This window comes from Equus caballus, chromosome 2 (assembly GCF_041296265.1).
Source record: "Equus caballus isolate H_3958 breed thoroughbred chromosome 2, TB-T2T, whole genome shotgun sequence".
Lineage (NCBI taxonomy): Eukaryota > Metazoa > Chordata > Mammalia > Perissodactyla > Equidae > Equus > Equus caballus.
In genome coordinates this window covers 36254848-36377819 of record NC_091685.1, presented here as the reverse complement: position 1 = coordinate 36377819, position 122972 = coordinate 36254848, and the positions used below count along the sequence as shown (strand labels likewise).

Here is a 122972-nt window from a genome sequence, read left to right as displayed (position 1 = left end):
AGCACGAGCGGTGTGCTGGGCTCGTGCCAGACGTTTTACACGCGACGTCTCATCTGCCCTTTGCGGCAGGCTAACTGGTATTTACGACTATGACCCTTGTTTTATGGACAAGGGAACTGAGGCACAGAGAAATGAAGGAACGTGCCTGGGTCACAGAGCTCTTACGTGGGGGAGGCAGCTTTGAGCCTAGACAAGTGACCTTTATAGCCTGGGTTCCTAACCAGCCAGGCCTGCGGTTTTCAGCCCGTCTGCACAATAGAAATGCCTGGAAGGCTGTTAAAAAACAGCGGCGGGGTCTCCACCCTCGGAAGTCCTGTCTGGACGTTGGGCTATTGCACAAAGCTGCCTGGGGGTTCTGACGTGCAGCCAGGGTGGAGCCTCTCTGCCCCCTCACTCCCTCCCTCCCCAGAATCAGCAATTCCATGGGGCTCTGGGCTCCCGTTTGTGCACTCTGCCTGCTGCTTTCAGATTCCCTCATCGGCCCGGGCATCCGGATGTTGTGAACCTTCCAGGCGGGTCTCGTGCACACCTGGGTTACAGTTCCAACTACCTGCTCTTCCTCGCGGCAAAACATCTGATGCAAAGGGAACACTTATCAAGAGGGGGCCTTGGAACACATTCTAGTGTATTCCACACCTTGGACTATTATGTCGTCATTGAATAAGGATCAACAGGAAATCTCCCAACTGACCTGGAGGGATTTCCACAGGTGGTGTTGAGTGATAAAGACAAGACAAAATAGTGCGTGTAAAACGATGTCATGGTGGTCACCGCGACCTCAAAGCCCCCTTCCACCTTTGTATGTGTGTGTGTGTGTGTATTTATGATTATTCGACCATGGAGGAAAATATAGACAGATACACAGTAGATTGTTAATGTGGGTATGGCACGGAGGAGCCAGGAGCCAAGCAGATAAATAATGGATTAAAAACCCCAAAAAGGCGGACATGTGTGTGATTTATTTATTATAATTACATATGGCGTGTATATGTATAAAAATGCTTTTTAAAAAAAATAATAAAAATGAGCTGTGCTTTGGAGCAAAGACTGGCCACGCTTGCAAATCAAAGAACAGGTACAAGTTGAGGTTTGGAGAGAGTGTTTGGGGAACATAGCCCTTCTCGCAATGGAGACAGTGACAGAGGCCCTCGGATCGTGGAGGAAACAAACAGGGCCTTCGGGGCCTGTCGTGGACAAGGGGTTGGGCAGGCCCTCTGCGGGGTGACGGCTCAGAGCGGGGCGGAAGGACGGGAAGGAGTCAGGGTGGGAGAGCAGCTATGTAAGGCCCGGAGTGGGGACGGCACGGCATGTTCCAGAACTGGCCTCTGGGCAGGAGCGTAGGGAGCGAGTGCAGTGATGCGGCATGATGGTGGGAGAGAAGGCTGGGCCCCATCACTGAGCTTGGCTGTCCCTTTGGTGCCCTGGGAAGTCCTCCAAGCAGGGTGTGATGTGACTGGTCTATTTTTTTTTTTTTCCTTTCTCCCGAAAGCCCCCCAGTACATGGTTGTATATTCTAGTTGTAGGTCCTTCCGGCTCTGCTATGTGGGCCACCGCCTCAGCATGGCCTGAGGAGCGGTGCAAGGTCCACGCCCAGGATCCGAACCGGTGAAACCCTGGGCCGCCGAAGCGGAGCGTGCCAACTTAACCTCTCAGCCAGGGGGCCGGCCCCATGGTCTACATCCTTTTAAAGAATGCTCTAGGTGGGGAACAGCTCAGGTTTTGGGGTGAGGAATGGGATGGGAGCAAAGACACAAGTCAGAAGGCTGCACCTAGTTCCGCGGAGAGAAGCGAGTGCATTCAATTCATCATTGGCATGGAGACCAGAAGCGACCAGCTTGCTGACGGCCGGGATGTGGGAGTGAGGAGAGGCGGGGTCAAGGGTGACTGCGAGGTTTCCAGATGTATTTACTGACTGATTTATTATGAAGTAGATCGCAGGCACAAAAACGTCTTTGTAATGTTTCTGAATGATTTAAGGGATAATTAGGAAATGAAAACCTGTGTGTACTGAGCACAACTTTCTTTAGAAAGAACAGTTCAAACCCCTGTGCAGTCCCGTGGTACCCCCCCCCTCCTCGCTCACACCCGGGGTCTCACAAATGTGAATTTTGTTTGCTTATTCGCTCCTCTTTATAATTTTACCACATGTCAGTATCTCTGAAGTACTTGATGTTATTTCCCCTTGTTCTTAGAATTTATATACATAGAACCGTGGTCATTGTGTTATTCTGTGACTCGCTTTTTACGTTTAACACTGTGTTGGTGACATTCACTCACGGTTCACGTTGCCAGGATTCATTCCTTTTCATTGCCGTGTAGTATTCCATTTTGTAAGTGGAATTTATTAGACATTCTATACTTATACATTTTTCTGTCAGTGGGTCTTGAGCTGTTTCTATTTTTTGCTGTAACAAACAAGGCTGCTATCACCATTCCTGGAGACGTTTCCTGGTGTACACAGTCATGAGTCTCCTTAGAATACTTAGCGAGAAGGTGTCTGGCTTTATAACCAGGAAAATCCTGGCGCTGTGGAGGAAAAATGGGAGGACCAGCTGGAGAGGAAGCCCTCAGTCAGGCAGGCCCTCGGCTCTAACCACAGACTATAGTGCAACGGCTCAGACAATACGCGTGCATTCTTGCTCGTGCCGACAGTCTGAGGCGGGTCAAGTGAATGGTAAGTGGGTGCGTGTGTTGGTGAAGTGGGCGAGCTCTGCTGCACCGTCACTCAGGGGTCCAGCTGATGGAGGCCCCGCCGTCTTCCACGTGTGGTTTCCAAGGTCACCCTGGGCGTTGACCTTGAGCCAGCAGAAAAGAGAAGAGAGAGGGCAGAGAGAGCACACCTGCCAGAAGGGACACACATCACATCCACTCACAGGTGAGAACTCGGCAGCCACACGTGGATGCAAGGGATTCTGGGAACTGTGCATCCCGGCAGGCAGCCGTCTCCCGGAGTCGAGCCCACATTGTAGACGGGGGAGGAGGAGCTCCCTGCCGACCACGAGCCACCTCAGACCCGGAGGAGAAAGAGTGGCTGGGAGAGAACCTCCCACCCACCGAGCCGGCAGCCCAGGCCGAGCCCTGAGTTCCCACCGCGCTGCATCTCTGTCCCCTGCCTGTCGTCCAGCCTTAGGATGTGGAGCTGGCCTTCCTCTCAGGGCTGTGGCTGTGCGTGCCGGGCCCCCGGCAGCGTCCTCTCTGCCCCCTCACCCCACTGCCAGGCCCGTCCACGCAGTGGCTCTGGGTCCCGCCTGCCGATCCAGAGCCACCATGAGCGGAGTTCCCTGGAGAGAGACGAGTGAGTCAAGGCTTCCTGCCGGAGCAGACGGAGGGGCCTTGCGAAGGCCTGGTGACGACGGCTGTGCATGGATCAGTGTGTCCTTCTGTCTTTCCTGCTTCCCTGCGTGTGGGGATGAAGCAACCGGTGTGTCAACACGGAAGCAGGTGGAGGTTTGTCTGCCAACCTGCATCTGCCTGTTGCTCAGAAGTGAGAGCCCTGCAGGTGGGGAGAGGAACCCGGCACCGACTCTCAAACCCACTTTCATTTAATTCACTAGATGTTTGTTGAGCATGTACTATGGACCGACGCAAGAAGCGGCCGTCACTGTAGCATAGTTCAGATCGTGGGCTCTGGGGCCAGGCGGCCAGGCTGTGCTTCTTGGCTTTGCTGTGTGACCTTGGAGAGGTTACTTAACCTCTCTGATCTTTACTTCTCCCTGGTAAAATGGGAATAGTAATAGTACCCATCTCGGGTGATGTTGGGAGAGTGTAAGAGGTTGGATAGGGCCTCGGCATAGTGCCCAGCACTCGGTGAACTGCAGCCTAGTTCCGAGGGAGGACAGAACCTGAAGTGACTTGCCCGAGTAAGCTAAAAAGACAAGGGTGCTTGGCTCTGAAGCCTCGATTTTTCTGCGCTGGCACCTAAGGTGTCTCACACCCACTTTTTCCTGGTGATAAACACATTTTTAAGTTAAACCTTCTTGGGGACTTCTTACGGACACGTGGCAGTCTGGCCACAGCAGAGCCTCGGTTGACACGGCTCCTGCTGCCCGCCGGGAGGTGGCTGTGGCGTCTCCCGTTTGCCCACCTGGCTGCGCCAGCAGCCACTCCCCTACCACCTGAAGCCAAAACAAGCAGTAGGCAAGTGTTTAGGAGGCCGGGATGGGAGAGGGGCTGGTGCCCCGTATGAGCCGCCCAGTTCTGAGCCGCAGACCTGGGTGCCCGGTTCCTGGCATTTTCTCATGATGTTGGTGGCGAGGATTTGAGATGGTTCCTCACAGGATGTCGGGGGGCAGTAGTCGCCCTTGGAGTTCCTAGAAAGGAACGGACGCCCGAAAACCCGGGGTGAGCTTGGTCCGCCGAAGCGCTCAGCAGCTGCGTGTGTCGCGGGCCGGCGGGTGAGCGCAGCCCGGCGTGGGCCCGCTCTCTGAAGCAATCTGGCTTTGAAGAGTTGAAGGCCAACGTTAAAGTTAGTTCCGTAGTTTCTTTTTGGAACCCTCCTTGGGTCTTTAAATGAGTCTCAGCATCCTGAGAAACCGCATCTCCGTGTTAATTATCTTCATCTGAAACATCTCAATTACGGAAATGATCGCCTCCCCGGGCGGTTCTCAGGGCTCCTACAAGCAGGGGCCTGAGCGGGGCTGGGCAGCGCATCACTCGGAAAGGCGTTTTGTGTGAGTGACTAACCAAGAGGGCACTGCACGGCTCAGCCATTACCCTTACTTATTTTCTATTTTTTTATTTTTTTATTCTCTTGACACATTCCTCAAGGGATTTCGGGCCACTTGTAATAAGAAAACACTCATCAAAGTGATGAGTAGAAAGTAAAGGGGCCGGCTCCGTGGCTGAGTGGTTAAGTTTGAGCGCTCCGCTGCGGCAGCCCAGGGTTCAGATCCTGGGCGCAGACATAGCACCGCTCGTAAGGCCACATTGAGGCGGCGTCCCACATCCCACAACTAGAAGGACGTGCAACTAAGATATACAACTGTGTACAGGGGGCGGTTTGGGGAGATAAAGCAGAAAAAAAAAAAAAAAGATTGGCAACAGTTGTTAGCCCAGGTGCCAATCTTTGGGAAAAAAAAAAAGGGGGCTGGCCCCGTGGCCGAGTGGTTAAGTTCGCGAGCTCCACTGCAGGCGGCCCAGTGTTTTGTTGGTTCGAATCCTGGGCACGGACATGGCACTGCTCATCAAACCATGCTGAGGCAGCGTCCCACATGCCACAACTAGAGGGACCCACAATGAAGAATATACAACTATGTACTGGGGGGCTTTGGGGAGAAAAAGGAAAAAATAAAATCTTTAAAAAAAAAAAATAAAGACACCAAAGCAGGAAAAATCCAGGAAATAAAGGCCATGAGAAAGGACAAACATCTATATGACCACGAGGACCAAACCAGCCAGAGTGGTTAAGCTTAGAATTAGGATCTGAGCTTCCCAGCAGCCCATGCAAAGAAAGGAACCAGAATAAGCCAGCTAATTCTCATTATCAGAAGGGAGGCAGCATGCCAAAGGATTCCCACGAGACATGGACCTTTATAAGGACATGGTCTCTGTCCACGACCACCTTGCAATAGCAAATGTGATGAGAGATTTCCTGGGACTGAGGTTTCCTGTGACTCTGTTCGCTCACATGTAAAATGTGAATGGTGTTTACCTTCTGATACTGATTGTTTGAGAACTAGACCGGTGTCTCGCAGACAGTGAGAACCAACAAATGTTCATTTCTTTACTTTCCATACCCCCCTACCCTCACAGGATTAGTGCATTGTCATCTTCTCCAAGGCAGCTATTTAATCCTCATCCCTATTTTTTTTTTTTTTTTGAGGAAGATTAGCCCTGAGCTAACATCTGCTGCCAATCCTCCTCTTTTTGCTGAGGAAGACTGGCCCTGAGCTAACATCCATGCCCATCTTCCTCTACTTTATATGTGGGATGCCTACCACAACATAACTTGACAAGCAGTGCCATGTCCGCACCCGGGATCTGAACCAGTGAACCCCGGGCCACCGAAGTGGAACATGCGAACTTAATCTCTGCACTACGGGGCTGGCCCCTGTCATCCCTATTTTACAAGAGCACAGTAATCCTATGATGTGTCCAGCTCAGTGGTGGACTCTGGGGACACAGCCGTACGTGAGCAGATGAGGATCCTGCCTTCAGGAAGCTCACAGAATAGCAGGGAAGCAAGGCAAACCGACAATGGAATATGACGTGAGAAGTACAATTAAAAGGGCATAGTAATCAGTGCAGTCGCTTCCATTGCTTAGCACTCAGTCTGAGCAGAAACTGTGCTCGACAAGCACAGCAAGAGCCAGGGGCCCAGAGACCCAGCGAGGAATCCGTAAACACGAACATTCTACACAGAACTCTTAGCAAGCGGCATTCAAAAGGCAGACAGCATCAGGTTACACAAGATCGGATCAAATTAAGTTGATCCCTGGGATGCAAGTTTCACCCTAGAAAACCAGTTCAATAGGTTAATAGATGGAAGAAAACTTTACGCAATCATCTCAGTAAATCGGAAAAAAAATGATAAAATTTCCATTTGTGATTTTAAAATAAAACTGAAGCTAAGAATAGAAAGGAACTTCTTTAACCTGATCGAGAAACGCTACAATGGTGGTTCTCAAAGTGTATCAGCGTTGCCGGGGGACTTATCCGAAATGGAAACCCTCCGGCCTCACCCAGACCTATTGCATCAGAAACTCGAGTGGGGGCAGCAGTCTGGGTTTTAATAAGACCCCAGGTAACTCCAGCGCTGTTCTACCATCATTGATCTGCAAGAAACCCACAACAAAAATGATACCTAGTGATGGAGTGTTGAAACCATCCCTCTAGGATGAGCTAAGACAAGAATTCCCACTCTCATCCCTTTGTTCAGAATGAAATGGAAAGTCTGTGCTGTGCAGTAAGGCAGGAGAAAGAAAAAGAAGTTTCAAGGGTAGAAAAGGAAGGATTGTCTATGTTGAAAATCTAAATGAGTCTACGAGCCATGAGAATTAATAAGAGGGCTTAGCAAGGCTATCCCTTAAAACCAAAAGACAAAACTCAATTGTATTTCTAGAAACCAACAGCAAATAGAAAGTGAAAAACTTAAATACACCACTTGCAGTAGCAATAAAAAAGTAAAAGGAAAACAAAACAGTGAGCAAATCTAACAAAAGATGTGCCAACCTTTGCAGGGTATTCTACACAAGTGTGCTGGGAAACATTAGAGAAGATCTGAATTGGTGGAGAGAGGACCACCATCAGAGCTGGAAAACTGAACATTGGAAAGATGTCAATTCTCCCCGAGGTCTAGAAATTAATGCGAACCCAGTTAGAATCACTACAGGCCGTGTGAGTGTGTGTGTGCGTATAGAACTTACAAGCTGATTCTGAAATTTACAGGGAAGTGTTAAGAGCCGCGAATAGCTAAGTCACTCTTTAAGATGAAAAGGTGAGAGAACCTGCCCTACCAGGTATTAAGACTCGTCGTAAAGCTATAGTAATTAAGACACTGTAGAATTTGTGCAGACAGACAAATAGACCAGTCATGCGCCACGTAATGATGTTTTGGTCAATGATGGACCGCATATACGAGGGCCGTCCATAAGATTAGTACCGTATAACCGAGGCGTGTAGTAGGCTGTGCCATCTAGGGTTGTGTAAAAACACTCTAAGATCTTCGCATGATGATGAAATCGCCTGACCCGTTTCTCAGAACGTCTCCCCATCGTTAATCAGCGCATGTACACAGAACAGAGGGCCTGACATTTTGTTATAGATGCTGGTCTGTCCTCATTTACGTGTATTACAAGCATATTTCCTCCCCTTTTGTGGCTTATCTTTTCGCTTTCTTAATCTGTCTTTTAATAAATAGAAGTTCTTAATCTTAATACGGTTAAATTTATCATTCCCTTCCTTTATCATTTTGGTCTTTGTGGACCAGTATCTAGGAAATAGAAACAACTCCTACCACTCAATAAAAATAAGAAAAAGAAAAACAATTTCATAGAAAAATAGGATAAAACTATGCATTGGCCCTTCACCAAATAAATAGACTTCCCATAGACAGATGAAAAGATATTCAACCTCATGAGTAATCAGGGAAATTTAAACGCAAACCACAGTGGTGCGCTGTTGCGTGCTCACCAGACAGGCAAAAATAAATATATACATAAAGTAGAGCTGTTGCTACCAGCAACAAGGAGACGGAACCACAGGAACCCTCATAAATTGCTGACGGGGATGAAGTTGGTACAACCGTCTGAAAAAGAGTTTGTTACTACCCCATAAGTTGAAAACGTCAGAAATTTGACTCTTAGATACGTGCTAGAGAAACTCTTGCCCTTGTGCCCCAAGAGACATGAATATTCATAGCAGCATTAGTGAAATTATCCAAAAACTGGAAACAACGCCTATCAGCAGTAGGTCAGATAACTAAATTGTTGCATATTCATACGACGGAATATTAGAGAGCGATGAAGATGAACCATTTATGGTTCACACAACAACATGGATGAATTCATAAACCCAATGTCGAGTGAAAGAAGCAAGTCACAGAGGGATAAAGTGTGCTTCCATTGACATAAAGTCCAAAAGCAGGCAAAACTAAACAATAAGGTAAAAACCACAAAGAAAGAAAAGCAAGGGAATGATGGTCGTAAGAGTTTGCATAATTGTTAGTTTGGGGGGTGAGGGGAGGAGGTAGTGAGGGGGGTGTCCCCAGACGGCTTCAAAGTTGCTGCAGACTTCCTATTTCTTAACCTAGTTGGTGTTATTCCTTAGAACAAGCGCAAGTTTACACTCCATGTGCATGATATATTTTGCAATTTGAAGAAATACACACAGATAGAAAGGCAGCCCCAGAAAGCGTGCGTGAGAGGATCAAGCTCGTCGGCACAGCTCACACCGGCCCAAATAAGAGGAGATCCCGCCTCAAGCGGACGGACAGCAGAGGATTTGCCAACCCTCGGGGAGGGCCGTGGGGGTGGGCTGCGGGGGGCCTGTCTCTCCAGAGCCCCGAAGCTCAGGGAAGAGGAGGGCGCCCACACTCTGGCGACCAGACCGTGATGCCATCACCGAGTCGTGTCTCTCCGGGAAAGCGCCTGAGCGCCTGTGGGTGGAGGGCAGCTGTGTGAATAAAGTCTTGACTGTCTCCTGCTGGGGGCGGGCGGGTGGGCGAGGGGGAAAGAGGAAGGAAGAGTCACTGGAGGTAGAAGCCTTAAACCAGGGTCCCAACGTGGGCTCCAGGGGGTCCACGGACCCATCAAACTGTAGGCAAAATGTTCCATGTGCGTTTTGGGCGGGGAATGTGTCCCCAGCTGTCCTCTGCTTGTTGAGGAGGTGGAGACACCCCTCCCCTCCTGCAGCCGATGCTGTCAGTGCACCCCCATCCCCTCCCTCCTCAGTTCACAGAGATCCGGCCTCCGAGGGCCAGCACCTGCACCAGAGGCCCGGGAACTAACGCCCCCAGGAGCAGCCTCCCCCAGCCACTGATGGGAGCAGGAGTGTAGATGCCCTGGCCCCGCTGCTCCGGGGGTGGGCTGGCTGGGGCAGGGTCCACACCACTTTTCAGCGCTCCCCAATGGGCTAAGCTCCAGTCACCCACAAGTGGTAACCATGGTAACCAGCTTGCGAGCACACCCTTCACTGGCTTCTTCCCTGCTCGCTTTCCCCCTCCCTCCCAGTGTGTCCCGCGCCCCCCAAATAAACCGCCTGCTCCCAAATCCTTGTCTCAGAGTCTCCTTCTGGGGGAGCCCAAACTGAGAAACCCCCAAAAGATGAAGGACACTCACAGGGAGTCAGGAGAGGAGACCCCCATCTTGGTCCTGCACCAACTTGCCCATGACCTTAGGCCAGTTACAGCGCCTCCCTGAGCCTCAGTTTCCCCATCTGCAAGGAAAGGAAAGCTAAGGGCATCTCTATTGCTTCCTTTAAATGCTCAAACGGGAGTTTGAACACCTGGGAAAGGACGGGAGTTAAGAACACCCGTTCTGAACCGTGGGTTCTGTGATGGTTAATTTTATGTGTCAGCTTGGCTAGGCCGTGGTGCCCACATATTTGGTCAAACACCAGTCTGGATGTTGCTGTGAAGGTATTTTTTGGGAGAGATTAACGTTTAAATCAGTAGACTCTGAGTAAAGCAGATCACCCTCCATAATGTGGGTGGGCCTCGTTCAATCAGTTGAAGGCCTTAAGAGAGACAAGACTGGCCTTCTCCAAGGAGGAGGGAGTTCTCCAGCAGACTGCCTTCAGGCTCGAGCTGCAACACTGGCTCTTCCCCGGGTCTCTAGCCTGCCTGCCCTGCAGATTAGGGACCCATGAGCCTCTGCAGTCACATGAACCAATTCCTTAAAATCTCTCAACAGACAGATACATATCCTATTGCTCCTGTTTCTTTGACTTTTGTTTCATGTTCCTTGAAGACAGGGACCCTTCCATCTTTTGAGCCCCCAATACCTGGCACATTGCCTGGCACAGAAGGGCACTCAGCTGATGTCTGTTGAATGAATCTGAATCAGAAGAGCGGAGGTCTGGGGCCTTTTTTCCCCCCCCCAACTGGCCAGTAAAGCCTGTGGTTAAGGCTTTGCGCTCAGCTCGATCTGGGCTCAAGGCCTGACTCCTTTTCCTACCAGTCGTGAGATCTTGTTCCGGTCAGTCACCCTCTCTGAGCCTCGGTTTCCTTGCCTACAAAACGAAGTTCTAATCCCCTCCTTGTGGGGTTGCTATGAGGACCACATGAGGTCATGTCAACGGCCTAGCCTGGAGTCCGCCCACAGCTCGTACCCCACAGGCAAGGCTATTGGTTGGGGAAACAGACAACAGGACTGGAACATTCTCTGCACGAAGGTGCTTAAGGAAGCACTATGTTGGGATCGCACACTTGAAATCAGAACATCCCAGAAAAATCGAGGCCTGGGTTCCTCAAGACCTGGGAAGAGGGCCTGGCATGTGAGCACTCAGTAAGCTGAACGGAGGGATGGCGCACAAACGATGGGTGGCGGATATTTGAGCCCTGATCTGCGAAAAGCAGGATGAGAACACCGTAATGAGAGGACGTGGGGCAATCCCAGACCTCACCATGTTCATGCGAAACCCCCAGGGCCCTTGAGTGGCAGCTGAAGACACCTGGGCAGCCCTCCTTAGTAAGGAGGGACACATAGTGACATCTGGAGCGCCAGGAAGAGAAGCCAGCCACCACGCCGGCGGGCCCCGCCAAGACCTCTACGGCAGCCTTACCTGAGTCTGCCCGGCAGCTTCCGGGGCCAGGTGTGAATCCCCGAGCCACCAGATTCCAGGAAAGGCCATCACCAAGCCTGGCTGAGGAGAAGGTGAGGTGTCGGTGTTATTTTAAACCCATGCTAGGTTCAAGTTTGTATGACAATGTTATCTTAACTTAGCTCCAGGTCCAACCTTCAAGTGGCTGCTGGAGATGCACAATCGGAGTCTAACCAGAAAAAGCTAAGTGGTGAATCTGTGAGCTCCCCAGTTGCCTGCAGGGCCCCAGCTCCTTGATCTGGCCCTGGCCCTCCCTAAGCTCCCTCCTGATCAAAATTGCTCTAAAACTGATATCGACCCTGATATCAGTTTCCCCACATTAAACTCGGCATATATGGGGTTAAAACCAACAAACTCCTTCCTTGTTTGCTCTCTGGCTTCCTGGATCCAGAATCCACTATCCTCCATGGAGACAGACACCGTCAAGGACAAGCACCTGGATCCTCTCCGCCCCACAAAGAGATACAGGCTGGTGGGGAAGCTGCTGACCAGCAAGGTCACGGGCTCCCTCCTCTCTGCAAGTGTCTCAAGGCCAAAGACAGGCTGGTGGGAAAGCTCCAACCAGCAAGGCCATATGCTCCCCTCCCCTACCTAAAACCCCAAATAAAAAACCTTCCTTTTAGCTTTTTGGGGAGTTTGGGATTTCAGCATTAGCTGCCCTCTCTCCTTGCTCAGCGCTGTGCAAAAATTAAATTCCTACTTTCTTCCACCACACCGGTGTCAGAGATTGTCTTGCCGTGCAACGGGTGAGCGAACTCACTTCAGGTTCGGTATCAAAACAACATCAGCACCTGGATGGCAAACATCTGGAACGTTTATCAACCTCGTTAGGAACAAACAAACACAAGATCCCACTATCAAAATAGCAGAAACAAAAACCAAAGTTGCTGGCCAGGCCAGAGCGAAGTGAGCGGTCCTGTGGATTGCTCCTGCAGATGCAATTTGATAATCCTTTGGAAAACAGGTTCAAATTTGCCCTAATTGTGCCTCTAGGACAATAAACGAGGAAGTGATACTATTCAGAGACAAGGTTTATTTAGGATCCGTTTGTAGGGGAGCAGATTTCGCCACCTCAAGGTGTGTCTCATTGGCATGAGAATTATTATTATTATTTTTAAAGATTTTATTTTTCCTTTTTCTCCCCAAAGCCCCCCGGCACATAGTTGTATATTTTAGTTGTGGGTCCTTCTAGTTGTGGCATGTGGGATGCTGCCTCAGCATGGCTTGACGAGCGGGGCCATGTCCACACCCAGGATCCGAACTGGCGAAACCCTGGGCTGCCAAAGTGGAGCACGCCAACTTAACCACTCGGCCACCAGGCTGGCCTGGCATGAGGATTATTTATTTGGGGCTGGTTATTTTTTTAAAAACTGCAGACGGGGAGAAGCTCTGAAACCAAGTAGAAGTTAGCCTTTGTAAGAGACACTTACATCTGTAAGGGAAATCTCCATCTGTAAAGGTGTCTCCCTCTCTGCACCAGGAAGAAGAGGGGATAACCTTATCTCTAGAAACTCCTATCAATGCGGAAGGCAAGGACTTAAATCTTCAGAACCTTACTTGTTTAACTTGTGTAACAAGGTTACTGCCTAACCTAGTTCACTGTGCTTTTCTGGTCATCCCCCATAACTGCTTCCCCCCACTCCCAACATCCTCCTTTGTCTTCAGCTGAGGACGGTATTCAAGGTGGCGACCTCAGCCTTTCTGGCGAGTTTCTCAGCTTTCCTTGGTTTCTCCCATGTGTACATGTTATTAAACTTTGCTGATTTCCTCCTTTTATTCTATCCCACATCAGTTTAATTCTTACACCTGCCAGCAGCCCTTGAGGGCAGAAGAATTGATTTCCTCCCTTACACTAACATAAAAGACAGTTCATAATTGCTTACTTCTGTATTTTCAATAAAAATTAAGGTCTGTAAGGGTTAAGAATTCTAATTAATATCTGTGATTAAAGTTACTAAAAATTAGTAAGGAAAACATATTTGTATTCAAGGAAAGTAAGATGTGTGTTTTCAGTAAAGAAGGTATAAGGAAAAGAAATATTTTTGTTTGTTTCATTAAGAAAGATAAATTTGCCCTAAAGCATTAGGAAAAGAAAAGAAGACTTGGGACAAATTATGAATGTAGAAAAAAGTTATAGAAGGTTTGTGAAAAAGGAACCTTGAGAAAAAAGAGTTTTATGCATGGTCAAGCTAGCTAAGATTGGAATAAATTTAATTAAGTAAACAAGTGTTAATATCAACAGTAAGCTGGTGCAAAATTAGAACTTGGTTTTCCCTTTCTTAAGAGGATAATCTCCCTGGACTTTTAGTCTGCTCTTGATAAGGAGATTATAATAGGTTTTTCTTTACTTTTGAGTAAATCTGCCTAAAAGACAGAAATTCTCTGTTTTGTCAAAACAATTTCCTATGTTCTGAAAGGCTGAAATCTCTCATTAAAAGAACTAAGGGTTTGTTTTTTTAACTATTTGTCTTTAACATCCGTTGTTGCTTTGGTTAAATGGATAACGAGCATTATTTCACAGCGACCAGTGTTTCAGTGACACAGAATCAGCAGACACCCAATCTTGTTTGACCAAGGGTTTTAAAGCCTTTTGATATTTTTGACAAGCTTCCCCCCAAATTCAGATTCTAAATGAAGTCTTTCTTTCGACCTGAAAAAAAAATTTTTTTCTTTGAGAATTTTCAGAGGGCCCCTAGGACTCCTCAAAGAAATTTCTTCTCCCTGTAAAGAGGGAGACACTGAACTGACTAGGCTTGTTTGGTGCCAAAGTGCACGGGAAGCATTGCCAGCCAGTGATGCTAAGCCTTCCTAGGTTGCATTGCATAGGTGAATATTCTTCACTGTTTTAACTCTACTGCCTTGCTTCCAACATCACAGGAGGAGACAATCATGACTGCATTCTATTATCTAATTTGGTTTACAGGTGGGTCTTACTTAAACAATGAGCCAGGATGTTATCAAGCTGGATATGCTGTCCAGCCCTGAGAATGCCCGTTACTTTCTTATTTTTATTTTATTTTATCTTTTTTGAGCAAGATTAGCTAACTGCTGCCTAGCTAACTGCTGCCAATCCTCCTCTTTTCGCTGAGGAAGACTGGCCCTGAGCTAACCTCCATGCCCATCTTCCTCAACTTTATATGTGGGACGCCTGCCACAGCATGGCCTGCCAAGTGGTGCCATGTCCACACCCAGGATCCAAACCGGCGAACTCCGGGTCACCAAAGCAGAACGTGCGCACTTAACCGCTGCGCCACCGGGCCGGCCCCATGCCCATTACTTTCTACTAACTCTGCTAACCCAGTGAATGATTTCCTTCTACAGGCTCAAGAAATGGCCATGAAAGAAGAGAACAAAGATGGCGACAAAAAGGGGGAATTCCTGACCCCATCACGCAGCTGTGGTTCCGGCCTGATAACCAACGACAGTGCCCTTTGGAGCGCAATTGCCACTGCCCCAGCATGTGCCTCAGTTACCCACCGGGCACCTGAAAAGACGATTTTATAGGGAAAGCAATATTTTTGGAAACTTTTCCCCACAGCGGCTCATAAAGCATGTGCTCGTTGCACCATGTGTCCTAAATACAATCCTGGGAAACACTTCATGGGTCACAAGGCTGCTTTTCCCTTCCTAAGGGACCCTTTGAGGTCTGGCCATTGACCTTTGTTCCAATGCCACCATCTCAAGGATATAACCATCTTAGTAATGATCTGCGTGTTCTCACTTTGGCATGAGACCTTTCCTTGCAGAAGAGCAACAGCTTTAGGAGGAGGTAACTTACGGGAAAGGCTCATTCCTGTTTAGGGAATTCCTGCCGAGTCACACCGTGACCCGGGAACTCATTTCACTGGACAAATAATTAAATCTATTTGTGACTTTTGGCCAATTATGCAACATTTTAACTAATGGTACAATCAAAACTCAATTGACAAAGCTTACAGAACCATTTAAACTCTCATGGCCGAAAGCTCTTCAGCTAGCACTTCTCAATCTTAGAGCTACACCTTTTGGTAAACATCAGCTGTCTCCTTTTGAAATAATAACAGGGCCGCCTATGCAATTAGAGGAAGAAATGTATGAACTAACTTTGCTTAAGGGGGATATATTACATTGTTGTCAGGGTCTCATTGAGGTGCTTAAAAGAAATGAGAGGTTGGTAGCTAATTCTTTTCACAGAGAGCTCCTGGGTGATGCACACCTTAAGGATCATGGACTACAACATGGAGAATTTATTTGTTGGAAGAGGAATCCAATAAAAGACTCTTTGCAGCCCTGTTGGAAAGGACCATATCAGGTACTTTTAACCAATGCATGCACGGCAGAATCAAAAGGCATAGACTCAGGATTCACATTTCTCATTTTAAAAAGTCTTCTTGGCCTGAGTGGTTTTCAATTCCTGTTTCTGATACCTGACTTCAGCGGACCAATGCAGTTATCGCCAAACCAGGATGAGAAGATGACGGCGTCTGTTCTAGACAGCGGTCCCCAGACTCCGGACAAGGGCTGTATTCCCAACCTTATATCTCCACATTTGAACCTTTCTTATGCTTAAACTGTATATCTATTTTATAATGGTTCCATTTAAGGTTTTCAGAACACTATCACACTTAGAGAAAGTGATCGTTTGAAACAGACTGGTCTTGAAGGCCAGGCATTTTTTGGGTTTCAGTGGTTATGTGGAACAAATCCCTGGCCTTGCCTGCTGCCTGGATGGCTAAGACACTGCACCCTGAGCTTCCCCTGGACGCGGGGAAGGAGTCACACGGAGTGAACACCTGTTGCCAGTCTCTTCTCTTTAAGGCCAGGGGGGCTCATTCAATGTTCCACTGGTGTGGCCGTGTGGCAGCTATATATGTCCTTTCCTGGTGCCAGAAGATGTCACACCACGTATGGAAGCCCTGTCAAGCAGGAATAACCTTATTAAATACTGAAATATCTGTAATGAGAAAGGCTGCCCTTGAAAATAGAACGGAGTTAGATAGATTCACGGCATCCCAAGGTGGTACCTGCGCAACTGTTCAAATTGAATGCTGTGTTTTTATACCTGGGGAATCTTCCAGGGTGTCATCTCTGCTGAAGCACATGAAAAAGCAGGTGAACACCCGAAACAGCCCTACACGTGGTCTTGATTTGTTTAGCTGGCTCCCTTTGGCAATATGGATTGCAATTTCTGTTACTCCTTAGAATTCTTGTATTAGTCATAATATTCTAACTAATTACTTTTTTCTTTACTCAGTGTTGTAAGACTGGCGTGCAGGTTAGAGTAATGATAGCTCAGTGACTTGAGATGGGTGACCAACCTCACAATCCTCAACGAATTTCCTTTTCTGATTAAGACTATGCACAAGAATTCATTTTTAAGTGAATCGTTTCAAGTATTGGATTATCTGTTCTATAATTGTTACAAAAAATTTAATTATAGGAAGTCATGTAAAAGCACGTGTACAATGTTTGTGCAATAATCTAAAAATAATCGACAAATTACATAACCTATGAAACACTTCCCCTGTTAATATATACCTCTACGTTTGCCCGCTATATTCAACTATTTCTCCCCAACTTGGATAACCGGGCAAATTGGTGAAATAAAGGCCTGGCACTGAGGGACATGAAGGACCCAGGGCAGGCAGCAACCACTCTGGCACCGAGGGACAATATTTTGATCAGCAATGTTTTCTATCAAAAGATTATTGATCAAAAGGGAAAAATGACAAGAGATTTTCACATATTGAAGTATATGGGGTAACAATTGGTGTTCAAAACTGATTCAGCTTGAACTAAAAAGTCTGATTTATGGTCTATTAAGCATAGATTTTACATCTGATTAACCAGTAAAGAACGCACTCTCTTAAGATAAGAATGCATACTTCCACTCCTAGGCTGGTAACGCCCGGATTAATGTCTTTCCTGACATCAGGTTATGCTGACCTGCTGATTTGCAACTGAATACCTCTTTGAAACTATGATGAATGTGTATCATGGGTGTGTTTGATGTATATTCTTTGTTCCAAAAAGGTATGACTACTGAAAACCATGCTTCACCGGAACACTTTCTAAGGCCTTCCCCGATTATAACCCTCACTCTGACTCAGGTAAAATTCACCTTATTTCTCTTCTCTATAGAATGGTTATCGGTTATTTTGGGTCAACAGTGGGGAGGAGTTTATCTTTCTACTTAAAAAATAATATTACTTTTGAATTAATAACTGGAAATTTTTAAACAAAAAAATAAAAATTATACAAGAACAGAAAAGAATCTGTAAGATATAAAGTAAAAGGTTCTACACGTTAAAAAATGAAGGGAAATAAAATTATTTGCCCAAAAGGAAGTAGACGGAATCTACTTGATGGAATCAGGGAATATATTTATTTGTGTTTCCTCCAACCAGCCTTTTATTCCCCCACATTTGTTATTATCATCCACTTGTTGTAAGAAGGGGGAAACGTCCCATAAACTTTTTCAAAGGAGACTATGGAGCTCAGTAATGCCACCCTGTGAAATATGAGGTCTCCTTGGGGGGTGTCCATCAGCAGGGTACAAAGCTCAAAGCCTGGGGCATTTTGAGTTTTTTCCAGTAAGTAGGGTCAGAACATTGACCATGGGGGTGGAGGCAGTGTCTTCTTCCAACTCTCAAATGATGAGCTGGTTGCTCTGCCCAAAGATGGGAAGAATTGATCCTTTGATGGAAGCCCTGCCAGAGTGGGAAGCCGCCTCCTCACACGGAGGGAAGCAGATCCTGGGCCGCTATTCTCCACCAGCCACAGCAGACACCTGGTTGCTGTCGACACCAAGCAAGCCCCTCTCACGTGTCTGCTGTGTGCCCCTTGCATCAAGCAGTCGAGTGATGGAGGGACAAGCCTCGGGCAACGAGCCTGCCCTGGCCCAAATCCCTGTTCAAACCCCTGGCAGTGCCAGACAAGTGCCTGAGCTCTGCGTCATCCAACGGGATGAAACGTAAATGACTACAAACCAGAGAGAAAGAGACTGGAAGAATTCATAATTCAACCAGGCAGTAAAGCAGTGAGTTGGAAGAAGTTAGCCTCAGCCCCATGGGGGGGTCCCAGGCTCAAAGCAAATGAAAGAATTACCTAAAGGTAGAACTTGAACCCAGATAAACTGTCACCCTCCTGAGGGACATGGAGCTGGAGTCCTCTGTTGTCATAGTGACTGAAAACCTGGGCTTGGTGGCTCTTCCACGGCAAGGGAGACTCAGTTCATGTCTCAGGTCCCCGCCCCAAGACACATTCAGTTGATGAGCAGCCCAAATTCCCCTGGGGTGGTAATCCAATTTTCTTGCCATAGTAAAACTGCTCCTTTATTTTACAGGAGGCCAACGGGGAATCTGGACTTTCACGATTGCTCAGTGGCAATGAAGCTGCCGCCCCCACACACAGCCCCAGTGGGGGCCATGTGGAGAGTAACAACAAGATGCCCTTCCCCTCCCAACCAGGGTGTTATTGGCAAGGCCAGAATTCCCACCACCACCCCAACAACAAGAGATACACTCAAAAGCACTACAGATAAATCGAAATGAAATCCTAAAAAATGTTCAAGTAACACTCAAGAAGGCAGGAAAAAGAAAACAGATACCAAAAACCCAAGAATAAGCAGAAAACAAAAAATAAAATGACAAATTTAAGCCCTAATATATCAACAATTACACTAAATATAAATGGCCTAAATATACCAATTAAAAGACAGAGATTAGCAGAATGGATTTAAAAACTACATGCTATCTAAACTATATGTTATAAGTATGAAATTTACTTCAAACATGATGAAATAAGTAGTTTTAAAGTAAAAGAATAAAAAAAGATATACCAGGCCAACACCAGTGGCTTAGTGGTTAAGTTCAGTGCACTCTGCTTCAATGGCCTGGGTTTGGTCCCTGTGTGTGGAACCACACCACTTGTCTGTCAGTGGTGATGCTGTGGCAGTGGCTCACATACAAAAAAGAAACAAAACATGAGGAAGATTGGCAACAGATGTTAGCTCAGGGCAACTCTTCCTTAGCAAAAAAAAAAAAAAAAATATATATATATATATATATATATATACATATATATATATACACACCATGCAAATGTTAACCAAAAGAAAGCAGGAATAGCTTTATAAATATCAGATAATGTAGACTTCAGAGCAAAAAATTTACCAGGGACAGAGAAGGACATTACACCATGATAAAAGTTTCAGTCTACCAGGAAGACATAGCAATCGTAAATATATGTGCACCAAACAGCAGAGCTGCAAAATGTGTGAAGAGCTGAGAGAATGAAAGGAGAAATAGACAAACCCACAATTAAACTTGGAGATTTCAACACCTCTCTCTCAACAATTGAGAGAACAACCAGATGGCAAGGATGCAGAAGAACTCGAAAACTATCAACTAACAGAATCGAATGGACATTTATAGGACATGCTACCTGACAACTGCAGAATAAACCTTCTTTCCAAACGCTCACAGAACATGCGCCAAGGAGACCGTATCCTGGGTCAGAAAACAGCCTCGACACATTTAAAAGAATTGAAATCACACAGAGTGTGTTCCCTGACACAGTGGAGTCAAATTAGCAACCAGTAACAGAGAAACAACAGGAAAATATTCAAATATGTGGAAACTAAGCAGTACACTTCAAATCAATGAGTCAAAGAGGCAGCCTCAAGGGAAATTAAAAGGTACATTGAGCTGAGTGAAAATGAAAAGACAGCCCACAAAATAGATGAAACTCAGCAGTGTTGAGACGGGAATTTACAGCACTAAATGCTCACAGTAGAGGAGAGAAAAAGTCCCCAGTCAATAATCTAAGCTCCTTGCTCAAGAAATTGGAAAAAGAAGAGAAAAGGAACTCAAACAAGCAGAAGGAAGGAAATAAGATAAAAGCAGAAATTAATGAAATTGAAAACAAAAATAACAGAAAAATCAATGAAACAAAAATCTGGTTATTTGAAAAGATCTACAAAATTGGCAACATCTAGCAAGATTGACAACGAAAAAAAGAGAGAAGACGCAAATGGCCAATATCAGGAATGTAACAGAGGATAGCGACACGGACCCTGCAGACAGCCAAAGTGCAGTAAGGGAAGACTGCCACAACTCTACACGCACATTTGACGACTTAGGTGAAATGGATCAATTCCTCGAAAAGCACAAACTAACACAACTCACCCAAAACGAAATGATCTGAGTATCCCCACACCTATTAAGGAAATTGAATTCATAATTTTAAAACTCCCAAAAAAGAAATCTCTTGGCCCAAATGGTTTCACTGGAGAATTCTACGAAACATTTAAAGATGAATTAACGCCAACTCTACATGATCTTTTCCAGAAAAATAGAAGAGATGGGAATACTCCCCAACTCATTTAATGAGGCAAGTATTGCCCTGATACCAAACCAGACAAAAAAGAGTCCTAAACCCCCCCCCAAAAACTACAGACTAATATCCCTCATAAATATAGACATAAATTCTTAACAAAATATTAGCAAATAGAGTTCAGCAATATGTAAAAAGAATTATACCCTATGACCAAGTGAATTTATTTCCTCGGTAGAATGCTGGTACCGTATCCGAGGACTGTTGGGAAAGACAGTCATGGACGCAGTGTTTTGACCCCCCAACTAGTCTGTGTGAGAATGGGCCTTGGTGGGAATGTAGATTGGGGCAGCCACTATGGAAAGCAGTATGGAGGTTCCTCAAAAAGTTAAAAATGAAACTACTGCATGACCCAGCAATTCCACTTCTGGGTATTTATCCAAAGAAAATGAAAATACTAACTCAAAAAAATATATATGCACCCCCATGTTCATTGCAGCGTTGTTTACAATAGCCAAGATGTGGAAACGATCTAAGTGTTCATGAATGTATGAATGGACAAAGAAAATGTGGTATGTATATACAATGGAATATTATTCAGCCATAAAAAAGAATGAAATCTTGCCACTTGTATCAACATAGATGGACCTTGAGGGCGTTGTGCTGGATGAGGTAAATAAGACCAAGGAAGACAAGTATCATATCATCTCACTTATATTTGGAATCTAAAAAAAACACAACCAGTTCATAGACACAGAGAACAGACTGGTGGTTGCCAGAGGTGGGGTTGAGGGGGAGAGGCAGGCAAAACGGGTGAAGGGAGTCAAGGGGTGCAAACTTCCAGCTATGAAACGAATGGGCCCTGGGGATGTACCGTACAGCATGGCGACTATAGGTAATAATACTGTATTGCATATTTGGAAGTTGCAGGGAGAGTGAATCTTAAAAGTCTTCATCACAAGAAAAAAAATTCTGTTACTATGTGTGGTGACAGATGTGAGCTGGACTTATTGTGGTGATCATTTTGCAATATATACAAATATCAAATTATGTTATACACCTGAAACTAATATAACGTTATGCATCAATTATACCTCGATGAAATAAAAAGGACAGGCCTTGGCTCGGAGCACTTTCTTACCAAGAGCTAAGGAGCCCCGCAGCCTGTGCCCGCCCACCACCTTCCTGGGAATCTCTCTCCCTATTTCAGGCTCAAGGAGCGAGCATTCCTTCGTTTTGCTTGAACACGCACATCACTGGCCTCAGGCACTCCTCCGTCTTGCAGTATTCCAGACTCCTCGCTGGAGGGGAAGGATTATTGTCCTGAAGCACGAGAAGGGTGCAAGCAGGCCAACTGCCCTGTGCCCACTGCGGGGGCACCTGCTAGCCCTGAGGGACCCACTCCCATGCCTGGGGCTAATCTTGCTCTCTCCCTTCTTGGTGTGATAAAGCCTTGTCCATCCAGTGCTTGACTGCGTTGTGTTTTCCTTGGCGGCTCTGACACCAAGATGCAGTGGGCAGCAGCGTTTGGACTTCTTCCCTGGAGGCTGGCACTGTGATGATCTTGCTATCCTCTGTGTCGTAGGAGCCCTCCCCCGGCACTGTCTACTGGTGCACAGTGTTCTGCTTGACAATAACTAGGATAATTCATCATTTTAATAGGCTAGAGAAGAAAAAAATCATATCACTGTATCAATGGATTCAGAAAGAGCGTTTGAAAAATCCAACAGTCGTTCATGGTTAAAACTCTCTGCAAATTAGGAATAGAGAGGACCTTCCTCAAGCTGACAAAGGGCATCTAGAAAAAATCTACAGTTAAGAACATACTTATTGGTGAGAGACTGAATGCTGTCCCTGCGAGACTGAAAATAAGACAAGGATGACCTTTCTCCCCACTGCTAGTCAACCTAGTGCTGGAGGTTCTAGAAGCACAATAAGGCAAGAAAAGAAATAAAAGACACAGAGATGAGGAAGGAAGGAATAAAACAGCCTCTATTTGCGGATGACGTGATTATCTACGCAGAAAATCCCGAAGAATCCACTGAAAAACACCTAGAACTAATAAGTGAGTTCAGCAAGGTCACAGGATACGAGATCAATGCATGAAAATCAATTATATTTTAATATTCTAGCAATAAACACATAGACACTGAAATTAAAAATACAATACCAAGGGTCGGCCGGGTTGTGCAGCGGTTAAGTTCACACGTTCTGCTTTGACTGCCAGGGGTTTGCCCGTTGAGATCCCCGGTGTGGACCTACACATGGCTTATGGAGCCGTGTTGTGGCGGGCATCCCACATACAAAATAGAGGAAGACTGAGCACAGATGTTAGCTCAGGGCCGATCTTTCTCAGCAAAAAGAGGAAGATTGGCAGCAGATGTTAGCTCAGGGCTAATCTTCCTCAAAAAAAAAAAAATACCATTGACAGATAAAAACTAGACTATTGGTGGTGAGCACAATGCAGTCTATACAGAAACTGATAAATGATGTACACCTGAAATTACACAATGTAGTAAGCCAATATGACCTCAATAAAATAATTTAAAAAAAAATACAGTATCATTTACAACCACACCCCAAAAATGAAATACTTAGGTGTAAATATCACAAAACATGTATAAGACTTGTATTCTGAAACCTGCAAAAGGCTGATGAAAGAAAATCTAAATAAACGGAGAGATATATTCTGTTCATGGGTTGGAAAACTCAACATAGTAACAATGTCAATCCTCCCCAAATCAGTAAATAGGTTTAATGTGTTACTATCGGAATCCAAGCAAGATTTTCTGTAGATATAAGCAAGATTATTCTAAAATTATGTGGAAAGGCAAAGGAACTACAATAGTTAAAACACTTTTGAAAAAGAAGAATAAGGTGGGGCTGGCCTCGTGGCTTAGTGGTTAAGTTCTTGTGGTCCACTTCGGTGGCCCAGGTTCACAAGTTCAAATCCTGGGTGCAGACATACACCACTCATCAGCCATGCTGTGGCGGCAACCCACATATACAGTGGAGGAAGATTGGCACAGATGTTAGCTCAGGGTGAATCTTCCTCACCAAAAAAAAAAGAAGAAGAAGGAGCAATCAGTCTACCCAATTCCAAGATCTGGCTGCAGTAATCAAGACTGTGCTTGGTTGGGGGATAGATATATGGATCCATGAAATAGAAGAGAAAACCCAGAAAGAGCCCACACAAGTATGGCCACGCGATTTTTTGTCAAAGTTGCAAGAGCAATTCAATGAAGGAAGGTTAGTCTTTTCAACAAATGGTCCTGGAGTGAGGGATGTATCTTAAAATAAATGGAGTTTTCAATTCAATAAAATATAGTATTTCTTGGGCACCTACTCTGCACTAGGAGTATAGCAATGATGAAGGAAGGTCCCAAGTCTTATGGTCATGGTCCCAGGAGAAGTCCTGGGTGCTGGAGAAGGAATGTGGGCACCTGGGGTCAGAGACAGGGGGAGCCAGCTCCAGAAGAGGAATGCAGGAGCGTTAACCTTCGCCTGGCTGGGTGCCCTTCCTTTTCTCAAAGATGGCCTAGTGGAAGGTCGCAGGCTTTCGGTGCAGACGGGCAGGTGTTCCATCTCCCATCTCTGTCCCGGCGTACCGATTGTCTGTCAATAGCTAACAGGGGTCCCACCTTCAGCACGTGGTTGTGGGGTTCACACGAGTGAGCCCCACTAAAATGGTGCAGGGTGGGGCCCGGTGCATGTTAGAGTGAGTGTCGTCCTTGTGTGTCCATGAGCCTGGAAGGTCTCTGTGAAGGAGCAGAGAGAGGAGCTGGGGGCGGGGCGGGGCCGTGGGGGCAGAGAGGGAGAGAGGCCCCTCCCCACCTCCACCTGCTGCGGGCTCGGGGCTCTCAGACGGACACCTTAGCAGGAGGAGGAGAGCTACCAGTTTCTGGGTGATCTAGACACGCTCCCAATTTTCTACTTGAAGTTATGGAGAGGCTGGGGGCCTTTGTGCTGGAAGGGACTTCAGAGCACATGAGCCAAGGGACCTGGCCAGGGGGCAGCTGCACGGTGGGCAGAGTGGGACAAGGAGCAAAGTTAAATCGAGTGTCGCCACTTCCTGTCTGCACAACCTTGGGCGAGTTACCCAACCCCTCCAAGATCCGGTTTCCTCATCTGGCAAATGCGGAGAGTAGATTTCAGAGGTTAACGTTGCTGCGAGGATTGGAGGTGACGCATGTCAGCGGCCTGGCTTGGGTAAGGGCCGCACAGAAAGCAAAGCATGTTCGACGAAGCTGGGTTTCAAACCCACTTAGAAGCTGCGTGACCTTGAGCACTTGCTTCCCTCTCCTGCAGAGATGAGATCGTAAGTGCTGTCCACTGGGGCAGGGCGAGAATCAGAAAGACTATAACCCGAGGACCTGTGACAAGTGTGGCACATGGCAGATGTTCAATGGATGGTGGTCTCTCTTATCACCGGGGTCCTTGCAAATCTATTTTAAACAAAGCCTGATTAGCCTCTAAGGGAGCGCCAGGCACTCAGGGGGCCTTTGAGGGGCATCTGTCGAGTGACCAGCTCAGTAAATGAATCTGAACCGCACCTGTGAAAGGTGTGCTGAGGGAGTGGCTCAGGCAGCGCTCCAAACACAGCTTTGCACCATACCCAGTCTCGGAGTCTCGGGGAGAGGTCCCTGACCCTGATTCCTTCTCCCGGAATGACATCATTTCAATCATCTGGGGGAGGATAGCCAGGCCAGTCACTGGGGCGTCAGCTCAGGTGCCCAGTGATCAGGGCCCCAAATGCCCAGAGGGCGCTGGGCAATCACCAGCCCCGCCTCTCTTCCCCTGGGTGAGCTGAGCAGCTGGGCTGGCCATCCTGCCTCTCAGCAGGAAGGGGGCCCTTCCTCGGGGGTTTCTGGCCTGGTTCTGAGCCAGCCGCCCTCGTGGGCAGGAGAGTTTTCTTCCCAAGCCTCAAGGGATCCCAAGCCCCTGGTTCTCAGGGATCCCTGCAGGAAGCTGTCCTCAGGGGCCCCATACGTGGGTCCAGCGTTGGTCCGGGTGCTGGAGACGCCGCAGTGCTCAGCCGCAGCATTTAGTGAGCACCTACCACGAGTCAGAAGTACTCTAGGCTGGGGGTGTAGCCAAGACTGACAAAGGCCCTGCTCTCGTGGCTAGTTGGGGGATAGACACTTAAACACATACACATAATGACAAGCGCTGGCAAATTTCAGGAAAAGAGCAAGAAGAGGGGCAAAGATAAGTTCACAAAGTCCCCGCAACGACCACAGACAGGCGCACAGGAGCGCCTCGCGGCGCGGTTTACGAGGCTGAAATGTGCAAACAGCCTTCACGTCCAGCCGGGCCATGGACTGAATGTGTCCCCTAATTCGTATGTGGAAGTCCCAGCCCCCGACGTGATGGCATTTGGAGGTGGGGCCTTCGGGAGGTCATTAGGGTTAGGCGAGGTCACAAAGATGGGGGTCTCATGATGGGGTGAAGGATCCTCCTTGCTCTGAAACTCTAGAGTCATGTATCCATGTCCCCTGCAGGACATGTCCACACGGGCTCGAGCAGACATCTCACATGTGACACAGCCAGGACCTGCAGCCTGACCCCCAGCCCTCCCCCCTCAGAAGGTGCCAGCTCCATCCTTCCAGATGCTCCATCCCCAAACCGTGGAGTCATCCTTGACGCCTCTGTTCCTTGTGCCCCATGTCCAGTCCATCTGCAAATCCTACTGGCTGTACCATCACGATACGTCCAGAATCTGACGGCTTCCCACCTCCTCCACCGCCACCGCCCTGGCCTGAGTCCCCGCTATGTCACCTGCTGGACTGTAACAGCTTCCTCGCTGGCCTCCCTGCCTCCTCCCTTGTCACCTATAGTCGATACTCAGGCAGCCGCCAGAGTGATCTGCTCAAACAAGTCACATCATGGTCCTCCTCTGCCCAGAACATCCCCACGGCTCCCCGTGTCACTTGCAGCGGCTGCCGAATTCCTCACACAGCCTGAAAGGCCCAATGTGACCTGGCCCCTATCTCGGACCTGCCCTCCCTCCCTCACTGCGTTCCTGACACTGGTCTCCTCGCTGTTTCCTGAAGCCACCAGACACATCCCTGCCTCGGAGCCTTTCCACTGGTTCACCGGCTGCTCCCTCAGTCTGGAACATTCTCCCTCCTAATATCCACATTGTCACCTCCTTCTTTTGCTCAGACACCACCTTCTCTGACCACCCTGTTTAAAATCACAGTCCACGCCTTGCCTGCACTCCTGATGCTGCTGCCACTGCTCCACTGTTTCATTTTTCCAGAACACTAACATATGACAAAATCCACCTATTATATTTATTGCTGATTGGCTGTCTCTTTACACAAGAAAAAAGCTCCATGAAGGCAAGGCTTTTGTCTATTTTGTTCACTTCATAGCCTCAGTGCCCAGAACACTGCCTGGCAAACAGCAAGTATTCAATAAATATTTGTTGAATTAACAAAACCACTTTTGACTTGTTCTCTTTGTGGCTTATTCACAGACAATTTAAATCCCAAATTGCTGAAGAAAACAGGGAAAGAAAAACTACCCCAGGACACCTAAGACTTGGGGTACAGCCCAGCTCTCCCGCTGACTTGCTGTGTGATGGTGGGCACGTCACAATCCCACTCTGTGCCTCAGTCTCCCATGCACAGAACGAGGACTGGATTTGGGTTCTTGGAGGGCCCCCCAGACTCTGACAATGGAAGACTCCCTCCTCTGGCTTCCATTAGAAGCTCGAACTAGTCCTAATCGTATGACCAGCCAGAGAAATTGGGTTTATTGAGACCTACCACATGCAAGGAATCACATGGACGCTTGAGAGCATCAGTCCTGGCCCCACCACCCGCTGGCACGGGAAGTGGGTTCTGAGCCTAGAGAAGGTGGTTTGGATCCTGGATCCCACTTTGTGGGTTGTGGGGCCTTGGAAGTATTATTCCGCTTCTCTGAGCCTCAGTGGCCTCATCTACAGCGTGGGCGTCATGACCGGCCCCACCTCACGGGGACATTGGCATGAACTCAGTCAGATCCCACTGCCCAGCTCTGAATTAATGAGGTGAATTCTTTGTTTCAAAGCCAGAGCAAACAAAACACACACACACACACACACAATCTAGACCCCCAAACACACTCTGCTCACTCCTGATTCCCATGCATGCCTCCTCCAGGCGTTCCCTGCTGGGAGTCCGTCCACCCCCCTCACCCGTCACCCACTAGCAGGGAGAGGCAGCACCCACGGCCCAGGTGTGACCACAGCTCCACGGCTGAGTGAGTGTCCCCGGAGCAGGTGTGGCCCCACCTGCGATGTCTAGTCTGACACCCGAAGGCCCCACAAGAGGCAGGCCTCCTGGCGTGTGCAGGGGACACTGGCTCCCAGGCCAGGAAGCTCACCCCCCGCCTCCAGCTCCACCACGCGCCACCCAGGGCACCTTGGGCAAATCACCTTTCTTCTTGAAGCCTCTATTTTCCCTTCTATAAAAAGAGACATAATACTAAGCCCATATAGCCCCGTGTTGTAGTAAGACGAGATGTGATAACGTCTGAAAAGCTCATGTCACTTGGACAGGGAGCTGGTAAACCCCGCACTCTGGAGCAGAGTGCCTTTGGTTCAAATCCTGGCTCTCCCACTTTCCAGCTGTGTAACCTCCCCGTGCCTCAGTTTCTTCTTCTGTAAAACGGGAATGAGGATGGTACCGACCTCTGAGAGCTGCTGTGAGCGTGAAGTGAGGGAATTATAATAGTTCGTACTTCACAGGCTCGTCCTAACGAGTTACACCACGTGAAGCGCAGAGACGGGCCGGCACAGAAAACACCCCAGAGGGTGAGTTATCACGTGGGACACTCATCCCAAGCCGGGGGAGTCTGAGTGTGTAGGCTGGGCTGTGACCTCTTGCCCCAACCCTTCGAGCCTCCTGGTTCTCTCCGTTCTCCTCTAACTACGCCGTAGGGCAGGGTGGGCGAGGTTGGGTGGATGCAGGGGTTCGCGGCCCCAGGCGGGGACCACCTGCAGGCTTCCTGAGCGCCGGGCCCTTCCCAGGAAAAGGACAGAGCCAGCCTGCGGTTGATTCTGGCCCTGACACCTGTGCGGGGCCCGAGGGCAGCTACGGACCAGGAGGGGCTGAGCACCACGCCCGGGACCTGAGTTGGGAGGGGCCGAGCCGCTGGCCACAAACCACAGGGGCTGACTCATGGTTTCCCCTGGGCCGTATAAAGGAACCAGCCCAGGGGCTTCCTGCAGCCGGAGGGACGATGGCCCAGGGGACAGTGATCCATGTGGCCCCAGAGCAGCCCACCTACGCCGTGTGTGTGCTTGGCACCGACACTCAGTTGGATGTCTACGGGTAAGTGGGGGGCGTCTGGGGGTGGAGTCAGGTCCAGTGATGCTGGAGGAGCGGGTTCTGCTGACGCAGGACAGGTGGTCGGCCGAGGCTTCAGGCTCCAGCCTCTGGAGCCGCTGCCCGCGGAGAAGCTGGAGAGAGAAGACCCGAGTGGCCCTGGGACGTGCCTGGATTCAGGGCAGTGGGTTCTCTGCCATGTTCAAGTGGGATTTCCCCAGGGCCTCACCACAAATGCATTATTAGGGGCAAACAGCATCATCTCCTTTCACCATTGAGGCACTGGAAGCTCAGAGAGGGTCTATGACTTGCCTGAGGTCACACAGCAAGTGTGCCCTGGAAGCCAAGCTAGACCTGGACTTCACAACCCACACTTGGTTCCTGGTGCATTGTTAGCCGACACCACTCAGCCAAGCCTCCCTCCGTGGGTGCGGAGGCGAGACAGGCTCTGGCATGGGAGAGGCCGAGGAGGGGGACCCAGCCCTGCTGTTGGCTAGCTGCGTGGTCTTGGGAAACCAAGCCTCAGTTTCCTCGTCTGTGGAATGGGGATAATACCCACTTCACAGGGTGCTATAGGGATTAAATGTGAGAAACCATGAGAATGTTTGTTAGGCACTTAGCACAGTGCTGTGCAAATTGCTGGTAGTTGTTCATTCATTCATTCTTCATTCATTCATTCATTCAACAAATATGAGTTGAATCTATCATATGCCAAGTCCTGTGCCAGGCTCTGGTTAAACAAGACGGTTCAGGAACGTTCTCAGCGAGTGCACACGGTTGGCATCGTTGTTGTTGTCAGTAACAGTAGTGGCAGCCGCTGGCTTCCTCCGTCCCAGGCTGGGCGTCTGTGGTTCTAGTGAGGCTCCCACAGGAGTGTCTGGGACATTTCCTTGAAAGTCACTCGGTGGCTGACCCAGGAAGAACAGCAGTAATGTCTGGGCGGCCTCCCAGGACGCGGAGGGGAGGCAGGAGACGGCGGGGCTGAGGAGCAAAGGAAAAAGCGACAGCCTGATGGTGTCCGAGGACACCGGCTCCTCTGGGGGCGTGCTCCCCCCTCAGTGCGACATTGCGCCCTGCGTTCAACCCCCTGCACGGCTCACATGACAACGGCTGATGTTCACGTCACGCTCCCACATGTACTCACTCAACAGCCGTACGAGGTAGGCAGTGCTGTTATCCCCATTTTACAGAAGGGGAAACTGAGGCTCCGAGAGGTGAAGTAGCCACACGGCTAGTAGGTGGGGGAGCCGGGATTCACTCCCTCCTCTCTCCCCCTCGGTCCCTGGACCGGCCCTTCCCATAATTTCTTCCCTGTCCTTCTCACTTGTCCCCGGCTAGCGCCTTCGTCCTGTCTCCCGTGCAGCCACCGCCTTCAGTGGGGTCTGAATTCCCCTCTGAAAACACAGACGGGGTGGGCACCCCTCCTCCCCAGCACACGCGCCTCCACACCTTTGCACGAGCGGTGCCCTCGGCCGCAGGGCTTGGAGCCCCCAAGGGTTAGAAAGACGGGTGGTACAGGCCGGCGCAGACCGCGGGGGTGGCGCCTGTCCCGGAGCCGCTGCTACAGACCCTGGTGGTGATTCTCACCCCGAGCCTGGAAAGGACTTGCCCTGCTCAATGGGAAGCATGTTGATCGCAGTCACAAAAAATCCCACCAGCCGGTGATGCGCGCTGAACCCCGCCGAGGGCTCTCCGCGCTCCCAACTTTTACCAAAGCTCATACAAATTAAAGGAGGCTTGAACCCAGGACTGTCTGCCTCCCCAGCACGCACTGCCGCCCAGTGCTGTGGGGTTGGCCGCCCTGAGCCCGCTGCCCAGGGGGGCGGACCTCGGGCAGCTTCCCTAGGGCTTGGGAAAGGCTCGGAGTGGGTGGGGGGCCAGGAGCTGCCATCCGTGGGCTCCTCCTCTTGACCCCCAGGGTCTCTTTCTGGACAGGAGACCACACAATGTGGCAGCGGGGAGCGTGGGCAAGGCTGTTGGTGTCTCTGAGCCTCAGTTTACCCATCAGTGAAATGGGAAAGTTAACACCCACCCTGCTGTGTTGTGGTGAGGATGAAATTATAAAGTACATGCTGAGGGTCCAGTGGAGTGGTCCCCTTTCTTGGAGGATTGCGCGTGCCACCGAGTGTGACAGTCCTAGGGGCACCAAGCGCTGCCCAACCGCTGGGAGGAGACGCTGGATGTGGAGTTGGAGGAAGGATGTCAGTGTTGCCACTTGTCTGGGACTCAGGCTCTCAGTGTGGCTCCTGCAGAGGCTGTCGGAACTTACGAGAAGATTCAGCTCTGGGTCGTCTCACAATCACACACACACTCACACACACACACAGCGAAGACCCCCATATGTTTGCGGAAGTTCCTTGTTTAGGATCCGAGAGGGTCTGGAAAACAGCCAAAGGAAAGAACACACGTCCTAGAATCAAGTCCCAGTGGGGCCTCACCTCTCCGAGCCTCAGCTTCCCCATCGGGCAGAGAGGGTGGCTGTGAGGCCTGGAGACGTGGCTGTAAAGCCCCAGCAGGTGGCAGAAGCACCTGTCTGCGCCCTTCTCCCCGCTCCCGGTGGGGAAGTCACCCTGGGCAGAGCGAGCCGAGACGGATAGCACCGCGGGCCCCGTGCTGCGTGCCCGTCGGCCCCAAGTCTCCGTCTTCCCATTGTTCTTTGAGCCCCTTGTTCGTTTTCCTGTTGTACTAGACACACGGCGTGTCCCTCTCCATCCGCCTCCTCCTGCCCTGGCCCCTGGGCAGCTGGGGTGGCCTCTGGGCGGCTTGGCAGGCACGGAGGCAAAGAGCTGCACACAGAGCAGAGAGGGAGTCTCCAGGCTCTGAGAGAGAAACGAGGGCCTTTCTTAAGTTTCGGTTGGCCAGGCATTTGCAAAGCAAACGTCTAGCTTGTAAACCCAGGGCACAGCAGGGTGAGGTGAATGCAGAGAAAGAAACAGACATGATGTGGCGGAAATGACATCAGCTGGGCTGCAAGTGGACCCAGACCTGCCACCAGCAGCCCCATGACTTGGACACTTTGCCCCTCTGTGCCTCAGTCTCCTCATCTGTAAAACAGGCGTAACAGCACCCCGCCCACAGGGTGACTGTGAAGATGGAGCCACGCGCTGCAGGCTTCACTTAGTGAAGGTCGAGATAATCCGGGCAATGCCATCAGGACGGGGGATGCGCAGCCAGAAACGTCACAGAGGGCCGCAAAAGTTCCAGATGCTGAATTCTCGGACAGAAAAGGAGGAGAATAGCGCGGCTACAGGGCGTGAGCTAACGTCTTGCCTTCCCAGGGACTCGTTCTGTTTGAGATATGAAAAACGTTTTTATGTATTCCCCCTTTGCTGTTCACACCCACTTGGTAAGGCAAAGATTGGCACGGCTGACTTTTTTAATCTGCTCGAACCTGTCACTTGTTTTATCTTTTTTCTTATGAGGAAATTGATTTTAGTTCCACTGTTTCTTACTTACCTTCCACCTTTCTGGAACCCAGCCGTCACATCCCCTGAGAGGCCAGGGTTTTATCTAAGGGAGAGGCAGAGACTTCTGTGATGGAAAGACAGAAAGAGGGACTGTCGGTTTCTACTGCTGCTGTAACAAATTACACAGACTTAGTTGTTTAAATAACACAAATATATCATCTTACAATCCTGGAGATCGGAAGTTCAAAAATGGATCTCACAAGGTTATTCCTGAAGCTAAAATCAAGATGTCCAGAGGGCTGATTCCTTCTGGAGGCTCTGAGGGATCCATTCCTTGCCTTTCGCAGCTTCTAGAGGCTGCCTGCATTCCTCGGCTCGTGGCCCCTTCCAGCGATTGCATCCCTCTGGCCTCTGATTCCATCACCACATCTTCTCTCGCTCGGACCCTCCTGCCTCCCTCTTATAAAGACCCTCGTGGTTATAGTGGGACCACCTGGATAATCCAGGATAATCTCCCATCTCACGATCCCTAACTTAACCATATTTGCAAGTCGTCTTTTCCATGTAAGGGAACACACGCACAGATCTGGGGGGTTAGGCTGTAGTCATCTTTGGGGAACCATTATTCTGCCTACAACAGAGGGGAAATCTCATTTTGAGGAAGAAATCCCTCTTGGTTGGAGAGTTGGGGGAAGGATTTGATGGTGGGGGTCCCCTTGAGATGGGCCTTTGGGACTGGATTGGATTCTGAGAGAAGGGGGCATTCCAGATGAGGGGCAGACGATAAGCAGAACCTGGAAAATGAGAAAGTGTGGGTGGGTGTGGGGGACCTGGGAAGGATTCTGTTGGACTGCAGCGTGCGGAGAATGTAGGGGGCGGGTGGATGTATAAAGAGGCCGGGGCCAGCTCTGGGACACCCCAACCCCGTCACAGAGCAGAGAAGCAGGACGCCTAAAGCTGAGCCTGGGGAAGCGACTTCCCTTCTCTGTGCCTTGGTTTTCTCACCTGTGAGATGGAAATGATAACAGCACCCATCCTACAGGTTGGTGGTGAAAACTGAGTGAGTTGATATACAGAAAGAACCTGAACGGGGTCTGGAGCAGAGGAAATGTTCTGTGTGTTCACTGTCACTCAAGTTTAAGAGCTTGAAATTGATGCCATGGGGACGGAATGAGGGCCCAAACCAGGGTGGACAGCAAATGAAATAAAACCAGGGGAATGGAAGCTGGGGAAGCGTTGGGAAAGCTTTTCTCCTCTTTCATCTACTTCAGATCTCATTAGTTCTACAAAACATGCTTCAAAAATTCATCTGCTGAAAGAAAAATATCAAAACGTTAGTGATTGTCTCCGAGTGGTAAGACTCCGTTTTCTTCTAGGCAATTCCTTCCTTCCTTCCTTCCTTCTCTTTCCCTCCCTCCTTCTTTCTTTCCCTCCTTCCTTCCTTTTCTTCTCCTCCCCCTCCTTCTCCTCTTCCTCCTCCTTCCTTCTTCCTCTTCCTCGTCCTCCCCCTTCTTTCTCCCTCTCTCTCTCTTTCTGCCTTTTTTATCCTGTATTAGTTATCCATCACTGTGTAACAAATTGCCCCCAAATTTAGAACAACAGTGTTTATCATCTCGCAGGTTCTGTGGGTCGGGGTCCAGTGTGGCTTAGCTGGTCCTCTGCCTCGGCGTCTCACAGGCTGTGATCAAGGTGTCGGCAGAGCTAGGGTCATGCTAAGGCTCCTCCGGGCAGGCTCTACCTCCAAGCTCACTCATATGGTCCTTGGCAGGATTCAGGTCCTCGTGGGCTGATGGACTGAGGGCCTCGTTCCCTTCTCTGGGTTGGCAGGGAGCCTCCCTCAGTTTCTTGCCATGCGGGCCTCCCATGGCTCATACTGTGGCGGCTTGATTCATCAAGGTAAGGGAGCTGAGAAGGAGAGAGCGAGGGAGGGAGACAGAGAGAGAGAGGGAGGGAGGGAAGTCTTCTGTAACCTTATCACAGAAGTGAAGCCCACAACTCTTGCCATTTTCTGTTGGTTGGAAGCAAGTCACTGGGTCCTTCCCACACTCAGGGGGAGGGAGTCACACAAGGGCACGAGCACCAGAGGTGGGGATTGTGGGGGCCAGCGTAGAGGTCTGTCTACCACATACTTTTCCTGTATTTTCCTAATTCTCTATAATGAATATACAGAGCTTTTGATATAGAGACAAAGAACTTTATTACAAAAATGAAAATAGAAAACATAATCATAAAATCCACGTCTCTATGACCTCATAGCGTGGGATCTGCCCTCTCGGGAGTCTCCCACACAGTTTGAATCTGCTGCAATTTCTTAGCCATTCTTCTGCCTGTGGGTCGTTCACTCTTGCAGAAAAGGCTGCTCTGAGCATTCTTGAATGTGTCTCCTGGTGCACACGTGCAAGAGAGTCTCGAGGGCGTCTGCCGAGGAGCGAGGAGCGGGTCGCTGGCTTTGGGGCAGGCTGATGTTTGACTTTGCAAGATAACCCTGAGTTGTTTCACAAAGTGGTTAATTTCACACTCCGCGAGCAGCGTGCTAGTTCCCTCTGAACCGTATAGTCTATAGCGTTATTTTCACCAACCAGGTGGACGTAAACCCCATCTCATTATGGCCTCGATGTTTTCATCTTCCTTCTCAGTGAGGCGGAGTGCCTCCTCACATGCCCGTCATCCATTTATGTTCATCATTCATTCAAATTCTGCGAATGCCTGTTTGTGTCTTTCGCCCATTTTTTTCTATTAAGTTATTTGCTTTTTTCATGTTGATTAGCCTAAGTTCTTTAAATATTCTGGATGCTAAGCCTTTGTCGGTTTTATGCTGTGAAGAACTTCTTAGATTATGCTTGTCTTTTCACTTTATAGAGTCTTTCGATGAACAGAAGTTATTTATTCTCACTTAGCTGAATGTATCAGTCTTTTCTTTCTTGCTTATTGGTTTGGTGTCTTGTTTAAGAAAGGGCATAAAGATGACCCTGACATCTTCTTTTAAAAGGTGCAAATACCCATTCATGACAAAAACTCTCAGCAAACTAAGAATAGAGGGGAGCTTCCTCAACTTGATAAAGAATATCTACAAAGACTTCCAGCTAACATCACACTTAACGGTGAGAAACCTGAAGCTTTCCCACTAAGATCAGGAACGAGGCAAAGATGTTCCCTCTTGCCATGCTTTTCACATCATACTGAAAGACCTAGTGAATGCTTAGGACTAGAAAAAGAAATAAAAGGAACACCAACTGGGAAGAAAGAAAGAAACTTGTCTTTGTTCACAGATGACATGATCCAAAAGAATTGACCAAAAAACTTCTGGAACTAACAAGCAATTACAGCAAGGTTGCAGGATACAAGGTTAATGTACATAAGTCTATCACTTTCCTATATACCAGCAAGGACCAGGTGGAATTTGAAATTAAAAACACAATACCATTTATATTTGCACCCCCCAAAATTAAATACCTAGGTAGAAATATAACAAAATATGACTGAGAAATTTATGAGAAAAACTACAAAACTCTGATGAAAGATATCAAAGAAGAAGAGAAGCAATGGAGAGGTATTCCATGTTCATGGATAGGGAGACTCAACATCGTCAAGATGTCAGTTCTTCCCAATTTGATCTACAGGTTCAATGCAATCCCAATCAAAATCCCAGCAAGTTATTTTGTGCATATTGACAAACTGACTCTAAAGTTTATAGAGAGAGGCAAAAAAACCCAGAATAGCCAACACAATATTGAAGGAGGAGAACAAAGTTGGAGGACTGACACTATGCAACTTCAAGACTTACTGTGGTATCACAGTGTGTGAAATCAAGACAGTGTGGTATTAGTGAAGGAACAGACAAGTAAATGAATGGAACAGAACAAGGAGCCCAGAAATAGCCCCACATAAGTACAGTCAACTGATCTTTGACAAAGAAGCAAAGGCAACACGATGAGAAAAGGTAGCATTTTCAACAAATCATGCTGGAACAACCAGACAGCCATATCCAAAAAATGAATCCAGACACAGACTTTACATTCTTCACAAAAAATTACCTCAAAGTAGATCACAGACCTAAAGGTAAAATGCACAACTCTAAAACTCCTAGAACATGACATAGAAGAAAATCTAGATGATCTTGGGTTTGCTGGTAGCTTTTTAGATACAACACCAAAGGCAAGATCCAGGAAAGAAAGAATCAACAAGCTGGATTCACTAAAATTAAAAATTTCTGCTCTGCAAAAGACACCATCAAGAGAACGAAAAGACAAACCACAGACTGGGAGAAGATATTAACAAAAAGCATATCTAATAAAGGATTGTTATCCAAAATACACAAAGAACTCTTAAAACTCAACAGTAAGAAAACAATCTGATTGAAAAATGGGCCAAAGACCTTAACAGACACATCACCAAAATAAATATACAGATGGCAAATAGCAAAGAAAAAGATGATCCACATCATAGGTCATTAGGGAAATGCAAATTAAAACAACGAGAAGTCACTACATAGGCGTTAGAATGGCGAAAATCCAGAACAGTGACACCACCAAATGCTGGCGAGGATATGGAGCACGAGGAACTCTCATTCATTGCTGGAGGGAATGCAAAATGGCGCAGCCACGTTGGAGGACAATTTGGCAGTTTCTTAGAAAACTAAACACACTCTTATCATATGATCCAACAGTCATACTCCTTGGTATTTACCCAAAGGAACTGAAAACTTATGCCCAAACAAAAAGTTGCACATGGCTGTTTATAGCGGCTTTATTTACATTGCCAAACATTGAAAGCAACCAAGATGTCCTTCAGTAGGTGAATGGATAAGCAAACTGTGGTCCATCCAGACAGTGGAATATTATTCAGTGCTAGAAAGAAATGAGCTACCAAGACATGAAAAGACATGGAGGGACCTTCCATGCATATTACTCAGGGAAAGAAACTAATCTGAAAAGGTTACAGACTGCATGATCCCAACTACATGACATTCTGGAAAAGGCAAAACTATGGAGGCAGTAAAAAGATCAGTGGTTGCCAGGGGCTAAATGGGAGGGAGGGATGAACAGGGGGAGCACAGAGGATTTTTATGGCAGTGAAACTACTCTCTATGGTACTATAATGGTGGACACACGTCATTATACAATTTTCCAAGCCCATAAAATGTACATCACCAAGAGTGAACCCTAATGTGAACTACAGACTTTGGGTGATAATGACATGTCAGTGTAGGGTCATCGATTGTAGTGAATGCATCACTGGTGGAGGATATTGATAATGGGGGAAACTCTGCATGACTAGGGACAGGAGATATATGGGATATCTCTGTACCTTCCCCTCAATTTTGCTGTGAACCTAAAACTTCTCTAAAAAATAAGACCTATTTTTTAAAAAGATTCAAAGTTCTGTCTTTCATATTTAAGTCTTTAATCCACCTGGAGTTTGTTTTTGTATACGGTGTGAGGATGGGATCAATTTAATTACTTTTCCAATTTAATTATTTTCCATATGGATGAGTGATTGTTCCAGCATCATTTCTTACATAATCTTCACTTTCCCCAGTTATCTGCAAGACCACTTCTGTCATAGATCAAGCAGAATCTCTCTTCAGTTGCATCTGTCATTTGTCTTTGCCTGAGCCATTACAACACCCATGGCTTCATAGTAAGTCATACCTGGTTGAAAAAGTCTCTCACCTTTTGCTTCTTTTCTTTACAGGGTATTTTGACTATCTTAGGCCCATGGTTTTCCTTGTAGATCTTGGAATCAACTTGTCAAGTTCCATGAAAAACCTTGAAATTCCATTGAATGTATAAATTCATTTGGAGAGATTTTATACCATTATGATATTAGCCTTCCTAAGCATGTTCGTGCTATTCCTATTAATTTGTGTCTTCTCTAATTGCTTTCAGTAAGGTTTGAGCATTTTTCTCCATAAAAGCCTTACACATCTTTTGTTAGATTTATCCTAGGTACTTTATAGCACTTTTTTTCTGATGAAAATTATATGTTTATTTTAAATTATTTTTTCCAACTATATTATTGCTGGGGTACACAAAAGCAACTGATTTTTGCCTCTCCACCTTACTAGCTACCTTATTAAACTCTTACTACTTCTTTTTAACTTGTCTGTACATTCCTTTGAGATTTACAAATAATCATATTGTCTATAAATATTGCCAGGGTTTTTTTTTCTTACTTTTCAGTCTTTATACCTTTTAGTTTTATTCTCTTACTGCAGTGGCTAGAACCTCCTGGACAATGTTGAAAATATGTGGTGACAGTGGGCATCCTTGTCATGTTCTTGATTTTAAAGGAAGGTTTTCAATTTTTCACTATTAAAGATGATATTTGCTGTGGATTTTCTGTTTAGCTTTTATCAACTATCCACACACACACAAAAAAAATCTGCTTTTTCTGTAGTGATTTCTTTTTATCTTCCTATCTTTTTTCCCTTGGCCAATCTTGCCAGAGGTTTATCAGTTTTATCAGTGTATTTTGGCTTTGTTGATTTACTTGTTTTCTATTTCACAGATTTCTGTCATCTTTATTTTGGGCTTTTCTGTTCTATTTTATTTTTCTACATTCTTTTTCTATTTACTCAATTTTCAGCTTTTTTCTTCTTTTTAAAGATACATGCATTTAAGGCACAAAGTAATACCTTTAGCTCCCCCAAATATTAGAAGTGTAGTATTTTAATTATTGCTCAGTTCTGAGTATTATTATTTAGTTTCATTAATTATCCTTTGACTTGTAAGTTAGTTAGAAGTCTGGTTTTGAAATTTTCAAATGTAAATTGGAGTTTATGCTAGTGACGCCTAACTTACACTGGGATCAAGGAATAGGCTCCGTATACTGTATGTCACCTACCCTTTAATATTTGTTGAAACTTCCTTTATGGCCAATTATGTGGTCAAATTTTTTAGTGATCCACATGCACTTGGCTTGGAAAAATGTATATTCACCAGTTGTGGGGCACAGAATTCTACACACGTCCACTAAATCAAGCTTGTTAGTTGTGTCACTATTTTTTCTGTCTGGTTAATCTATGGTTAGTTGAGAAAGAAGAGTTGCCATCCACAACTGTGATGGTGGATTTGCAAACTTCTCCCTGTATTTCTATCCATTTTTGCCTTACATATATTGAGGCTGTGTTTAGAATACCTTCCAGGTGAGCTGAACCTTATATCATTAGATTGTGATCCTCTCTATTGCTAGCAGTGTGGTTTTTGTCTGATATTAATATACCCATCCAGCTCTCCTTTGATTATTGGCTTAATGTATCTTTCTTCCTTTTTTTTTTAACTTCATCTTTCCCGGATCCTTATATTTTAGGTGTGTCTCTTGCACATAGCATACAGCTGGACTTCATTTCTTTATCTAGTCCAAAACTCTTTTTTTAACTAGTAACATTAATCTAATTACATTTATTTTGACTATTTATATATTCGGATTTGTTTTCACCGTTTATTTTTAGTTTCGTTTGTCCAATTTTTTGTCTGTTGCCTTTTGCTCTTTCATTGTCTTTTTGAGACTGTTTCTCTTCTTCTTCTGTTACTGCATTTTCTGCCTGTGTAGAAATGTATGAACTCAGCTTCCATTCTCTTGGTGAATACCTTTACATTTTAATCAGAGAATTTTAACTCTACAAGATCTATGGTTAAACACTATCTTAATTTCCTCTTCAATGAAGGACCTCAGAATACTTCAACTCTCATTATACCTCCCAATTTACATCCTGATCCTTTTTTTAATCCCACAATTTTGATATTTTTATAACTTTTAAAAAAATACAGACAATATTTTCCAAGACATTTACCATTTTATTTGCTCACCATTCTTTCCTGCATCCCAGACCATGCTACCGGCATCAGAGATCTTCTCCTTAGAGTGTGTCTTTAGAAGTCGCTTTGGTGAAAGTGTGTTGGTTTTAAAATACCAATTTTTCTTCATCTGAAATGTCTTTATTAAAATATAATTTTGTTGGGTATACAATTCTAAGTTAACAGCTACTTTCTTCAAAATACTTTGAAGATACTATTCAACTGTTTTTTTAGATTCTGTTGTTGCTGTTGAGAAGTCTGCTTTCCATCTGATTTCTGTTCCTTTATGGGTGATCTGACTTTTCTCTCTGGATCCCCTTCAGATCTTCTTTTTGTCTTTGGTGTCCCTCAGTTTAACCGCTGTGGAGTGTGCATGGGTGCACACGCAGAGAAGGGAGTCCCTGGAGACTTCTCTCACTTCTCAGGATCTCAGCCATGCTTTAAAAAGTCTCTTTTAACCACAGACCAGTTGTTTTGTAAGGGAAGGTTCTTCAGAGCACTGGTCTGCCACAATTCCAGAAGCAGGAGTCTGTGTGATTCTCTGCGTGCTGCACAACCCTGTGTGTGCACATCCGTGAAGCGTAAACCTCTGGGTGTGCATGTCGCTCTGTGCTCACATCCATGTGTGTGTGTCTTTGGTGTATGCATCTCTCTGCAATTTCCCTGGTTCGAGTGTAAGCCTCCAAGTCAGGGGATCTTCTTTCTGTTTCTCGCCACCTCCTGACAACCTCACATACTTACTCCCACGGTCAGGGGCAGACCGGCTGCCATCTGGTGTTTACACTTGTTGGGAAAAGGGGGAATGCTGGGGAGAGCGGTGGTGGGCCAGGCCCTGCCTCACTGTGGCTCTCTGTCCTCCCCAGCTCTGCCCCCAAGGGCTACACATCCTTCAGCATCAATGCTTCCCCGGGAGTGGCCGTAGATGTTGCCCACAGCCCTCCAGCCAAGAAGAATGCCACAGGTTCCCCCAACTGGCCCCTGGACCCTGGGCTGGAGGTGACCCTGAGGATGAGAACTGCCAGCCACAGCACAGGTGACCAGAAGGTGAGTGCAGCGTTGTAAGGTGGGCCGTGTGGGAGGAAGCCAGCAGGTCACGGCAGCTCTGTTACTCACAGTCTGTCCTGCACTGAGCCACAGCCCCAGACCTGGCAGAGCCTGCTTCTTTCTGGAAAAGCTCGTGATGGCTTGTTCCAGCCATAGCGTCCTCAAAAACAATCTAGGAATGCCAAGGTTTATGGAGGCCAGGGCTTTGATTAAATTCATTCTTTCAGCAAACGTTTAATAATCACCTACTACCTGCCAGGCGCCGCCGGGCACTGGAGGTACAGAAACGAAGAAGACAGGTGCGGCTGCAGGCCTCAAGGCGCTTACCACCCATGGGTGAGAGCATCAGGTATTCAGAGGTAACCAATTACGGACGGTTGTGAGTGCTAGGAAGGCCACAGCCAGGCAGCCCCGGGACACCATGCCCGTGTGCTTAGTTTCCTGTGGCTGCTGGAACAAATTACCACAAGCCACTGGCTTAAAACAACAAAAATGCATCCTCTCACAGTTCTGAGGGACAGACGTCTGCAATGAAGGTCTCAGCAGGGCCACGCTCCCTCTGGAAGAACTTGGGGGAGAATCTGCTTTTTTGCCTCCTCCAGCTTCTGGTGGCTGTTGGCGTCCCTAGACTGGTGGCCACGTCTCTCCAACACCCGCCTCTGTGCTCACACTGCGTCCTCAGTCTATCAAACCTCCCTCCGCCTCACTCCTATAAGGACGTGCATCAGTGCATTTAAGGCCTGCCCCATAAGCCAGGATGAGCTCATCCCAAGATCCTTAACTTAATTGCATCTGCAAAGAGCTTTTCTCCAAATAAAGTCACGTTCACAGGTTCCAGGCATTAGGACGTAGACATATCTCTTTGGAGCCCACCATTCAACCCACTGCCCGTCCTTTGACTGCAGATGAGCTCAACAGGACCCCCCGGGGTCCCACAGAGATTCTGCCCAGTGACCACTTGTTCCCAGCAGGACAGGACAGGCAGTCTCCCTGGTGGGGCAGAGTGTTGCCTGCTGTAGGAGCACAGAGCTTGGACACCAAAGCAGGTGGGGAAGGGTGCAATCAGGGAAAGCTTCCTGGGAGAAGTGGCAAGCTGAAGGATAGGACGAATGACTTGCCTAAGAGAGGGAGAGAGGAGGAGAGCTCTGCATAGGGCATGTGGCCTGTGTGCACACTCTGGACCAGGAGAGGGTGAGACGCATGTTGGGGAAACTGAGGAAGATCTGTACGGCAAGAAAGGAGGGTGGAGCAGCAGGTGGGGGGAGAGAGAGTCAATATGAGAGAGCTTGGCATCAGGGGCCTCATTTTCTCAGGGCAACCGGAAGCCAGTGAAAACCTTTCACCCAGGGAGTGACAAGACCACATTTGCGTGTTGAAAAGACCCCAGTGGCTGCCGTGTAGCGAGTACACTGGCTCTAGGCGGTAGACCGAGGCAGGGAGACCACTCAGGAGGCTGAAGCCACGGTCCAGACAGGAGGTGATGGTGACTGTGCCACCTCCCTGGACCCCGACTATCTCGGGGACGGATCCAGACACCTCCGCGCGTCCCCTCGGGAGCTCCTTTTGGCGGCAGCTCCTGGGTTTGGGGCGGGGAACTCCCCTCGCCCATTTTCCTTGGAAGTGTCAATCCTGACGCTCCGCCCGCCCCTGGCCAGGCTGCGCCAATCAGACTCGTTCTTCCTAAATTTTGAACCTTGGGCAAAGGGGGTTGGTGTTTTCCATTGTCGGAGAGCCTGTCCTAGAGACGCCGCCACCGGTCCAAAACGCCTGCTCCCCAGATCCTCTCGGGCGGGCTCCAGCCTGGCGGGGTCTGCTTCTTCGGTCTCCTCCGTCCCTTCTTCCCGCCGGGCCGGTGTCCGTGGCTTATTCCCAGCACTCTCCCTCTAAGGCCTCTTCCACCGCATCTCCAGCCGCTCAATTCCTACTCCCCTTCGAGGATTTGCCTCAAAGTGTGCCTCCCTGACCTGCCCAGGCAGAGTAAGCCCTTTTGGGCTCCCATAGTCCCCTCTTTTCTGTGTCACAGTCATTTACATGTTTTGCTACCTCTCCACTGCCACAAGTTGGGGTACTCCTTACAGGCTGGGGCCACTTCTTGCCCAAGCTTGTCTCCTCAGCATCCTGCCCTGAGTTGGCACATGGGGGGGGGGGGGGTCGGGGGGGGGTCCAGTGAGTGTTTGTTGAATGACTAAGAGAAGTCATTGGTGGTTTGCTGCTCCCTATAGGTTCAGATTTCATACTACGGACCCAAGAGTAACCTGGTCCAAGCCCTGCTGTATGTCACCGGGGTTGGTAAGTGATGACTAAGATGTTGGAGCGCTGTCGCCCTGCCGCTGCACACACACAGTCCTGCAAGGCGTCTCTCCAGGAGAAACCACAGCCTGGAGCTTCCTTCAGACTGAGCAGAGACAAAGATCGACTTCTAGCCAGTCATCCTTCCGGGGTCCAGAAATATCCCCTCCCCAGTCAGTGGCCCACCCAGAAATACAAGCGGGGGAGGGGTCTGCAGGGAGCTTCACCTGCATCTCAATATTTTATTTCTCAACTTGGAATGAGTATGTGGATTTTCAATATGTGAGTCCCTATACCTTTTTGACACCTCAAATATTTATAGGAAAAAATCTTATACAATAATATAGGCTAGTGTTCACCAAATTCCATTATTTGCATCCAATCTTCACCATTTTTGCCATATCAACTATCTACTTATATTTGAACATTCTTCTTTAAATAAAGTATATATATATATATATTTTTTTTTTTAAGATATTATTTTCTCCTTTTTCTCCCCAAAGCCCTCCGGTACATAGTTGTATATTTTAGTTGTGGGTCCTTCTAGTTGTGGCATGTGGGATGCCACCTCAGTGTGGCTCGATGAGCGGTGCCACGTCCGTGCCCAGGATTCGAACCGACGAAACACTGGGCCGCCTGCAGCAGAGCGCGCAGACTTAGCCACTCGGCCACGGGGCCGGCCCCTAAATAAAGTATATATTTTATCTTGACCTCATCTTGAACAATAATATCATGATATAATTATTATTTAAATATATGAAAAGCACATGAACTTCAGGTTTCACTTCATTAATGAATTTCATTCATTGACACACATTAATTGTATTAATACACATTTCGATAATAATAACATAGCACTTACTCTATGCCACGTACTGTGCTGAGACTTGACATTTAAACCTCACAAGAATCCAATGAAATTGATACTATTATTATCCTATTTTACAGATGAGGAAACTGAGGCACAGAGGTACATAGACTCAGCCACGTTCATGCATCTGGTCAGTGAAGGAGCCAGGAAGTGCTGGCCACTGAGCACGGTGCCCTCTGACCTGACACTAATATGTGACTGTGGATCTGTTAAAAGGTCATCCAGTCAGTGTCACACTGTGAGCTCACACGTCACTGTGTCACACGGTGGGACCTAAGTTGTTGGAACGACAGTGTAGTCGTGTCCTGATGAGGGAGGAAGGACTTAGACACAAGCCTGTTTTCTTGGCCACGCCATTTGGACAGAGCAGGGGTACATTCATTGCCATGATTTGTCCCCAGTGCAGTCACAATACACGTAATGAAGAGCTGGATGGGGACAGAGGAATCACCCTGTCCCCCACCCAATGTCGGGGCGGCTGGAGTTGGGGCCAGAGGCCTCTGAGCCTGGCAAGGTGTCCTTGCGGGGGCTTCCCACCAAACATCCCATTGGGGAGGCTGGGGATCTCTTTAAACCCCTGGGGATGTCTAGACATGCAGGGTCTGGTTGGCACCAGAGTCATGGCATGGTCCCCCCAAAGCAGAACGGGCGTGCTCCGAAGACCCCGCTCTGCTGTCTCAATCGCAGTCAGACTTCTTCTTGGGGGACACGGTGGGGGGTGGGGCTCTGAACCTGTCTCCTCTGAAGGTGAGGGAGAGAAGCCTTGGTGGGGACAGCCTCCTGGGGAATCGATTGTCCACCGGGGCAGGGCTGCGTGCCCCACCCCGGACCCTCACCAACCCTCTCCTCTTACTCGGGGGGATTTCAGAAATCACCTTGAGCGCGGACATCACCCGCACCGGCCAGGTGAAGCCAACCAGAGCCACGAAGAACCAGGTAGGGCTCAAACCTGACGGCTCCCCGGTACCCGAAACGCTCCCCTAACTCCACCGCGTTTTCCTCTGGCGCCCTCTTGTGGTGATGGGGCGAATGGCGGACTGTCCCCGTATCCTGTGTTAACTGTAAAAGAGACACAATTTAGCAAGAACAAGAAAAAGAAAACTAAAATCACCATTACCACTTTGGTTTATATATTTCCCATCTCTCTGACAAAACTAAATTTACACTGATTGTTCAGAAAATGAGTTGTCCTACAAGCCAGGAGCTACAGAGTCACCCAGTAAATGCACAGCAGAGAGAAAATTTGCAGGCAGGTCTTGACTCTGGCTCAGAAACCCCCTCCCCCAGGCTTTAACGACTGGTGGGAGAGATTGCATGGTGCTGCCCGCATGGGGTGAAGAACAGACAAAGGAAGAAACTGCAGGAGCTAGGGAAGGGACCAAGCCAGGTCGGGGTGGGGAGTGTGTGTTCCGGAAAGTTCGCTGATGAGAAAAGGTGGGATGCGCAGAGGTGGGGCGTGCAGGCGATGAGCTCCGTGGATAAACCTCAGGGTGGCCCTGAAATGGTGATGACGCCCTCCCGGGAGGGGCCTCTTAATTTGCTTTAATCGTTTGACAGAGAGTAACCGGCTGCTAAGAATAGTGCGCACACTTTGGTGAATGAGTAATTAAGAGTTCACATGAGAGTAACTATGTCGATTAGAATCTTGACACAAATAGTGAGCCCAGTCTCGTTTGCCAACCCAACAGTTTTTAAAAGCTGTTAAAATCACTTTTACTGTCTTGGGCTCCTTTTTTTTAAGGGATGAATTGCGTTTTTGGCGAATTTGTTTATGACTTTGGGGACAGGCAGAAATCCGCTCGTGAGACCAAAGAGTTACCTGCTGTGGCAGCAAGATGCATAAACCACGCGAGGCTAATGAGATGCTAGGGAAGGGTGGCCCCGAGAGTTGGAGGGACCTACAGAGCTTCCTAAGCGTGCCCCGTCTCTGCTGGGTGTCTGCAGAGGACCTGGACCTGGGGCCCTCGTGGGCAAGGCGCCATCCTGCTGGTGAACTGTGACAAAGACAATCCCCAGTCTTCCACCTTGGACTATGAGGATGACGAGGTGCTTGACAGCAAAGGTAAAGATCCCCGAGACCTGATGGGAGGAGAGCTTTGTCTTTTTATGAAGTCCTTTGTCCCAAGCCTGCGGACAGCTGTCAGAAATCAGGGTCCTTGGAGGCGTGTTCTTGATACGTGTCCTTTGTATAGGAGAAGGAGTGGACCAGGGTCCTGAGAGGGTGAGTGACCCACCCAAGATCACACAGCAGCCAGAGAAGAGCTGGGAGCAGCACTGAGTCTCCCAGTGCCCCCTCAGGCCCCAGTTTCCACGGCCCAGCCCAAACTTCTGCGCTTGGGTCAAATCTGGGGCCAAAATAGTTCAAAATGAAAAGCTGACTTCTGCCCCAAACGCGTGTCGGAGCAGCCCTGAGCCCCTGCCGCATGCTGGGCCCTGATCGGACCACTTCAGAATAATTAACTCATTTGATCCTTCAGCACAAGCCTCAGAAGTATATATTGTCCTCATCCCCACTTTGCAGATGGGGAAACCGAGGCATTGGGAGGTTAAGCAATTTGCTCAAGGTCGCACTGCTAGTAAGTCACAGGCTCAGGGTTTGAACCCGGGCATCCCGACTCCAGAGCAGTTAGGGGCACCAGGGTGGTCGTAGGTGCAGGGTCTCTGCTGGAGCACCTCTGAGGTGTGGCCGGGGTGGAAGGCACGCACGTTGCCCACCTGCGCTGGAGGAGGGCGCTGAGGGCGCGAGGTCGGAGGCCAGGGGGCGCTGTGGGCTGCCTGGGGAGGTGCCAGGACAGCACAGAAGTGGCGGCACTTGAAGTTGCATGCGGTTGGCCTGGCCTGCTGCCCGGCTGCAGCTTCTACCTGGTGCCCGGCACACGGCAGCGATCGCAAGAGCCAGCCCCCTCTGTGGGCACACCCAGGACGCCGAGCACAGGGATAAGCACTTCACACACATGACCTCCCTCTTCCCTCTGTGTGGGCACTACTCCCAGCCGTGTTCGCGGATGAGAAAACCCGCCCTGAGAGCTGCAGTACCTCCCCGGAGCTCACCCAGATCCAGGGTTCAAACCCTGCCCACCCCAGGGCCCTCAACCCTGTGGCTGATGTCTGGCCTCGCTCACCCCACGCCTCTGTCGGCCGCTGTTCAGGGTGAGTCCCTTCCCACGCAGGCCCAGGGGAGAAGCCTCTCCACTCACTCATTCCGGAAATAGCTATCAGCACCTGCCACGTGCCAGTCGCTGTTCTAGGTGCTTCTAGGTTCCAGGAGCTGGGACAGAGCGACGAGCAGACTGTATGTGGTCTCTGCTTCGCCGAGCTTACTTGCTAAGCTCATCCCAGTGGGAGGAGACCAAAAACTTGCTTAGCTTTAATTCCAAAATGAAAAGCATCATTTAAATACTGGAAAGAGCGTTAAAAAAAAATAATACCAGGAAATGACGGTAAAGTGTGATCTGAGAGGAGGAGTCGGGGTGCGGGAGGGAGGAGCGGGGAGAGAAGAGCAGGGGAGGGGAGGGAGGAGCAGAGTGGGGAGGGTCTCAGGCCGCACCCTTCTTGTTCCAGAGCTGGAGGACATGTCCCTGGTGACCCTGAGCACAAAGACCCCCAGGGACTTCTTCTCCACGCATCAGCTGGTGCTCCACGTGGCCAAATCTGAGATGGACAAAGTCAGGGTGTTCCGCATCCATCGTGAGTCCTTGGCCCTGGGTGTTCCCTTCCTGCCCCCGCCAGCGGGGCACAGCCCCTTCATACCCGCTTCCGCAAATAATTCCTGAGCACCTACTGTGTGCCGGGTTCTAAGAACGGAGGATACAGCAGTGAGCAAGATGGACGACATCTCTGCCCACTGCCTCCTCGAAAGGACACGCAGACAAAACGCAGACAAACGAACAAGATGGTGTCTGGTGCTGGTGAGCACCGAGGAGGAAATCCCCTCCCTCCCGAGGACTGTTGTCCTTGTTCTTTGTGTGTCTCTCTCTGTCCCTGACTCACACACGCACACACACACGCACGAGGACTCTTGTTTGCGGAGATCTTTGACTCCAAGCTGCCTGCGTGTGTTATGTGATAATTTGTTCTCTCACATCCCACAAATCAAAGACGGCAGAACGTCGCAGCAGCTCGTGAGCACCTGCTGCTGAGTGCCGCGCGGTGCCAGGCCCAGGGCATGGAGCAAAGAGCAGACAGAGTCCCCGCCCTGGGGGACAGGTTGGGAGAGACGATGCGTCAAATAATTGAGGAACACACCCAGTGCGTCAGGTGGCATGAAATGCTGTGCAGAAGAATGCGACAGAGCAGGGGTGTGGGGGAGGGTGGAGTCTGAGGGCGTGGAGCCAGGGTGGTCAGGGGAGCCTCCCCCATTAGGTGTCATTTGAGCAGAAGGAGGGGTGGGGACAGCCACACAGACACCCGGGGAAGGGCGTTTTAGGCCAATGGAACCACAGGTGCCAAGGCCTTGAGGCAGGCTGGTGCCCGTGGGCTTGAGGGACACAGGGAGTCGGTGCCACTGGAGTGCAGTGCACCAGCGGTAAAGCAGTAGATGAGGCTCGAGAGGAAGGGCGGAGGGGAAGGGGCCCGATCCAGTAGGCATGGAATGTGACTTTGGCTCCTAGTCTCAGGGAGACAGGGAAGCCATCGGAGGGTTTTGTGCCAAGGCACGACTTGATCTGACTTACTTCCATTCTAGAACAGTGATTAGACTGACATTGTCTGGTGACAAACCCACTGCTTGCCTCCATGGAGGCATCACCTCCTCCAGGAAGCCCTCTGTGCTTCCCTCCATCATAGCACTGATTACTGGCTGTGATCTGACCCACTTTGCTCTTCCCTACTCACCCGGGAGGCTGTGCACTCCCTGGGACCCAGGACAGTGACCGTCTGCCTGGGCTCCCCCATGTCAGCTGGGAGCAGGTGCTCGGGAATGAATGAATGAATGAATGGACGAACCACAATGTATAATGGGCTCCTGTAAAGTTGGGAGTGGCTCGAGCACCCCCTCCCCGCTTCCTGGACTCCCAGCCAAGGGGGGTGATGTCCTAGCAGAGGCCTTAGTCTGTCTCCTAAATGGAAGCTCTGGCCAGATTTCACCATGAGGGCCCCTCAGGGGTGGCACGCGGTGGCCCTGGGAAGGCGGCACAACACCACGGAGGAGAAGACGGGGTCTCCAGCGGTCGGGACACAGACCTGAGCCGCCCCTGCCCTCCCCAGGGGACAAACAGCGGTCCAGGTACAAGGTGGTCCTGGGGCCGCAGCAGCCGTCTCACGCCCTGGAGCTCCCGGGCGGCCAGCACAGCGTGGACTTCCACGTGGAGGGCCTCGCCTTCCCGGACGCCAGCTTCTCAGGGCTCGTCTCCCTCACCGTCTCCCTGCTGGGCGCGTCCAAACCGGTAGGCCCAGAGAGGGGACCTGGGCTTCCAGGCAGTGGCCCAACTTGGCGGGGGGGGGTGCAGTGAAGAGCCCACCTGGGGAGGGGGCTCCAAACAGCTGCTGGGAAGTAGCTGTTGGGCCCCGGCTGCCGTGACGGCCGCTCCCCCACCCACCCCATTGCAGGAGTTCCCCAAGGCCCTGGTTTTCCAGGACAGCGTGGCCTTCCGTGTGGCCCCCTGGATCATGACCCCCAACACCCAGCCCCCAGAGGAGGTGTACGTGTGCAGGTGAGGGGCCCTGGAGCGCTGGGGGGCGGGGCACAGACACGCCAGGGGAGCCCGGAGTTCTGGCCGCGGGCCCACTGCGCACTTGCCGTGTGAATGGGAAAAACTCACCCCTTTCTGACTCGCTCAGGGCTTGCAGCTTGCTTGCACCCATCCCAAGGCCGGGAGAGTGATTACTGTTGTTTTTGTTGTCACTCTCCTGCCCTGATGCAGGCTGAGGGCTGCGTTAGCTCCGGGGGCCTGTAGAGTTTGCTAGACCTGAGGATGAGAACCCTCGGTCCCTGAGCCTTCCAGGGCTTCCAGGGCTCTGAGTGTGGCCCGGGCACCTTCTGCACCGGAAACGCCTGTGGACTCATTGAGAATGCGCCTTCCTGCTGGGCCGTGTCTCTGGGGTGGGGCCCGTGTGCATTTGAATAGGCTGCTCCGTCCTGCAGCCTGAGAGCACCTGCTGGTCCGCTGCGGTCTGAGGGGACCCTGCCCTCTCCTCTGCCCATTGCTTCAGGGCGGAAGAGGTGGGAGTGTAACATGGTGGTCAGGACATGGGTGGGAAGCCAGTAAGGCAGGGTCCGAGTCCCAGTGCTGTCCCCAGCCGGCGTGACCTTGAGCACTGACCTCCTCGGTGGAAGGGGGTGCCCTAGCTCCCCTCGTGGATTGTCACGAGAATCCAGTGAGGTGATGCTCGCTGAGAGCAGAGACAGAAGGAGCCGGCGTCTCCGTGCCTCTTCTGCTTGGTCCCGACCGGGGCAGCTGCTCCACCCCTGGGACCCCGCAGAGGCCCAGCGTCTCCCTCAGAGCCTGGCCGAGGCCGTGGCCGGGACTCCAGAGCACTGAGGAGCTTCTCTGGTGCTCTTTCTAGGGTACTGGAAAATGAGGACTTCCTGAAGTCGGTGAGTGCTCTGGCCAAGAAGGCCAAGTGCAAGCTGACTGTGTGCTCCGAGGAGGAGAACCAGGACGACCAGTGGATGCAGGTCTGCGGCCCTGGGGGCGGGCGAGCCAGGGCGCACGGGATGAACGTCCCCGAGGGTCAAGGGACGCTGGAAGACCCGGGCTCCAGGGCTCGGCCTGGCAGATGGGCAGGGTGGGTGGAGCCTCTGAGGGTCCTTGCACGGGGGGCTCAGGCAAGTGGTTCAACTGCCATTCCCTGCGGGCCACCGCGGGCCTGCTGTCACCAAGATGGGCATCGTCTTGCTGCTTAGAAGCTCTCAGACGACCTCACAAATGCTGCAGAGCTCAAGAGGCCCTCGAGTGGCCATCCCTCCGAGCCAGCCTTCCTGGGCTGGGCCACAGACCAGGCCACAGCCCTGCTCCAGCACTCTCCATGGCTCCCAGGTTGCCTCCAGGGCCCTCCCAACCTGGCCACCCCCCTCACCTAGTGCCAGCCTGCCACCGCACCGGCCACACTGTGTCACGGGTCTGCTTCTGTGCCGTGAGCTCCCTGAGGGCAGAGACTCAGCCTCCTTCAGCTCAGTGCCCGTGGGCAGCGGTGGCTGAATGCCCTTGAATTGCCCCGGGACTCCGTGCCCTTCCGTGCCGTCTGCCCTGCTCTCACCTCCACGCCTGTGGCCATCCTGTTCCTTCTCTGTTGCCCTGCCCACTCCCCCCACCATGTCCAGATCACGCTCGTCCGCCCCCAGCTTGAATGCTTCCCCTCTGGGAGTTTCCCCCTTGCCTCCGGTGGGAATTCGTGCATCTTTCTCCTAACCCCCCAGATGACACCGTCTCCTCCTTTCTCGTCGTTCCATCTGTGTGAGATTGGGGTGAACCCTATGAAGTGGCTGCTGTGCCACCCACTTTGACCCACAGGGGTGGCCATTTCCTCGGCTCAGCCTCCTGGTGCTCTGTGTCCAGTGTCACATCCGCCTGCTGGAATCTGGGCAGGCTGTGCACAGATGCGTTTCTGAGCCTCACCCGCTCTGCCCCAGGACCCGGCTGGGGCCTCACCTGCCCCGCTTTGGGGCGGGCTGCTCTGATTGCCACCCTCCAGGCCTCAGCTCAGCAGTGCTCCCTCCCAGAAGTCTTCTCGACCCATCCCAGCCGCATCGGGGAAGGGCCCCTCCTCCATGTTCCCACAGACCCCTCCCTCCCCCCATCACCTCCTAACACTGGGTGGTAGGCGCCCCGCTCCCTGGCTCCCCGCCTCACGGCCTCCCTCCCACTGGCTCTGCGCAGGATGAGATGGAAGTGGGCTACATCCAGGCCCCGCACAAAACGCTGCCCGTGGTCTTTGACTCCCCGAGGAACAGAGGCCTGAAGGAGTTCCCCATCAAATGCGTGCGGGTACGTGCTGGTGGGGGGGCGCCCGCTGCCGAAACGCCCGTCCCTGAGGCCTCCTGCCTCCTGCCTGTCTCCCCAGCCCTCCCTGGGCTGAGCCTGCGCTCCTGCTCAGGCGGCGACCGCACAGTGGGCCATGCTGTTTCTCCCAGGACCAGGGTGACATCCGCTCTTCCTTTCCCAAAGCCCTTTCCAGCCACCAGCTCACCTGGTCCTCCAGATAACCCTGCCCAGGACGCAGGTCAGGCTTGGGCGTCCTGTTCCACTGAAGATGCTCTTGCTGCAAGGTGGGGGTGCGGCCAGGGCCAGAACCTTCCCCACCGTCCTGCTGGCAGCTCTGCCTTTCGGGTGGGGTCTGGCCTTCAGGGGCTCTTTCTGGGGTATGGGGGGGGTGCGGCGTTCAGAATCAGGGTGGTCTTTTCCTAGGTGCGACTTTATCCGCCAAAGACTCTACATGTGTTTGGGGGGTGGGGTGGGGGTGACATACTGGTGACTTATGCTTGGCCGGCCCGGCAGCTTCGTGCAGACTCAGCACAGAATTATAATAATAATGATAATAATGGGGGCATTTATCGAACATGCGTTCTGTGTCAGTCATGGCTAAACTCTTTACTGGCACTGACTCATTTAATTTGTCTGATGACCTTTAATGTAGATGCTATCCCTCGGCCCATTTCATAGATGAAGAAATGAGGCTCAGAGAGGCTAAGCAGCTTTCCCAAGGTCGCACAGAAAGAGAATGGAGAAGCTGGAGTGCAAACCAGGCCGGCGGCTCCGTGAGCTCGCTCTGACCCCCTGTGACCCACTGCTGTCCCAGAGGACCAAGGCCGGCCCCCCGCCCTCACAGCCCCTTGGCTCCAGGCGCCAGGGAAAAGGCAGGAAACAGTGTGGCACGCAAGGTTGGCCAGGATGAGTGGCTTTTCAAGGAGCACCCTGCGCCCCGAGGGAGGGGAGGCGGCCTTCCCACACAGGAGGCGGTGGAAGGAGACCGGAGTCTCGCTCAGCACCTTGTCACGCTCCCTCTCCTGTGCTGACTGGTGCTGGTGTCCATTGGGTCCACGCTGTCTCTCTGCCGCGGAATCAGGTTAAAGTGTTTGAGGAGCGAGGGGAGAAACCAGCCAGCTGCCGCTGGGACTTCGGCCCTTCTCGCTGGTTCCAGTCCTGCTCTGTGCAGTGGCCGTGTCTCCTACTTGATATTCCCAGTGTGACAAGGGCCCCGCCTGCTTCTCCGACCCCCTCATGGGCCACTTTCTCTGTCCCTCACCCGCTCCAGCCCCACTGGCCTCCCTGTTCTTTAAATGGGCCCGACTTTTGAAGGTTGACGCTGACATTGAAGGTCCCAGCGCCGATGCCCTCCTCATTGAGGCCGTCCTGCCACCGAAGGACACCCCAGCCAGTGCCTGGCCTTCTCGACCACAGCACCTTGTTGTTTTCTTCTGAGTATTTTGTTCTAAATCACCGACTTGTTACTTTTCATCATCTGCCTCCCTGTGGACTGGAAGCACCCCAAGGGCGGGGCCTGGGGCCGAGGCGCCCATCGCTGGACCGCGGGCACCTAGCCCGCAGCCTGACACACAGTGGGTGTTCTTCCCATAAGACGATGTCGGTAGCTTCTGTCCCACCTCTGCTTGTGAAGACCAATAGCACGTACCATAAATAGAAGGCAACGGTGAAATGAAACAGAATTACAACAAAATTAAATTATTAAAGCCAGCTCGATACAAATGACGACAGAAACTCTGAGCCCGGGCTTTGCTCTCCGGTTGTGAAAATGGGAGGTTAGCGGGTGTTAAGGATGGATTCACACCCTCTGGGACTTTAATCTTTGACGAACCAGAAAGCCTGGGGAGAATGGAAAGGGCAGCATTTCTGAGGCTGTGCCGGGAGCTGCGTCAGGTGGCACCTGTGAGCATCCCCCCTCTTGGGGAGCCACTTCTGCAGACAGTGGACACCCCGTCATGTGCCTGCAGAAATTCAAGCTTGCAGCCTATGGAGCTGACCCCCTCTCCTGGCGAGAGCCAGGGCAGTGACTTGCGTGAATTGATCATTCATTCATCAAACAGTCTGAGCACATCCTCTGTGCCCGGCCCTGTTCTAGGCAATTGGAACCCATCAGGGTGCAATGCCAAGGCCCCCGCCCTCACGCAGTTGAACTTCTAGTCCAGAGAGACAGACAATAAACAAGAAATCTAGCAAATAAATTCCATCGTATGTTGGAAGGTGGAATCAAATAGTTTAGAAAAAGGAAGAGCAGAATCAGGGGCTCCCAGGTGCCAGAGTGGTGGGGAGGATTCGACTGCAATTTTAAATAGCACGGGCAGGGTAGGCCGCATTGGGAAGTTGACATTGGAGCAAAAACTCAAAAGACGTGAAGGAGTTGGCCATATGGATGTCTGGGTAGAGTGTTCTAGGCAGAGGCAACAGCCAGTGCAAAGGCCCTGAGGCAGACTATGCCTAGCATGTTCAAGGAAGAGCAAGGGGACCAGAAGGGGTGGAGCAGAGCGAACAAGAGGAAGAGTGGTGGGAGAGGTGGTCAGAGAGGTGATGGGGCATGGGGCAGGAGGGAGGACAGAGCCTGTGGGCTTGTTGGCCGTGGTAAGGCCATTTGTTTAGAATCTGAGAAACGGGGTAATCATTGCTAGGGCGGTAGACTGAATGATGGCCCCTCGAATAGGTCCACGTCCTAATCAGTGGAACCTGATGCTTTCTCGTGTGCAAAAGGGATGTTGCAGATGTGATTAAGTCAGGGATCTTGTGAGGGGGCGGTTATCCTGGGTCATCTGGGTGGCCTGTCTGTAATCGTAACCCTCCAGATAAGAAGGAGGAAGGAGCGTCGGGGCGGGAGGAGGCGTGTGACGATGGAGTGATGCACCCTGAAGACGGAGCAGGAGGCCACCAGCCAGGTTGGCCACCAGGAGCTCAAAAAGGCAAGGAAGGGGTCAACCCGGTGGCGCAGCCGTTACATGCGAATGTTCTACTTTGGCAGCCTGGGGTTCACTGGTTCGGATCCCGGGTATGGACATGGCACCGCTTGGCAAGCCATGCTGTGGTAGGTGTCCCACATATAAAGTAGAGGAAGATGGGCACGGATGTTAGCTCAGGGCCAGTCTTCCTCAGCAAAAAGAGGAGGATTGGTGGCAGATGTTAGCTGAGAGCTAATCTTCCTCAAAAAAAAAAGTTAAAAACAAAAACAGACAAGGAAACAGATTTCCCTCCGAGCCTCTGGAAGCAGCTAGCCCCGGCGCCCCTTGAGCCCCAGGAAACTGATTTCAGACCTCCGACCTCCAGGACTCTCAGAGAATAAAGCTGTGCTGCTTTCAGCCGCTCGACGCGTTACTGTGGGAAGCAAACCGAGGGTGAGAGATGGGTCATCCACCTGCTCTTCTCACGAAGATCCACGTGGAGACGTCACAGCCATTCGGCGAAGCTCCTTCCAGCCCAAGATCAGGATGACTCAGGGTGTGGACCAGGAGGGCCCGCTGTAGAGACAGCCCAAATCCTGGTCCTCCCACAGCCTGGCTGTGGGACCTGAAGAAGCCACACCCAACTCGGAGCTTAGTTTCTTCTCTGCAAAATGAGGATAAAAATGATATTTTGCAGATTTGTTATGATGCCCAAGTTCAGGCTTACAAGCATTAGGGACTCCACAAACGCCGCTGCCTTCCCCCGCCCACCCACTCCAGCACGCCTCCAACATCCCGCAGATCCTAACGGCACCTGCTGTGTACCGGCTGCTGATGTTACCCGGTTCCTTCCTGCAACAGGCTAGTCCTTGAACTTGGACCCCGCCCTCTCTTCACCCCGAGGCTTGGCTCCCTAACGCTTGGCACGTTTTTCTCCCATCTCAGGGTCCAGATTTTGGCTACGTGACTCGAGGGGCCCAGACAGAGGAGATTACTGACCTCGACTCCTTCGGCAACCTGGAAGTGAGCCCGCCCGTCACGGTCGCGGGGAAGACGTACCCCCTGGGCAGGGTTCTCATCGGGAGCAGCAGTTACCCCAGGTGAGGGGCGGGGCGCGGAGGGCTGGACCCAGGGATGCCCTGGAACAGCAGAGGCCAGAGCAGAAGGCTTCCTGACTTGCTCCCAACCCACGAGGGTGTGGCAAACTGGAGGGCATCCGAGAGGAATCCTAGTGCAGGGCGAGGAGTACTGTCTTCGGAGCTGGATAGACCCAAGTCCATATTACAGCTCCGCCGCACACACTCTCTCAGTCAGTGAATACTTCCTGAGCACCTACTGTGTGCTGGGCGCTATGCTAGGAGCTGACAAGGGACACAGCTGTGAACATGACAGACAAGCCCTTCCCACTAGTGGAAGAGACAAATAATAGAAAAGTAAACAAATAAGATAATTTCAAATAGTGAAGAAAGCCAAACAGGGAGGAGCAGAGGAGTGGGAACTGTGTTAGTTGGAGTGATCAGGAAGGGCCCCTCTGGGGAGGGGGTTTTTGAGCCGCAGCCTGATGACTGGAAGGACATGGCTGCATGGAGATCTGGGGTAGAGGGTTCCTGGCAGATGAAAGAGCATGTGCAAAGGCCCTGAGGCAGGAATGAGCTGGGCATGCTCAAGAAGGCCAGAGTAGCTAAAACGGATTAAGCAAGAGGAAGGCCAAAGGGCTAAGTCATGAAGGACCTTGGAGGCCAGAGCAAGGAGAAGCTCAGAAAAGAGAAGGAACATCCCCAAGGCCACACAGCTAACAAGGGGTCACCAGCTCAGGTGGGACCAGCTCCCAACCCCATGTTTACCCACAGCTCTAGCATCTAGGCTGAGTCAACAGGCAGTGCTTTCTGAGGCTAAGCTCTGGTCCTGTTGACCTTACTGACTCTCTGCCTCAGTTTCCCCCAATAAAACTGGGGTGACAATTCCTAAATTCCTCAAATGTTAGGGGATATAATAAAGGCATCCTAGGCTTCTGAGTCCCTTCTCTGAAGGAGAACCTGACCCCTTGGCCAAGCCTCCAGTCCCTCAGAGACCTCCTGTTGACCCCCCACCCCGTGATACGCCTTCCTTCCTGCGTTGGCAGCCACGAGAGCCAGGAGATGCACCAGGCCCTGCGGGACTTCCTGGTCGCCCAGCAGGTGCAGGCGCCCGTGGAGCTCTACTCCGACTGGCTGTACGTGGGCCACGTGGACGAGTTCATGACCTTCGTTCCCGTGCACAAGAAGGTGCTGTGGGGGGCTGCCTGGAGGAAGCCATGCGCCTCCGGCCTGGGTTCCAGGCCCAGCTCTGCACTCTGCCGGGAGGCCCCCTTACCTGCCTGACTCTGCTTCTCCGCCACCCCACCCCCGGGAGGGGGCATGGACGAGGTGGCCAGCCTGGGTCCAAGCCACGCTCCCTGCACCCTGGCGGAGTCTTCCTCCTCGGGGGGGCCCCCTGGGGCACAGCTGACCTCTGACCCCAGTGTCTCTGCCTCCAGGGCTTCCGGCTGCTTCTGGCCAGCCCCAGGTCCTGCTACAAACTGTTCCAGGAGCTGCTGAAGGAGGGCCACGGGGAGGCGCTGCTTTTCGAAGGAGTCACTAGTAAGTAGGCCATGCCTTGTTCTTTTGAGCACCTACTATGTGCCAGGCCGGGTGCTAAGCTAAGCTTAGCTGTGTGAACAGGACAGAATAGCTCCCGGTCTCGGGGCTCACAGTCCAGGGCAAGTGAGTCAAGGAAACAGCTACACCAGAAAGGCTTTGTTGGGGGGTGGGGTGTCTGGGAGGAGTTCAAGGAAGGCTTCCTGGAGGAGGCAAAGACCAAGCAGGAGCGTGAGGGCTGAGTAGGAGTTGGCCAGGCAAATGGGGCTGTGGGATGAGAGGAAGAGAGAGATTCCAGATAGAGGGAGCAGTGAATGCAAAGGCTCAGAGGTAGGAGAAAGCAAGATGTGTTCGAAGATCTGAAAACAGTTCCGTCTGGCTGGAGCACGGAAGGAAATCTTATTTTTTCAGTAAAGTCCAGCGACATGGACCGGGGTCAGAGGCTGCGAGTTTTCACCTAATATCTGTAGTATGTCGTGTGGCTTCGGGCAGTGGTCGGACCCTGTTTGTCCCTTGGCAAACGGGCTTCCTTTGGAGATGAATCGAAGGGGATGAGCACCCCTTTAATGAGAACTGACCCCGATAAAATATCTCATTAAAGGCATTTGCCTCCCGGACGCTCAGACAAACCTGTATGTGAGGAATTATTGCTGCCCCCATTTTGTAGAGGAGAAAACTGAGTCCCCACAGCGCCTGCTGGGAAGAGGGAACTCAACCTCTGAATTCATCTGCATTATTTTTTTCTTTTCCTTCACGACAGAAAGAAAACGGCAGAAAATAAAGGACATTCTGTCAAACAAGAAATTGAGAGAACAGAATTCATACGTGGAGGTACTGGCCTGGGTGCCCAGGAGATCCCACATCCTGGGCAGCCCTGACAACCCCGCCCCCCTCCCAGCCACCGTCCCTGCCACCAGAGGCACAAGGCAGAGGCCTGCACGGGCGGGCGCATGTCGGCTCCGTGGGGCACGGCTCTGGGGTCTGGGCAAATGCATGCGAGAGAGAGAGAGAGAGAGAGAGAGAGAGAGAGAGAGAGAGAGAGAGAGAGATGGGGGGATTCTGTTGTCCCCGTTACGGGAGCGCACTAAAGGTGGAAAAGAGAGGAGGTCGGGGAGGCCAGGGTCAGAGAAAGACAGATGAAACTCTCAGCAAAAGAGGGACAGGGGCAGGAGGGAAGCCAAGCACTAGAGTGACAGCGACCAGAAAGACAGGGACGCAGGAGCAGAAGCGAGAGGCAGGGGGAAGGAGCAGAGCAGAGCAGCCGGGGAAGGAGGAAGAGAACCAGGTGCCCATCGCCGCCTCCTGCCCTGTCCCTGGTCCTTCCCTTGGCCTCAGCCACAGACTACCCTCCCGGCAGCAACCCCCACCCCCACCCGGGTCGGCCCCGCCATGCCCACCGCTCCCCCCTCCCCACCCCAGAGCTGCATCGACTGGAACCGGGAGGTGCTGAAGCGGGAGCTGGGCCTGACGGAGCGGGACATCATCGACATCCCTCAGCTCTTCAAGCTCCAGCAGGACTCCAAAGGGACCCACAAGGCTGAAGCCCTTTTCCCAAACATGGTGAGGAGGTGGGCTTTGGGATCGGCCCGCCTTTGCCAATGGCCTGAAGTCCGGGAGGCCCGCTGGGCTCTGGGTGCGGGTCCAGGAGGGTTGGCTGTCTGCTCGCCCCCTTGGGGTTTGTGTGGCCCTATGCAGCTTACAGAGCGGCTTTGGGCATCTCACAACCACCCTGGGAGTCAGAGACTGTCATCACCCCCACTTGACAGAGGAGGTACAGAGAGGCGAGGTCTCTGGCACAAGAACACACAGCTGGCAAGAGGCGGGATTCTGAGCTGGGATATAAAGCCAGGGGTCTGGCTGCAGAGCCACGCTCTAACCACCAGGGTGCACTGCCCCTGTGGGCTTCCGTGCGGTGGGGGGCGCAAAGTAGGGGTGGAGTAGGGGGGAGACAAGCAACAAGCAAGATGCTCTGAGGTTACGTTTGAGAGGGAATAAAGGTGGGGGCTCCTCTCCAGACGCAGGGGTCCTGGAAGGCCTCTGGGAGGAGGTGAGGCTGGTGCTGTGGCCTGGGTGGGATGCTCGCCTCTGAAGAGTGGACTTGAGGGGGATGCGCCTTTGTCAAGCACTTTTAGCCGCGACCCCCAAGCACCGTGGTGAAGTGATCTGCTCTGTTTTCGCCATCCCGCTGCCCTGCTGCTGTCTCCTCAAAGGGGGCCAAGGGCCGGGCAGAAACTCCCCCAGTTCCGCTGGGCCCACAGCCACCCCCCCTGCCGGGCGGGGTTACAGTCCAGGGAGGAGCTGCTGGTCCCCCGCACAGTGCTGGTCAGACTGGCCTCCCCAGGGCCCTGGGGCTTCATGGCGGTGCCTCGGACCCAGTGGTTCGGGTTTTTTCTGTTTTATGCATTGAGAGGCTGCCAAGGATGATGTTTAGAACACGGGGCTCCTGGACCAGAGCAAGGAGGAGGGGCCGCCCCCCTCGCAGCGCTGAATAGAATTCCTTGGCCCCCAGCACTTTGTGCCTTCTCTGGTTGTGCCCAGCCAGCTTTCCCGGCTCAGGAAGGAAAGCTGCTGTCTGTGGCTGGGGGTGGGGGGGGCGTCTCGATGACGCCATCCGCCGTCTGTAATGCCTGAGGGCTGACTCCCACCTTCACTGTTCCGGGCCCCTGGAGGGAGCCTGAGCATTCGCCCTGCCGTGGGAGGCGGCGCATGGGCATGAAGCAGCAGAGAAATTGAGTGTGAGGCCCTCAGCTTGGGCTGTGTCTGAGCCATGACAGAGAATAAGATGCCCCTCAGTGACTCATGAGCCCTGGGGACTGACTCTGCGCTTACTACCTGCTGGCTCAGTGCTCCGCATACATGCTCTTATCTGATTGTTGGAGCAATGGAAATGCGTTTGGGCTCATTTTGCTGATGAGGCTCAGAGAGGTCAAGTGACTTGCCTAAGGTCACACAGCTGTTGAGTAGTATTGCTGGGATTCAAAGCCACCTTGGCCTGGAGCCAACATCCTAGTCCTTTCGCTTCACCAGGCTGCTTCCCAATATCATGGAGGAAACAGTCATTTACATATGTTATAATGTACGGAAAGGGCTACAAAAGAGGTAGTCACTTATTCATCCATTTAACAGATACTTAGTAAGTGCCTGCTGTGTGCAGGCACCGTGCTGGGAGCTATGGGAGCACAGAGGAGGGTGACTAATTGTCAGAGTTTGGGGAATCATGGGCGGCTTCACAGAGGAGGTGGCATTTGAGCTGGGCCTTGAGTAATAGAGTTTGCCAGAAGGTGGCAGGTGGGGAAGGAGAGTATGGTGTTAAGAGCATGGACCCTGGATGCGACAGACTTGGGGATAAGTCCTAGAGAGCTGGCTGGCCTTCGGTAGCCCACTTTACCTGTGTGGGCCTCAGTTTCCTCATCCGTGAAGGGGGCCATCAAAGAAGAGGGGGTGCTCGGACAGCAAGGCTGGCTGCCCCTGACGGTGCCCTCTCTCTGCAGGTGAACATGCTTGTGCTGGGCAAGCACCTGGGCATCCCCAAGCCCTTCGGGCCCGTCATCCATGGCCGCTGCTGCCTGGAGGAGAAGGTGCGGTCCCTGCTGGAGCCTCTGGGCCTCCACTGCACCTTCATCGACGACTTCTCCTCCTACCACGTCCGGCACGGCGAGGTCCACTGCGGCACCAACGTGCGCCGGCAGCCCTTTGCCTTCAAGTGGTGGCACATGGTGCCCTGAGCCCGTCCTGTGACGTCCTCTCGCTCGGGAAGCTCCTGGCCAGAGGCGCTGGTCCCCTGCAGTGGGGCCCAGCCAGAGCTCTTGGGGACGTTTTGGCCCCCCCAGGGGTGGCCTCCCTCCCGGCAGTGGCTTGTTTCCTTGCCGTGTCCCGGCCCCTGGGACCCTCCTCTGAAGATCCCGAGATAGTCCTGGCTTTGCAAACTCAGTTCTGCTGCAAGAAAGCTTTAGAACCACTCGGTGCGCGCGCTCAGGCTGCCAGTCCTACCGTTCGTTCCTTCTCCTTCACTCGTCGTCGTGCTTGAACTGGATGTTACAGGCTTGAAGCTGCTTCCAGGAGAGGTCGAAGGCCAAGGCGTGTCTTTTGCTCCTGGGCGTATATCTGGTCTATAAAATCTATGACCTCAGCCTAGCTGATTTTAAGCTTTAGCCCTGAGGGTGCGGCCCCTCCCTCCTCAGAGCTGCATTGAAGTCAGTTCCAAACAGCCGGCCAGGTGGACATCCCAAGACAGATGGATTGTTCACTTTAACGTGTGTGTATAAAATATGCTTCTTTTTATGTGTATTTCATGACAAAAAATAAAATGATAAAGATAGACTGGGCCCTCAGGCACGTGGGCAGGAGGGGCAAGTCCCGCAGGAGGGATGGTCCTCATGTCGCCTCAGCCTTCTCCGTAGACAAGTGACGTTACAAGGTCCTGAGGGCCAAGCTGGGGCTGAAGAATCGTATCCCCATTCATGGGTGTCCTTGGAGAAAAAGGGGACAGACGGGTCGTGCAAGAACCCAAGGGACAGACTGTCATTATCAAACACGCCCAGACATCAGCAAATTCTTTGTCCCTCCCATTTGTCATTTCTGTCCCACCAGCATGAAAGCCCCACCTGGTGGGCTCTTGTCCCTCGTGTTTGCTGCCGTGCCAGGGGCTCCCGAGAGCTGGCGCGGCACGCAGTAGAGCCGTGGGTTGTGTGGAATGAAGTCCTTAGTCCCCTCTCTGTCCTTTGGGATGTTTTCTTATATGGCCCTGACATAGGGATTCAATTCCTCCATAGAAAATAAAACCTGAAGACTCGAGATCTTTATAACTGAGGCCAGATCTTGGCTCCATGGAGCCTGAGATGCTCAGAAAACACCCAGAGGCGCTGCTTTCATGTGGTCTGAAGGAAGTAGGATGGTGGAACAGACAGACATCAAAACCCCCAGCCCTGACACCAAGGAAGGGGGGTCCATGAAACCTGGGTCAAAACGTGCTCCTCCTATGAGACCAGCTGCCACCACCCCAGAATTTGCTGGGGCAAAAGATGCAGGAGTGTCGGGGCCGCCCCAGTGGCGTAGTGGTTAAGTTTGTGCGCACTCTGCTGTGGCGGCCCCGGGTTCAGGTTCAGATCCAAGGCACGGACCTACACACCGCTCATCCAGCCGTGCTGTGGCAGCATCCCACGTACAAAATAGAGAAGATTGGCACAGATGCTAGCTCAGGGACAATCTTCCTTACCAAAAAACAAAAAACCATGCAGGAGTGTTTCCTGTGGACCAGAAAGGGGCCACACAGCACAAGAGGAAGCTGGTGTGAGGTTATCCCAGAACCTGACCCATAGGGCTGCCTGGAGCAGCGAGCGGCCTCAGCAGGCAAAGGCTCCAGGTCTCGCTGGCTTCCTGGGGCTGCAGAGGGACTAAAGACAAGCTGATGGCTACCGCAGACCAGCATCAAGGCAAACGTGCATGAGGGGGTGGGGGGCATCCGTGAAGGAGTCGTGGTGGGGCTCGGGGCGGCCACCTGAGAGAAAGCAGCAGCTGGCAGTCCTCGGAGCCGCCCGGAGCTCTCCCTCCCCTCCCTCCTTCCCCAGAAGGCACAGGGGAGGTTCCTGCAGCTGCTGTAACAAATCACCACAGACTGGTGGCTTCGAACAACAGGAATTTATCCACTCCCAGTTCTGGAGGCCAGAAGTCCCAAAGCAGCATCACTGGGCTGAAATCAAGGTGTCCGCAGGCCGTGTTCCCTCTGGGGTTACAGGGGAGAGTCCACTCCTTGCCTCTCCCACCCGCTGCTGGCTGCATCACCCTGGCCTCTGCTGTGTGTCACACTGCCTTCTCTGTGTGCATCAAACCTCCCTCTGCGTCTCTCATAAAGATGCATTTAGGGACACCCAGATACTCTGGGATAATCTCCCCAGACTCTTGGTCACATCGCAAAGACTCTTTTATGTGAAATAACGCAGGCCCCAGAGATTAGGACCTGGGAGATTTTGGGGGCTCTTATCCAAGCTACTACAGCTCAGGACCCACCATTCCCAGCTGTGCAGGCAGAAAGGAAAGAAGGAAGCCAAGCACCCCTTTGCCACAGCTCTAAGCTTTATACCTCCGTTAAGCCCTAATGGGGAAGGGAGAGGACTTAGTTTTTTTTGCTGAGGAAGACTGGCCCTGAGCTAACATCTGTGCCCATATTCCTCTACTTTATATGTGGGACGCCTGCCATAGCATGGCTTGATGAGCAGTGCACAGGTCGACACCTGGGATCCAAACCGGTGAACCCCGGCCTGCCGAAGTGGAATGTGTGCACTTAACTGCTGTGCCACCGGGCCGGCCCCCAAGGTGTACAAAGTGTTGATTCGATACATTTGTACGGTGCCATGTGACTAGCCCCGTTGTGGAGCTAACACCTCCATCATGTCCCACAGTTATCCTTTCTTTCTTGCGGAGGCAGATTTAACTGTATAAGACCAAGTATGGGATTTTCTTTTGTGTGGGGTTCGACTTTCAAACTTCTGAATTGAGGTTGTTCGGAAACTGTTTCGTGTCTGGTTCCCAGAAGCAGATTCTGAGAGGGAGATCTGCCCGCACGAGGTTGGGGGCACTGCTCTCAGGATCCACACCTGGGAGCGGGTGGGGGAGCAGCAGCAGGTGATGAACCCGGACGTAGTGGCCGCGAAGGTTTCGGGTGATGCCCTGGGGTGCTCGGGCTGGGATGGCCCTCGGAGCCGTCCTGGATGAAGACAAGCAGCCAGCCTTTGCCCCCCACATTGGGTGTCGCTGCCCCCAAGGAAGGGACACAGCCTTGGGAATCGGCAGTCGGCGATTCCAGGAGGGGGACGTGCTGAGAGCAGCCAGGAGCCAACACTCTCAGCAGCTGGGGGCTGAGTGCCTCCGCCCTGAAGGGGGTCAGGTGGCACATCATGGCGTCCAGCACAGTGACCTGAAGTGACCACGGGCCGTGATTACCGAGGAGTGATTGCAGAACTCTCCCCATGGAAGGAGCGTGTGAGGAGCTGTGGGAGTCCACGTGGGGTGGCTTTATGGTTCCCAAGCCCTCGGTTTGCTTGGAGAGCCCTGTGGAAGCCCACTGGGTTATCTTTCTGAGGGCTGGGAGCCATTTAGCCATTTTGCCACACGAGAATTTATTGAGTACCTGCTATGTCCAGGACTCTCTTGTGGTGCTGGGGATTCAGTGGTGAACGAGAAGCCCCCTGGAGGGAGAGGGGACCCACTCCAGATCTCTCCAAGTCCCTCTCACGCCCAGAGGGGTCTCCATCCTCCAGGCTCAGGGGGTCCCTCCCCATTATACTCAGAGCCCTGGCACAAGGCCGGGCTGCCTGAGGGCAGGAGGGACAGAGCCCCCAGGCTGTTCTGCTCCAGACCCCAGGCCCAGCACTCAGCGACCCCTCCCCAGTCAGACCATCCCTGCCCTCTGCCCACCTCTGGCTGGCTGGCGTGTGAGAGATGGGTGGGCAGGTGGGCCAAGCCCTTTGTCGGGAAGGAACACACGTGCTGAGCACCTCAGCCTGATTAACTTTGCCGCTTTCAACCCAAGTGGAGGGGCTTTTAGGGTCTTTCGGGACAATCGCTGCCTCCAAGAGCCCCTAAGACAAAGCCACCCCTGACAGTTATGCTGTGTGCTTAAAATCTCCAAGGAGGGCTGTTTTAACTTTTAATCCCAAATTTACAAGCCTGGCTGACTGAGCAGTCTTCACTCAGTACCCAACTGCCGTCCCCCATGCTGTTACACACAGGGTAACAGCAGCCTCGTGTGTCAGGGCAAAAGACTGAAAACAAATGCTTGTGCTTGATGGTACAGCCCTGCGCGGAATACCATACAGCCATAAAAAGGATAAGGCCACTTTGTACGTGATGTGAACTGCTGAGTTGTACTATGAAGTGAAAAAGCACAGTATGGAATACTATGTACATATCCTGCCACTTATATAGAAACAAGAAGGAAGGGAGGATGCTCATACAGGTTTGCTTGGTCACTCATAACATCCATTGTAGATGCAGAAGAAACTGATGCCACTGGCAGCCTCCACGTCAGGGAACTGAGAGGGTGAGAGACAGTGAGAGGGAGATTGTTGCAAATTCCTTTTGAACTTGGAACTATGCGCACGTGGTACCTGTTCAAGGATAACCATAACACTCACTTCAAACATAAAACGAACACTGTTTCCGAGTTCGCTGGTAAGCCCCTTGGGCTGGAGCAGGAGTTCTCGTGTCTGTGCTCCATGGCTCAGTGGAGATGCAGGGCAGCTGGAGGCCTCAGCGCAGCACAGGCTTCTCCTTCCTTTCCTTCCACCAAAACGTGCCCCGCCCCCGCTGGGAGCTGGCACCGCAGCTGTGGACAAGGAGCTCCCCCTAATCACCTGGGGAAGGGAGGCTGGTTCCTGGACCACACCCCAGACCTGCAGGCCCTGGGATCTGCAACTCTAACAGGCCCCCCAATCAGTTTCGTGACCACCAGGGCTACAGAACGAGTGGGCCGGCACTTTGTGGCCACCTTGTCAATTTCCAGGAAACACACACCCTAGGATGGAGGCCCCAGAGCCTGGACATGCGGCCCCACACGGCCATCCTGACCGCCGCCCCTGGCACCCTCTGTGGATATTTGCTCCTGACAGCTTCCAGCTGAGTCAGCCCTCCAGTGCTGGTCAGGTTGACCAGTCCCACGCACCGGCTTCCCAGAGCCCCTATTGCTCCAGCCGAAGACAAGAGGCCGGACAGCCAGCCTCAGACTCCTCAGGTCTGCAGGCACCAGCTGCTTAATAAACTGCAGATGAAGGGCTCTGACTCCACCTGCTCCTCGGCTCGCCCCCTCCTCCCAGGAGGCCTCAATGGAGGAGATCAGCCACACCTGGGCAGCTGCTGAAGCCTCCTTAACAAGGGGGCGGGCTGGAGAGGCCCTGAGCCCATAAGAAGAGAGGGCTGGGGAGAGCCCCTGGGTTACCTGAGGCCACCGTGCTGAGTGAGGGCTGCAGTACAGGGCTGAGGGTGGTCAGCTTGGAGGGCTATGCCATGTCCTTCCAGAGCATCGTCCACCTGTCCCTGGACAGCCCTGTCCATGCCCTTTGTGTGCTGGGCATGGAAATCTACTTAGATCTCAGGAGGTGAGGAGCTGGGGGCTCATGGCTGGGGGGCGGTCTGGGCAGGGAGGCGGAGGCTGCCCTGGATCATGTGGGGTTCGCAGATTACCTCCCCACTCTGCATCTTAGCTTGTCATCCTGCCTCACCTTAAGGAGCCTGGTCTGGGTCTCTAAGGGTCTTCTGGTCCTGATGCTGCGGGATTCTGACCTGACTCCTGCCTCTGCCCTGAATGGGCTGTGGGGCCTTCGGAAAGTGCTTTGCCTTCCTAGGTACCCCCACCTGTGAAATGGGAGTGGCATTGGCTCTTGAGGCACCGTGAGGGTTAAGCGAGGGAGGCTCCTGTACGTTGGAGCCAGTGGGTAGGGGACTCGCTCCCAAGAAGCCCCATCTTCCCTGGGTCAAAGCACAGACCGCCCGAGTCCAAGGACATGTTTTTTTCTCTAAAGGGATCCCTTGTGCCCGAGACCGCTCTCCCCTCCTTCGCAGCTGGGAGTTTTTATAGACGAGATGCAGCTTTGGTAACATCTAGAGAGTCAGTGGCGGGAGGATGCGGGGGTCCTTGGAGCAGGGGATGGCAGGAGTAAGGCTGAGGCGTGTTAGGACCCCAAAACTGCCGTGCCCAGCAGGCCTTTGCCCCAACACCCGGGAGGAGGAGGAGGGGACCGGCCCCCACTGTGCAGGCTGAGTCCAGGCTGAGAAGACCCTTGTGCCCTAAAGTCTGTCTCCTTGTCGGGCAAACCAGGTGTGCCCCCCAGAAGTGCAAGTCCTTCACCGTCAGCAGCTCCCTGGGGGTCCTGGTCGATGTCCACAACTCGGTCCCAGTAATGACCAGGGAGGAGGTGGCCACCACCCTGTGGCCCCTGTCTGATTCCATGGACGTGCTAGTGAAGATGCTGTCCCCCAGCTCTGCCATCGACGGGGACAAGGTATACCTCGGGGGGATGTGAGGGGGAATGTCCCAGGGGAAGGAGCTAACACGACCCCTGGGGGTCTCCCTCCAACAGCTGGTGTTTCCTGGGCCCTGAGTCTGAGAAATGCAGCGCCAAGTGTTTTGCATGTCTGGTCTGATTTAATGATTGCGATAAACCTGTGGGGTGGGCACTCCATGGCCCCATTTTACAGACGAAGAAACTGAGGCACGGAGCGAGGCAGTGCCCCACCCAAGCCAGCAATCAGCAGAACTGGGGCTCAGGCTCAAGTGTCTGTCTCCCCCGCGTGCTTCTGACCACAGCTCCAGGCCGGCCTCCAAACCAGCTGCTTTCAAAGTCCGGCACAAAAGGTTTCAGCAGCATAACTCGGACAGGCCTTTTGTCTAGGGCTAGTCCTCCAGATGTGGAGACCTTAATGACGCTGGAGAGCTAACGTGTATTAAATGCATGCTGTGTACTAGGTATCTTGAGTCACATTTCAAGAAGTCAGCTTTATCCCCATTTTACGTACAGGGAAACTGAGGCACAGAGTGAGCTATCTCAACCTAAATAGTATCGCTAGAGTGGGGCAGATCCAGGATGTGAGCCCAAGTCCGTGCCCCTTACCCTGGGCCAGCGGTCTACCTGATGGGCACTGGGGTGGGGGGGTGGGGGTTGACTCCCACCTCGGAGAGCAGGCCGTCTCTCAGCCTGGGTCAGGCGTTGGCGGTGGAAGCAGAGCCCTCTTGCAGAGCGATTAGAACCACCAGGGACTTCGTGACACTCAAATCCAGGCCACACCCCCTCCCGATTAAGTCGACCTGTGGGGGTGGGCCCTGGCCTCTGCAGTTCGCAGACCTCCAGGTGACCCCAAGGTGAAGCTGAGGGTGTGACCGCTGGTGAGGCCCGTTCAGGACGGGGGACTCCTGTGGGCGGAACCTGCTGGAGTGGCAGAGGGTTAAGCTGGGGTGACAGATGGGCGGTTACACCCCGTTCTGCACTCAGTGCCCAGGGCAGGCAATTCCCTGAGACGAGTGGTAACTTGGACGAGACCTGAGCACTCACGCGAATCGAGGCTGTGACTGACGTGACCCAGCTGAGCCCAGAGGGCGGGAGGAGCAGTCACTGCCCAGGGCTCAGCGTCCGGCACCATCAGGGGCGGCCCACTGAGCGCGATGCTGGACCTCGGAGGACGAAAGCTTCCATTTAGGAGCAGGTGTCAGGTCACACATGTCAGTGTGGCCCTAGATAATGGTTGGTTCTCTGGTTTGCGGTGAAGGCCTTGTGGTCAAGGCCAATGGCTGCAGGGCAGGTCTTTCCAAACTGCCCAGGGTATAAAGGCCCCTCGGAAGCAGAGGCTGGTGTGGGACCCAGCAAAGACTGAGTCCCAGTTCCAGGCCCCACTTCCTTTGAGCGAGTGGCTTCACCTCCTGCAGGCCCCACTGCTTCACTGCCCACCTCTCGGGGCGACAGGTGAGACCCCAGGAGGGCAGGTGGGGAAGACAGGTGAACACTTGACTGTAGAGCCGGACAACCTGGCTCTTGAATCCAGTGTCCCGTTTCTGGCTGAAGACGGGGGGCAAGTCCCTTGCTTTCTCTGCCCTCGGGGGTAGAGCCCCCAGATGGGTTGCCGTGAGGCCTCAGTGTGGAAGCGCTTGGGGGACCCTGGCATGTTGTAAACAGGGGTCATTGCAGCTTGGTGACCCTGTACCCGCTCACAACGAGACACTGGAAGCTCAGAAGCTGTGACATGAGACCGAGGTCAAGCAGCTGGACTCGGGTCCACAGCCCTGCCCCTGTCCCCGCCCTCCAGGGTCTCCTGGGTCACGGTGCTGTCTCCACAGGTCTTGGTCTCGTACCACCAGCCCAATGAGGAGGTCCCGGTGGCCACAGCTACGCTCTACCTCACTGGCATTGGTGAGTGCTGCCCCCATGGCTAGAGGGAGGGGGGCTCCCTGTGTCCTGGAGGGACCCGCTCGACACAGCCACTCACATGGTCCCTCAGAGCTCAGTCACTTCTCTGCCACCCTCCCTCCCTGCTGACCTAACTCTGAGAACAGAGGCCATCGGAATGTGTCCCATCGTCCACCCCCTGCCTGTGGCTGGTGCCCACCTTCTGCCGCCTCTGCTACAGTGATGACGTGTCTGGTCCAAAGTTAATCCTGTCACACTGGATCCTTTCCCCTCTCATTCGAGAACATTCCTTCAATTCTTACTGTTGTAGGAAGCAATTACCCCTCCCCCCTCTCTTCTGGAGTGTTCTGGAACAAACTATAATGTCTATTGTCTTGATAAGAACAAGCTGTAACGCCTGTTCTCTTAAACCTGATTCTGTACTATCTTCAGACTCCACTTCCCCACCTCTCTGCCCCTTAGGAGCCACCTCTGCGTCCTCAGTTCCTCCTCCCTTTTCTCCTGAACCTAGTCAAGTCAGATGCCCACCCCCAACACTGCCCTCATCAAGGACCCTGACGATTTCTTCTTCCCGAGTCAGCGGTCGGCTCCATCTGCACCACCTCCGCCTGTCAGCATTTTACACAACTCGCTGTCCCTTCCTGGTGCATCTCAGCAGAAGCCATTCAGGGTCCTCTACCTCGGTGTCCCCTACCTGGTGGGCTGTTCCTCAGATCCCTTTGCTGGATCCTGTTTCCCACCCCTGCCTCCATCCCTCTAGCTGGTCAGGCCACAACCCCTGGGATCATCCCTGCTCTTCTCTTCGCCGTGTCAACCCATGAGTCTTGTCAATGTCACCTTCAGTTTAGCTGGAACCCAGCTGCTCACCTCCCCTGATGCTCTCTACCCGGTCTGAGCCACGGCCATCTCTTGCCTGGGTCCCTGACAGGCCCCCTGGGGTGTTCCCCACTCTGTCCTTGCCCCTCCAACGTTCCAGTCTTGATTCGGCCCCCGGAGCGGCATATCTTTAAAAGGCTATCGGATAACATCTCCTCGGGTCCAAGCCTCCCACTGCTTCCACGTTATCAGATTAAAGCCAGCGCCACTGTTACTCTCAAAGCCACCTGGGCCCTGTGGCCCCTTTCTCTAGCTCACTCTGCTCCAGCCACGCGGGTCTCTTTGACCCTTGAACTGCCGCCTGGACTTCCTGTTCTGATTTTTTTTTACCCCGGATATCAACACAGCTGCCTTTCTTGCCTCCTCTGGACCTCTGTTCACATTGCAGTTTGCGAGATTGATCACCTAAAACCGAAGCACCCCACCCCCCGCTTCCTTGTTTCCTGCAGCACTTTACCATTGGGCGTCATGTGAATTTTACTTATTTCTTCGTCCCCTGCTGTGCATACACACATGCCCCTAAATTTGAAGAAGATGGGGCCTGTCCTGTATGCTGCTGTGTCTAGGACCTGGAACAGTACCTGGTCCGTGGTGGGCATCCGGTCCCTGAGCATCTGTGCCAGATGCTGAGTGTACAGCAGCAAACAAGGTCTGTTCCAGGGCCCTGACATTCCAGTTGGGATACAGCATGTCAGAGGATGAGCTATGAATGATGATAAAACCAGGGTGAAGCCATCCAGTGGTCAGCTGTGGGGGGAGGGGGGCCACAGACAGGAAGAGGGGCCTGCTTGGGCTGATCCTGGATCTAAGCTCTAGAGAGGCTTGGAATTGGTGTGTACTGAGCCCTTCCTATGTCTTAGAGCGTCAAGAGCTTTCCAGAAGGCTAGGCAGGTGGGCCTTCCAGGTAGGTATCACCTGAGTAGAGGCCAAGAGGCAGGAGGTGACGTCACGACCACAGTGGCCTTATCTGGTGAGCTCCCGAGAGGCTGGGGGAGACACGTGAACACTTGGGCCTCTCCAGGCTTGCTCATAAGCAGTCTGCCTCTGAGGAACTTCCTTCTGCTAAGCTGACAGCAAGCCCAAAGGGCCAGGTGGCCCCAGTACCAGCCTTGGGCAGCCTGGGGGTACCTGCAGCCTCGAGGCTCCATCCACAGGTCTAGGTGCTGAGACCATCCCCCCCACCCTGTTGCAGCTGTCTCCCTGGACGTGGATGTCTACCGCAGAGGGCAAGTCGAGATGGCAAGTGACAACCGGGCTAAGGTGAGGCTGTCAGGGGGCGGGTGCAGGCCAGGGGCCTGAGCCAGGTCTGCCCACAGACCCCCTATTTGGACTTCAGAGTGTCTTAAGTCAAACTGCTGCAGTACAAACCAGAACTGCTGAAGTCCATTCTAGCTTTTCCAAAGAACTCGAATGTGTGACGACACTGGGCTCATGTCCTAGCCTGGCTGCGTCATTGACTAGAAAGAGGGTTTGCTGCCCCCTCCAGATGGGACGTGCCTCCTGCAGGCTGCCTCAGTGCCTGCTTCCCCTGACACTGAAACAAGACGGGAAGCCGGGAAGCCACACTGGCACAACTTTCCTGCCATGCCTGAACCACGTGCCACCCAGGCCACAAACACATGTGAGCCACGCCTGAGCAACACCACAGACATGCATGAGCCACACCTGAACCATGTGTGAGCTTTTCTCCCTTCCCGAGAGGCCCACGTGTCTGACCTTCCTGGTCCCATAAGCGCTTGAGTTGGCGAATTCTGATCAAGGTCCCTGTGGCCCTGGAGGAGGGCTTGGCTCTGCCCCCGATGTGGGGTAGCATCTGGGAAGCGGGATTTACCCAGCTTCTCTCTGAACAAACATTGCCGTCTTCTTTGCAGAGAAGCTGGGTCTGGGGCCCCAGCGGTTGGGGCGCCATCCTGCTCGTGAACTGCAGCCCGGCTGACATGGGCCAGCTCGCAGACAGGAACACCACGAAGGCGTTCTTCCCAGAGGGTAGGAGAGAACTGGCCACGGACCAGGGACGGCCACCTTTCCTCCTTGGGCTCTGCCTTGCCCTGGGGCATCACTGCCCCACCCCGCAGCAGACACAGGTTCCAGGCTGAGGTCCCCTCTCTGGGTTGATCCAGTCTCTTGTCATGGCTTAAAGCTTATAACTGGGAAGAAACGGCCACATGGCCCCATGGGAAGAGCACGAGCTCTGATGTCAGATAACAAACAGTTACTTCCTAGCTATCAACTTGAGTGTGTTAACTTCCCTGGTCTTGTTTTGCGATATGTAAAATGGGGAGGATACAGTTGGCCTCACAAGGTGGCTGAGAAGACTAAATGAAGACACAAAATGGGTATGCGGGACTCTTCCTAAAAATCTTCTCGTAGCCGGGGCAGGAACACTGACACTGTCAGGCTCTGGTCCTGACCTAGCTTCTAGGTCTTAGCAGCAGAACGGGATGGCCTGGTTCTTACCACGGCTGGAGGAGACCCCTCGCTGAACTGACCGTGCCAGGCCCTGTTCTAGGTGTCTGTGGGGACCGTGGACTCCTTACAACCGCATGGGGTAAATGCCAGCCTCGCTCAGAGTGGACCCTGGGGATGGCAAGTTGCCTGTGGCCAGTAGGGAGCAAGTAGCACAGACAAGATGCGGACCTGGGCCAGAGCGGGAGCCAGGGGGTCCTCACAGCTCCGACATACAAGCCCCCACCCCAGCCCCTGCTGCTCCTCCCTCCACCCCGGGGGCGCTGGCCTCCAGAAGCCCCTGAACCTTTGCTTTGTCTTTTGCCCAGAGATGAAGAATCTGTCCCAGATGACGCTGAGCGTTCAAGGGCCCAGCTGCATTTTAAAGAAACACCGGCTGGTCCTCCACACCTCTGAGGAAGAGGCCCAGAGGGCGAGAGTCTACCGGCCCCAGAGTGAGTGTTGAGCTTTGTCTGCTCTCTCAGTGTACCAGGGCAAGTTGTGGCCACACCTCCTCCCAGCAGTGTCCCCGTCAGAAGCCTGCTGGGCACCTAGAGCCGCAGGTCAGGGTCTGTTGTGGCTGGCCTTGTGTCCCTGGGATTCTCTGGCTGCCAGCTTCACCACAGGCTAAGTCTCTGCACGTGGGGGAGGTATTGTACCTCCAAGCCCCTCTCCCCAGTGGAGGCGATGATGGTGCCTATCCTGCAGGATTTTCACAGCTGGAAGAGAAATTCCTATTAGCTGAAATGGCAGCTTCGCCTTATACAGATTAGATGACATCTTCTCCCAATTACTCCCACCAGAAGGAGCCATCTTTTCTTAACTGACACCCCACTACGTTAAGTTTCTAGAATTCAGAGGCCAAGGAGCCAGAGTAGCAGCTATGTCAGCGCATCCCTCCCTGGCACCACACCTGCCCGTCTTCGGCCCTAACCAATCTGGCAGACAGGTGATGTGTCTTTATTCTATAGATAAAGGTGTAAGGCCGTTGGTACATAAAGTGGACATGTCCAATTCCCGCAAATTGTCCTTGAACAAACAAGTCTTTTGACATCGTTTAACTGGTTCAGTATTCAGTAACTCTAAATTCCTCAAATTGAGTCTTAAGTCTTTGTCTCTGGAGGCATATGCCAGGATGCTGCCTTCTTTTAAAAGCCAAGCTGAGCTTCCGCTGGGCCATTGGGAGCCCTTGGTTTGCGCTGGACCGTCTGTCCACCTCGTAAGGCCGCCTCGCTGCTGCCTCCCTGTGCTCAGGGCCTTAGCTCCACGTCTTCCACTCCATCTCCTCCGCAGACCAGAGGTCACGGCTGGACTTGGAAATGACTGGAAATAGCCAGAAAAGGCCGCCCAGGTTGGACGTGGTCCTTCTATATATAGGCTAGGAGTGAGCCTTAAAAACCCGAGTCCAGGCCTGGTTCAGGCCACGATGGCTACTCTGGCCTCATGATGCCCACCGAGTGCAGACCACTGAGGTGGGCCAGGCAGTACTTGGAGCCCACCCAGGAGGGCAGCAAGTCAGGGAGCCTGCTAAAGATGCTGCACTGCATCCCGTGCATCGAGCTCCCTACTGCCTCCCACTTATCCAAGGTTCCAGGGCAGGAATACACTGCACACTGTACGTCAACATGCCCTCCAGGTGATCCTGAGGGGAGCTGCAGTCTGAGGACCACCAGTTGAAAAGATAAAGCAAAGGGGCCTGAGAAGAAGTTTCCAGAGAAATGGAAAGCACGAGGTTCTAGAAACAAAAGGAAGCCTTTTGCAAAGGCAGTGATCGGCCATGACCAGTCTGTTGAGAGACCAAGATGCCAATCAATGGTGATGTCTTGGTTTTCAAATTAACGGTTCTTAGTGAGTCTGATAAGAAGGGTGGGGCTAAAAGCCAGACTGAAGTGGGTGGCACAGCGAACACTGGCCAGGGAGGGGTTTTCCACAGAGGGAAATGTGTGGAGGTAACAACTGGGGGCTGGCACGGGGGGGCAGCATCTGAAGGCGGCAGAGCAGAGTACAGCTGTGTGCAGACGGGACTGATCCAATGGAGAAGTGGACCCAGGGGGAGAAAGGTGTAGGCACGGGTGATAATACTCAGAAGAGAAGACAGGAAGTGGGAGAGCTAAAGGACCCGAATGGAATAATAGTGTTTCTGAGGTGTGTTGGGGCCTCCCTCTGAGGTTTGGTCATCTCCTGAAAGGAGTTCTTTCAATGTGGTGGTTTCTCAGCTGCTCAGACACAAGAGTTTCACAGACTCGGTTTGACCAGAGTTGAGGTCTCCAGGTGGGAGCTGACGGCCTGTGCAGGGAGCGGTTACAGTAACGCATCTCGGGATGGGAGGAGGATGAAGAGGAGAGAGTGGAAGGCGGGAATCCACAATGGGAAGGTTTGGGGCTGGGTTGAAGAATCGCTGAGATGGGAGTGTAGATGAGCTCAAAGACTGGAAGATGTCAGATCTGTTCTAGAGGTGATTTCTGGGCCATGAGCACTGAAATCGGCATCTAAGATGGCGCAGAATTCCAGTTCATTGAAATAAGGGTAAAGAAAAGAGCAAACAGTCTGGATGGTCTGGTTGGTTTGGTTATGGTGTAAATAGCAATGACCACAAGAGTGATGGAGATAAGCCAGCACCAGAACAATCCACAAGGATGGTGAGGATGGTAGTGAGGTGCAACAAGGAAGGGGGCAGGTGGCATTATTTGATAGTATGCCCTTCAAGGGGTCTAGGATTCTTTTTTTTAAAGATCTTATTTTTTTTCCTTTTTCTCCCCAAAGCCCCCTGGTACATACTTGTATATTCTTCGTTGTGGGTCCTTCTAGTTATGGCATGTGGGACGCTGCCTCAGCGTGGTTTGATGAGCAGTGCCATGTCCTCGCCCAGGATTCGAACCAACGAAACGCTGGGCCGCCTGCAGCGAAGCGCACGAACTTAACCACTCGGCCACGGGGCCAGCCCCTAGGATTCTTGAAGAATGAAGGGATGGTCTGGAAGTGCCGAGGAGGAACAGAGGGTACCTGGCCCACCTCTAGGCCCAGTGGTATGAGCAAGGCAGAAAAAAAGAAGACAGCTCAAATCAGCGTTCACTCTCTGCCCTGAGCTCCAGCTCTGGGGGGATAAACACGTTACCTGCTCTCGAAGCCTAGGGCAGATGGAAAGAGAGATGGACAGACAGCCAAGGACCAAGCAGGGGCTTCTGGTCTGGAGGTAGGGAGAGTTAAGAGGGAGCTGAGCTGAGAGCTGAGTGGGAGCAGGGCCAGCCCTGTGAGGACGAGGTCTGGAAGGGCCTTCTAGATAAAGGTAACCATGTTGTGCCTGGGTCACAAGGCTTCTGGCTGCCTTTTCTCCCGCCTTTTCTGTGTAAGGGGGATATAATTACAGCACCTGCCTCAGCGGGTGGTGAGGATGCAAATGAGTCCACAAGCTTCCATCGCGGTTCCTGGGATATGATGAACCCACCATGGAAAGTCGACCATGCTTGAAAACAAGCAATGAGGTCAGAGAGAAGGCCCCCAGAAGACCTGCTGGTAAGGGGCCTGGGGCCGGTGGCCTTGGGATGCCTACCCCACCACCGCCCCGTGGTGAGTCACCTTCAGGCAGAGGGGCCATGGGGAGCCCAGGGCCCTGGCGCAGTTGAAGGTGCTGGGCCTGTAGCAGCTCTGGAGGGGCCAGGTGGTGGCCAGCCACAGCCCAGTCCGTGCAGGGGGAACCCCACGGCACACCAAGCACGCCAGCTGCAAACCTCTGCGGCAAGTCACGAGGCCTGTGCCGCTGCGCTGGGAAAGTGCAGGGATGGGGGTGCTGGTGGAAGACACCCCCGTGTCCAGTGTCACCCCCTCGAGGCCTGGCTCGGGGCCTGCAGTGTGACCTCCAGACAGGCTCGAAGCAGAGTCCATGCCAGCGCCCTCCCCACCGGGGCTGTCCGGCTGGCCCAGCCCACAGGGCCGGCAGCAGAAGCACGAGGACCGCGGCAGCACTCCCAGGGCCGTGCAGAGGCTTCCTGCAGAACCGCCAGAGCCTGAGTCCGCCTGGAGAAACACAGCGCCCACTGGGGCCACGGTGCCGCCAGCCAGAGCAGGAGTCCGGGGAAGCGGAGCAGGGCCCGGCCTGTGTCCAACTTCTCCGATGAGGCTGCCAAGCCCGCCTTCGCATGTGGTTTCTCACCTTTAAGGCTTTTTTGTGACATTCCCCCAAAAGCTGGACGAAGCGTTGAACTGCCACTACGAGCCTTCAGAGAGCCCCTGGAAGGCAGGCGTGCTCATCTGAGTTCCAACTCCCGATGTGTAATAGTTCTCTGAAGCGTATTGGTGGGTGACCGGCCCTCATTTGTGAACAAGTGTCTGGTTGGCCACTAAGCCCTAAACTCCAGAAACGTAGGGACATAAAAGCCAGCTTGGCTCCCGCTCCCCTGGAGCTCCCGGCCTGGCTTCTGACCTGAAGACGAGCCACCAGGTGTGGCTTGACCATCAGGGGTGGGGACTGGCATAAGCCCACTTCAGCTGCTCTGTCCCTTCTCTCCTAGAAGATGGCTCCAGCACCTTCGAGTTGGTGGTGGGGCCCGGCCGGCACACCTACACCCTGCCCCCCCTCGAGAGCCCCTTGAAGGAAACCTTCTACGTGGAAGCTGTGGAGTTCCCGTCCGCCAGCTTCTCGGGCCTGATCGCCTACTCCGTCTGCCTAGTGGAAGAGCCTCCGGACCCAGTATGTCCCTGAGTCGACAAGACATTCCTGGAGCAGGGAGGTGTGGGAAGGAGACACTCACGGCGGGAGGAGAGGGGAAGACAAGGCTGGTGGGCAGAGCTGGGGCTCCAGGCCACCTCTGGGAGAAAGAGCTGCAGGGGACAGGTGAGGGCCCGGGGGTGGGCTGGCTGAGCAGCTGGAGGCCTGGAGGGAGCCGGCGGAGGGTAGATGTGGAACGAGGTCACCAACAGGACCTTGTCTTAAATCGCAGTCAATTCCAGAGACCCTGGTGTACAAGGACACCGTAGTATTCCGGGTGGCTCCTTGCATCTTTATTCCCAGCACCCAGATGCCTCTAGAGGTTTACCTGTGCAGGTGAGAACCCCTCAGGCTGCTCGTTTCAGGTCGTTTCCATGCTGGTACTGTCTTCTGTCTGTCTGCATGGTGGGTGGTGAGGACGACTAGACTTCTCACTAGGACAGTGAAATCCTTCGACTTGAGCTGCCTGGTCCCCAAGACAGTCGTTCGCTGCGTGTGTGAATACTCACAATGCCAGGTCCTTATGGGGAGGCAGACAATAAACAGCGTGGCTTCAGGGAGCATCAGGGGCTCTAAGGCAGGGTAACGGGGAGGAGAGGCAAGGACGAGAGTGTGTCCAGAGACAGCAAGGAGGCCTTAGAGCCGGAAGAGACAGGTGCGAGGAGGAGGAAGGCGCCAAGGTGAGCAGGGCTTGGGGGCCTGTGAACCCGGGCATAGCCTCTGGGGCCGTAAGAGACCCCAAATGCAATGGTTTCAAGTCAACTTCCTCTGACCTGGGTGCCCGCAGGTAGGAGGGTGGCACTGCTCCCCCACTGTCACTTAGGGACCCTGGTTCCTTTCAGTCTTGTGACAATGCTCCCCCTGAGGCAGCACCTTCCTCAAAGGGGAAGGGTCACAATCCAGACAAAGCTGCCCATCTGTCGCTGCTGGGGTGTGGAAGTCTCCAGAACCACTGCCTCTCGAGTGCCAATGGCCTGAGGAGGCACAGGGCCACACCCGACTGCAGGGTGGCCGGGAACGGTCTCGAGCCAGGTGGCCATGTACCCCGGGAGGAGGGGAGGGAAGACCCTGGTGGGCAGAATGGATGGGGAGCTGTCAGGTTCTGTCTACACGACGACTCCGGCCACGTGGAAAACCAGGGGCACAAACGAGAGGCAGGAACCAGGTCAGCTGCTGCAACTATGCAACCAGACACGGCAGTGGCACGGGCGGGCGGTGGGGCACAGTGGTTAGAGTCAGATTGCTTAGAAGGCAGACCTCCCACCTGGTTAGTTGACGCAGAGGGTGCAGAGAAACAAGGGTACCCCTGGTGAATGGTGGTGCCATGGTTCTGGAGACTTAAAGCTGGACGCCCCCACTGGGGTTCTACGCATCTGGAGCCCAAGGGAAAGTCTGGAAGCTGGAGGCTAGTCGTAGGGCCCCTGGCACGTGGAGGGTGTTCAGAGCACAGACCTAGCTGAGCTCGTCTGAGGAGTGAGCATATGCGGGGAGACCCTGAGAAGTGAGCTCTGAACAAGAATCCAGCAAAGGTGGGGCGGGCCCCGTGGCTGAGTGGTTAAGTTCACGCATTCCGCTGCAGCGGCCCAGGGTGTCACTGGTTCTCATCCTGGGCACGGACATGGTACTGCTCATCAGGCCACGGTGAGGTGGCGTCCCACATGCCACAACTAGAAGGACGTGCAACTAAGATATACAACTCTGTACTGGGGGGATTTGGGGAGATAAAGCAGGAAAAAAAAAAAAAGTGGTGACAGTTAGCTCAGGTACCAATCTTTAAAAAAAAAAAAATCCAGCAAAGGAGCCTGGGAAGGAAGAGGAAGTTAAGATCCAAACCAGGAGCGTGGAGACCCGGAGGCTAAGGGAGGGTGATGCTGGGTAAGGGCCTCCTGGGTGACACCCCGAGAGAAGACTAAGTTGTTCCCAGTTTGGGAAGATAGAGGTCACTGTGCGGAGGGAAATCGTGCATGGTGGGTGTGAGAGCATGAGGGGTTCAAGTGCAGGAAGAATGGGCAGGGCGGGCTTCGCAAAACTCCAAAGAGATGGTCTGAACGAGAGAAGCTAGAAAGGGCTCTGGGGCTGAGCGAAGGCTGGTTTTTTTGTTTTTTTAAGATTTTATTTTTCCTTTTTCTCCCCAAAGCCCCCCGGTACATAGTTGCACATTTTTAGTTGTGGGTCCTTCTAGTTGTGTTATGTGGGACGCTGCCTCAGCGTGGCCTGATGAGCCGTGCCATGTCCACGTCCAGGATCTGAACCAGCAAAACCCTGGGCCGCCAAAGCAGAGTGTGCGAACTTAACCACTCGGCCACGGGCTGGCGCCCCAGCGAAGGCTGTTTTTAAGGCAGGGAGCAAAGAGTAATGCTAACAGGATGACCTGGCAGAGAAGGGAGGATCTGATCGGAGGGAAAAGGCAATTGCAAGAACCGAGCTGGTAGGATGGGCGTATGATGGGGATCCAGGTCGAATCGGCCTTCATGGCTATGGGGGCAGCTCACCTGGACGTCCCCTTGACTGGGGAAATGTTAGTGGGATGGCTGTCCGGTGCTAAGGACTCATTTAGGTTGAGTTCGAGAGAGACCAGTCACCGTGGGCTTTTCTGTGACTATTTTCAGTGACTTGAGTCGTAGGGAAGAATAAACATGGAACTGAGTCTAACCGGGCTTGAGGTTTTGCCAGGTGAATAGGCTCAAGGTGGAGGGACAAGGGTCTAATTTCTACGATGCATCATAGACTCAGAGCTGGGTAAGGAGGAAGGTGAAGAAACAGCATGATGGGAATAAAAGCAGCCAAGGGCCAGAGGCCCCGTGAGGTCAAGCTGCCCGCCCAGGGACTAGACGGAGCGAGAGGAGAGGCAGGTGAGGCACCAGGAGTTCCATCAAGATCTGCGAGGCGGCGCGACCGCTGGGAGGGGAGGCTGAGCTAGAGTAGAAAATCAGACCTTGTCAAGTCAAAGGGGCCACGACGGCCTGGGTGCAGCAACACATGGCAAGGGGGACCTTTACACTTCCACCAGGCCCAGTGGGTAAAGAAGAAAGTACAGCTCTTCCATGCGGGCTGCTAGGGAGGGGGTCCTCAGAGGAATGCCAGTTTTCAGAATGGGAAGGTAAAAGGAAAGAGTTCAAGGAATTTTGCTGATAAGATATTCAAACACAGATCTTCTTTGTCTTTTGTATCTGAAAACAGAAGTTCACTCACAGGAGGCACCTGCTGAAACCCTAGTCATCTAAGACTCTCCCATAGGAGTGGTATTCAGGCATGGCTTGACCCAGCTCAGCCAAAGATGGCCCATGAGACTGGGGCTGTACCCTTTTCCCCCCGTACCCATCCTCAGACTGTTCCAGACCTTGTTGGGCTGGTCAGCTCCCTGTTGCCTCGTCTGTGTAGACCTGAGAAATAGGTTCTTTAGAACAGTAGCATAAAAGAGTAGTGTAAGTTTTGGTCCTGGAACTGGACTGGAATCCCAATTTTGACACTTCCCAACAGTGAGACCTTGCTGGCATCAACTCCTGGGTATCTGTTTGTAAAATGGGTGGTCTTAACGTCAGCCTCAAATGTTACTGTTTGTCCCCAACAAGGGGCAGATGGCTCTTGTGGTCCCGTGAGCCTACTGCACGTGACAGCACTGAGGTCCCAGGGTTCAAGACCCACCCCTGCCACCCACGCAAACGTAACCACCTCATTGGCCAACTCAAGGGGGCACCCAGCTGCTTGGCCTCTTGGGAGCATACGGCCCCTCCAGGAGAGAGCGAGCCCTCTTGGGTAGGCTGAGGCGGGAGAGCCTGGGGTAGTTCCCAAAAGGCCTGGGGCAGCGTGACTGCAGGGTGGGGACAGCAGGGACTGACACTGGCAATTCTTGTCCTGACTCTGCCATGAGCTAAACCGAGTGACGTTGGACAAGACACACTCTGAGCGACCAGCTTGTGCTCCGTGAGGTGGGGGGACAGCCCCTCTGCTTACCTCACGGGCGGGGACATAATCTCTTCTGACCAGAGGAGGTGTGCCCCTCCCCTGAGACAGCAAGGTCGCGACAGTGGGGGAGCCTCGAAGGCACCTCCAGAGCCGGCTTTTCTCCCGCGGCAGAGAGCTGCAAGTCCAGGGTTTTGTGAACACAGTGATGGAGCTGAGTGAGAAGAGTAACAGCCAGGTGGCATCTGTCTACGAGGACCCCAGCCGCCTGGGCAGGTGGCTCCAGGTAATGCCCCACCTGGGGAAACCCACCTGTGGGGGCGGGGCAGGGAAGATGCGGCATGTGGTGCCTACGATGAACTTTGCAGGCTTCTGTTCAAGCTTCCGGCCAAACTAAGCCTAGACAGAGGCGTCTTTGCCTTTAGGACTTCAGCTGGAAGCTCAGCCAATAGGACTTGCCCAAGTCTTAGCCACTAAGGGATAAAGCTTAGAGTCCAACTTCCTCCTATTTCATGATGCCCCTGTTCAAGGCCACAGAACAGCTCATCCTAAGCCCCAGGCGTCGAAGGGTCTGACATCTACAGCTAAAGGCTGTCGGAGCCGGGCCCTGCTCCAGGGTGCAGCCCGACTCTGGCAGAGCGGGAAGCCTTGAGGTCTGGTGCTCCGTTCTGCCCCACGTACAGCTGAGTGGTTACCATGTGCTAGGCATCATTCTAAGCTCTAGAGGCTAAAGGGACCAGACTGGTCCTGCTTTGGCAGTGAGAGAACTGAGCGCCAGGAAAGCAAGCCTGCCCGATGATACAGTCAGTTCCTAGACCGACTAGGCGGTTTGGGTGGTCAGGAAAACCTTCAAATTCGGGAAACAAGGAGCTGGCGAGACAAAGATTGGGGTTCAGGGGGTAGATTAGAAGCAGGAGCCCTTCGGGCGCAGGAGAAGCTGACTGAAGCTCACCATGTGGGGTGTTCTTGGAGGACGTGAAGAGAGCCCAGTGAGGCTGGATCAGAGTGAGCCAAGGTCAGAGGTGGGTGGGAGCCCAATTAGGTAACGGGACCTTTTAGGCCAAGGTGGGGAATAGAGAAGAATCCACAGCCAGACGGGATGACCTGGACAGCACGAATCAGGGGTATGAATGTTCTGATTTCGATTTTGGAAAGACTCTCTGGCTGAGAAATACAGAGAACAGGTCTGAGGAGAGGGCAGGAGCAGAAGAAACTGGTCATAGGGCATTGTAGGACTTCGGGGAAGAGCTTGTGGTGGCCTCCCCCGAATGGGACGAGGGAGGAGTTCCCTTGGAACGCATTTTGGAAATAAAGCCAATAAGGCCAGTTCCTGGATTGGGTGCAGAAGATGAGAGAAGAATCCAGGTGACTCAGTTCTAAACTTGAGGAAGAGAACAGGTCAGGGAAAGCTCCCAAGGAAGGGTGATGTCTGAGCTAAGTCTTGAAGGCCGAGCAGGAATTGGCAGAAAGAAGGGGCTTCTGGAGGCAGCGTGTGTACAGGCATTGTTGTGGCTGGCGAGCCAGACGCAGGCAGGAAAGCAGCTGGCGGGGCGGGGAGAATTCTCGCCTTGTTTTCCTGTCTCCTCCAGGATGAGATGGCCTTCTGCTACACCCAGGCCCCCCACAAGACGATTTCCTTGGTTCTCGATACCCCTCGGGTCCTCAAGCTCGAAGATTTCCCCATGAAATACTCACTGGTGCGGGGCTCGGTTTGGCTGATCTGAGCTCAGTCTGGCCTGCCAGGCCTGGTGCCTGCCCAGAAGGGCTGGGCGCCAAGGGAGAAGGGCCCAGGTGGCCTCTGGGGGAAGCGGCTGAGGGAGGCGACCTTAGAGTCGGGGTTAGGAGTAAGCCTGGGGCTTGAAAGCTTGCCCCTCCTAACGTCCCTGTCCTGGCTGCTCTCCTTCCAGAGCCCTGCAGTTGGCTACAGGATCCAGCACACTGAGGACCACAGGGTGGCCAGCATGGACTCCATTGGGAACCTGACAGTGTCCCCACCTGTCACGGTCGGAGGGAAAGAGTACCCCCTAGGCAGGATCCTCATTGGCAGCAGCTTTTACCCCAGGTGAGGCAAGGAGCCAGGTGGTGGCCAGACGCCTTAAAACTAAAGGGACCCTGGTAGTTTACCTGGCTCCCCCCGACTCCCGTATGACTCGGCAAGCCACCTGCTCTGAACCATTCCTTAAGCTGTCAGGGAAGGACATTTGAGTCGTCTGATTCATGTAGAAAGGTGGAAAAAGCAGACACACTCCTCATTCCTTGAGTGGTGATTCTAGGGTTTAAATTTAAGCACCCCAAATTCAGCTGGCCTATTGACCCAGCAGGATGTCATTTCCACAAGATGTGTGGCTAGACTTCTTGGTAGCCATTAATTTAAAGCCAGGAAATACTTGTGTCCCAGAGTTCAGTCTTTATCTAGAATCACTTGGCTCAGTCCTAAGTTGGGCCAGAGTTAAGGGGATCCCATTAACACCCCCCAGGGGACCAGTCACGAGAGCCAGGGCAGCCAGTCACCTGAAGGTAGCCGGACATTCACCGAGTTGGCAGCCAACCTGGGCCATGCTGGCTCAAGGGCTGTCCTTCCATCTTCTCCTCAGCAAGGAGGGCCGGGACATGGGCAAGGCCCTCCGGGACTTCCTCTATGCACAGCAAGTCCAGGCGCCAGTGGAGCTCTTCTCAGACTGGCTGATGGTCGGCCACATAGACGAGTTCATGTGCTTCATCCCCACCCAGGACAAGCGTGAGGGTGACAAGGTCTGTGCTGGCGGCTGGAGAGGGTGCACCCCGCCTTCATTTGGGGCCCCTTGGAAGCTTCTGGAGGGGAAGCTAGCGTCTGACCCGAGTTCTTCGTTTCCCAGGGCTTCCGGCTGCTCCTGGCCAGCCCTAGCTCCTGCTACCAGCTGTTCCAGGAGAAACAGAAGGAGGGCTATGGTGACATGCACCTGTTTGAAGGGGTCAGGGCAGACCAGCTCCTTTCTAACGGTAAGGGATCCGGGGTCCCCCCGCAAGAGAGCAGAGGCCAGTCGCGCCTTCCCCAGACGTCCTTCCTAGAGAGGCATTTTTCCTTCATTCTTCTTGGTACAAAGGATCCCAGGGAAGCATAAAAGTGTAACATGTACCACATTAGAACATCGTCTTCTACTTTGGGGCTGTTCTAGGGATGCTGGGAGCATGTAGGCTGATCAGCCGCAAGTTCCGGGATGGCTGAGAGGCTGCAGAACGTGTGCAAAGGGGACTTGATGAGCACACGGATGGCTCCACGTGTGGCACAGAGCTGGATGACAACAAGACTTCGTTCTGGATTTATTCAGGGAATGTTGGGTTAGGCACCTGGGCCCTGGGACCTCAGGGGTCTCCCGGTCACCCTTAAGGAAAACACAAGTGGACAAGCAGAAATTGTAGCTGGTGCGACAGCGGTTCTGTTCTAAACGCGGTAGGAACCCAGGAAGGGAGGGAGGTATCAGGAAGTTCTCTAGACCCTTGATAGATACTCAGCGCGGTCTGAGGACCAGCAGTTCAGCGTCACCTGGGAGCTTGTTAGAAATGCAGAATTTTGGCCCTGCTCTAGAACTCCTGAAGCAACCATTGGGGGGGTGGGCGGTGGCGGCCAGGAATCTCATGTCCTGGAAGGTTATGAAGGTGACACTGAGCATGACCCACGTATCACACACCACACGCCAAGACTCTGTTACCCCGGCTGATGACTGAATCAAGCACCCCTGTCCTAGAGAGGAAGCAACTGAGGCCAGAGATATGTAGCCTGGTCCAGATGACAGGCAGAAGGTAGCCAGGTTGTACAGGTGACGTAATGCACAGAGCTGCCCAGGTGAGAGGCGAGTGGGGCTGAAGCCGCCTGCTAACCTGTTTTAGGCTGCCTCCCCCTCCAACCAGGGACAGAGTGACCAGTGGCAGTCTTCCCTGTGCTTTCATGTTTCATGGATCCCTGTCAGTCCCCAGGTGTAACATTTGACCGAGGTGGGTCCCTCGGCCACCAACCATAGTCACTGGCCCGATACCCGCAGTGGGCCGTGCCTAGGGCGGAAGTCTGCCCAGCCCTCGACAGTGTTGTCTGCTCCCTGGCCCACAGGCCTGCCCATCCCCTCCTCCTTCCTACAGGGAGGGAGGCCAATACCATCCATCAACTCCTGGCTGATGAAAACATGAGAAGGCAGAACGACTATGTGCAGGTATGGCCCGAGGATGTGGGGGACCTTCTCTAGAAGGCAGGGGAGGCACTGACAATCTAGACAAGTGCCTGATTGGACGACTACTATGGCCTAAGCATTGTGAGACCCCTTACTATCATCCTCGAAATAACCCTGTGAAGTAAAACCCATCTCGAACGTGAGGACAGTGACGCTGGGACTGTCACCAGCCCAAGCAGCTGAGCTGGGGAGCTGGGTTTGAACCCAAGCGTGACTCCAGGTTCATGCTGGACCCACTGCTACTCGAGGTGTCTAGTGTCTGCTGCTCAGAAAACGGGGCTCAGCAGCCTCCTGGCAGGAGACCCTCACCCCCGACTTCTCGAGAAGCTGAGTGCTGGAGCCTTGGAACTGGACCAGGGCCTCCTCCCTGCTTCCCGGAGGAAGCAGCCATCAGCTCAGCGTTCAGAATCTCCCACATCTCTTAAAATGTGAATCAGTGGCCGTGAGAAGCAGAAGAGTTCCCAGAAGAGATTAGCCAGCTTCTAGTGGGGGAGCCAAGGCCTAGAGAAGGGCAAGACCTGGCCAAGGTCACACGGTCGGCGTAAAGCCACTTTGCCCACTGGGTCCTTAGTGCTCCTGGCTGGGCTGTGTTCTGTGCCACAGTGCTCTGGTGCCTCGAACTTTTTGAAAACAGGGAAGTCCTCCTGGCACGGCAGGGTGGGTATCGGCCAGGTACGGGGCCAAAATGGCACCCCTGAGCCCCGGGACCCCGCATCCTGGGTGTGGTGGTTGTGAGCCGTGTCAAGACCTGGGAAGCACTCGGATGCCAAGCATGTGTTGTTCTGAGCAGGGAAGTGCCCCGAGGTGCCAGGGCTCACGTCCCTTCCTACTGGAAGCAGAGTGCCTGGTCTGAGGACTTATTCTTGCCCAGGTCCCCCGCTCTGGCCAGGACTGAGGGCCAGAAGAGCCACAAGTAGAGCCAGGATTAGTAGCTGTCCCAGGGCTGACTAGCCATGGGATCCTGGCCCCTCAGGATCAGACCTTTTCTCTGTGCCCCGACTTCCCTCAGAAAAAGGGAAGTGTGCCGGCTTTATCAGAGGGCCAGGATGCCACGAAGGTTGCTGGCACAGAGTGAAGACGGGCTCCTCCGCGACCGATGAACCCACTCCCTTCCTGGCCCTCCCCGCCCCACAGAAGTGCATCAACCTGAACCGCGATGTCCTGAAGGCGGAGCTGGGCCTGGCCGAGAGGGACATCATCGACATCCCACAGCTCTTCTGCTTGGAGCAGCTGACCAACGTCCCCTCCGACCAGCAGACCGGGAAACTCTTTGCGAGGCCATACTTCCCCAACTTGGTGAGGGGCGCGGAGGGGTGTCCCCGGTAGGGGTGGGGGCGTTCTGCCAACTCTGGCTGGCCCCTTGACGTACACGGGGCTGGACCACAGAGGTGGGGGCACAGCAGACAACCGTGCCCAAGAGGAAGTGAGGTGGACGAGTTGGAGGAAGACCCTTCCAGGGAGCGGGTGCGCAGGGCCCAGGCTGGGTGACTCACCAGTTACTGTGGGCCGGGCCCTGGGCTAATGGCCAATCACTAGGTAATCCCCAACCTTAAGGGGTAGAAGCCACGAGGCCCACCTCACAGATGGGGCCTTGTGCTCACCCACTGAAGGTGACCCCGCTATGCCAAGCCTATTCCAACGATGGCCCACAGCTGACCTTTCCCACGCACAGCTGTGACCCACCACGTGAGAGTGAATTCTGAGACACTTGAGCTCAATTCCTTGGACACTTGCAGACCCCTGAGCCCTAGGGACACGGGCCCTGCATTCATCCATCATACACGGGCATCTTTTAACTTTCCGTGACCCTCTGGGCATGGAACAGGAGCCTGTCACAAGCCACAGGTGTGGGCAGTCGTGGGAAAAGCTCCTCTGAGGCAGATGCTGGAGATGTGAAACACGACAGACGTCGACTGCCAAAGCTGAGAGTGGGGACACCGTTCCTGGAGAGGCACACAGGAGTCTGTTCAGGACTAACGGCCAGAATAAGAGAGAAACAGTGCAGAAAGACACCAGGGAAGGTGGCAAGGCCAGACCTGGCCGGACAGGATTCTGGTTTTGCTATTGAGAAACACACTGGGGGTGGATTGGAGGGTTAAGCAGAAGTGAGTTGGCTTTGCTCTGAGGTCGATTAGAGATCCACACAAAGGCAGCTGGCTTTTCCCTTACAAGGAACCCAGTGGCCCTCCCTACCTGGGGGGAGGAGCAGGGCGGCTTTCTCCCATGGCTCTGACCCTGCCTTGCCCACCTTGTCTCTGACAGCTGCAGACGATTGTGATGGGCAAGAACCTGGGCATCCCCAAGCCTTTCGGGCCCCAGATCAAGGGTACCTGCTGTCTGGAAGAAAAGATCTGCCAGCTGCTGGAGCCCTTGGGCTTCCAGTGCACCTTCATTGATGACTTTGACTGCTACCTGACTGAGATCGGAGACTTCCGCGCCTGCGCCAACGTCCGCCGGGTACCCTTTGCCTTCAAATGGTGGAGGATGGTGCCATAGGCCCGGACGTAGAGCTGCCAGCCCTGTCGCGGCATGAATGGCCCAGTCTCACCATGCCCCAGCGCTCTGATTCCTTGCCTGTTGGAGGACTGGAGAGTCGAGGCCCAACACCCCTTCCTCATGTTCACCCGCCCTGGGTATCGAGGGGGCGAGTGCTGCCAGCTCGGACCCCACGGGGAGCTATGTTCAGCTGAGAAGTGGTTACCAAATGTTCATTAAAGCTCTAGCTGTCTCAACGCACTTTGGCTGCGGCCTCGTTTTGGAGACGGGGTGGGGACATCTAAGGACAAAAAGCTGAGCCACTGGGGCACCTGTGGTCAGGCTGTCCTACTTGCCGGGGGAGGGACCAGGCTAACATTGAACGGCTGCTCCTTCCTCACCCTTAATGTCTATGTCTGTAGCAGGAAGTGGTTGAACTCAGATTATTCAAATTCTTCTCTTGCTGAAGCATCTGAGACTAGCTGGGTCTAGAGTCTCCAGCCGAATGTGAGACTCCAGGCTGGGGGAAGGGAGGGGGCTCCCCTTGGGCCTGGTAGGAGCGCAGCGGGCTGGTCCAAGAGGAGAGTGGCAGGGCGCCTTGTGAGAGAGAGCGGCGTCAGCTGGAGGCTCCGGTCCCTTCGGGGTCTGCAGGTGCGGCCTCCCCACAGGACGAGGCACAGCAGGGGTGGGCCTAGCCAGACTCTCCTTAAGCCTCAAGTGCCCAGAAAAGGAAATGCCTGCTCTAGGACCCAAAGCCACCAGTTGCCATCTGCCTGCCAGCCCTGCGTTAATGGCACAAAGATGCTATCACAGCAAAGGATTCTCAGGTTGGACAACCACTGCCGCCCCGACCCTGCCCCGCCCCGCCACGGACAGACAGGAAGCTCTAAGCAGCCAAGGCCCCTGGAAACCAGGAGGGCAGGTCTGATGACACCAGAGGGTCCACAAACGGTGACCAGGATTGGAGATGTCTGTGGCCATGTGTGGTGGCCCATGCAGAAGACGGCTCAGTGCAGAGCTCAGCCCAGTGAGCCTGGAGGAGCAGCGGCTGTCCACTCGGGCAGAGCAGTGACCGTCTGGCGGGTCTGAACACGGCTGGCCTCCTGGCGCCCCCTGGTGGGCAGCTGGCCACACTGCCTGTAAGGGCCGGTGCTGGCCTGCAGGGTCCCAGCTGGGACCAGGGCTTCAGTGGCAACAGGGCTCCCTTTTGAAGAGCGGGAAGGAGAATGTTTCTGGGTGCCACTGTTTTGGTGCTTTCCAGGCCTGCTCTCATTTCATCCTCTCAAAGCCCCACTGTGATGAACGGGAAAAAGTGAGTTGGGCAAGTGAGATGCTGCCGCCTCCCCAGGGTCAAATGTTTCAAGGGACAGAGTTGGGAGCTCCACTCGCCGCCACCCCCAGCACGGCTTAAGCCTAGAAGCTGAAAGACCCCCGGCCCGGCCCCCGGGGCCCATTTGCGTGAGCTTCCACTCGGGCGGGAAGGAGATGAAAAAGCAGAGCCACCGTGTTCCTGGTCCCGATCGACCCAAACAGAAGCACGAAAGCCGAGACAGAGTAAACAACGATGTCATTTATTTAAAATGTTTACTCCAAGAAATATATATATAAAAAAAAAATAAGACAATTACAGCACTAAACCAGGCACCTTCGACCAAATCACAGCCTCTCCTTGGGCTCCCCTTCACTCTAAGCCTCTTCTTCCTGAGCTGGAAGACATGTCAGATGCCCGAGGGGTCAGCACAAAGCACACGCCCAGCCCGTGTCACCGTCCCTTTCTCTCAGAGTGCAGGCCGCAGCCCAATTCCTGGTTCTAAAGGATTTTCTCTACCAGGAAGTGCACTGTAAAACTCTAGGCCAGAAGGAGTGATCGTGGGCGAGGGGCAGGCTCCCCAGGCAGGTCCATCCCTTTCCTGCGCCAGTCCCTGGCAAGGGTTCCAGGAGGAGCTGGCAGTGGGCTTCAGACTAGAGCACGGAGGATGGAGCCCCGCGCAGCCAGGGCAGCTCCTGCAAAGGCCAGGAGCCGGGCCACAGCTCCCTCAGCCCCCTCGGTGACCGCACAACCCAAGGGAAGCTGTGCGGGCACGTGCACCTGAGCTGCGTTCCAGGACAGAGACCTGACCGGGGAAACTGATGGGTTCCACACATGGAAGCTTGAGTCAGAGATGGTGGTTGGGGGGTGATTTGGACAAATTAGGTTCGTTTAACAGAAGCTCTGGAGTTGCAGAAGCTTCTCCCCTGGACTATTGACGAACGCAGGACAGGAGCAATGAGCATAAGGTCAGACTAACTCTTAGAAAGATGCAGGCCAGTCTCCTTACTCGAGGCCTCGGGACTGGCCAGGACAGATACTGTTCCACACCGGGCAAAGGCAGAGCCACCATAAGGACTGACGGGGGGACGAGTAGGGAAAAAAGCAACAACGACTAGATCATTTTTGGCATTTTAACATCGAGACAATGACAAGTGGTAACAATAGCAAAGCAAAAGAATAAAAATAAAAAAGACCAGTATTTAACTTTCCCATCCACCCAAGTCTCACACTGAATTCTATCCCCGTCTCCCCCATAAGCACCACTGAACTAAAAGATCTATTTTAAAGCACCCAAACCAGTCCAGACCCTCTCAAAACCAAGAGCCCCAGCCAGAGCTGTCGCCTCTTTTGGGTCCAAGTGAGAGGAGGGTTCCGGGAAAGGCACCTCGTAACTCACGCAGGGCAGCGCCATGCCAGCGGCGAGCTCGGCGGGGACCGGGGCGACATCGCGGCATCCGCGCCGACACTTGGGCAAGGGGGACTTCTTCAGGAACCCCTCCTATTTGGTACCACAGCCAAGCAAACGTGACTAGAGAGCTGCGTGAGCAGAACAGGAGGCCGCGTCCAGGATAGACCGGGCCCTTCCGGGAGGACCCAGCCGGTGGGGGAGCAAAGATAAGCACAGGCGACAGAGGCAGGTCCCCGGGGGCTGGCCCTTCCTTGCAAGGACTCCAAGATGCACTTCTTACTGCTGGCTGACCAATCTCTAATGGCGAGTGCTGGCAAGGTGGGCCTGGCTCATGGCAGGAGCCTTAAAGCCAGGTCCTGAACCAGATGCACTGTCCCCACGTCTGCCACCCCGAATCCCCACTGATTCCACGATCACCTGATTTCCATTTGGACTTCTTTTACAGCTAAAGTAAATACAAATGGCTAAACACAGACCCCGGAGCCCCCACCAGGGGGGAACCGTAGATTCCATTAATGCCGCAGCCGGAAGGCGGCGGGGGCTGCCGAGGAGCCAGGGGAGAATCAGCACACACACCAGCCTCAGTCAGGCGACAAGAAAAGCGGGTGGGAAGTGACCCAGACGCTCCCACAGCACACGCACGATTCTGGCTAGAGACCGACCACCAGGGACCATCTGCCTGGATGCTGCCGGTCCCAGAAAGGACGTTTTTTCTGAGTAAATGGTGACTCCTCTCCAGGCAGCACCCACTCGGATCACAATGCTAATAAGTATAACTGGAAAGGGGGGTTTTGAGAAAAAGGGGAAAAAAACAACTTAAAAAACCTACATTGCTCAAAGTTTCTGCCTCTTTTGTAGGAATGGTAAGTCAACTATGAGCAAATACTTTAATTAAACATTAAGAGAAAAAAAAACACTTTGGAAAGCATACAGAAAAGGTAGTTGACGTTGGATCACTGATGAAACGGAACCTCAGGGAGGCTAACGCAAATGCACCTTCGATCAGCTTCCGCTCTTCCCGCTTCCTCCTTCGACCTCCCGTCCCAGTGCACACGGAATGACAGCTGCCGCGAGGGTGAGTTGGAGGAGATGCGGAGAATCAGAGGGTCCGCGGGTTATACTCTGGCAGTTTCTTGATCTTCTCCTTCTCGGTCTCGCTTTCGTCTCTCGCTATCACCAAGGAGTGCGAGTAGCCCATGGCGACCTGGGGGAGCGAAGAGCGCTGGGTGTGCAAGGACGCCCCGTGCCAGCTGCTCGCTGAGTCTAGAGCAGACGAGCGCAAGGCCGACACTAGTCAGCTGGGCTGGCAGACGGGGTCAGCAGGGAGGCCTGCTGAAAAGTGCATGAAACCCTTGCTGAAGGCCACCCGTGTCCACGGACCCGTCACAAGCCCGTCCTGGCTGCCACGGGGAGACGAGGCAGAGGGTAGCCTACCGGGCAGGCTTCAACACCGCCGTCGGGGGGACTGGCGGGGACCCGGGACCTGGCTCCCTGCCCCCTCCGCCTCTCTGGAGCGCAGGCGCCACGTGTGAGGGCGCGAGCCCCATCTGCACCTCAGCAGACAACGGCTGGCAGCTGGTGGACGGAGCAGCAGGGGCCTCGCCTGCCATCTGCCCCATGGCCTGGCGGTGCGTAGTCGAGTGAGGGTACGAGGCAGACATGAGTGGTGCACCCCCGAGCCGACTGCCCTGTGACTGGACTGTGGCCAGTGTCATCCAGGGTGCAAATGGCCACCGAGCCCGCCCAGCAGGCCTTGAAGCTTTCTCCTGCTCGTGGCCATGACCCACCAGAAAACTCTGGTGTAAGGTGGCAGGGAAGCTGCTCAAGAAGATGTCACACACGACTCGAATGGGCCCCCGAGACCAGAGGCAGGACGAGCGAGGTGTGCTTCAGCACGTGCCCCGCTCCCAGCACCTCCAGCCCTCCCGGCGCACGGCCTCACTCACCTGCTCCGTGAAAACGCCGTCCAGCGTCTTCACCTCTTGAGCTGCCGTGGAAGACTTGGGCTTGTGGTCCCCATAGCCCTGGGGGGCAAACAGAGGGGGCGCTCAGAACCGGGGGCCCTGTGGCACAGTGCGCACGGGGGACGAGGGCGACATTCCTGGGCTTCCGTGACCCAGGAGCAGAGCTAACGACTGCCTGTGACGAGCCTGTCGTTCTCGCAGGAGGGCCAGGCCGCCAGCAATTCAACCCCAAGCAGGCTGCCGACGAAGCACTAGTCCTCAACTGGAGGGAGCCCGGGACGCCACAGCGTAACCTGTGGGGACCTATGTGACGACGGGTACCTCTTACAGAGTGTCACTGATGAGGCGACACCATCGTGGGCACAGGAAGAAATGGCAGCTGCAGCCCTTCAGGGCTACAAGGTCACAAAGGACAGTGGCCGTCGACGTCCCTGCCCGGTGGTCTGGAGACCAAGTAACCACCATCCACTGTTAGTAGTGACTCTGGGACACCAGAGTCCCCACCAGAAGCGGAACGGACTGGTCAAGGACTGCTTAGCGGAGTCCTGTGCAAAGGCGTGGGGACGGGCAAGTGAGGCCGCCGGAGCCCTCGGCTCAGCTCAGGAGCCCCCAGGGCGGGCGATGAAGGGCCTCCTCCAGCTTCCCCTGCCACCAGGCCCACCTCCAGCTTCCCAGTGAATGTCCTCCAATTCCTCGCCCCCAAGAGGCTGCCCCTAAAGTCCCCCTCATTCCACTCTAGTTTCAAAATTGGTATTCACAGTCTATTTCTGATGGGCCCTAAACACCATCTGTCCTTATCTAAGGACAATCCACAAAAGCTGGGCCAGGTTCTCAGGCTCTTTCCAGGTTCCACGTGGGGCCTCCCTGAGTGTGCGCATGTGGGGCTCCCTCTGAAGCCTCTAGACCGGCTGTGCGCAGGGCACCAGGCAAAGGCACCTTCAGCCCCCGAGTCCTGGCGATGGCTCACGGGATCAAGCCCTTCCTTCTCTCTCCACCAACCCCATCAGCTCCCACCCACGAGAGAAAGAAAGACGGAAGGGAAACGGACAGCTTCTCTCAGAAAGTAACGGAAACAGCCAGGCTGAGGACCACGTCACAACCAGGACGGCAGACCGTCAGCACGCGCCGAGCTGCTCTTCCTGAGGAAGAAATTAGAAGTGCAGGGCTCATCAAGCACCAGGCCCTGAGAATCAGCCCTTTGGCTGGAGAAGATCTAAGTACGAGGGAGAAATCGAGGGCCGTCACTGCTAACCACTCAACTGAGATTAAGGGCAGACACACAGGCCAACTTGATTTAGGAAAAACTTGACTTAAGACGACTATCCCCCAGTGACCTCAGAAGCAGGCAGGATGGCGCAGTGGTCTGCGCAGTGCGAGTGGCTAGGCTGCTGACTGAGCCAACACAGGCCTGGGAAACAGGAGCCTGGATGCGCACTCACACCACCGCCACCAGGTTTAAAACAACATGCTCTTCCTGTGGCTTTAAACCCTCCTGGGGAGGGGGAAGAGGAGCAACCATCCCCCTTCCTAGCACCCGTGTAACCACGACAACAGTTTGCAAACAGAGAGAAATCAGATCAGAAGCGTCCAATTTCTCTGTTTTACGATGCAGACAGAAAAGACATGCACAATTACTTGACGAGCACAGAAACGTCTTTGAAAGCTGATGTGACCCAAAGATTAGGGAACACTGCAGACCTCAGTGCAACAAGGGACAGACGAAAGACACTCACTGAGCCTATCTTTGGGAGCAGCAACAGAGCCCGGATCGGGGCTACCCCCACCACACAGGCGCCCGCTTACCAGCTCCCCGAAGGTCGGCGACGGGCCCCAGCTGATGGTGCTCTCGTCCGCAGCCACGAGGATGCTGCTCTTCCTGCAAACAGGCAGAGGCTGTCGCGGTGTCCACACCCCAGCCCCGTCCCTCACCCAGCCGCCACGGACGCTTCCTGTGGGCTACCGGCTCCAGAGCGCGGTGCCACTACGAGCTTTAAAACCGAGTACGTCCCATCGAAAGCTCCATGACACTCTCGTTTCCAAGTAACACAACACAGGGCCAGCAGGCTCCTCCTGAACCCCAAGGCTCATCCCGTGCAGGGCCAAACTGCAGAGCCCTCCATGCCAGCAACCACAGGGCCCTAGACCTCGCTGCCCTGCCCCAACCCGGGTTCTACGGCTCTTGGGCGGGAGTGTCATTTTTGGGTGAACACGCACAGCGGGAAAAGAAGAGACCAAATCAGAATGAAGTGAGAGCTCGCAGCAGAGGGTGGAAGCTGACGCTCACCTGGACAACGGCTGGAGACTTCAGCAGACTGAAGCCACACTGTGCGCCCGCCACACTGTGCACCCACCACACTATGCCCCCCACAACCTGGCGGTTGATTAATATAATCAAACTCCTCACCAAGAAGTGCTAGATAGCTCAATAGGTGTCCTCAAAATAAACTGAAAATCACTGATTTGACGATGATTTCTTCTTCCCAATGTGTCGGAGTAACTAAAATTTCCTAATTATAATTTTGAACCTGCAATGAGCAGAGCACACCAAGCCTTTGAAGAATAAAACCCCTCAATGACTTGCTTTTGGTGAAGGCAGGGGAACGAGCCGTCCTGTCCAGGCTCTGCCAAGCCCGCCTGCCTGAGCACAGTGCTTCCCCTCCTGGCTCCAACTCAGGGCACCTGACGCCCAGACTGAGCGCCCGGGGCCCTCTCAAGAGGAGAGGCAGCTCCAGGTGCCTCCAACACACCCAGGCGACACTGCCACGTACCCACAAGCCAGGCTCCGGATTCTCCAGCCACAGAGGTCCTGCACGGCCTTCGGGTACATGGTAGATTCACGAGATGTGTTCGTGGCCCCCCAGAAAAACAGACCACCTGGGGACAGACAAACATGTTCCCACTGAGAGCAGACGTCTCAAGAGCCAAATTCTCATCTTCAGCAACAGCAAGGAGAGGAGACGGGACGGGGGCCCGAGCAAGGCGCTGGGCACGTGACCACAAAGGATCCTTCTGTTCAAAAGAGCCCAGGGACGTCAATGAAATCGAGGTTCCTGGTCCTGGAACAGGACAGTGGTGATGTGGCCCCCACGAGAGCACTCATCTGCCAGGGAGGGAAAGACTCTGACTAGGTTCTGGACACGTTCCTCCCGAGGCCCAGACAGGGAAAGCACTAACCCACTTCGCTGACTGCAAAGGAGCAGGTGTAGCCGGCGTAGATCTGGGATGCCCCACGCCCAGGAAAGTCGAACAGCTTCACCAGGCGGGGTACCATCTCGTCCTTCTGCTCGGCGTGGCCCAGCCGGCCGTAGCCACCGAAGCCCCAGGAGAAGACGCGCTTCTGGGAGTCCAGCACCAGCTGTGGGGACAGAGAGGACTCAGGGCTGGACCCACTGAGGGACAGAGAGGACTCGGGGCAGGACCTGCTGAGAGGAAAGGCCGACACGCCCCAGGTGCTGCTTTAATGACCACCCCATACACACAGGTGACCTCCCTCTGGTCACTGGTGACGTGAGCACATCGACGTTAACAACTTAAAATCTACCTTCCTGAGCTAGCCCTGATGGCCTAGGGGTTCCAGGTCAGCATGTTCCATTTACAGGGCCGGGGTTTGGTTCCCAGTCACGGAACCACATCACTCATCTGTCAGTAGCCACGCTGTGGCAGTGGCTCACGTAGAAGAACTAGAAGGACCCACAACTAGAATATACAACTACGTACTAGGGCTTCGAGGAGGCAAACAAAAAAAAAAAAAAAGAGGAAGAGTGACGACAGATATTAACTCAGGGCAAATCTTTCCCACCAAAAAGAAAAAATCTTCAGGATCCCTTTGACGTCTAATGTGTGAACCGTGTGACTGGAGAACCACGAATACAATCTGACAGAAGAGGCCTAAATGAGATCTAGCCTCCCCTGGCCAGTGTACGAAGGCCGGTCTGTTTCTAGACTCGAAGGGCTGGAATCCTGGGCCCAAGTCACTGTGAATGGGACAGGGAAGAAGATTCCAGGAAGGAGCTATACCCGAGGCCCCTCAGCCAGTCGACCGCACGCCAGGACAGCAGTGCGGCCTCCAGACCCCCAGCCCCGTTCTCTTTCAACAGATGAGAGAGGCAGGTTTACCCACAGACGTCCTCGGGCAAAATATCCACAGAAAGATAAAAAGATGTACATATAGAAACTTCACTGCTGTTTATCAAGTAACCTTTAAGGAAACCACCTTCATGATTAAAACCTATTCCACTCCCCCAGTACGGGAGATTGTCTGGAGACCCAGAAAGATGGCCACGACATTGTTAGACAAAAACAAAAGCAGAAAAATGCTTACTGCATCACCCTAACCCAAAACCCCTGTCCCTTCACTGTCTGCAGAAGTGATGGCGAGCTGCTTAAACGCCAGGCCCGAGGAGGCCAGGTGTGCAGGGCCACGTGGGCTCAGGTGCTGGCAAGGAGCGCAGATGCCCCTTCCACTGAGGGGACGCTCAGGAGGTGAGAAAGTCAGGCAGTGGGGCCATACCGTGTGGTTGGCGCCGCAGGCCACGTCTCGGACGACCACGTTTGGGACGGGCAGGATCTGCCCATCTTTCGTCTTCTCGATGAAGATGGCCACGCGCCGGGGCACCAGCTCGCAGTCGTACTCTATCCGCTGCGCCCGGGCAATGAACTTCCCGTCCGAGTTGTGCCCTGCAGCGACAGAGCCAGCCGTCAGCAGCAGCTGCAGCTCGGAGCACGCGTCCCAACCTGGCCAGCCGGGCCTCACCAGGACACTTTTGTCAACCAAGGCAGCACTGTCCAGTCTGAGACACAACTTATTAGTGACTCATGAATTCGATTTTGTGGCCTGAAACTAGTTATTTTAAAAAAATGAATAGAACCGAATGAGAAGGCTGTTATTTCGTGAAAACTCTTATGTGTGGCTCCACATTTGGAGCTATTTCTTACTGCGGGCTGCAGTCCAAAAAGCTGGAAGCTACTGATCCTAAAGGGATGTTCTATAAGGTAGTCCGTGCTCCTACCTCGGGGGGCCTCAAAGAACGCCTGGATGGGCCAGGAAAAGTTCAACGTACGATTACGGACGTGCGTTCTTATGGGTTACACGTAACCTAAGTCTATCGTTCCAGTTGCTGAAACACTGGTCAGCGGCACATTCTCGTCTCCACCTTGCCTGGCCCAGTCAACGCGCTGAGAGAGCAGGGCGAGCGTGTGCTGGTGACACACTTCTCCGAGGTCACACCCGTGCCCTCATTCGGCAAGGGATCTCCTCTGGATTTGGACAGTGAGACTGAAAAGAGGTTTTAAGGCAAGCTGGCAAGTTAAGAATTACCCGGTTCTATAGATAAAAATCAAGCCGAGTTCTCAAACTGCCTCTAAATGAGTGTAAACTAAGCCAGTGAGACTCTGCATGAAGTGCCTAGATGCTGACTGGTCCACACAACCGCTAAGCGTCAGCCGTGATCATCGTCACCAGATCGCTTAATTTCCCTGAAGGAAAATCAACCTGCTACGACGAGCGGTTTGTTTGCAGATCTGGGGCAGCCACAGGCAGCAGGGGAGCTGCACAGGTCCGGAAGCAGACCAGGAGCACACTTCCGGTGCTCTGCCCCGGGGCTGGGCTGCGCCAGGCCTGTGGCCATGGAAACGGTTTCTCCGACAGCCTCCGGCAACTCCCTGGCAACCAGCAGTGAATGTGCGTAAGGGGCTGTGCTCTTCCTCACTTCGGACTCGCGGTATATTTAGTTTCACAAAGTCACTGTTCCCCAATGTCTAAGGCCAGTGAGAGGCTGCTCATTCTATTTATAGTCTCCCATCTGCCTGCGTTTAATGACGAGACCCAGCAACCCAGATCCGGGGGTGCGGTAGATCCGGAGTGGCATGCAGCAAGGAGCCAGCAGAGGGCACCCACTCCTCACCTCCTACTCGGAAGGGGCTGGCGTGGCGGGGAGGCGCCAGGAGGGGAAAAAAACACTTTGGTGTCAGATGGGAAAAGAAAATGGAGCCCTTGTAAAATGAGGATGGAGAGACACTTTCCACTGCCTGAGAACTGCTTTCTGAATCTCTTTTCTACTCAACGACACGTAAGTAAACGTGTTTCCGGAAGAGGACATTCTGTTTAGGGATGCGGGGCAGGGAGGTATGGCAGTCCCTTCGATACGTGGTGGCTCCTCACGCGTCTGCCTGATGACCACCCACGCCAGGGCGTTCAGAACACCTTCATCTTGTGTCATTTTCTCAATTTCAATAAAGGCAAATCTTTAAGTACAAAACTAAAAAAAGGTGGTTGATTTTTCCTTCGTTTACAACTTGGAAACCCTTTTATATATATAAACGAATTCTCAAATCAGGAAAAAGAACCTTTTGTCAGAATTGAGCCCCGACTTTCTCATTAAGGCAAGTCACTGTAATGTGCTCCGTGTCTGAGTTATGACATGCTGTTTCACTAAATGTGAGAGCCACTTAATGGATCAAGGCCATTATCTGCGATCAGTTACCCACGTCTCACACGCGTGTGCAGCCCCACACTGACTTCTGGCTCTAAACACACGAATAAGAGAGCTTTTAAAACATCCTTCCATACCCAGCTGCCCGTATTCAGGGCACCCGAAGGAATAGAGGTTCCCCTTGCAGTCCATTATCATACTGAATTCAGCCCCACAGGCCATTTTGGTAATTGGCTGGCCGTTGTACATTATCTGAAAAGGAAAGACAGTACATTTTCAGAATTTTTTTTAAAAAGATTGATAAAAAGTCTACCTCTCTGCAGGTTGGTATGAAAGTAGTACTCGGTTACAAAGGAAATTTAATGGACTCAACCATTCTGAAGGCAAAAGCTCAGAGCACATGTAAACACACACCCTCACGGGCCCCACCTTCCAGCACGGAGCCAGGGTCAGAGACAGGCCAACAGCACCCAGGTCTCAGTGCCCCTCAAAACGCCCATGCTGCGCCCCGCAAATCCTGGAGCCCAGCGAATGCTGGACTCAAGCGACCAGTGTGGGCACGAGGGCGACAGAAGACAAACCAGCCACGCTTAACCCCAAATCTCACCTCTGTCACTAGTGTTGCCATCAGCCCCAAATTTAAAAAGAAAAGCCTGCATAAGCATTCTTGCCAACCCGCCAAACGAACTGTTTTACATTCTCCTTACTGCTAGAGATACTTGATTTATTAAGTCTTAATTGAAGGTGTGAATAAGAAATAAAGCGGTTCAAAATTCGGAAGTTAAAAGGAAGACAGCAAAAGCCCTGAGTAATTTACTGTGGGATGTGGAAACAAATCTAACTTAGAAAACTCGCTGCTGCCCACCGACGGGCCCAGCACGAGCAGCGTTCCACTGCACAGCGGAGGCCGGCCACACGGGACGCCTCAAGGCCTTCCAACCACAGACAAGCCGGGCCACTGTCTCTGTCTGAGACCAAGAAACGGAGTCCCTCCCTCCACCATCTAAACCACTAAACAGACACTTATCAGCATCCTGCTGCCTCATGTCAGCAGCTCCTTCTGTAGGTTAATCCTGCTCCCCAACTTCGTCTTCAGTCTCTCTAGAACAAGGACCATGACCCATCTGTGTTCTGAGACCTGGAGGGCGACTTCACGACAGGGTCAAAACTCAGAGTGTCTGCAGATAAAGACTAACCACATTCGGAACATTCATCCCTTTCTTGGAAATAAAACAGGCTTACAACAAGGTTTCTACAACAAATTATTGCACAGAGAAAACGTGTTTCCAAGATGCTCTTCAACTGTGACCACACACTGAGCCTGTTCCACTCAAGCACACAGACACCCTTTTTGACAAGGGATCAGCTAACCCAAACAAGAGGGGGCAAGCCACAACCCCACCCCCGGAATCAGCCCCGAGGCTGGGTGGCACCTGTGCGGGGCTCGGGACCGCGTCCGTCTGGTTGCCGAGGCCCAGCTGCCCCATCTTGTTCTCTCCAAACGCAAACACGGAGCCCGTTTCTGGAAGGAAAGACGGACGTTACAAACGGGAAAGAACTGCTGAGAGTTTTGAGTTAGATTTGAAATCAAAGGTACCAAAATAATAAAAACAGCTCATTTGTCAGGAAAAATGCACGAGACAGCATTCCAAAAGGTGGTGGAGCAGAAGCTGAGTGTGCAGAGAAACCAAGGCACTGGCCGGCCTCCGCGGCCCACAGGTGAGGCTCCCAGCAACCGAAGGAAGCCACTCACCTGGGCTCTCGGGGGCATCTTTCTGATTGTGACCAAAGCCACAGGGCAACTCCACCCCGGCGCCCGAGGTGGACCAGCTGGCCTCTTGCCCTTCCTTACCTGTCAAGGCCAGGGTGTGGTTCCGCCCACAGGCCGCAGACACAATCACTTCGTGGCTGAGACCCTCAATGAGTCTGGGGGCTTCAACCCTCTTGGTGTCGCCATGTCCCAGCTGCCCCTTCTCATTTCGACCTGCAGACCAAGAGCAAGATCAATTGGGGGGGGAGGGACACTCCTGAACCAGGCAAAGCTGGGACCCTAGAAGGTGCCTCCCAACTCAAGAGCCGAGAAGAGGTGGCAGCAAGCTCCGGCTTCTCAGTCGAGGGCCAGCCACTGGAGGGCTGCCTGAGTGGGCTCGGGTGATGGGAGGACATGCAGTGCTGGCCCCAGAGACGTCTCCACAGACACCCGCCTGCCACTCCTCCTGACCCTCTTTTCTGGGGCAGCAGCAGGGACCCAAGTGAGCGCTTTCCGCAGCTCTGCCACCCAGGGAAACGGAAGAAACGCTCAGTGAGGCCTGGTGTCACACCAAGCAGTCAAGCTCATGGAACGCAGCTCTCACTTCTCACCTACCCGCCAGACAATTCCCTCGTTCCCTTCACTCCGAAAGGTGTTTTAAGACAGTAACCATTTCTGACACCTGCCTTACAGGAGTTTCATTACCTCAGTGTTCTGGGCATCTACCGTGGACCATTTGGTTTCTCCCCATCATTCCTCTTCCTTTCATCTACCCTGCAAATGGTGCTCACAGAACAGTGCCAACCCCACCTCCCACGGAGCACCCTCCACAGGACCCTCAGCCACGTGAATCCTGGCAACAGAACAGGGACACACCTGCTCTGGACATCAGCCCTCCCAGCTGACGGGGCCACCGTCACCTCTGGAGCTGTGCAGGCTGCAGAGTCGGGAGCAGGAACACCTGATGTGGCCAACCCCTGCCACTGAGCCCTCTGCCACGCACAGGCCCTCTGGCAAAGCCCTTCAGCTCCCAAGCAGCCATGGCGAGTTGGGTGGGCCAGGAGGGTGGACGCCCGAGTCCTACCTAGTTTCTAACACAGGCCACAGCAGTTCCAAAGAAACAACTCAATGGGCCACTCCCAGGTCCCTCTAGCTGAGACAAGAACCACACTTGTGACCCAACACTTTGGGAGATTTGGGGAGATTTTACAGGGCCAAAGTCAGGGCGATTTCCCAGAGGGGGTGGGTGCAGAGGGGCTGGTTTCGCCCGTCCCAACGATGAACTTTTGATCTTTTGGTCACGAGAAACGCGGACAGCAGAGCCCCAAAGAGCACCAATCGTCCTGGAGGGGGCTTGAGGAGGAAGTGAACTGGCCATTTACATGAGGAAAACCGTCCTGGGACCAGCGAGGCGATTACGGCCCTCAGGCAGGAGGGGCAGACGCAGCTGCTAATGGGAGCTGCCCAAGTTCAGTGCGAAAGGCACTTTAAACACAGAACGAGCCCTGGGCGCAGGTTTCGGCCACACGAGAGGCCCGTGCGCTGGCAGGTGCAGGCCCGTCGGGAGTAGTGCGCTGTAGCACGGACGCTGCCTTCAGAGGGACTAACAGTGGGCTCGTGACATCCTCACTGGCACGTCACTTCCTGGGGCATCAAGTCTGCTCACCGGGACACACACATTTGCTCTGGGGCTTGGTTAGGTGCCGAGCCTTCAGAAGCTCTCCCAGGCCTGAGAAGCAACACAGGGCCATTTTTAGCAGCACCACTGTAAGTGAAATTCAGGAAAGAGATCAGAAATAAGCTACGTGAAGTCGGGCCCTCGACACAGGCTGCTGGGCTCGGTGCTGGAAGTGTGCGTGGACGCTGCTTGGGGGGACACACCTCTCTGCCAACAGGAGAAAATGAACACGATGGCAATGTCAGCAAGAGACTATAAAGTATAAATGTGGGCCAGCCACACTTGTTAGCTTATTTTCAACAGAATTACAAAATTAGCAGAGTGCAGCGAAGACAACAGATGTTAATATATTTGGGCTTTGGTACAGCAGCTCATGAAACTGCAAAAATGGCTTAAACAGACTGAAATAAAAATGCAGTCACATGGGCGAAAAAGTAGCCAAAGGACCAGAAACAAAGGGCGGGACAAGTGCCAACAGACCCAGCCGGAAGGAGAGTCCAGGAGCCTCCAGAGGGCATGGGGTAAACTGAGGCTCAGTCATCACCTAGATTGATGACGTGGGAGAGGACAGGGGCAGAAGGCAAGGAAGGCTCTGCAGAGGACAGGGGGACGGCCAGAAGGGAGGCTCCAAGGGAAGCACAGGGAGCCCTCCCAGGTGCCCGGGCAAGGGAGTCCAGCAGCGAGAAAACAGATCAACTCGGGAAGGGTCAAGTCGACTCTTTGGCACGTTATAAGAACAAAGAGACCACATGTGACGAGCCACGGAACTGGCAGACCTGTGTGACCCCCAGAAACAGAGGGGCAGGACTGCAGAGACACAGGGCTGTCATGACACAGCTGTTATGGGCTGGGAGCGTTTCACGTGGCAAGAGCAGAGCTGACATCACACTGTGCCGCAGAGCGAGCAGCAGGCATGTCTGCCTGAAGGACGGCATACCCAAAGCAGGAATTCAATTCTAGGCACCTCGATATCGGAAAGATCCACATTCAGTCAGAATGTTCAGGAAAAGGTTGCTTAAAAAAGAGAATTCAGGGCCGGACCAGTGGCGCAGCAGTTAAGTGCACACGTTCCGCTTTAGCGGCCCAGGGTTTGCCGGTTCAGATTCCGAGTGTGGACATGGCACCGCTTGGCAAGCCATGCTGTGGTAGGCGTCCCATGTAGAAAGTAGAGGAAGATGGACACAGATGTGAGCTCAGGGCCAGTCTTCCTCAGCAAAAAGAGGAGGATTGGCAGCAGTTAGCTCAGGGCTAATCTTCCTCAAAAAAAAAATAATGCAAAGAATGAGGGGGTATGTACAGACCAAAAAATAGCAGAAAAGTGGAGGAAGGCAATGTGTTCATAGGGCACAGGCAAGACTAGCTGGGGATTCGAGAGAGGGGATGGGGGCTGCAGGTAACGGTGCCTGAGCAGATGGAGGACGTCACTCCCGGGGTCGGGGGGGGGGGAGGTGAGCCCAGCGCTTACCCCAGCTCCACAGCTTCCCTTCTGTGGTGATGAGGAGGCTGTGGGCAGCACACGAACCAGACACCACCGTCCGCACCCGGACCCCCGATAGGCACCCGTATCTGTGGGGCCCCCACAAGTTCTGACCGAGGTTGCGGTAAGCAGCTGCAAAGAGAACAAGAAAGCAAATCAAACACCCATCCAGTGGTGCAGGCAAAATTGAGAGCACCCCCAAAAACATCATTAGCCACCAAGGGTCCACGCCCTTATGTCCAACTACAGGGGCTCCCCGGGGGGCCACACCGGCCTGGTATCAGGAAAAAGTGCCCAAGGAGAAAGTGTGCACCTCAGACCAACTGCCCTGGAGCCAATGCAGACCTAGCCAGTGACCAGTCGATGCCAATGCTGCTCCTCCTGTCTCTGGCCCTGACCCACGGGGACCTCGGACCCTCATGCAATGCTACTGAGCGTGCCCACATGCGAGTGGCCAGAAGGCCAGGCGCTCTCCCTCCCGCAGGCCTGTTGGGGGAGGGGCCAGCTCATGAAAGCTGGCAAGGGACCCAGGTGTCGGCCACAAGGCTCTTCTGGAGCTGACTGAGCGTCCCCCTCCTCCACAAGACCCCTCCCTCCCCGCACATCCACCAGCATCAGCACACTCCCCTCCCTCACTCCTCCCACCGTTGGGGTCCTCCTTTCTCAGGGGCCCACTGTGTTGGCCAGGTCATGACCCCTTGCCTTTGCCCCTGTATTCGCTCCCCCAGAATGTTCCCCTCACCTGCTCCCTGCTTGTTCTTCAAAATTCAGGCCAAGCACCCCCTCCTCTGGGAAGCCCTCCCTGCCCATCCCCCTTTTAATTCGTTGATCCCTGCACCCTGTGAGTCCTACCACAGCACTGACCCTACCAGCTCCTGTGCCTGCCTTCCCACTGTCCTAGCACCTGAGGGCCCTGGCTCCTTCTGGCCAGAGGGCGTCACAAATGCGGCCTGGTCCTGGTGCTTAGTAAGCACTCTGTAACTAAGTACTGCATAACTAAGTACTCCATAACTAAGCACTCCATAATGTTAGAGTGTTAGAGGCAGCATGGGAGAGAAGAACAGGCGCCTCCTTCAAAGTCTCCACTTCACCCATTCGTGGACAGGGCATGGCCAATTTTTTGCTTAATATTTTCAACCTGGGCTCTCAAGGACAGAAACACGAGCACGTTTCTAGGCCTGTGGTGACGATTATGAAACGCCAGCCACGGCCACATCAATTGTGCAGGGTTGACCTGGATGTAGGAACGGAGGAAGAGGCTGCTTTCTCCATCAATTAGCCGGCTCCAGGGAAAGGACCTGACAGTGCCCAGCGTCAGTCCCCAGCCAGCCCACCCCGCCAGCAGGGGGCGCCAGGCGCACCCCCTCATTTAGTTACGGGGCCGCCAGGCAGAGGGCAGAGGCGCAACCTCCCCCACGACTCAGGATTGCAGGTCAGGTCTCTCAGCAGCACCCCCGAGCTGCTCCCCCTGAGGACACCCCTCTGCTACCAAAAAGAGGAAAAACAAAAATGTCCCGGGGAGAGAGCAAACCCAAACTGAGAGCCCTCACAGGTGACGCCACGGTCTGTCTACCAAGAAGGGAAAGGCAGGCGGCGTGGTCGACCCGCATCGCCTCTGAGCACCACGTGGTGCAGGGCACCCCAGGAGTGCACGGTGCCATGGGGACCCAGCTGACTGCACCTTCCCTGCAGCGGTTCCACGAATGCCAGCGCCCAGGGCGCCATCGGCTCGGGAGAGGGTTCCCCGCCTCCCAGAACCCTGTCCCATGGACCCTAGGAAAGCAGATGCCAGCAGCAGCCCTGGGCTTCTCGGCCAGGCTGGTGGCCATCAACTCCTGGGGCCAGTCCTGCTTGGAGAGGGAGCACACATCGCTCCCTCCCACGTCCCCCTGAATTTATAAAATCCACAGTAACATGCATCCAAGAGCCACAGGCCCCCGGCGCACTGGGGGAAGGCAGACTTCAAGGATGGGAAGAGACTGGAGGGCGAGGGTGGCAGGGGAAATCGTCCTTCTCCTCATGTTCGGCACCAGTAGGAAAACAAATCCCCCACTTTATGTCTCCTGGCACCAGCAAGGGGGCCTAAAGACAGTTACAAATACTTTAAAAACATACAAAATTTTCATTTGGAGGGAGAAAATGAGGGCAGTGAGGTGGGAAGGGAAGACAAGGCACTCCTACGTGAGCCCAAGTAGGGCAAAAGTCACTGTTTTTAACCTACGAGGCGGCTCCCCACTTTCTGCAGCTCCGGGGTGGTGGGGAGCTGAGCTGACACTGGGTCGGCCCAGCCGAGCAGCTCCACCCGCCCCGCACCCCAGGAGGCACCCCAGGCTCTGACGCCTGCTCTCCTCTGGAACTTACTTCCCCTCCCCGGGCCTGAGTGTCTGTCACTGCGCGGCGGCCACTCATTTGAAGAGCAGCTTTGAGAACCGATGTAACACACACACACACACACACACACACACACACACACACACACACACACACACACACACACACACACACACACACACGGCTGGGCAGACTCCTCTCATGGGGGGGCGGGGGCTCCAGGTGATGCCAGCTGCCAGGCAAGCGGCAGACTCAGGCCCCGATGGCTGGGTCCTGAAGGCGGGGCACCTTGCACAACAGAAGACAATGGCTCGGACCCATTTCTAACTCAGCTGGACTGAGCGGTGCCGAAACTCCTGCTGTTCTCATGGATAAGATGATCCCCACCTCCTGCCTTGAGGCACGAGGAGTGTCAGTGTGCAAATATTTGTTCGCTGGGCAATGCTGGAAAGCACTTTGGCAATCTTTCCAAATGAAATTAAGATGCCATAAAATGTGGCGCCGTGCCAGCCTCACATCTCTTGGACGGGCCAGTATCCTCCTGAGCAAAGACACCAGCTTTCTAAAAGCACCTGGGGACAGAAAGTTACTTCATAGGACTTCTTGGCTCCCCCCACCCCAGACTGTTACTTGCTCTGTCAAACCAGTTCCTGCACAATTTGGCAGCTTGCAAAGAACTGTGGACTGTTCCGAAATGCCTAACAGTCTGACATCTGGTATGTGACAAATGTCTAGGACATTCTGACATCCCACAGGACCCGTCTCTTCATTTTAATGAAAATAGGTGACATGAGAAGGAAGATGGGAAGAAGGTGTCAGTATTCCTTTGAGGCTACTATTTATATTTTTTCTGTTCCATCTTAATGGCATTGGTCTTTTAAAGACAGAATTGTGAAGTGAGAGACTCGCATAAGACCAGAGTTCAAATCCGGCTCCATCACTAGAGTCGCTGTGTGGCCTCAGGCACGTCATCTGGCCTCTCTGAACACTTCTCTAATGAAGAGAACACCTACCTGGTGGGCAGCCACCAGACTGACACTGGCCCCCAGTGCACACACAGGAAGCACCCAATCCACAGTAGCATCTTACGTTTCCAGGAACAGTTTCTCATACCTTGTTGCTTAGGCACTTCTTTCCGACCAATCAAGTCCCAGTTGGTGGCCCCAAAAATCAAAAGCTGCCCTTTGCACTTAGACCCTTCAAGTTTCTACAGAGACAGAGAGAGGGAAAAAGAATTAGCTTGCAATGCTGCTTCCAGCTTTCCACGTCTGTCCAATGACAGCAAGAAACAAAAGAAAAACGACTCATTCATGGCGCTTTCACCCGGCACCCACCCAGAGGCCAGCGGCCCAGGGCATCGCCGCCGCATCAGCCCACCTCCCAAACCTGCCCCCCAGCTCAGCTGTGATGCCCGGGCTTGTCTTTATCCTTTGACTTCTCTTTAAAATATCTCTCGCAAATCACTATAGAATAAGCCGCCAGCATTGTCCATGCTCTGCAGACTGCCTGCACAGGGACAGCAGGAGGCCTGTGGGCCACACACAGGTGTCACACCAGCTGTCCGTGGGGCCCAGCGACAATTTCCCACCGCATGCACGCTGCCCCGACGGACTTGAAGCCTTAGGAGCTGCGTCGTCCCTGCTCAGACTTCTGCCCAACCTCCCTCCATGTGCGGCCCGCGGGCCAAGCCCATCCAGGGGACTTCAGCGCACCGAGGTCAACCCCCTACCCGAGGGAGGGAGGCATGGGAGCGCGAGGCTTTGGCAGGGTGGGCGGGTCTGCTCCGGGCAGCCTCCGATGGGCTCATCCTCACTGCTGGCCCTGGAGCCAGGGACCAGGGGTGAAGGGAACAAGGGAACTCCCTGGGGCCGGCCCGTGCAAACGAGCGGCCGCAGTCCCCAGCCAAGACTTGTCACTCCTCACCCTCAGTTTCTCAACACAGAAGGTCACTAGGGCCACACACTCTCAGACCGGCAACAGGGATACGTGCCACTTAAAACAGCCACTGGCCAATTCTGGTGGCGCTCGTCATAAAACAGTCTCAGCATTCTGCTTTATGTCTGAAATGCCCAAGCAGACTTTGGAAAGTAGACTTTTAGTCAAGGATTCAATTCTGAACCACCTACTCGGTTCCAGTCAGGCAAGGGACGTAGTAACTTCCCGTTCTGCTTTCACCCTTTCCATCATCATCCCAAGACATTAAAAGGAAAGGAAGAGGTTTCCTTCTGTTTACAGAATTGTTCTTGGAAGAAAAAAAGGCCAAACAGCTCCAGATCCAGGCACGCTAACCTCTGCGCGGTGACTGCCTGGCGGGACCTGGGGGCACTGTTAGCATGACCACGTCTTCCCGATGCAGGAGTCCATGTCTTAGGGAACGCTGCCCGGCCCAGGGCCGCCAGCCCAGGCACGCCTGCAGAGTAGGGCCCGTAACACTCGCCTGCTCGGCCACGTTCACGTGGCTGGAAGATGGTCCATCTACAGGACTCATCCCGCAGTCAGAAGCAAGGGGAAACAAACCCGCCAGGAAAGGAGGCTGGCTCTGCCACACTTCAATTATTCAGAGAATGACCTTAATCAGAGGGTACTCCTACCCCGCAGCACCCAGACTCGGATTACTTGAAAGGGAGCCTGGTTTCCCCTGGTTATCTCCCTTTCTTTAACTGGCGGCCCTGGCTGGAACATTCTATAGGTCTACTGCAGAAGGAGAACAGCCATCAGTGAGTGAGTTCTGTCGAGTTACCCACGGAAAGAGCAGCCCTGGGTCTCTGCCCGCATCACCAACTAGCTCTCCACTGTCCCTCAGGTCCACGTGCAGGCGGCAGCACAGACTCAGGCAGGAACTAAGGCACTGTGGGATGAGCTGCCAGGCCAGAGAACACAGGGAAAAAGATCCTGGAAAGCCTGTAACTCGGCCGGGGCATCACCCCTGCCCTGGCAGACCCCCTCCTGAGCCCCCCAGGCAGGCAGAGGGCTCTCAACCACTCCACATGAGATGTATTCACGACAGCGACAGGTGCCCGTGCTGCTGGCTCCTGCAGGACTTGCAGCTCCACCAGACTGCCAGACCTTGCTGCAACCACCCTGGGCAGGCGCAGGGTTTCCCTTGTGACCTGGAGACGTCAGCATTTGCACGGGTGGTCAAGCAAGGGCTTGTGGATACTGGCCCATCAAGCCAGCTAAGCATTTACATAAAAATCCAGACATAACCTTTGAGATATAAGGTGCTGGCAGAAATGAGTCTACGCCAGCGACAGTGGTCTGACTGCCATGCAAGGCACTGAGTGTTGTCTTACTTAGGTTTGTATGTCCTGGGCCCTATTTCCTCACGCTTCCGATGGAGATACCTGACTGCATTTCAGTGCTGTTATCTACACAATTGCTTGCTGTAGGCCACTTACCCTTGTTTCTTTATCATTAAATTTGTCCCTCCATCTTACATAAAATAAGGAAGAGAACTAACACAGCTTAAATCACAGCCCATGTCCCTCTTTGTCACAGGCCTGAACTGCCATTGGGTAGGAGACCCCCCAGTGCCTGCTGGGTCCATCCAGGACTCCAGTGACGGCTGTCAGGACTGAGAGCTGGAGGTGATGGGACCCTCCAAGGTGTGATCCACCTTCACTGATGGGCCGAGACTGTGTCTGGATAAACTCGGTGTCTGTAACATCGCATGTGTCTAAAGGCCACGTGGAGAGGCTGGGAAAACAGTGAGTGAATTTCATTTCACCTGCTGCCTCCTGACAGCCCGGTCACGTAAGCTGGGCCGGGATGAATGGCCACGGCAGAAAAAAGCACTGAGCTTCTTCAATCAACAAAATGGGGTTTCTGCTCCAAAGCCATTTTTGAATTATTGCCCAAGTGCAAGGAGCATGTTTCTGAGGCCGCGAGTCAACCTTTTAACACACATCCATTTAGAAGGCTGCTACTCTCGGCGAGGGAAGACGGGTCAGAGAAACGCCAGCAGAAACAAATTCCCTCGTGGGCTATCAACTGAAACAGACTGCAAGCTCGGCTTTCAGTGGTATTTACTTGGTCTTTTCAGATGGGAGCGATCTGTCTCAGGTCCACAAAACCTCAGCAACCTAACACTGAGAAAGCTACAAAGACCCGGACAGTGTACGACACTCCCCTATTTTCTCGGATTCAGCCAAGGCCGCCTGCTGTATCTTCAGGGTTAGGAAGTTTCCAGGGAATGCCGGCTGCAGCAACCCCCAACAAGCATCAAATGCTCACCCCTCACAACTACATATAAACCTGAGGTCTTTAGAGAGAGCATTTTCCGAGACTGAAATCATAAGAGTGTTTTATAAAAACACACATCTCTTACTCAAGGCCACTTCGCCCCTCGACCACACAAGTCTCTGGGGTTTGCCTTCCACAAGCCCAGTGTCTGCAGGTCTGAGTGAAAGAAAGGCAACATGGTTTCAGACGATTCCTGGCAGCTGCTCTCACACAACCACCTTCAGGCAGCCGGGAACAGTGGCGAGGCTTGCAAAACTCTCACTAAAAAGCTCCCTTCTAAAACAAGCTGGGGGTTGCCGTTGGCCTGTGGCAGCAGACAGGATCCCCAGAGCTGCTGAACCGGTGGAGACCCTGCGCCTCCCCTGGAGCCCAGGAACCTGGGGCCAGGGATGCGGGGCAGAAGGCCCACCAAGGACCAGGGGCAGTGCCCACCTAGGCCTGTAGAAGGCAATGGGGCAGCATGGGCCCAGCCTTGACACTGGACCAAACTCGACGATGCTAATAAGAACTTAAAACTTGGGGTGTGCACTTTCCTCGAAGCAGGAAAGAGCATCATCTGTTGACCCTGTCTCCTGGACGCGCTGAGCCGAGGAGGGCGTGCTGACCAGGCCAAAGGAAGCTGCTTGACGGGCCTTCCTGTTTTTTAAGGGGCAGGGGAAAGGGAAGTCTGTATACCCACATATATGTACCCCAGGAATTGAAGGGAGAAGTGACTTGTAAACATAAAACAAATGTCAACTGCGATGGACTGCTGTGCCTACTCACAGAGAGCACGGGAATCTCCTAGTAAGACGAAGAAAGGTGCCATTTCCATCAGACAAGCCAGCTGCGCGCTGTGCTATGGAGAGCCTGGTGTCCCTTGGGCCCTCTCTCTCCCCGGGTATCCCTTTTTAGGTACATTTCAGCATCGGAGTGAGACTCTTCTACTTCCTGACAACAAAACACATCCTAACAGTCGGACTGGAAACAACTGAGAACCCACAGCAGAGGCAGAGCCCCCCCTTTCAGTTTTCTCTCCTAACACCCGTGCTTGGGGGCAAGTGTGGGAGTCTGGCGTGGAGGATGAGCCGCGCTAAAGCACATAGTTCCCGTGCTCCAGTTTCTCAATACTGCAGCCATTTCCCTGCCACCGGCCTGGTCGCGACCCTAAGGAAGACGTTCCAGGCACACGGGCTCTCCTCCGCCATCTAACACGTCGACCCCATCGCTGGGAGCGCAGGAATAAAGCATTTTCGCACCAAGGTGCAGAGGCGTTGAGGCCGTCGCCGGAGAAAGCCTGAGCCCTGTGATCCGGGGTTGGGCCCTCAAACGGATGAGGAGCTGTGCCCGCTTCCTCATCTATAAAGTGGATGCAGAAACGCATCGCTTTAACCATTTACACGCTGCCTGCGCTCCACTAGGCGAAAGCACGCCGTCCTGTTAACCCTTCCACCCCCACCGCGGAGAGGAAAGGACCTCTCCAGAAGGCCAGACTCTGGACCCTGCACCAAAGCTCTCTCTTCTGGGCTGATGAGAACCTGGGGACACACGTCCCACACTAAGCCCGCGGGTTCTGAGGCTCACAGACCCCAGGGTGAGACCTCCGGCTCCGCAGGGTTTTGCGGGCACATGAGTCGGTCACGATCTTCGCTGAGGTTTGAAGGCCCAAGTCTCAGGAGCAAATTCAAGCCCATTCGGACCAGGAGGGATGCTTCCTCCTCGGGGGGGCCCGCACGGAGCGCATCCCGAGCACCCGCGCCCTCGGACCACAGCGGAGAACAAAGCCCAAGCCCCTCTCCGCCGGGGGCGGCCCGACCTCCGGGGAGGTGGGGGGGCCCTCGGAGCATGCGCCCTCGCCCCCGCCCCGGCGCCGGCCGCCCCCGCCTCCCCAGCGGCGCGAGACGGTGCAGGGCCACACGGGGCATGCGCGGCGGCCGCCAGGCCCCGCCCCCCCGGAGCGCCGGAGCCGAGGCGGCGGGAACCTCAAAGCCCCGGCGCAAACCGCCGCGCCCCGCCGCGCGCCGGCCGCCCCCTCCCCGCGGCGCCCGCGCGACCGGCGGCCGCGGGGGGACCAAGGGGCGGCCGGGGGCACGCGGCGCCACCTCTGCGCCCGGCGCGCGCGCCCGCTCCTCCGGCACGAGACAACTTGCAAAGTCTCCTTCCCGGGGCGGGGGAGGGGCGGCGGAGGGATCGGCTCGAGCGGCGCTGGGGGCGGGGCCATGACCCCCTCGCGCGGGCTCCGGCCGCCCCTCCCCAGGCGGGCCCGGGGCGCGCGCCCCAACCGCCAACGGCCGCGCGGGGGGCAGCGGCGGCGGCGGCGGCAGCGAGGTCGGGTAGGCCGCGGCCCGCGCCCGCCCCCGGCCCGCGCCCTTTTGTTGCGCGGCGGCGGCGGCGATGATTCAGCCCGCGGCCTGCGCCCGCCCCGCCGCCCCCGGCCGGGACCCGCCGCGGCCCGCGCCCCCTCCCCGGCCCCGCACTCACCACGCGCTCCTTGGTGTGCTCGGGCTCGGTGATGACCACGGCCGCGCCGCCCGCCTTGGGGGCCGCCGGCCGCGCCGCGCGCTTGCCCCCGCCGGGGGCCCCGTCGAGCTCCAGGCCGTCCTCGTCGCCGCTGCTGCCGCCGCCGCTGCTGCTGCTGCAGCGCTCGGGCCGCTCGCGCTTCCTGCCGGCCGGGCCGCCGCGCTTCCTGGGCCCGGCGCGGGCCGTGCCGTTGCCCGAGCTCGGCTCCTCCCAGGCCGCCGCCGCCGCCTTCTTCCTGGGCATGGTCGCGCTGGAGGAGACACGGGGCAGCGGCGCACAATGGACGGGTTATAAACTGCGCGGGGGGAGGGGAGCCAGCCGAGCCACCGGCCTCCACTTCCTCCCTTGCCCTCCCCAAAGTGGCGGCCGCGGGGTGGGCGGAGAGGGGGCGAGCCGGGAGGAAATCGCGCCCCTCCCGGGCCCCGGCGCGCCTCCTCCGGGGAATCCCGCACGGGTGCCCGGGTCCCTGACCGCCATCCGCTCAGGGAAAGGAAAAAAAATGGAGACCTCCCCCCACCCGGCCCATGCTCAAGTTAGGTTTGCCTACATCGTATCACATTTGCAGCCTGGTCCCCAAAAAAGTAAAGGGGAAAAGAAAAGAGCCTCCGGTCCTCCAGGTTCTAACGAGAGAAGGCTTCGGGACACTTCAAAGATCCTCCTTTGGCACCCTGGTGATGGAGGAGCTCCCCCCTCCCCGGCCGCCCCACCTGCTGCTTTTGTCTCCGCGGCCCCCTCCCCAAGCCCACTTAAATGCACTTCTCTCCGAGCCCCCAATTCCCCCCCAGCCTGGGGGTTCCGACTTCGGGCTCTAATTAGCCGAATCCCTCGGGATGGGCTGCCCCCGCCGTGGGGGGGAAGGGGGCAATAAAGCCGGCCCCCAACCCCAAACACCTGCTGGCACAGACAGGAAAAAATAAAAACTTTAATGGTGCCCAACTCTCTGCCGGCCCCTCCCCGAACGTGGGGCCCGGCGATTCTTCCGATCCGGGGCTGCAAAGTGCCCGGCTCCGCCGCTACTTTCCCCCGGTCCCTGCGCTTTCGCCTGTCTGCTTTTTTTTTTTTTTTTTATTGATTTTGAACAATAGGATCTCTGTCTGTCTCCGATTAAACCACGTGGATCCGCCTTCCTTCCCCTTTTTATTCATTCAGTCCCCCAACCCCCCTTCCCCAGGTTTTTTTTTTTTTTTACCTTTTCTCCTCAAGGGAAAAAAAAAAGGAAAAAAAAAAAAACTTTCCCAGACCCCGCAAACTGATCATTGTCGATTTTGATTTTCAGCCCCTACCTGGTTGGAGTGATGAGAAACCGGAGAGAAAAAGGAAAAGGAGCAACTAAAAGACGAACCGAAGGGCTTTTTTTTTTTTTTTTCTCCTCCCGGCCCAGACGAGGGCTCCAGCCCACTCACCAGATACACTTAAAATGTAAATACGAGCTTCCAGAACAAATGCTACAACACAAAACAGAAACACATGTGCGGCCGGGCGGCAAGCGAGCGCGCGGCGGGGCGAGCGGCGCGGGGCCTGGGGCGCGCGCGCCCCCTGCCGGCCGGCGGACCCCGCGCCCGCGCCCGCGCCAGGCGGCCCGACCCAGCGGAGCCTGCGCCCGGCGCCGCGCCGCCTGCCTGCCTGCCTTCTCCCCGGTCCTCCGCGGGTCCCCGCCGCGCCGCGCGTCTCGGGCCGTATGCGCAGCGCGTCCTGCGCGCCCGAGATTTCTTAGGGGGTTAGGAGAAGGTTAGATTGTTTTTCCCGGGCACGTCTAGACAGGTCACCTGAGGACACTGGCTGGAAAATACTTTGCTCACGCATCTGCCAGCAAGGGACGTGCCCTAATTGAGTGATTGGAGGGAAAGAGGAATGCGATGTGAATAGTTGTCTCCTGTGCAGAGAGGAGCTGTGTTCCGTTTGCCTACGGATGGATCCAGCGTGCAGTAAGGTGCTGTGACGGGGGAGGGCTGCGCCAGCGTCTGCTGTATTCGTGAATTACCTAGCCAGTAATTCCGAGGCCCAGGATGCACTGGAAGCTAGTTTTGATGGGAATTTTTCATTTTTTGACAAATATTTCCTGGGCCCCCAGTCCAGGCAAGACACCCAGTTCTAGGTGCTGGGGGTACAAAGCTAGAGAACACGGTTTCTGCCCCAGTGAAGGCACAGTCTAAGAGGAAAGATAGATAATCAGCAAGTCATTGCAAGTGTCGTTAAGTGATGGCGTTTGGGACATGCTACCCCAAAATATGGCACCTTGGCATATTGAATATTTTAAACTAAAGGAGTTTTGAGAAAACAGCAGGTCTGTTTTCTGCCTAAAGAAGCAACTTCCTTGTGTCAGTGTGCCTAAGAAAAAAGGAAGCCGGTAAAAATTTTTAGTAGGAGACCAAGTGTCACTCTGACACCTCCCCCCAGCCCTTCTTCTCTAAACTGGGCCTTAAACCCTCAGGTGACAGGTGGCCTCTCTGTCCCAGGAGGGAAGGGACATCCCGATCTCCAAAGACAAAGGGTCACTAAGAAGAATCCTAATAAACAAGCTTTGCTAATTTTCCCCCAGTCTGTTACACGGACCTCATACCCCTTACCCTATCCTAGTCCTCAGGACTGTCCACTTTTCATGAAACCTAGCAGAAAAATACACAGATCTGTCTCTTTGGGTCTTCATTTCCTTAGGAAGCCTCCCGTGTCACGTAAAAGTTATATTAAAATAAATTTGTAGGGGCCGGCCCCTTGGCCGAGTGGGTAAGTTCACGCGCTCCACTTCAGTGGCCCAAGGTTTCGCCGATTCGGATCCTGGGTGCAGACATGGCACTGCTCGTCAGGCCATGCTGCGGTGGCGTCCCACATGGCACAGAGGCACCCACAGCTAGAATATACAACTATGAGCTATATGTACTGGGGGGCTTTGGGGAGAAGAAGAAGGAAAAAAGAAAAAAAAAATGATTGGCAACAGTTGTTAGCTCAGCTGCCAATCTTTAAAATAAATTTGTCTGCTTTTCTCCTGTTAAGCTGTCTTTGTATAATTTTCAGACCCAGCCAGGAGCCCTAAGGGGATGGAGGGCAGCTTTTTCCTCCCCTACACTGGCAAAGCAATGCCTGTGTAGGACCATTATGGCAAGGGAATCCATCCTATTCGGGGTCAGGGAAGAAGGAAGGCATCCCTGTGGAAAGGTAAGCTGAGTGGCTTACAGATGGATAAGACTCACCAGATGAACAGGGGTGGGAAGGCTATCCCAGGGCGGGTGGAGGGAAGAGCACACGCAGGAGTCCAGGGATCTTGAGTGTCCTAAGGGGCTGGGCGAGAAGAGCAAGGTGGCTAGAGCCGAGGGAGTAGACAAGGACCATCTCTTGTCGAGCCTGGTAAGCCATATCAAGGAGTGATTTTTTTGTTTTCTTTGTAAAGATTGGCACCTGAGCTAACAACTTGCCAATCTTTTTTTTTTTTTTTTTTTTTTGCTTTTCCTCCCCAAATCCCTCCAGTTGTGTATTTTTAGTTGTAGGAACTTCTAGTTGTGGCAAGGAGTGATTTTTGCTAGAAGATCTTGCTGGCTCATCCTGGGAGGGAGGTGAGCTACTGGTCTCCTCTGCTACATTGTGAACTCAATATCACTTGGTCTACCAAAGATTTTTTTTTTTTCTTTGAGGAAGATCAGCCCTGAGCTAACAACTGCTGCCAATCCTCCTCTTTTTGCTGAGGAAGACTGGCCCTGAGCTAATATCCGTGCCCATCTTCCTCTACTTTATATGTGGGACGCCTACCACAGCATGGCTTGCCAAGCGGTGCCATGTCTGCACCCAGGATCTGAACCAGCGAACCCTGAGCCGCCGAAGTGGAATGTGCGAACTTAACCGCTGCGCCACCGGGCCAGCCCCCAAATCTAGAGAATTTGATCAAAGTCGGAAGTCTGCATGTCCAAGGAACCAGGAGTGCTTCTGTGAAGGAATGTGGAGACTGAGAAATCATCTGGTACATTTCGGAGGTCTTCAGAAAGGTCAAGAGAGGGAACAGAAGCAGCCTTTGAAAGCTTCTTAATAGACTGATATTAAAAAAGATTTAGGAGATTAAACCTCAATGCTTTGATATAAAACATAAGTAGAACCAACCAGAAAAGAATCTCGCCTAAATATGACATCAAGTCCCCTTCAAGAAATGGCGTGCTGGTGCTCGTCAGGCTGCGGCGGTTGGTTCACTGTTTATCCTCCAAACGCCCTGTGTGGCCCATTAGGAGCCCTACCAACAGCACCTTTAGATTTCAGCCAGCGAGTCTTTCTCTTTTTTTGTCCTTCCCCATCATAAAGCTTTTTGCCAGCGTGAAAGCCACGTGCGTCAGAACGCCTGATGCAAGAAGACGCTAATATCAGATTGCATCATATGATCCTAGGTGTGGTCCTCCCGAAACTGGTTTTTCTTGAGATTGTGCTGCAGTCGAAAGCATTTTGGGTATCACAGCCGAGAACTGGCCCTACCGGTCAGATGGCAAGAGTCATGTCTGCATCTCTGCACCTCAGTTCCTCGCCGCCCTTCTCCTGGGGAAAGCCAGTGTGGCTTTCCTGGCTGAAATGGGTGTGCTGCAGACATCCATCAGTTAGGCATGTCATCCTGCTGCTTATGTAACCGACGTCACCTAGGGAGGTGCACCGACCAGGCGAGCTGGAAACAATCTTTCTTCCTCTGAAATGTGCTGTGAATTGGATCTCCCTTGAATGCAGCCATTTCTCTGGGGACAGACTGGTTTGGTACAAAAGTGAAAGAGGAAAAGGGAAAGAAGGTGGCTGAGATGTCTCGGGCACTTACTAGGTGGCTGGCACTGTGTTATAAGCACTTCACGCACAAAAGTGTGGAAATGTGGGTTCCCTCCCAGCCCGCCATCCCCAGGACCCGCAGAAGGCTATGCGGCCTCTTCCAGTGTTCAGTGAAGTCACATGTCAAGTTAGACGAGGCCACATTTAAGGTTCCTCCCAGAAATGGAATGGTATTTAACTTGGCCCCAGAAAATTACACGTCCAGTTGGCAGATTAATTTCCTGGTCGCGGGTCTATAAAAACCCATCACTGATCGTGGGGATGACGCTACTGACCAATGGAGAATTGGTCCTGGCGGTCTGTGTTTGTGAGATTGGGTGCGGACAGGATAATACAACTCAGATCTTCACCATCCAACATGGCAGCCCCTGGTCACATGAGGCCGCTGAGCAGTAGAGATGTGGCTAGTGTGAACGAGAAGTGCTGTGATGTACTTATACTGGACCCCGAAGTCTTGGTGCAATAAAAAGGAATATGGACTATCTCATTAATAATTTCATTGTATCGATCACACGTTGAAATGGGAATATTTTTAACATGTTAGGTAAACGTAGGATTCAAATGAGTATCACCTGTTTCTTTTGAAGCTTTTCGATGTGGCCACTGCAAAATTTAAAATAACATGTTTAAAATTTTGTGGCTCACGTTTTATTTCTGTTGGACAGTCCTACCTTCGAAAGCGTAGCTGGAAAACCAGTCATTTGCCGTGGACCCAGCACTCGTGGCCGCCGATCTCTGGTTGCCCCCGTCTGTTAAATGGTGAGAGAGAGTTTGGGCTGAATTTCTCTTGTGGTTACTTCTGGATTGAATACTCCCTGATTCTGAGAAGAGTAGTTTGAGGGGATCCTCGTCATAGTGTTTGGAAAGATGTTTTCTGGGAGACGAAGATCTTTTAACCCTGTTTCTGCCAGGAGAGCCTTGAAAGTTTAGAATCCCAAAGGTCCTTGAATATTATCATTGGACCTTTAAGCCCCCCAGGCTGCAAGCCCGTCACGGGCTGGGCTTGTGGTTCATTCATCTTTGTTTTTATAGCAAGCACCCAGGGTGGCCTGACATGTAGTAAGCTGTTCATATATGTTTGTTGATCTATATGATATCCAGCTGGAGAACTGAAGCCCAGAGAGGCTCTGAGACCACCTAAGGCCACACAGCTGGCTTGTAGGAGAGCCAGGAAGAATACAGGTCATTTCAGGAAACCCTTGGTGTGGGCCCTGGACCAGCAGCAGCTACATCACTTAGATGTTTGTTAGAAGTGCAGAGTCTCAGGCCGGGCCCCAGATGGCCTGAATCTGAGTCTGCATTTATAACAAGACCCCCAGGATCTCACAGTGTAAGAAGTGCTACTTGAAGTCATGCCACTTTTTTCAAGGAAGGCGTCGCTGTCTACGCCTTGGGGAAGCTACTCCCAAGTGTAATTCCAGGAAGAGGAGGTACAGGAGGCCAGACACCAGGACTCCCATGCTGGCCTGCTAAAGACGAGGATTTAAGAGAATTCAACAAATATTTACTGAGCCTCCACTCTGCCCAGCACCCAGAGCCAACGCACCACTTCTCTTCCTGAGGGTTTGAGGGACTTCCTCTTGCGTAGCCCCAGTCACCTGCACCTCAAGAAACAAGCCGCTAAGGCAGCCCTGATGGCCCAGTGGTTAGAGTTCGGTGCTCTCACCGCTTCAGCAACCCAGGTTCATTTGCCGGTCGTGGAACCTCACCACCCGTCTGTCAGTTGCCGCGCTGTGGTGGTGGCTCACATGGAAGAACTAGAAGGACTCACAACTAGGATATACAACCATGCACTGGGGCTTTGGGGAGAAAAAAAAAAAGAGCACGATTGGCAACAGATGTTAGCTCAGGGCCAATCTATCCCTACAAAAAAAAAAAAGCAAAAAACAAGCGACCGTTTCACAATTTTGCCCCTCGCTGGTCCCACTACTCCTGCTTGAATACAAGAGAGTCCAGGAGAAATCTGAAAGGAAAACAGGCTCACTTTAGGAATTAAGTCTAACTTTTCAGACCCAGGAGAAACAGGATCGAACTCAGTTTCCTCGATGTCTGCGTGTTAGTTTGTAACCACTAGCCCCTCCGGACTCTGTGTGGTGTTTGTGCTCCTGTTACACTTCTGGCCTGGCATAGAGCCACGGTTTGTGGACCTGGTCTCTAACCAGTTGCTCTCCGGTCGTTTTTCAGACTGTCTCTCATCCCAGCGTGCAGATAAAAGCCGTGCACTGCACAGCTTCCTTTGTCCCCTGGCAGCGGGCAGGATGAGTGCATGGTTTTAAGACTAGAGAAAGAGACAGAAGGACAAGCGGATGGCAGGCCCTACAGATGTGCATCCCGCATCCATCGTGGAATGCAGCCTAGCAGCCAGGTGACCTTCTGGTGAAGTCAAGAGACAGAGTTTGAAGGGACAAGAAAACCCAAGGCTCTGGGCTCAGCTGCAGAACTGTCATTTGCCTGCAAATTTAGCCATAAGGCAGGAAGGAGTGCAGCCTGTTTAGTGGACCAGGTGGCACTGGTGGCTGGGAACCGTTGCGTTTCAGGCCGCGTGACGTCGTGGAAAACTGTAAGAGCCCATTGGAAAATAACAGCGAAACGGACTGAGTCAGCCAGATTAAGCGAAGGAATTCCTAAATGGAACCAAGACGCTCTGGCATTTATTGAGCGCTTACTGTGTGCCGGCTTTGGGCCATATGCTCTCCCGAGAAAAGCCCCTTTAATCTTTGCAACATCCATGCAGCATGGATACTGCACTGGTCCCTGTGTTAGTTTCCTGGGGCCGCCGAACAAAGTACCACAGACTGGGGCGCTCAGACAACAGAAACTTATTATCTTACAATTCTGGAGCCTTGAAGTCTGAGACCGAGGCGTCGGTAGGGTTGGTTTCTTCTGAGGCCTCGCTCCTTGACTTGTAGTTGCTCATTGTCTCTCTGTCTTCATGCGGTCCTCCCTCTGTTCCTGTCTATGTCCTAATTTCCTTTCCTTATAAGGACTACCAGCCACCTTGGATTAATTACGACCCACCCTAATGACATCATTTTAACTAATTACCTCCTTAAAGACCCTATCGCCAAACACAGTCACATTCGGAGGTCCTGGGGGAATTCAACTTCAATGGTTGAATTTGGGGGGCAGGGAGGACCCAAGTCATCGCATAATAGTCCCATTTTACAGATTGGAAACCCAAGAGTCAAAGAGGTTAAGTAACGTGGTCAAGGTCTTGCAGGCGGAGGTGGTGAAGCCGAGACGTCAATGGAAACGCAGACCCCCACCCCTCTCATTCTTGTTTGTCAGGCAGACTCAGCCATGGGACCTCCGGCGGGCAACCTCCGTGAACCCCAGGCCCCCAGGATGGGACATGGAGATGGGAGCGGCCACCTGGGACGGGGAAAGGCGTCAAGGTCGTCGGTCCAGCAGGCAGCAGGCTCCCTGGCACACAGAACGGGTGCGCTGGAGCTCGCCCCATCCCCCTCCCTCCCTGGGGTCCTCAGCTCTCAGGTGGGGCCAGCAGTCCCTGCCCTGCCTGCCCCAGGGCGGCACTTTAAAGGGGCTGTGAAAGGGCTTCCTAAACTGTAAAGTTCTGCTCCCACGTAAGAGAAGCTCGGCACCAGGGGACAGCGTGGCTTTAAGTGAACACAGCACCCACCTACATCTCCTCTTTAGCCCTCTCTGGTGACACTCAGCAAGGAGGTCATCCACTCCAGCGTCCACTGAGCCCGGCAGAGCCTACCTCTTTGTGCCTCAGTTTCCCTGTCATGCCGTCATCAGAACACCTTAACTGAGTACCTGTTTTACTGTTCACTAGGATTCGTTATGAGCTATAACAATGAGTGTAATAATCTTTGCTGCTGACTTCAGGGGCTCCACCCGAGCCATTCCTGCACTTACCCCACTGTCCCCCGCTGGCCGTCTCCTTGCTCCTCTCTGCTGTGTCCTCCTTTGTTTTCTTAAACAGCCTCTCGCTCTTCCTGAGACCTCTGCGTCCTGTTCCTTGTCTTGCTGTCTCTGCAGGAGTCTCAGTTGGGTTCTGAAGCTGGAAACAGAGGGGGCGTCTTGGAGGGAATAGCAATAGCTCCAGTAGTCTGTGGGCTTCGGGTCTCAAGCGGAGGCACCATCTTAAAATACAGTCTCCACTGTGGGCAACAGTGATGCTGGGCAGGGAGCTGGATGGTGCCAGGGCCCAGCTTCTACTCCAGGGCCGTGCTGCTCCTGGGGGTAGACCACATGGGCTGGCAAGTCTGCAGTGTGGGCTGAGTGCCTGCTGTGTGCAGGACTGTCCCAGGCCAGGCATGTCACCTTCCATAGCATGACCTTAGATTGGGCCCCTCGACTACAACTGACACAGAGGTGTGGGCTCCATAAGCCTCAGCTTCCTGTCTTCACGCAGCAGTTCATGCAGTAGGAACAGCATGTGCAAAGGTCCTGAGGCAGGAATGCATTCTGTTCCTTTGGGCCGAGTGGAGAGAGAAAAAGAGACTGACTAGAGACCAAGTACTCTTAAGGGGCCAGCCCTGTGAGATGTGCTCTGTGTACGTACAGCAGCTGATCTTCAGAGCAGGCACGAGGAAACTGAGGCTTGGAGAGGTTCTGAGGCTCAAGGTTGCTCACCTGGTAAGTTCCAAAGTAATGATTGGGACTCTGCAATTCTGAAACCAACATTCTTTTTGCCACCCCTCACTGTTCCCCAACCCTGAGACCTGGCCTCTTCTCAGAACCTGGAGCAATTATGTTAGGCCTTGGCTGTGGGCAGCCCTCCTGGAGCCCGGGCATCTTCGCTGCAGAAGGAAGCGGAGAGATCTGTGCTCCAGGGGTGGGCACCACGAGGTGGTTTGGGCTGGTACGCAGAGGAGCACTTTAAAATTCCAATT

General features: G+C 53.3%; 3 protein-coding genes and 1 long non-coding RNA gene across 6 annotated transcripts; 2 read left to right on the top strand and 2 right to left on the bottom strand.

Annotated features, from left to right (window-relative positions):
* The first annotated feature begins 28766 nt into the window (after positions 1–28766).
* On the top strand, positions 28767–62056 carry PADI4 (peptidyl arginine deiminase 4). Its single transcript, XM_023635652.2, has 16 exons — positions 28767–28895; positions 40959–41139; positions 43362–43428; positions 45168–45235; positions 46244–46361; positions 47861–47986; positions 49505–49683; positions 49847–49950; positions 50804–50915; positions 52117–52224; positions 56067–56221; positions 57244–57385; positions 57637–57739; positions 58497–58567; positions 59156–59296; positions 61228–62056. The coding sequence occupies exons 1-16, from the start codon at positions 28804–28806 to the stop codon at positions 61459–61461; spliced, it is 2001 nt and encodes a 666-aa protein (XP_023491420.1). The 5' UTR covers positions 28767–28803; the 3' UTR covers positions 61462–62056.
* Positions 62057–66736: 4680 nt separating this feature from the next.
* PADI6 (peptidyl arginine deiminase 6) lies at positions 66737–88493 on the top strand. Its single transcript, XM_023635646.2, has 16 exons — positions 66737–66828; positions 67548–67731; positions 69558–69630; positions 71696–71763; positions 72375–72489; positions 73278–73403; positions 77457–77635; positions 77886–77989; positions 81731–81842; positions 83146–83253; positions 83464–83618; positions 84151–84307; positions 84412–84535; positions 85670–85740; positions 86893–87054; positions 88021–88493. The coding sequence occupies exons 1-16, from the start codon at positions 66737–66739 to the stop codon at positions 88252–88254; spliced, it is 2064 nt and encodes a 687-aa protein (XP_023491414.2). The 3' UTR covers positions 88255–88493.
* A 1295-nt stretch (positions 88494–89788) lies between these two features.
* On the bottom strand, positions 89789–114824 carry RCC2 (regulator of chromosome condensation 2). 3 transcript variants are annotated; one of them, XM_023635650.2, is made up of 13 exons: positions 114609–114824; positions 113287–113575; positions 107698–107791; positions 104242–104385; positions 101201–101332; positions 100782–100870; positions 99486–99600; positions 97428–97594; positions 96092–96272; positions 95686–95791; positions 94721–94793; positions 92900–92977; positions 89789–92157 (listed from the first exon to the last, which is right to left on the bottom strand). In XM_023635650.2, the coding sequence occupies exons 2-13, from the start codon at positions 113566–113568 to the stop codon at positions 92053–92055; spliced, it is 1566 nt and encodes a 521-aa protein (XP_023491418.1). In that variant the 5' UTR covers positions 113569–113575; positions 114609–114824; the 3' UTR covers positions 89789–92052. The 3 variants fall into 3 exon arrangements, with proteins under 3 accessions (XP_023491418.1, XP_070108689.1, XP_023491419.1); XM_070252588.1 differs by having other exon boundaries at positions 114729–114779; XM_023635651.2 differs by lacking the exon at positions 114609–114824 and adding an exon at positions 113873–114007.
* Positions 109325–112633, bottom strand: LOC138920945 (uncharacterized). The gene is made up of 3 exons (XR_011433029.1): positions 112407–112633; positions 111592–111756; positions 109325–109444 (listed from the first exon to the last, which is right to left on the bottom strand). It is a non-coding gene; the product is annotated as an uncharacterized lncRNA (long non-coding RNA).
* Positions 114825–122972: the final 8148 nt, after the last annotated feature.

Bases quoted from the DNA above. Each gene is read 5' to 3' on its own strand.
- RCC2 (XM_023635650.2), bottom strand. From the start codon at position 113,568: ATGCCCAGGAAGAAGGCGGCGGCGGCGGCCTGGGAGGAGCCGAGCTCG. The intron at 104,386-107,697 runs GTATGAGAAACT...TTCTCTTTGCAG, and splicing joins AGAAGTGCCTAAGCAACAAG to CTGCTTACCGCAACCTCGGT. The intron at 101,333-104,241 runs GTAAGCGCTGGG...CTTGGTCTGCAG, and splicing joins AGGGAAGCTGTGGAGCTGGG to GTCGAAATGAGAAGGGGCAG.
- PADI6 (XM_023635646.2), top strand. From the start codon at position 66,737: ATGTCCTTCCAGAGCATCGTCCACCTGTCCCTGGACAGCCCTGTCCAT. The intron at 69,631-71,695 runs GTGAGTGCTGCC...ACCCTGTTGCAG, and splicing joins GCTCTACCTCACTGGCATTG to CTGTCTCCCTGGACGTGGAT. The intron at 84,308-84,411 runs GTCTGTGCTGGC...TTCGTTTCCCAG, and splicing joins ACAAGCGTGAGGGTGACAAG to GGCTTCCGGCTGCTCCTGGC.
- PADI4 (XM_023635652.2), top strand. From the start codon at position 28,804: ATGGCCCAGGGGACAGTGATCCATGTGGCCCCAGAGCAGCCCACCTAC. The intron at 41,140-43,361 runs GTGAGTGCAGCG...TGCTCCCTATAG, and splicing joins ACAGCACAGGTGACCAGAAG to GTTCAGATTTCATACTACGG. The intron at 43,429-45,167 runs GTAAGTGATGAC...GGGGGATTTCAG, and splicing joins GCTGTATGTCACCGGGGTTG to AAATCACCTTGAGCGCGGAC.